The sequence below is a fragment of the Eschrichtius robustus genome, chromosome 20 (genome assembly GCF_028021215.1).
Source record: "Eschrichtius robustus isolate mEscRob2 chromosome 20, mEscRob2.pri, whole genome shotgun sequence".
NCBI lineage: Eukaryota > Metazoa > Chordata > Mammalia > Artiodactyla > Eschrichtiidae > Eschrichtius > Eschrichtius robustus.
The window spans coordinates 64,930,899-65,038,660 of NC_090843.1; the positions used below are offsets into that span (position 1 = coordinate 64,930,899).

General features: G+C 45.7%; 1 protein-coding gene, 1 non-coding gene and 2 pseudogenes across 6 annotated transcripts; 3 read left to right on the forward strand and 1 right to left on the reverse strand.

Annotated features, from left to right (window-relative positions):
* Positions 1 to 10,136: 10,136 nt before the first annotated feature.
* On the reverse strand, positions 10,137 to 10,583 carry LOC137755593 (heat shock factor-binding protein 1 pseudogene; annotated as a pseudogene).
* Positions 10,584 to 16,742: 6,159 nt separating this feature from the next.
* On the forward strand, positions 16,743 to 17,290 carry LOC137755594 (pre-rRNA-processing protein TSR2 homolog; annotated as a pseudogene).
* Positions 17,291 to 24,162: 6,872 nt separating this feature from the next.
* Positions 24,163 to 88,963, forward strand: ULK2 (unc-51 like autophagy activating kinase 2). 5 transcript variants are annotated; one of them, XR_011071809.1, is made up of 28 exons: positions 24,163 to 24,305; positions 25,184 to 25,276; positions 26,431 to 26,472; positions 34,838 to 34,870; positions 35,160 to 35,196; positions 39,905 to 40,078; positions 40,939 to 41,012; positions 42,792 to 42,893; positions 44,195 to 44,253; positions 45,449 to 45,531; positions 47,070 to 47,117; positions 47,460 to 47,548; positions 53,354 to 53,525; positions 61,959 to 62,019; positions 67,206 to 67,343; positions 70,244 to 70,389; positions 72,093 to 72,173; positions 74,032 to 74,318; positions 75,204 to 75,391; positions 75,805 to 75,908; positions 79,075 to 79,224; positions 80,631 to 80,839; positions 82,387 to 82,565; positions 82,975 to 83,093; positions 83,432 to 83,589; positions 85,768 to 85,903; positions 86,743 to 86,895; positions 88,683 to 88,963. XR_011071809.1 is itself a non-coding variant. In XM_068529873.1 (28 exons), exons 1-27 carry the CDS (start codon positions 24,216 to 24,218, stop codon positions 86,799 to 86,801), a joined length of 3,111 nt encoding a protein of 1,036 aa, XP_068385974.1. In that variant the 5' UTR covers positions 24,163 to 24,215; the 3' UTR covers positions 86,802 to 86,831; positions 88,683 to 88,963. The 5 variants fall into 5 exon arrangements, 4 of the variants coding, with proteins under 4 accessions (XP_068385974.1, XP_068385973.1, XP_068385976.1 ...); XM_068529873.1 differs by having other exon boundaries at positions 86,743 to 86,831; XM_068529872.1 differs by lacking the exon at positions 88,683 to 88,963 and having other exon boundaries at positions 86,743 to 87,078.
* Positions 63,231 to 63,303, forward strand: TRNAE-UUC (transfer RNA glutamic acid (anticodon UUC)). The gene has a single exon. It is a non-coding gene; the product is annotated as a tRNA-Glu (tRNA).
* Positions 88,964 to 107,762: the final 18,799 nt, after the last annotated feature.

Below are 107,762 nucleotides of genomic sequence, written 5' to 3' on the forward strand. Positions count from 1 at the left end.
AGTGAATCAACTGAACATCCTGCTTTATCATGATGTTGACATCAATGCAAATTGTTAAAAAAAAAAAAAAAAAAAAAAAGATGTTAGTGAAAAGGGGTACCTTTTGTAACTGGGCGTGTCTTCATCACTCATGTAAGATGTGATGAAAATTTAAAAAACAAGCATCAACCAAGCCCAGTGAAGAGCAATAAAACAGGGAGCAACTTTCTGTGACCTTCTCTACTTGGGTTTCGGGGTTCAGTAGAACTTCGTAAAATGTACGTAATTTACGTTTCTGAAGCTTTGGCTAGTGCAGTAAGAATTTGGAGGGGAAGGTCGCTCTGAATAGAAAAGTACAGACGTCTTTGTTGTTTTAAGTACTGATAGCTGAGCACTGCTGAAGCGGCGGGTGGGCGCCTCTCTCCTTACCGTGCCGTGGGGCCTGTTTGTACACAAGGACCTCGTCCCTCCCCTCCCCCGCACACCCGTTGATCGGACCGGGGTTGATCTTCTCCCGATCCAAACAGGCCCAAGAACGTTCTTTATCCAAAGAATTTTGCAAAGGGCAGGAGACATCCCAGTCCCTGTCTGGGGTGATAGCGCGTATGGGGCACTTGCAAGTCAGGACCCCTGAGCCGGTGCCACGTGGACGAGCCGAGATCTGTACAAGCAGAAATAACAGACACGAGAGCCAGTGGGTGAGAGCAGCTGCCTTGTAGCCTGGAGGTGGTGAAGGTTTCTGGCTCTAGTCCTGCATCCCGGCCGTGGACTCCGTCAATTCCTCGGGTATCCTTAGGAGGCACTTTGGCTTTTTAAAAATCAGTCTGAGGGGAGTTTTTCCGTCGCGCAACCAAAAGGACCTTGACTACAACACTACCAGATTGCTGTAATCACTAATGATCGCATGTGCTCAGCATGTTTGCAAAATACTGGTGAATTCTGGAGAATTTTTCTTCAGTAAACCTTCCTTGGTCATTTTGTGTATTCTCTCAAAATGGAATCCTAAACTCACGGAACTAAAAGACACTCCCTCATTTTTCCAGGGGGGAGTTACTCAGGCCTAGGAAAAGGGCAGGTCTTTGGCCTTTTGTTGGATGGTCACCTTCTGGACCAGGGCCTTTGCACACTTCCCAACTTCCTTCTGAAGGATAAACACCATTCCCACTTGCAGCACCTACAATAAAACCCAGAAATAAAAGGGCATTTCTGTTAATGAGTGATAAAAACTTCAAATGAGGGAGGGCAATGATTATCACAAACTTTGTAAGTGCTGACCGTTTCTACGTACTAGGCAAAGTGGCCTTTGGCTGGGGCCGGAAGCGGGAGTAAGTTCCAGCAGGACGTTCAAGGTTACAGCTTCAAAGACCCACCAGGACAGCTGCCGTGCGGGGCCCTCTGCAGATGAGCCCTGGGACGCCGCGGAGGCCTCTGCTTGGGCTCAGAGTAGGAAGTGGGGGCCTACGCGGACGCGGGGGGTGGGTGGAAAGGGCCAGCAAAAGCCTGGAGGGCGTTCGTGACCACGGAGGAAAGCCTGTCTGCCGCCTGTCACTCGGGGTTGGAGCTCTTCCCGCTTCGTGGTTCACGCCAACGGGTGTTTCCTCGTCTGCTCCCTCCACGCTGCCTGCTCTGGCTGGTGCACTGCCCGGGCACGATGGGGCGCCCACGGGGCTGCTCCTCAGCTGCCCCCCAGGGAGCACTCGTGAGCCCAGGCAGGGGTGGCAGGACCCCGTCGGCGGTGGGCGGGCAGGTGCCCGGAAACAGTGGCTTCCATTCAGCCGAAGGCGGCTGGCATTTGCCAAGGAGCAAGTGAGGGTTGTGACGGTGGCGTTTCCTCGGACGCCCGACTCCCCGATCTTGAATAGCCGCCAGGCTCAGCCCGAAATGATCCCAAGCCGGCCTCCACCTCCATCCCGGTAAGAACCCCCCACCTGCAGGCACCTCATGGAACTGCTCGAGCTGGGCCTCCAGACCAAGCAGAGCTCCCCATCTTGGCAAAGGGCCCTTTGTTCTTTCTAATGACAGAGCTGCCGGGTTAGCACGTGTTCACCTGCAAAGTGTTGATGGTGCAGGGATGCAGGAAGGGGTAAAAAAAAAAAAAAAAAAAATACCTCTGGGCCCCCTGGAGCTTCCATTCTACCGAGGAGGTAGAGGTTGGAGGTTCGTCTGAAGTGGGTGCTGGTATTTTTCACTCAAGACAGCCCTTTGAGCCAGTGATTTAACACCCTTTCCTTCCAAAGCCCTTCCTGGCGGAAGTCACCAGGCTTCGTGACCTCTCGCCCGCGCCCTTCCACGGGCCGCCGGAGGGCTGGTTGCCGTGCGGCTCCATTTCCTCGCCGTCGCCTGGCTGACAGCGAGGGGTGGGCACCTTGACCCCGGGCCCTTCAGGCTGCTCTCTGATGAGGGTGGGCCTACGAGCAGCCACAGCCCCGTGGGGCTCTCTGCAGAGCTCTGGGAAATGTGGAGCCTTAGAAGCGAGAAGCAAGGAGACCCATGTAGAGTTTTTACACGCAGGTGATATAAAAACCCCAAGCTTGGAAAACCCAGCTCACTGTTGAGCTGATGCCACGAGGTGGTCAGCCAGCCCCTTCCGAGTTCTCCTTTAACGAGAATAACCAGCCCTTGATTATTTGCCGGGTGCCGGGCACTCTCTCACGTAAGCTGTGTGATAATCTTGTAAGTGCATACTTTTCCCTGTTATAAATGAGGAGACTGAGGCTCTGGAGGCAAAGGAATTCTCCAGGGGATCAAGTCCAGGCAGCCATTAAAAACATTCCATTAGCTTAAAGCAGTGGTTCTTAACACTTCCATGTGCGTCAGGATCCCCTGGAGAACATGTTAAAATGGATTGCTGGGCCTCCACCCCTCCCCGCTGCCCACAGTTTCTGAGTTGGTAGGTCTGGGGTGGAGCCTGAGAATTTGCACTGTAGCAAATTCGCAGCTACTGCAGCTCACGAGACCACACTTTTGAGAATCTCGGCCTTAGAACCTTTCCTGTAAATTGGGAAACGCATGTTTTCATTCCCTTTTTATTGGATGTGCCCACGCAACACAGAAGTGTAATTTGAGACCTGTTACTCATTCACTCAAGCACATAAATCCTTTATCAGTATTCAGATATTTGTCAAAGCCAAGGGGACCCAGACGCCAACCTGCTGTCTCATTGCCTGGGCAGGTCTGAGGCCGTCCAGGCAGGTGTCGCCCCCGGGGGTGAGGCTTGGAAGAGGCCCAGACCAGCCTCGGCCCCCAGTGCATTTGCTGGGGACGGTGCACGTGTCACCCCTTCAGGGCTGAGTCCGACCAGGCTGGTGGGTCACACCGGGGTCCCTGTGGAAGCTTTTGCACAAATCCTGCCTGGCCCACTTCCTTCCAGCTTGTCCCCCAGGTCCTCGATGCCACCTGTCCCCGAGGCCCTGACCAGGCCTCTCCTGCCGCCTCTCCCTTGCTGCCTCTTTTCAGGTCCCTCCCGCAGGGCTCGGGTGCCTTGTTCCCCTTCCTCTATCTTCTCCCTTCAGCACACGCTTCCTGGGGACTAGCTGTGGGCCTGTCCCCGGAGCAGACACTGCCCACCCTCCTTGCTGCCTAGGAAATAAACCCTGATGCATTGCTGGGGTGAGTGACCTGCTGGGGGCAGCCTAGGTGGACCCGAGGTTCATGGACTCCTGATCTGATCATCGCAGCCTTGCCCCGGAACATGCCCACTGTTTGTTCCCTCAAGATACCATTTCTTCACGGTCCCAACACGCCCAGGCTGCGCCCTCCCCTCCCCTCCCCTCCCCTCCCCCCTCCCCTCCCCCTCTCCTCCCCCCTCCCCTCCCCCCCCTCCTCCCCTCCCCTCCCTTCCTCCCTCCCCCAGATGGACCAGGACCCCACATCAGCATCGCCCATGGCTGCCCACTGCTGGCCCAGCCCTTCTATGTCCTCACTCCACATCCTCCGTTGCTGCCTGGGGAAGCTGTCCTCTTATCTTCTTACCCAGCTCTGGTCCACTCGCCCGTGCGCAGCACGGCCAAGCCACTGACACAGGGTGAAGGAAAGTGCAGCATTTATTGTAGAACCCCAAGCAAAGAGAACTGGCAGCTCTTGCTCTAAAGACCCAGGGCTTTCAGGGAAGGGTTTTAAAGACGGTTGAGGGAAAGGGTCGAGGGGTGTGTGATCAGCTTGTGCACAATTCTCTGATTGGCTGGAGGTGAGGTAACAAGGTGGTGGTTCAAGAATCTCAGTCATCAGCCTTCTGGTTCCAACCTGTCTGGGGTCTACGTGCTGGTGGTCAGCATGCAGTTAACTTCTTCCACCTGGTGGGGATTTCAGTATCTGCAAAACAGCTCAAGGATATGGCTCAGGATGTTATCTATAGCCCCTGAGGAACTAAAGGTCTTCTGGCTTTGTTCTATGGCTAAACTATTATTATTTTGTTTTGTTTGACTGTTTCCCTTTGTTTCTGCATTTTCTCACTTCTCTGATTAAATCTGCTCTTTGGACCTCCGGGAAGGCCTAGGAGGCTAAAGCTTTTCATCAGACAGGAGGTGGGGGACACGGGGGTGGGGGTAGATCTGTCCCCGGGAAGCCCCTGCGGGGTCCTGCCCGGCCCACTCTGGTCCTGCCCGGCCCACTCTGGCTCTTTCTTCGGAGCTTGCGTCCCTTTCTCACTCCCACCCCAGCAAACTGCACTGTCCATGATGGCGACCCCGCCTGGGGCTCTCCAGTCACACCCACGGCCAGACTGTCATCTCCTGCAACTGCTCTACCTCTGGTTTCCCCTCACATTTCAGCCCCCAGCAACCTCAAGCCATGCAAGCTTTGCAGGGTTACAGATGCCTCCTATTGGAATGGATTGAAAGAGGGGTGAGAAGCAGCTTGGGCATGATCCCAGGGGTTTTCCCCTCACCGTTACTAGAGTTGGGCTTTGTAAACCAGCGTCGAAGAGCAAGTTCAAAAGCAGTAAGTGAGTAGTTTTGTTATAAGGATGACAAGTGGGGGCTGGGGAGGACCATGCTGACGTGGGACTTGGGTCAGTCTTCCCAGTACCAGTGTGGGACACGCGTCTCGTGCTGCATCGCAAACAACTTAGACACAAGGAGAAACGCTTCGAGAAACCGTAGCTCTATCATGATGAAGACTTTGGTGTCCCAGATGCACGTAGAGTGAGAATAACATTGTTACTTGAAATGTGAGATGGGGAAAAAAAGCAATATTTTGTACTGATGTATTCTTGTATATAATGTTATTTTAAATATGCATGTGTAACTAAATAAATTAGATATTATAACTAGACATCTGACTATTTTGTCAACATTCCAAAAAATTTGAACTCAGATTGATACCTTACTTTTTTTTTAATTTTTTCTTTAGGAAAATCGGGGTTTGCCTTAAATATAGGATCACTTATATCATTCATTACCTCCCTGTGGTCTGCTGAATAAAATCCAAATTCCTTATTTAGCACTGAACACCCTGGCTGACCCAGCCTCCGAGACCTTGGAACCCTAGACCCTTAACTCCACCTCCCCACACTCTTCCCCTGTGGGGTTCTGCGGACTTCCCCCCCTACGCTCTGCCTCAGGAAGCCCTTCCCCTTCGAAGACTCACTCCTCCCCCTCCTCCAAGACCCTCCCTGATGTCCGGTCCCCCTGAGTCCCCCAAGCAGCACATCCTCACACAGCATCCAACTCGGCCTTATCGCGGATGGGTCCTGGCCCCGTCTGCCCCACCTGATGTGAGCGAGCTTTTCCCAGGGAGCGTGGCCCAGGAGATGCTGGGGAAGAAAAGAGAAAGTTCGCTTTAAATGAACCGGGCCCAGCTCATGGTCTTCCTGGGCTCATCTGCCCAGAATCGCAACCAAGGCCTCCCATGCCTTAGGGGCTGAAGGGGTCACTACCTGCTGGCGGCAAGAGGCTGACGTTGAGGTAGATATCTCAACCCGGGTCCAGCAGCTCACAGGTTGCCCAAGTGTCCTGAGACCCTTTCAGAAGGTCTGCAAGGTCAAAACTATTTTCGTAATAACACTAAGACGTGAATTGTCTTTTTCACTATGTGAATATTTGCATTGATGATACAAAAGCGATGGTGACCCCTTAGCAGGAATCTGGACACACTGTGCCAGTGGTCATTGTACTCTTCCCGGCCAGGCACTTGCCATTAAAAAAAAAGAGAGCCAGTTTCCCATAAGAGTGTCTTGATGAAGCAGTAACAATTATTAATTTTATTAAATCTCGACCCTCAAGTGCCTGTTTTTAATGTTACATGGGACAACATGGGAAGGACCCGGGGAGCCCTTCTGCACAGCGAGGGGTGATGGTTGTCTCCCGGAGAAGCTCTGGCCACCCGCCGTGGACCCCCCGAGGGCACACCCAACAAGCCGGTTATTCAGGCTTGGGTCTTGCGAAGACATTTTCGTGAAAATGAAGGAAGCGAACCTATCACTTTGAGAAGAAAACACTGCCGGTATTTATTATTGCCCGGGATGAAATTTGAGTTTTCAAGCAAAAACTAGAATTGTGGAAAACTGATACTCTCACCACGGCGGCCTTGATAGCTTCCCTTCCTGAAAGACGTTTCTGATGAGATCTAATATATGTGTGATTTTTTAAAATATTGTATGATGAAATGTGTCATATTTGGAAAAGCAGTGTAACCCAGTGAACCAATATTTTCCAAATGACTGATGCATGATGCACAAAACAACAAGTAGGTGAAAGATTGGTTCAATGTGTGAGACCCACCCATAGGGTATGAAGGGTTCCGCCGAGATGAGAAAACTTGAGAACTGCCCCGCTGGTCCAACCTCAGGCCGGTGGAGGAAGCCAGGCCTTATTTGCACTGTGTTTGTTTGCATGAAAGTAGGTTTGATTCCACATGGTGCTATATCCTTGCTGTGGGGTCTTCAGCCTTTCCCTCACCTCTCTGGGCCTCTGGGCCTTCTGTAGAAACGGAGATAATGACTCTTCAGAAACAGACGGTGGCAGACAGGGTTCGCTGGCATGGGAAACATTTGGTAGTGCAATCGGAAGGTCTGGATGATGTACGATGAACAAGAGGCTGGAGAGCTGGTTTTCTTTGGTTTAATTACAAAGACAGACCCACCCTAACCATCTCCCAACTAAGGCTGCCCTCAGGGTGCAAATCAGCGGCCTTGTGTGCAGGCCCTGGGCTTGTGTGCAGGGGCTCCTCCTTAGAGGCGAGAGGCTTTGTTTATAGTCGTGCTGTAATCGCCAGGTGTGGGGAGAACTGCTGATCCGAGGTCTCCAGCCAGCACAGGAGGAAATGAGTGTTCTGTCCTGACCGCAGGGCGCCAGGCCACCTCCTCTGCCTCTGGGGGCCCCGTCTGAGGTCAGCGGCACAGCTGGCGGGCCAGCCTCTCGGGAAGGAAGCTCGAGGAGGCTGGGGACCTCCCTCAAAGGAAGCAAGAAGCAGAACCACAGGCAACAAGGACCAAGACTGTGCACGGGGTCTCGGAGCAGAAAAGCAGAGGTCAGCGGAACCAGATGGAAAGCCCGAGACACAGGCGAGGTCAGCCCAGCATGGGGGGGTGTTGGCAGGAAGTGGATGGGGGAGCAAGCAGCCCTGCTGTCATCCCCCAGGGGACTCACCACACCTGATCTCATGAGCCCCGGGGGCCAGGGTGTCAGATTCAGGGACAGTTCACGTTAATCAAGCTCCCACAGGCTGTCACACACAAATACAGGTCAGAAGCCTTCTTACTGATTTCTGAGGGAAAGTTCAACTGTCAAAAAGTAAACCAAGGACTTCCCTGGTGGCGCAGTGGTTAAGAATCCGCCTGCCAATGCAGGGGACACGGGTTCGAGCCCTGGTCCGGGAAGATCCCACATGCCACGGAGCAACTAAGCCCGTGTGCCACAACTCCTGAGCCCGTGTGCCACAACTCCTGAGCCCGCGAGCCACAACTACTGAGCCCGCGTGCCACAACTACTGAAGCCCGCACTCCTAGAGCCTGTGCTCCGCAACAAGAGAGACCATCGCAATGAGAAGCCCGCGCACCACCATGAAGAGTAGCCCCTGCTCCCTGCAACTAGAGAAAGACCGTGCACAGCAACGAAGACCCAACGCAGCCAAAATTAAATTAATTAATTAATTAATTTTAAAAAAAAGTAAACCGAAAAGAGCATTTGACCCAATCCAACATGCCTTCACGATAAAAACTCTCAGCAAAATAAGCTACGAGGACATACTGTACAGCACACGGAATATAGCCAATATTTTATAATAACTATAAATGGAGGATAACCTTTAAAAATTGTGAATCACCGTATCGTACACCTGTAACTTATATAATATTGTACATCAACTAGACTTCAATTTAAAAAAAAATGCTCAGCAAAGTGGGAAGAGAGGGAAACTTCTCTCAACTCTGATGTTTTTCCGACCCCACAGAATGCACAAGAGCAGGGGTGAGCCTCATGTAAACTCGGGGCTCTGGGTGATGATGACGTGTCCACGCAGCTTCCTCGGTGGTAACGGATGTACCGTCTGGTGGGGTGTTGATGGTAGGGGAAGCTGTGCGTGTGTAGGGGCAGGGGTATGTGGGGAATCTCTGCTTTCTGCCCAATTCTTTAACTGAGATAGAGTTGACGTTTAGCATTGTGTAAGTTCAAGGGGCATGACACGTTGATTTGATGCATTTATATTGCAACATGATTGCCACCGTAGCGTTGGCTAGTTGGCTAACTCCGCGGTTGCATCATACAATCATCGTTTCTTCTAGGGGTGGGAACAACTTTCTGCTCAGTTTTGCTGCTATGATGTTGTTCTTCCCTTAAAAACCTTACAAAGGCTTCTCATCTGACCCAGGGACCTGTGGGACCCTACAGCCTCCGGCCTCCTGTGACGTCACCTGCAATCACTGTCCCCGGTCCACTCAGCCGCAGCCATGCTGGGCTACAGGCACACCCCTCCCTCGGGGCTTTTGCACCTGGAATTCCTCCGCTCTGCGTGGATCACAACCTCGCTTCCTTCAGGTCTTGGCTCCGATGTCACCTCAGTGAAGTCATTCCGGGTCACCTTTTCTTAAATTGGGCCCCTCCCCCCATACTTCCTCCCTCCCTCCCAGATTTACTTCTCTCCTTGGTCCCTGTCACTAGCTAACCTCCTAGCTATTTTATTTATCCTATTTATGGTCTGTTTCCCCCACTAGAGAGTAAGCTCCTCAAGGGTAGGCACTTTGTCCATGTCGTCTTCTCATAAACACTTGTTGGATGAACGAATAAGTGACGTGTCCAGCGGATGAGAATGCTTGTATCAGGAGACCCTGCAAAGCCACCAGAGAGCCAAAGCCCCAGCGGTACTGAGTGAGCTGGACCAAAGCCAGGGTTACTCTCCGACCTCGGGTAACAGCGTTGGAGGCCCTCACCCATCGAGGCAACTGAAATCCTAACCCTCTGTCTCCTTGACTCTGCTTTTTTACTCTTCCTAGGTTCCCAGCCCCTCTTTGGTTGGCATAGGCTTTCTTTTCTTCCTTCCTTCCTTCCTTTCTCTTTTTTTCTTTCTTTCTCTCTCTCTCTTTCCCTCTCTCTCTCTTTCCATCCCTCCCTCCCTCCCTCCCTCCCTTCCTTCCTTCCCTTCTCTCTCCTTCTTTCCTTCTTTCTTTTCTTCCTTCCTTCCTCCCTTTCTCTTTTTTTCTTTCTTTTTTTCTTTCTTTCTTTCTCTCTCTTTCCCTCTCTCTCTCTTTCCATCCCTCCCTCCCTCCCTTCCTTCCCTTCTCTCTCCTTCTTTCCTTCCTTCTTTCCTTCTTTCTTTCCTTCTTTCTTTCTTTCTTTCTTCCTTTCTTCCTTCCTTCCTTTCTTTCTCTCTCTCTCTCTCTCTCCCTCCCCCCCCACCTCTCTCTCTCTCCCTTCCTCCCTCCCTCCCTTCCTTCCTTCCTCTCTCTCTCTTTCTCTTTCTTTCTTTTTCAGGAACTGCCAAAGTTTTCGTGTTTAACAGCACAACTGACCAAAGTCCAAGATGTGAAGTTACCGTGTTCAGGAAACATGGGGGGGCAGGGGAGGGAAATCACTCTATAAACTAACTATATAACATGTGCTAAGAAGAATGCACACTTTAGAATATAAAACATGTCCACGCGTAGTAGTTAGCTGCAAAAAGCCATCCGGCTTCTCTTGGCTTGTAGAAAGGGTGCTCCAGATTTCAGTGTAAATGAGCGACACTCAACTCTTCTCTGTGGCAGAGACCTTGTCTTCACCATCCAGCTCTTCCACCCCAGCTTGTATCATGAGGTCTGCGATGTTTTTCTCCGGGTCATCAATGCGACTGCTCACATCCTCAATTCTTCCAATGATCTGGCTGGACATGGTCTGCCATTTACCTTGCATCTGTTGCAGGAGTGTCTGCACCACTGAGGTGAGATCTTGCATAGTCTTGGGGTCAGTCTCGGCCACCTCCCTGGTTCCTGGCTTGGTGGTGCTGTCTCAGACCATCACCTACACTTCCATTTGTCCCCACAGACTGGCACAGGCCTTCTTAAGAGATGCTCGACTTTACCACCTCACTGACCTGGAGTCACATTTTTTCTCTACATCTTGCATGAACTCTGCCGTGAGCCGCTGTGCTGACTTTGAACTCCAACTCTCAGGGCCAGTCCTCCAGTAAAACATCTACTATGCCTGCTTCCATCACAGAATACCCTGGGCCCAACGCAGCAGACGGGAATAAAAGGAATGCCAGAGACATCGCCAAACAGAGGTGCTTCATTTAATCCATTATCCTGGGAAAATGAAAGAGCAATTTTTAAAAGTAGAGTTTTATTTTTATACCTTAGGAAAAGCTAAATTTCAGATGGATTTTAAAAATTAAACGCAAAAAAAAAAAAAAAACCAACTTCCCAACTAACACAGGAAACCCAGAAGATGGGGGAGGGGGGGGAAAAGAAATACATGTTTGCAAATTAAAAATGTGAAATGAGGGATACCGTAAACAAAGCAAAGGGTAAATTATGGATTTGGAAAAACAATAGTCTCAAGGCAAATGACAAAAGTGTGTGTATTATATAATTCCATAAAGAACTCTGACACATTCCATTAAAAGAGACAAATCACAAAAGAGCAAATCCAGCCTACAGATATATGAAAAAAATGTGCACACTCCTTAGTTTCCAGGGGAAAACATATTAAAGAAAAATAAAACATCATTTTATTGCCCATAGACTGGGAAAATTAAAGCGGTAGAAATGGAACTGTGGCAGCACTTTAGGAAAGCAATCTGGAAAAATTCATTACATTTAAAAATCCATATACTTAGACCAAGCAATCCCACTCCTGGGAATCGATTCCAAGAAATAAAAGCACCAATACATAAAGGATTAATGTAATATAGCAGTGTTCATAGTGGCCAAGACACACACACACACACACACACACACAAGGGAGCAGTGAATGTCCAACAACAGAGAATGAGTGAATATATTCTGGTGCATCCACACCATGGAATGTTATGTAACCATTAAAAAAGGTTAACCAGCTTTGCTCCAGTTAACTTAAAGGAATTCCATCAGTCAATACCTGAGAATAGCAAAATTCAGGAAAGTGTATCATAGGATCCCACGTTTGTCAAACTGACATACGAGGGATGTTTTCCACATACATGTTTGTAAGCAGCGGTCTATATATATTTGTATATGACTGTCATTGCACGGGGAAAATCTGTAATAGGTTGCTGACATGGGTCTCATGGCAGGAGAGGAAGGGAGAGGTGAACACAAATAAAAGGGAAACGAACAAGAAAGGGAAGGAAAGCGGGGGGTCCCAATAGCATAGCACCATTTATACTTCTCTGAAATCTACATATGTGAACACACAGCTAAACTTTAACATAGTTTAAAATAGACACACTACCAATATCCCTCTCACTCTCTAAAATTGTAAACAGATCGAGCAAGAGACTATGAGTATCTCTGCCAAGACTGGATGTCCCTTGTATTTTCAAATTTGTCTACACTAATATGCTGTAGCTTTTGTTACAAGTAAAGATAATATTAGAGGGGGCTTCCCTGGTGGCACAGTGGTTAAGAATCCGCCTGCCAATGCAGGGGACACAGGTTCGAGCCCTGGTCTGGGAAGATCCCACATGCCATAGAGCAACGAAGCCCGTGCACCACAACTACTGAGCCCTCATGCCACAACTATTGAAGCCCACGTGCCTAGAGCCCGTGCTCCACAACAAAGAGAAGCCCCCGCTCACCGGAACTAGAGAAAGCCCATGCGCAGCAACAAAGACCCAACGCAGCCAAAAATAAATAAATAAATGTATTTTTTAAAAAAAGGAAGTTTAAAGATAATATTAGAAACAAGAAAATCAGGGGAGGTTCCCTAATACCTACCAACTCCCTATCACGGCCTGTGTAGCTGTACCAGGTCCACCCTCCTCTCCCGTCTTGTCTCAGCCCCTCTCCCTGCTTTACCTCCTGCGTGTCCCCGACAGCTCCCAAACCTCTCTCCCATCCAGGTGCTAAACAAACGCTTGTTGAATGAAGACCTGCTGTGTGCCCCCTTCACTCTCCCAGCTCCGCCTCCTTCATCCCCTGCCCACTGCCTGTACCAGCCCCCCCAGCTTAGTCACCGTAGCTGGACCTGCACGCTGGGAACCCTTCCTTCCTCACGTGCACCCGACTCACTTTCCTGATTCACCTGAAACACCGCAGCCTCACCTGACCCCAGATTCAAGGAGCTGCTTCTCGTGCTATCTAGTTCTGCTCTCAACAGATCGCCCGGCTTGTGGGAAGCCCCGGCCGGCGCAGGACAGCTAAATCGAGAGACAAGATGTATTCATTCAACAAATTGAGGCTTTACTGTGTGTCAGGCCCTTTTCTAGGCCTGGAGGCTAGAGTAATAGATCTTTACGTCCCAGTGGGGAACACAAATGGGGAACACAGGCGAGAAGGAGGTGAGGGGCCACACAGACGGAAGAGGGCTCCCGGCCGAGGGAACAGCAGAGGCAAAGGCCTTGATGGGAGACATGGGAGACATCCAGGAGGGACTGGAGAACCCCGGAGAGCCTTCCTGGAGGGGGCGTCTGAGCTGGGCCTTTGAGAGAGAACAGAGTCATGCCAGGCAGGATTAGGACAGCAGTGTGAAGGGGCGGGTGGGCTTGGGAAATGACTGGTCCATGGCACATCTGGAGCTGGTTTGTGGTGGGTAATGATGAGAAGTAGAGACCTCCCTGGGGGTCCAGTGGTTAAGACTCCGCAATCCCAGTGCAGAGGGCATGGGTTTGATCCCTGGCCAGGGAACTAAGATCCCGCATGCCCCACGGCGCAGCCAATAAAATAAAACAGAATAGAATAAAATAAAATATAAAATAAACAAAGCAGGGATGGGTCAGGATCCAGGTCACCTGACTCAGGGTCTGCGGCTGCCACAGCCTCTGAGGGAACCCAGAGAACAAAACCACTACCCACGTCCCCAAATTAACTTCCACCGATTTTCAAATCACCATCTGTCCAACCAACTGCCAGGAAGCTGTGGTCCCTGAGGGCTGCTCCTCATGGCTTCAGAGGTGAGGCAACTGGTCCTCCACCAGTGACACCAGCCCCAGAGGCTGTCCCTCGGCTGTAGAATGCAGCTTATGACCTGCCAGGAGGAGGTTAAGACCATCCTATTACACTCACCAAATGGATAAAAAGACTGACACCACCAAGTACTGGTGAGAATGCAAAGCAGCAAACTCATACTCAGCTGGTGAGTGCGAGTCGTCCAACCACCCTGGAGTCCACTTTATTACTGTCAGTGCTGAGATGTGCCCTGCGGCCCAGCGACTCCACTGCTGGGTGTGAACCGAACAGAAACGTACGCACATGGTCACCAGAGTCCACATACACCGGACACGGCCTGGGTGCTTATCAAGAGCAGAACGGAGAGGTAACTCGAGGTTTCTTCACATTGTGGGACCTTGAGTAGCAGCCAGAAGGAGCGGATGACTGCAGACAACAAACGGAATGATTCTCACGTCCGTAATGCCAAGGAAGGAAGCCAGACACAAACAGAACTCAATCCACAACTGAGATAGTATTACTCTCTTGGGGTCAGTGATTAGATGGGGCACGAGAGGGTCTCTAAGTGAATCCAGCCCACCCCAGCTGGTCAAGCCATCACCCGGGAGAGGCACCAGACATTCATTCCAGTCGGGCTGTGCCAGATCCACCAGCCCCACCTGAGCCTTTCCTGATGCGCCCCACCGGAACTCCAGACCCACAGAAGCCTCAACAATTGAAAAAAACAAGCAAACAAAAAAAGGGTCTTGTTTGAAATCACTACGTTTTTCAAGACAGCAATTGATTATCGAAACAATTTTCATCCTTGAGGGGCCGCTGAGGACAGGGACCAAATCTTTGTTGTATTCAAAGTGATGTTAAGAACATTTAACAATATTTAATACAAATAATACTGTATGTTAATATACAAATAAATAATTTTAATCATTCTTTTTTATTCTCTGAGTAAACTAAACAACGTATACCATTAAAGCCTCTTACCAACGCATGTAAGATGCAGCATGCATTACTTATTTAATTACTTTGATCATTCCTGAATAATTTAATATTTTGAAATTGTTGGGTGATGATTTCTCTAATGTGTCTGTCACTAGTTAGATGAGGGCTCGGTCAGAAATATGATTTGACAGTAGGGAACTACGGCAAGCTCTTCTTGAGACTTCTCCATGAAATTTGAAGTCATCAGGTGTTTCAGCATTCTTAATTTCAGAATAATTTCAGTATTCTTAATAAGTAGTGAATGTCTCTTGATATTAACTATGCTGTTCTTGGCTCTGAGTCTTTCTTAATCCTTGTAAGAATCTCAGAGATTTTAAAATATAGTCAACATCTTTATCATCAAGTATATATAAAATAAGTCATTAGTGTGTCTAATTAGTTGGCATAATTTTGTTAATTTTTGTTCATCTTCAATCCACGAGGCTAAAACATCATGTGGATGAGTTTCCATTTAATAAATGGAAAGATTTAAAAGTTTACTCTAATTTTCACTTGTGTCATTAGATAATAAGTTCATTATCATAGAATTAAACAATCTAAAATTCTCTCTTGGAATTGATACTTTGTTTTATTTCTGATAGTATGCCATATCTCTTTATTCCTCTTTCTTCCACTCACTTTTCAGAGTTTCCCTTACTTAGTTTTTTTAAAAAATAAATTTATTTATTTAATTTATTTATTTTTGGCTGTGTTGGGTCTTTGGTGCTGCACGTGGGTTTTCTCTAGCTGCGGCGAGCAGGGGCTACTCTTTGTTGCGGTGCGCGGGCTTCTCGTTGCGGTGGCTTCTCTTGTTGTGAAGCACGGGCTCTAGGCGTGCGGGCTGCAGTAGTTGTGTCTTGCGGGCTCTAGAGCGCAGGCTCAGTAGCTGTGGTGCATGGGCTTAGTTGCTCCACGGCATGTGGGATCTTCCTGGACCAGGGCTCGAACCCGTGTCCCCTGCATTGGCAGGTGGATTCTTAACCACTGCACCACCAGGGAAGACCCCCTTACTTAGTTTTATGTGTTCAGTTACTTTTTATCATTGGCTCAATTAATCCAGCAGTTCTCAAACTTTTGTCTCAAGAGACGAGACCCCTGACATGTTTACTGTATTAAAAATTAAAACTAAGAAGTTAAAAATATGTTTATTCTTAGTTTATTTAAAAACACAATAATAAGCCCATTATAAATGAACACAAATAACATATTATTATGAAAAATAACTATATTTTCAAAAACAAATTTAGTGAGAAAATGATTCTGCATCATCAGTGCCAATATTGACACAATAAAAAAGACAATTCATATCTCTGTGTTTTTATGAAAAGAGTTGTGAACTCACCGGAACCTCTGAAAGTGTCTCAGAAGATTTCAGGATACCACACTTTGAGGACCAGTGAAATGATCTACAAGCTTCAACAATATCTTGTAAAGATATTGCCTTTTCTATTATAACACGTAATAGATAATGTATAATATCATTTATTAAATCCAAACTCTTAAAATTTTTCATTTATTTATTATTTATCTAGCCACTCCCATTTTACAATTTTTATTAAACTCTATAGAGCAGGATTGATAGAATTTTTAAACTGCTTTGTCATCCTAGGATAACAGGCTGCCTATCAAGTTTTAAGTCTTCATCCAAGTTCCATTATTTCAATCCCAGCTTTCAGATATTTTACTTCATTCTCCCTACTGTTTATTTGACATGTGCTAGTAAATATAAAATGTATGAAGGAAAGACTTAAAGCAAGTTAATTGATTTACAAATTTGTTGCATCTTCCAGAGATGCAACAAATTTGCAAATTTGTTTCTATATTTGGCTGAAATGCTAGACTTTCTCCGTAGCATAACACTGGGCACCGTCTGTACAAAATCCATTAAAATTTTCACATAAATATTTATGAGTGAAACCATTTTTCTTGAGCACTGACCATCAAATTTAATGTATGATTTTAGATGTTGTTCTACTAGCTCCGCATAACCCGCAAGGCCCACTAAACGATCTTCCAAGTCTTCAGTTTTGCAGTTTAAGTACAGTACAGTCAGCCCTCTATATCCGCGAAAGCGCAGTTGGTTGAATCCGAGAATGCGGGATCCGCGGATGTGGAATCCGCGGATACGGAGTGCCCGCTGAACTACGCATTTTATGTAATGACTTGAGCATCTGCGGATGGGTCCTGGAACCAATCCGCCATGGATACGGAGGGACGACTGTATTACTTGTTTGTGGGGCCTACAGCCAGATGGGGAAAATTCGCGAGCACTCTGGGAGCTAGTGACTGAACGGCGCTGGAAGCCTGGTGGGCCTTGCAGATCAGGGTGGAGAATGCCTTGGGGGCCCGCAGAGCCAGGAGAAGGCCACGTGGTGGGGGTGTGCAGTGGAGGAGTGCTTCTTCCGCAGTGAGCACGTCGGCGAATAAAAGGCTCACTGTTTGGACCTTTACCCACCAACGTCGTGGACCCGGCAACTGACTTGGAGCTAGATGAGACAGAAAACTCCCTCGGGAGCTCACGACCAAGGAGTGTGGTGTGGCTGTGGAGGATGGTGAGCCAGCCTCTGCAGACCAGTCCCACCACCTGCAGAGGGTGATGGGGCTGCTTGGAGGGAAGCGGGCTCCCCGTCTCCCAGAGGAAGTGCAGGGTCAGAGCCTCGGCGCGTAGGCCCGCCAGAGAGACTGACCAGGACGAGGGTGATGTGGACCCCCAGCGGAGATGGAGTCACAGCTACAGGTGGGGTCTGCCCCCAGCCTGAACCCTCGGGTCCACACTCCCAGACTATTAAGGAAGAGATGATGGAGGATGGCCGGCTCCTTGTCCGGAGAGAAAAATGATGGGGCTGGAAATGGTTGGGGCCCTTGTTTGCTGGTTGTCTGAGACTCCTTCGTAGGAGTTTTCTGGAGGATTGTGGGCCTCTGGACTTGTTACCCCCCCCCGCACCCTCTCCCCATCCCCTGTCCAGCCTCCTCCAGGGCAGGAAGGGCCTGGTCTTGGGGTGGTGGGACCCCACTCACATCACCCCCTTGGGCCTTAAGTTACTGAGGGATGAGGCCTGGTTTCCCAGCGCAGCCCTCTTGGGCGCAGTCAGTGTGATGGGGGTGGCGTGGGGTGTGGGCGGGCCGGAGGGGGAGCTAACCCTGGCTGACGACAGTGGGCAGGTGGATTGTGAGGGGAGGGGACAGGCAGAGGACCAGATCTCAGCGCCAGGGAACCAGACTCGGGCTGGGTTGGGCATGGTGAGATGAGCATGCAAACAGAAGAGAGACGCAGTAGGTCCCCTACATTCGAAGAGGTTCTGTTCCGAGAGCACGTCTGTAAGTCCAATTTGTTCGTAAGTCCAACAAAGTTAGCCTAGGTACCTGACTAACGCAATCGGCTATATGGTACTGTACCGTAATAGGTTTATAATACTTTTCACACAAGTATATTATGTCTGCTGAAATAAGTATAAGTACTAGGGATCCAAGGAAATCATAAAGACCACACATAATATTGATCTCAGTTTTAACAAATGTGGTCACAGTGAAGTAATTGGATTAAAAAGATGATATCTGATTTTTATCTATCAATCCAATATCTATAATATCTAAAGTACATTCCTATTCAAAATTCTTCAGAGTGAAAATGGTTCTGATGAACCCAGAGGCAGGACAGGAATAAAGACGCAGACGTAGAGAATGGACTTGAGGACACGGGGAGGGGGAAGGGTAAGCTGGGACGAAGTGAGAGAGTAACATGGACATATATACACTACCAAATGTAAAATAGATAGCTAGTGGGAAGCAGCTGCATATAGCACAGGGAGATCAGCTTGGTGCTTTGTGACCACCTAGAGGGGTGGGATAGGGAGGGTGGGAGAGAGACGCAAGAGGGAGGGGATATGGGGATATATGTATGCATATAGCTGATTCCCTTTGTCATACAGCAGAAACTAACACAACATTGTAAAGCAATTATACTCCAGTAAAGATGTTAAAAAAAAATTCTTCAGAGTGAAATTATTTTATGGGCTTTAAATATAATTTTTAAAGAAATATTTTATTCTAAGGTTGCATATTTTATTCTAAGTTCTGCACTAGTACCAAAGAAATGAACACTTCTATTTTTTACTAGTACTGTACTCTATACAGTACTGCACAGTAAAGTACACGAAAGCACAACCACCTGTAGAGGATGCATGCACGTGAAAATGTACAGCAGACGTGAACTAACTTAATGTGATTGGACACACGAACACACGTTCGCATCTTTGAAAGTTGCAACTTTGAAAGTTCGTATGTAGGGGACTTACTGTAGTTGAAGATGCGAACCAAAGTAGCAGTGGAGCCCACCCACCTTCCAGCCCTGCTCCCATAAACACACACACACAGGGCAGCTCTCACCCTGCCCAGAACTCGGAACCTCCCAGGAACACGCCCTTCTTGCAGCTTGGCCTCCAGCCCTGGGTTCCCTCAGGAAGTCTAAAACCTTGGCTACGTGGTGAGCTCGCGGGACCTGGGTTTGTTTTCTGTCTCCTCCAACCTCTCTCCAAATCTTCATCCCATCCAAGTTCAGGGATGAGGCTTAAAACCTTAATAAATAGTATCTTATTGTTTAATCTGTGGCTGGACCTGTGAGCAGCCCTGGAATCAGCCTTCTAGGAGTTCAGCCGGAGGCCCGTTCCTGGGCCCATGCCAGCAGCCTGGGACGTGTGGGCAGACAGACAGACAGACGAACAGAGCACAGCGGTGCTCTGAACATTTCCAGGATAAACTGTATTTCTCTTTAAAAACTAAAAAACAAAACAAAGCAAAAATACTTGTCTGTGAAACAATAGACTTGTCGTTGATAATGATAGAGACGTTACAGCCTGACTCATAAGTTTTCCAAAGTTGTAGTCTGTGGTAGCCTGGGAGATGTGCCACCCAGACTCCCCTGGGAGGGAGGACGTGCTGCCCAGCTGCGGAAGGACTGTCAGTCAGTCCCCAGCTGTCAGCTTCTCCAGGGCCTAAGCCCGAGAGCAGCCTGGCCACCCGGGGTCACGCCCTCCAGGGCAGCCCCAGCTGGGCTTTTTTGGCTCAGCTCCAGAGCTTTCTGCTGGGGTGGCCCCGGCGTGGTCAAGCCTGCGTCAGGGTTCTCCCATGCCAGTCACTGATGTCCTTCCTGTCCCTCCCGTCACTGGTGTCAACCCCTAATGAGCATCTCCATGCCAACTCCAGCTCAACATCTGTTTCTGCAGAGCCCAGCTGGGACAGCTGTTTTCTCATTTCAGTAGGTATGTGATTTACAAGAGGGAGCAAAGACCTAGGCTGCAATTACACATCGATGTTGATCTTATTCCTGTCTAAAGTTGTAGTAAATCCATCATGGTTGAAGATGTGTTATTCTTTTTAAACCACGAAGTAGATTCTGTTTAAGAAGTTTTTGAGGGAATTCCCTGGTGGTCCAGTGGTTAGGGCTCTGTACTTCCACTGCCGAGGGCCTGGGTTCGATTCTTGGTTGGGGAACTGAGATCCTGCAAGCCACATGGCATGGCCAAAGATAAAAGTTTGTAAATAAAATTGTTTCCAAGTTAAAATTTTTTCATTTCCTTTGTTGTCACATCAATCAAGTATTTCCTTTAGGAGTTTTAATATTTCAGATGCTTTATTTGGACAACGGACTCATGATGTTTTCTGAAATTTATCCTTGTGATGTTTGAAAATATTCTTTATTCCAACCATTAGCGTTAACAGAACATTATAGCCATTCCTGTGAAATATATGCTTAGCGTTTTAACTTTTAATAATTCAAGTTTTGAGCACTGTTTGGGTCTATAGCAATAGCAAATATAAGCTGCTCAAATTTTTGGTTGAGATAATCAAATTGTTTTTCATTTTAGAAATGAAAATTTTATATTGATTCTTGCACAATATAGAAAGATGCTCCTGGGAATTCCCTGGCAGTCCAGTGGTTAGGACTCCATACTTTCACTGCCTGGGGCCCGGGTTTGATCCCTGGTCGGGGAACCAAGATCCCACAAGCTGTGTGGTGAGGCCAAAAAAAAAAAAAAGAAAAGAAAAGAAAAGAAAGATGCTCCTTGCTGTTGCCATCTTATCATAGTATCAGAAAATTCCTGGCTGGGACTTCCCTGCTGGTGCAGTGGTTACGAATCCGCTTGCCAGTGCAGAGGACACAGGTTCGAACCCTGGTCTGGGAATATCCCACGTGCCACGGAGCAACTGAGTCCGCGCGCCATAACTACTGAGCTTGCGCTCTAGATCCCGCGAGCCACAACTACTGAAGCCCACGCACCTAGAGCCCATGCTCTGCAACAAGAGAAGCCACCGCAATGAGAAGCCTGCGCACCGCAACGAAGAGTAGTCCCCGCTCGCCGCAACTAGAGAAAGCCCACATGCAGCAATGAAGACCCAATGCAGCCAAAAATAAATAAATTTATTTAAAAAAAAAAGAAAATTCCTGGCTGAAGTCTATTTTTTATATCATTCCAGAAGATTTGTGTTTATGATTCAGAAGATTTGTGGTTATATTTTCTAAAAGCTTTAAGAAATATATCCAAACTTTGTTGTCTCTTCACTTTATGTGCTTATTGCCATATTCTACTATAAAATCGTACACGTATAAGCATCAAAGCTCTGCACACTAACAGTCCCAAGAATTTCAGAGCATCAGCAGTATGATCAAAGTAGAGACAATAGAACCAAAATAGAAGCAAACAGCAATGATGCGATTTGAAGAGAATAATTAACTGGTGATTCTCCTAATCTCAGAATGCCTGCCTGGGAGATGGGGCCGTGAACACTTGTCACATTTACTTGTCACAGGAGGTCCTTTTACCATCACAGCATCCCATGGCATTTGGCTGATGAACTAAGTTTATGTTAGAGCCCTGAGGGGAAGGAACAAGGAAGCAGACGTCTCCTCCAGTCCCAGGCTCTGCTGGGAACCCGAGAGCCACACCTGTATCCTTATCTACATTCCTCTTTTATTTCTTTGCTTTATCACATTTGACGTTGGTTATGTGCTTATCGACATAGTCCTAACTAAACACTAACTAAACGTCTCCTTAGCAAAGCTTTCCCACCCCACATGCCCCCCCGCCACTTCTCCTCGGTAGTGAGCCCTGAGGTCAGAAATCCTTCTGTGCATGCTGCATACTTTATTTTTTAAAGCAATGGTGTGTTCCTGGGGCCCCTGTTTAGCCTGTGCGTACGGGATGGGATGCAGGTCTGAATTAAGGGCTTCTAGTGGCTTCTTTAAAACATCTCCATAAGGTCCTACTGTGGGGATGTAATTTTAATGATATTAAATATAAACAGCTCAAAATTGTATATTGATTATTAGCTTCAATTAACTTCAATTCCTAGTGGATGCAACCTTGTGAACATGGCTGAGTTATGAATGATGTCTCATGCACCGGCTCAGCTGATAGAGGATACACCTGTCCTCACCTGGACAGTGAGGTGACCAGCAGGAAGGTCGAAGCACTGCTCCCGGAGGGTGCTGAGGCCTCACGAGGCACCTCAGCGACGGATCCTGAAACCAGCAGCTTTGGCACCTCAGGACGGCCTGGTCGGCTCGTGCTCTGCTCCCTGGGATGTTGGCTGTTGTCAGGTACTGCATGGGAAAGGCTGCCAGCCTTAGTCCAGGTGTGTTAGCCCTCCCCACTGCTTCCCTGCTGTCCAAAAATTTTATACCCATTGATTCTTCACAGAAACTTTATAGGAAGTGAATTCTCCAGGCGACAGTTAGATAAACAGCTCTTACACAGGTGTAATGGTCCATCCCTAGAACTGCAAAGCTTGCGTTCTGTTCACCTAAGCACCACCTGGGGACTGGACAGAGGAGGGAAGGGGGAGACCCCAGCACTGCGCCGAGGTCGGGGAAGGGTTGCCTATGACCAGCTTTGATCTCACTTTACTTACCCAACACACACTGAAATAGTGCTTTGTAGAGCCAGGCAATCTTCCAAGCTCTTTCCACATTTCAGTCCTTCAGTCCTCTTAACAACCCAATGAAGGTATATGTTGATGTTACATCTTCATTTTACAGATGAGGAAACCTAGGCAGGGGAGGTGAAGTGGCTGGTCCAGGGTCCTACAGCCCGTAAGATATTTATCCCAGAGAACTACTTTTCAGTGAATTTTGGCACATTGAATCCTATATCCTATTTAAATACTCATGTTTAAAGAGAAAGGAAGATAGAGAATCTTTCAAAGAGGTAAGGAATCATCTCCACATGAATTTTTGTGTGTATGTGCAAACTTGCTTCATTTGCTCTTAATTTTTGAAGGCTGCACACTTTCACAGGCTCTAACACGCACCTGGGCCAGATTTTGAAGTAGGGAGGGAATTAGGTAGGTGTGCAGAGTTGGGAGCATAAACCCAAGACCCCATATTTTAAGGGTTTCAGGAAGGGGCCAGTTCCTCTCCGGAGATTTCCTCCGCTGACTGCCTCAAGGTTGGAGGTTCTCAGGGTCCCTGTCTGGCCTTCAGAGGTCATTGTGCAGGGATGGGCCTGGAGTGGGAAATGTAGGTCTGGAGGTGAGGGATAACCTGAGAGCAAATACGTTAAACAAGTGAACATACAGTGCGTGATAGGACCTGAGATTTCTGACATTCTCAAGCACGTGGTTTATAAAATGATTTCGTGAGACACCTCTTTGAGGGAAAGGTGACAAATAAGTTCCTTGTCGCTTGAACGTTAATAATCGGGTGGAAAAGAAAACTCCCTTATGTGATTTAATGTAAGTCTGAGGTCACACCGGCAGGACACCGGAGGCGGGAAGCAAGCGTTCTCTCTAGAGCCTTGACAGTATGCAAACCTGAGTCTGCGACCATTGGCAATTCTCGGGGAGGACGGTCCTGAGCTGTCATCAGCTTCTCACAGAAGCCAAGCGACCCCAAGAAGTGCAGGATCCCTGCCCTACACGACGTCGTGAGGGACCCTGAGCAGTAAACGCAGAAGGGTTGGGACTTGGCAGCGTGACCCCTGGCTTTGGAGAGCGCGGGAAAGGCCGGGCTCTGGGAAATGCTCCTTTGCCTTCACCGCAGGCCCGGGGTCCACTCTGCACAGGGATGCCCCTGTCCCTCCCGCAGCCGGTGTTGGCGACCCGCTTCCCCGAAGCCCGCCTCCTAGCGGGTCCAGCCCACGGCGCGCAGGCTCGCGCGCTCCCTCCCGCCTCCATCAGCAGCTGGGCACTCATTTTCCCGGCGGAAGGAGCGCGCCTGCCGCGCCGAGCGCTGCGGCCAAGAAGATGCGCTGACGTCGCGGAGGGCCGGCAGTCGGCGCGGAGCGGCCGACGCGCGCGTGCGGGGTCGCTGCGGGGCAGGGCGATAGGGTACTGGGCCGGGCCGGCGAAGGGCGGCGGCCGGCGCTGAGCAGTGCCCGCGGGGAGACCGAGGCGCCGACGGGCGGGGATGAGGGGCGCCGGGGCCCGCACCTTTACCGGGTGCGCGCGCGGCCCCGGGGGCGCCCAGTGACGGAGGCGGCGGCGCCCCTGCCCGGCAGCGCCGAGCCCGCTTCGCCAGGGAGCCCGCTTCGCCAGGGAGCCCGCGGCCGGCATGAGGAACGGCCGGGGCCGGGCCAGGCCTCGCTGACCCCGGCCCCACGCGGCGCCTCCCCGTTTCCGCCCGGCCTCTCGGCATGAGCGCCCGCTCGGGCCCGGGGCCTCGGCTGCCCCAGCTCGGCGGCCGGCGGGCGCGCTCGGGGCCGGCGGGCCCGCGGTGCTGATCGCCGCCCGCCCGCCCGCCCGCCCGCGCCGACCCCGGGGCGCGGCCATGGAGGTGGTGGGCGACTTCGAGTACAGCAAGCGGGACCTCGTGGGACACGGGGCCTTCGCCGTGGTCTTCCGGGGGCGGCACCGCCAGGTGAGCCCCGCCGGCCGGGCCGGGCGGGCGGCGGCGCCTGAGGCGCGGCCGCGGCGGGTGCGAGGGGGCTGCGGCGGGGCCGGGCCGGCAGCGCACGGACCTCCCCGGTGGCCGGTAATTGCAGACCCAGCGGAAAACCGGCCGGCGGCCCGCGAGCCCGGGGCTTCCCCGACTCGGTGTCGCCTTTCCCCGCGCGGGGCCCCGACGGCCCCACCGGCCTCAGTCCCCGGGGCTGGGCGGGGCGCGGGGAGACCCGAATCGACCCGAAAGCGGGCTTAGCTTTTTTTTTTTTTTTTTTTAAAGCTTTTGCTGTTTCGCAAACAGGCTCCCAGCAGGTTTTAGGATCTAAAGAATTTGGAAAGGCACTTCGGGCGTGGAAATAATCCTAGAAGGCTTGGGCCAAGGGGCAGGTCCAAAGGGATGGCCTGGTTGCTTAGCCGATAGAGTAATAAATACTACTGACTTTATCATGAGAGTAACTTAAAACTCAAGGGAAAAAAAATAGCGAAAACACGTTTAATCCTACCTAGCTGTCAAATCCTGTTTTCAGTTAACTACACCACCTCCCAGGTTATCCTCCATAACTTTTAAATAGTTGTAAATAAACTGTGTCCTTTTTTCACTTAATGCTTGTTACTACGTGGTCTTCATATTTATTTATTTTTACTGGCTATCTTGTAGGACATTAGCTTGCTACACCTTTAATTTATAAAATCATTTTCCTGTTAGAGATTCGGGTTCTTTTCTATTTTTCTTCTCAGTGCTGTTACATGAATTTGCTAAAAGCATCTTTATGCTTATAGATTTTTTTTTTTTTTTTGCTGTTGAATTGTTTCTGTGGAATAATTTCCAGGAGTAACAGTGTTTTTCCTTTCCAGAAAACTGATTGGGAGGTAGCTATTAAAAGTATTAATAAAAAGAACTTGTCAAAATCACAAATACTGCTTGGGAAGGAAATTAAAATCCTAAAGGTATGTTTCTTTATGTGGTATTTCATACTAGATTAAAACGTAAATGGATACACGATGACATCCTTTGCAATTTTGGTAGTTGGCCCCAAGTTTGAGAATGTTCACCGTTGCTCTCGTTTTTTGCACGCTCAGTTTTTTGAAGCATTGAGTACTGGGAAGCTATTTTTAAGAATAGATGTTTGTGGCTCTTGGCCAGTGCTTAGAGGGATTACATGAAAACTGCTTTTAGCTTCTCATCATTTCTTTCCCTTAGTTATTGCCTTATTGTTTGAGAAGAGGCAGGTCCCTCTTACACATTATTTATCTCTTCTGCCGATTCCTTTCATGTTACAGTTAATTTTTTTTTTTTTTTTGGAGAAATGGGGGCAGTTGGAATCTTTCTTCCTTATAAATTGAACAAAGTTACTTTCCTTGGAAGTGGTCTTTTTATTTATTTATTTATTTATTTAAAGTGGTCTTTTTAGATCACTCACAAGTAGTTATCCAAGTGGGATGCTTTGAGGGAAAAAAAGAGTCCGTGGTCAAATAAGTGTGGAAAATGCTGTTTACTAAATACTTCTTGGAGAGTGACAAAGCACTTGACTCATTAAAGAAAGTCGAAAAAAATGATACAATGAAGAGACCAATTTAGGTGTGTTTAACCCAGTGTTTCCCAAAGTAATATAAACATGGAACCTTCATCTAACATTCATCAGAACTACTATTCTCTGGACAGCTCTTTGGTAAGAATTATAGCTTGTTGAATTATACTTCGTTTTCTTTTAGGCAAATCGTGCTTTTTAAAAGCACTTTGGAATTTTATGCCTTTCTTGTTAGAAATTGTATATTAAATCTGAAAGGCTAGCAGAAAGTATGTGGTCATACTAACTCTGACCTTTATTTTGTAAATGAGAGTACTCACCTTGTTAAGAGTCTAAAAAATTAAGACAGTAAAAAAAATATTTAGGCCCCAAGTAAAGTTCGATCAGGCACATTTGTTTTTATTCTTCAGTAGACTGAATTGTTCTAATCTAGTAACAGAAGTATGGTATACTAGAAGTAGTATAAATGGATGTATATGTGTGTGTATACTTAAATTAATTTTATTCGTGTATTGAAATATTATAATTATTAGAATAAATACAAATATTTTGAATTCTCGATTTTCTTAACAGGAACTTCAGCATGAAAACATTGTAGCGCTCTATGATGTTCAGGTACCTTATTTTGGATTTTTAAAGAAATATTTGTATGTTAATAAAGAACTTAAATTTTTTTTCTGTTTCATACAAATGTAAGTGAATCTTAACAGAAATAGAAAATTGCCTTATTCTTGTTGAAAAGATGTATAGCTTGAGCTGTGTGTTTATTAAGAATTTGTTTACAGTAGCATAGGGCAGAAGGATAAAATAAATAATGGGCTGCATGAGCAAACTTTCTGACAAATGATAATATACTATAGGAGTCGTGTTGTCTTAGGTCAAGTCCAGATCTAGCATCTCTGTGATAAATGTAGAAAGGACTATATTGAGCTATTGAAAAAATCAGGTAGAGCTTTTTACTTACTGCAAAAGCAACATTTGCTAATAGTGGAGATATTAGATAATATGTGGAATAAAAACAAGGAAACTCTGCATATTCATCTAGGTTTGTCTGGGATTATCGCCATGGCATACAGTAGAGTTGCATTATATGTGGAGGTGGGAAGGCTGGGTTCTGAAGTTACTTTCTTTTTTTTCCTTTTAATAAATGTATTTATTTTATTTATTTTTATTTGTGGCTGTGTCGTGTCTCCGTTGCTGTGCTCGTGTTTTCTCTAGTTGTGGCGAGCAGGGGCTACTCTTCATCGTGGTGCGCTGACTTCTCATTGCGGTGGCTTCTCTTGTTGTGGAGCACGGGCTCTAGGTGTGTGGGCTTCAGTAGTTGTGGCATGTGGGCTCAGTAGTTGTGGCTCGCGGGCTCAGTTGCTCCGCGGCATGTGGGATCTTCCCGGACCAGGGCTCAAACCCTTGTCCCCTGCACTGGCAGGCGGATTCCTAACCACTGCGCCACCAGGGAAGTCCTCAGAAGTTACCTTCTAAGGCAACATTTCTATAAAATCAAAATTACCCTTGGCAATCCTTGTAAAAAGGCCAACTTCGGAGAAAATTCCTGTTTTTTGGGTGGAGCACCAGAGCAAATAGTTGGCTTGTATTTAGGGGCCATATTGTGCTTTATAAATCCCTGCATACTGGAATCACACGTGGCCAGTGGTGTTCACCCGGTGGGAGCCCCAGGGGTCTGATACTGAGGAGCAGCAGATTGAGCTTTTCCCTCCCCTGTGATTCCGGAAGCACACCAGGGTACGCGTGATGGGTGTTATCTTGTTCTTTTGTTTTGCTTAGTCTGGGCAGTGGAATTCCAGAAAGTAAATGAACGTGTTATGTGATGCTGCCGTGTATGTTTCTAGCTGAAACCTAGTCTGTATACACTCGCGTTACTCAAATTCATTCGTCGCGTGAGGTTTGAGGGGCTACGGTGGCCAGGCGTTTGTAAGTGCAGGGAACAAAGGAGCAAAGCTGTGAGTAGAACGACGTCCTTGCTCTTAGTGTGCTTAGTTTAGTGGACTGCTCTCTCTCTATGTCCTTTAAAAAATATATATAGTCGTTTTTCATGTAGTCATATCATACCACAGAGTATTTATTTAACTAAACCCACGTTACAAGATGTTAAGGTTTTTCCCATTGTAAAAACAAATGCTACTAGGAGAACACATAGCTTCTGAAGATACCCAGTTATTTCTTGTAAGTTGAATTTCTAGAACTGGAATTACTAGGACAAATAGCATGAACAGTTTTAAAGTGTTTGATGGCAGTGTGTGATTGTTCTCCAAAAATATTGCAGTTTAAACTCCACGCACAGAATATGTGCGTGCTGTGGGTATATCTTATTACCTATTTAAATGGGTGTAATTTATTCCTTCATTTGAGAAATTTCAAAGCAGCCTAGAAAGAAAGGGGAAAAAAGTTTAAAGTAAGAGTGATCTGATGTCACAATCCCTATTGAAATGCCCGTTCTCCTCAGAGCTGTTTGTGCAGTTGTCTTCGTCTCCGTAGATAGAGGGCACCAAGTGGTGCAAGTCAGCGCCTCGTACAAAAATTGTTGAATAATATTAACTCTTAATTTCCCATCTTTTGAGAAGTGCAGAAAACCCTGTCAATTTCAGAGTAGGTCTTGCTTTCAGGGTAGAGAGTGTAGTTGGATTTTTTTCTATCAGAATGAGAAATATTTAAAGTACTGGTTTTGGCTGCAGAATGAGATAGCATTAGGGAGAACATGTACTCAGAAACCAGAATTATGGAACAATTGGGAATGTCCAGGTGACTGCATGAAAATGTTTACTGTTTTGTGCATTGTGTACTCCTGGAACTAATTTGTAAAAATAAACTTAAGAACTATTAGTCAAATGAATCTAGTCTTGAGTATTTGGCTGTCCAGTAAACAGAGTTTGGATTTGCTTCCTGGATTCCGACTGTTCATCAAGGGGTACAGGGTGTTTGCACCATTCTCACTGGCCATTGCTTGTGGAGGTCCACCTCAAGTTTGTGTGCACTTTGATGAATTGAGAACTTTTGACATTGTTTGTAGTGATCAGGTTTCAGCTTGGATGACACTTAAAAAGAAACACATTTTCCCTAATTACAAAAGTAATATATGCCCACAGTTAAAATATTCCAACATTGTCAACACAAATAAATTGGAAAAGACATGGCACTTCCCAGAGATAACCACTGTTTGTTATATTTATTTTAGAGTTTTCTAAATAGATATATGAATCTATAATCAAGTGGGAGGAGGCCGGGCTCCAGTGGGGGCGGGGAGAACAGGTCAGCTTCCCATGCAGATGCGGCCTCTGTGAGGAGCCGACAGGAGGGACGAGGGACGGGTGTGAGGACCTGGAAGAAGGGATGTGGTGGGAGTGCAGGCGGGAGGGAGGAGTAGCGCTGAGTGATGCAGGAGAGGGTGGAGGGGCCACATGGGGTGGATCTCTAGTCTGAGGACAGTGCAGAGCCATTTGGAGGGTGCTATCATGTCTGTTTTTCAGAAGATACATATCTTTGAGCATTCTGGGCATGAGATAAATATTGTCAGTTGGGAGTACTTCCCTGCATGAATGTCAGTGACCTGGATAAACATCCACCTCTTGGTAATTTTTAGTATAGTGAGAAAAGATGCATTTCATAGACGGTGCTGGCAAACTGAGACATCTGAGACAAAATAAAGTTGGATGTCTATTTTCATCATTTTCCAAAATAACTTTTAGATGAATTAAAGGCTTAAATATGTAATCTAAGAGCTAGAAAGGTATTTTAAATCAGGATAAACTCAGAAGCCATAAAAGTGATAGGGACATACAAAATTTTTTAAAAATTATTTCATAGCAAATAATATTGTGAACAAATTGACAGCCATAAAAAGGAACAAACTTGATACATGCCATAACATATGAATCTCAAACATTATGTTGAGAAAAAGAAGCCAGCTGTATACAGCTACTGTGTGATTCTGTTTTTGTGAGTTTCAAGAGGAGATGGGACTCAGCTAGGGTGATAGAAATCGGGGAGAGCAGATCAGAGGTTGCTACTTGGTATCAGGGATGGACAGAAAAGGGGCATGTGGGAACTTTCTGGTCTGATGGAAATGTTCTGTATTTTGACTGGAAGGGTAGTTACATGGGTGTATACATGTGTCACAAGTCTTTGTACACTTAAATCTATACCACAATAAAATGCAAAAACATGTAGTTGACGAATGGTAGTTTGAGAAAATATGTACAACCCAAAAGGTGACGGGCTGACACCTAAAATGCATAAAGCTTCTCACAAATTAAGGAAAAGACAACCCAAAGAGGAAGTGAGCAAAGGATACAAATTGTTGGTTCTCATAAGAGAAATAAAAATGGCTAAGAAATGGATGATATTCATGAACAAGTAGGGAAATGTAAATTAAGGTAACAGATGTCACTTCTCAGCCTTCCGGTGGGCAAAGTTAAAAAGTGCAGTAATTCTTACTGGTGGGAGTGGGGGGAGGTGTAAGCTATTCTCCTGTGTCACTGGCACAGATGTGAACCGCTAGAATGTTTTGGGGATGCTCTCTGGCGACACCTTGCCCCCGTGCCCTGAAGAAGAGTCCCGACACTGCAGTCAGAGCCCTGCCCCCCGTAGTGCAGGTAGGGCGTGTCCCTCCTCTGTGCGGACCCCATTCCTGTGAGTGAAAGCCCAACCCCTGTGCCCCTGGCTCTGGCTCCCCTGCTCTGTGCTTCGCTGCTGGTGTTCCGTCCGCTCCGGCTTCCTTGTGGTTCCTGGAGCGCCGTGTCCCCTACAGGGAGACTGTATGCACAGGACGGTCTCCGTGTCTGCAGCCTGCACAGGCACACCCCAGCCTCCTTTAGGTCCTGCGTCAAGCGCTGTGCTTTCAGGGACGCTTTCTTTAGCCACCTAAATAAAACTGCAGTCCCTGCCCGGCAGGGTCTCCCCTCCTCCCAAGCACCTGTCACCTCTAACGCGCTCTGCATACGTATTTCTTCCATTGTCTTGCTCCTGACCCTCCCTGCTTAGAATTGAAGACTGGGGAGAACAGGGCGTTTAACTCTGTGGGCTTTCTGCTGTATCCTCAGGACCTGGAATAGTGTCTTGTATATAATAGGTAGTTAAAAAATCTTTCAGTGAGGAGAAATATCTGTCATCGTTAGAAATACACACCCTTTTACTAAGCAACCCAGATTCCTGGGCATCTCTCCCAGAGCCATAAAAGCTTGAGAATTAGGATATATGTCCAAGAACCAATATAGCTTTGCTTATAATGGCCCAAACTGGAAACAAGTGATGTTCCTTAGCAAGGGAATAGCTTAATAAATGGTGATATAGTCACACTATGACATATGACACACTTACGAAAAAGAGTTGTCTATATGTAGTTGACCTGGAGGGATTTCTTTGGTGTATTATTGAGTGAGGAAAGCAAGGTTCAGACATCTGTATGTGATATCCTATTTTTTCAAAGTAAAGTATGTGTATGTTTAACTTATGATTGTATGAGTAGGAGAAAGATATGGAAGGATACATACCAAATGTAAACATTGGCTACTTGGAGAGGTGAAGATAATTAAACAAAAAGGTGGAAATGAATTATATTAAAATTTTAAAAACCTAGCATGTACGTGCTTCCTTTGGGTGTGAGTATGTGTACAAGTATTATAGATGCATGAAAACAAGACCACTAAGATATTAATAGCGCTTCTTTCAGATGGTGAGATTAAGGTGATTTTTTAACTTTCTTCCTTCAGATTTTATGTATCTTAAGTTTTTGCAATAAGCACATACTTTTTTTTATAATCAAGAAAAAAAGCAATTTTCTTCTTTTGGGGAAAGGGGAAAACCTACTTTTGCTTTCTTTCTTTCTGTAATCCTTGGGCAATCTTCTGATTATGAATTAGCATTCCAGGTATTCTTATGTCAGTTAGGGAGTATATATAGAGAGAGTATCAGACCTAATCATTATGGTTAGAGAAAGACATATTCTCCATTATAAATTAATACGCATACGAGTTTCTTAAAGTATGTAAAACACTGGCTACTCTGTGGAGAGTGGGCACGGGTGGATATGGGGCCACCATGCTGCATGTGTTTGGGTGGGTGAAGGCACCAGTGGAAACGAGGAGGCCTGGACAGATTGATGGAATGTCTAGGAGGCCGGGTTGATAGGACTTGGGTACTGTAGGAGGTGAAGAAGAGGGAATCAGAGTTGGCAGCTCTTTGTCGTTTGTGTTGAATTGGTTTTCCCAGCTCTCTGGTCTGCTCCCTGCCCCTTCCTTGGGTTCCATTAATTTGCTAGAGTGGCTCACAAAACTCAGAGAAAACTTACCAGATTACTGGTTTATTATAAAAGGATGTAACACAGGAACAGCCAGATGGAAGAGATGCTTAGGGCAAGGTATCCACCCTGAGTGGGCCACTCTCACCAGATTTCATCATGTTCGCCATCCTGGAAGCTCTTGGAAGCCTGTCCTTTTGGGTTTTTACGGAGGCTTCATTATAGAAGGGGAATTTCTGGATCATAGGCTATGCATAGGCCTAGCTTATACTGCCAGCGTATTGGCTTACACTCCCACCACATTTTGACAGTTCGTCACGCCACATCCTTGCCGGCACTGGGCAGTGTTAGCCATTCAGGTGATGAGATGTCTTATTATGATTGTGATTAGCGTTTTCCTGATGATTCCTGATTTGAGTACCTTTTGTAAATCTATTAGTCATTTAAATATCTTTTTGAAATTCCTATAGAAGCTTGTTTTTCTATTGGGTTGTCTTTTTGTTATTAATTTGCTAGAGTTCTTTATATATTGTGGATATGAGTCGTTTGACAGATATGGGTGTTGTGAATGACTTACCCACTCTGACTTGCCTTTTTGCTATCCTAATCATTTGTTTTGGTGAGTAGAAGTTCTTAATTTTAATGTAGTCCAGTGTATTGTTTCTTCCTTTTGTATTTAGTGCTTTTGTGTCATATTTAAGAAAACTTTGCCTACCCTAGGGTCATGAGGATGTTCTTTGTTTTTCCCCAGAGTCTTCATTGTTTTATCTGGCACATTTAGCTCTATAATCTACCTGGAAATGATTTTGTATGTAGCGTGAGGTAGGGGTCACAATTAATTTACTTTTACAAAGGGGAGCCAGTTGATCTGTTGCTGAACCGACATCCTTCCCTTCTGTACTGTCATCTCTGCATTGCGAGCTCACATGTGGGGGCCTGTTTCTAGACTCTTTTCTGTCCCCTTAGCCTTTACCTCACTGTCTTTTTCAGTATAGTTTTATGATATCTAGTATCATACTTGATATCTAGTAGTACAAATCCTCCAACTTTTATTTTTCTTTTTCTACATGATATTTAGTTACTCTTGGCCTTTTGCATTTCCACATACATTTTGGAATCAACTTGTCAATTTCCACACATGCACAAAATCTCCTTCGATTTTGATTGGGACCATACTGAAACTTAAGGAGAATTTCTTTGTGGAAAGGTTTTAAATTATAATTCAGTTTCTTTAACAGATACATACCTTTTCAAATTTTCTACTTCTTGTCAGTTTTAGTAAGTTGTGTTTTTCCTCAAATTGTTTTTCAGTGTATTCATTTCATGCAAATTTTGGCATACTGGCATTGAGTTGTTCATAATGATATCCTTTTTTTCCCCTTCTTTTTAGAGAATAGGTTTTTTTTTTTTAATCAAGTTAATAAGAACTTTGAGTAGGGAAATGATGCAATGAAATTCATTATGTTTAGTTTTGTTGGTGGAAGTTCTGGGGAGTAGTTGAGGAAGTGGATGTCTTAATATTAGAAGGGAGGATAAATATATATTCAGCTTTGGAAAACCCTTGGTGTGGTCTGGCTCACAGGTATGTTGGCCTCACTTCTCAGCCCTTCTGACCCTACAAGCATTTCTTAGTTCTTCCCTGGGCTCCAGTACCGTTTCAGTTTTGATTTGTCTATAGATGGCTTGATTGGTTTTGCTACAAAATGAACGTTTTTTCTGCTTCCGTCGCTGACTCTTCCTGGCGCTTGCAGCTCCTCCTGCTTCAGGTTACTCGGGTGCTTCACGTAAAGGACGGGCCTTTAGCAAGGGGTGTGTGGGAGAGAATGATTGAATCTATGGAGATTTTCATTGCTTCAAAGGGGGGCAAAAGAAGGTCTGCCCGAGAAGTCAAAGATATTAAAGTATTTCTGTCTTATTTATTATTTATTGAATGAGTGAGTGAATGCTTGGGGAGACTAAGTGGTTATGTGTACCCCCAAAATTGTGAAAACCAAGACGGGAATGTGTCTTTGTCATATTGAGGGAACAGAAGTTCTTTGTGTCTCCTTAGCCTCCCCTTAGGAGTTCCTCGCTCTCTTTCCCCTGCAGTAGCTAGGTGCTCTTACGTGATTAAACAACACTGGTTTGAGGTAAGATTTTTGTATTTTATACTTGAGAAGAAGAAAATTTTGTTGAAAGTTATGTTTAATGATTTCTCATGTGATAAAATGTCTTCCCTTTGCCAGCAATTCCCAAGTAATGTGATTGCCTTCAAATATACAGAAAAACCAGAAAAACAAAGAACTAAGCATCCTGGATCATGTATTCCAGAACTCAGATTGTGCATTTAGTGTTGCTAGGGAGGATTTATCAAGTCATTGCTCCAAATCGTAAACTTTTCAAAGTGGAAGTGCTTCCTTGAGGACCAGAGAATCCTTCCTTTTTTCCACAAGCGGTAAATTTACCATAACCATAACCAAAAGATGAATCTTTCTTCCAGAAGATGAATGTTTCTTTAGTTCTTTCCGTGAATAGAATTGAACTTTTTCATGACTACATTAGCGTCATTGAAGCTGAGGTGCTATGTCATTGTTTTGGGGATTTTAAATTTCACTTACAAATGGATTTTGTGATTTCATTTTACTTGTTTAAAATGGACACATGTACTATTTTTATTAACTGTCATTATTTTTAAAATTTGTGCTTAATTTTTTCTCTAATCTAAACCATATTTAATATGTTTTCTTTCAGGAATTACCCAACTCTGTCTTTCTGGTGATGGAGGTAGGTAGTATACAGGTTTCTGTTTAATTTATTTCACATTTCTTTTGATTAATATGTACTTTAAAATTGATGGTAGGTTATTCGAAAATTTGGATTAATAAAGATTCAGTGATTTAGATTCTATTTTATAAGGAATATAAAATTTTAAAATGTTGATTCTATAATTCTTATAATTTGTGTGAGACTAGATTTATATTATATACCAATGTATTTTTAATTAAAGTTAACTGATAATGAATTAAGCTTGAATCAGTGTCTTATTTTAATTACTTTTTCTTTTATATATCAGTATTGCAATGGTGGAGACCTGGCAGATTATTTGCAAGGTAACTTTTTTACTTTGTCAGTGTTCAGTGTAGTAATGTAGTCTGTTTAGTCTTCATTTACTTCTGAAATATGCTACCCCTGTTTTCTGTACTTGTATAGAAACATTCAGTAAATATTTGTGTATGTGTAATTGTGGTCACTTTGCTGACTGACTGTCGTTTGTTGTGGTTTTGCTCCTAAATTTGCTTGTGTGTATAAGTACTTGTTTATGTGTGCCTCTCTCGGACAGTTTGAGAGGTAGGGCGTCTCCCAAGAGAGAAAAACCAACAGAATTTCTCTTCAAAAGACGCTAGTGGGCTGCTGTCAGTGAACCTTTAGTCCATTTCATTTACTTCACAGAAACAAAACAAAACAAACCATAATGGAAGAATGTATCCAAGAATGTATTTATTAATGTGAACGTTGCTCGTAAATTTTTAAAAATGTTATAAGGGATTAAGTGTAACCTTGAAATTATTATGTGGCCCAGAGGTAAGATAGTTTGTGGCCCAGAGGTAAGATTTTAGTACTAGATGTTGCTAGTATCTAAAGTGTATTCATGTAGGACAGTAAGTGCTCAAATCAAATTGTGTGCCTCAAAAGTGCTTTTTAAAACGACGTTAGATGAGGCCAGCACCTACTTGCTTGCCCCTTAAAGATACACGGGGGTAGGCAAAAAGACAGGGAGAGGTTCGTCACTCAGCCTAGAAACAGGCCATGGCAGTTGATGGTAAAAACGCTAAGACATCAGTAAATACACCCACAAAGGGTATGGACAGTTTACAGAAGAGAAACAACATATTTTAAATGTTCAAGTAAACGACGAGTGCAATTAAAAATGAGATTTTAAAAATCTTTAAAATATAAAATATTGCTGAGATTTGGAAAGCCATGTAGAAATAATGTAAGGAACACAAGGGTTACTCCTTCTAAATACAGCTGAAGCTCCTGTAGGCCCTTCTGTGATCCTATTCCGGTCCCTCCCGCTTGGAGACAGCCATTATCCTGAACTCAGGAGTTTAGTCCATGTGTGTTTTTGTTTTTGTATTTCCCTGAGGTTCTTTTTAAAGAAATTCTCAGTTTGATAAAAAGATTTTTCAAAATATCATTTCCTAGTGGATACAGTGCAGAGACAGGCCCTTTCTTCACTGCGGGGGGAGAGGAGTTGGAGCTAGAAGACACCTTGCCTTACCTTCTGGTCCGCCTCTGAATCTTGAACTCCTTGACTGCTTAGTGATCCTGATGAAAGCACCTTTCCCTGGGGTCAGGTTGAGGGGCACCTTAGCTGTTTAGAGCCCTCACTGGAGTATCAGTTTCCTTCTTTCACAGAGGTCCTGTTGGCTGACACAGGCGCTCATGCTGCTGTAGCAGATTTGTTAGCTTCCACAGCACTTTTGTCTGTGATGTTGAACTCTGCATTGGATATTCCAGAGCAATAGTGTTAGAACAGGAGACCCAAGAGTAAAGAGCTTACCTGAATGCTGCAGTCAGGCAGGCAGGCTGGTTTGCAGTAGTTCTGTTGTTCATATAACTTAATCACTATGCGATTTTGGTCATTATTTAACCTCTCCCTGGTCTCCAGCTGCCAATTGAAGAGACATGTAAACTAAATTTAGTCCTTAAGGAATTGTCTAGAGCTGTACTCTTCAATATGGTACCATGGACCACATGGGACTGTTGAGCTCTTGAAATGTGGCTAGTCTGAATTGAGAGATGTGCTGTGATGTAAAACACACGTTGGATTTTGAACACTTCATAGGAAAAAAGAATGATTATATCTTGTTTTTTATATTGATTATAGGTTGAAATGATAATATTTTGGAAGTATTAGATTAAATATATGTTATTCCACCAGTTTCTTTTCATGTTTGAAAATGTGGCTACTAGAAAATTTGAAGGTACGTATGTGACTCACATTATATTTCTGTTGGAGAGCACTGGTCTGGAAGATCTGGCAGTCAAAGGTCGGGCTGGTCTAATGCCACCAAATCACAAGACAGCTATTTAGTCCTTTTATTTGCTTTGATAAATAAAGACCTTTTTCTATCAAAAGATAGAAAACAAATTCTATCAATTGCAAGTTTTAAATAAGACAAATTGTAGCGTAGTTGGTAAGTTGTGCTTTAATTCTAGCAGGTATCTTCAGTGTGGCGGCCACAGCTGAGCCCGCCCTGCTAGGGCGAACTGCTCGAGAGCTCATTCATCTGAGAGCTTTCATGTTAGCTGTGCCTCTAAAATGTTAAGCTTTTAACGTGAGAATTTCGATTTATGGGATTGTGTTGAGAGTAGGCATCCTGTGTTCATAGAAATATGTGAATTTTTACTGTAGTTTGTGCCCAGAAGCAGCCTAAACTAGATCATTAATTTTTCCCCACAGGAACAGTGTTAGAATTTGGACTCTGAATCAAATAAACCCTAAGTCTATTCAGTAGTATGTCATGGGGCAATGATACAAGTTCTAAGCAGCCGTAGTCATTTAAAGTAGCAAAATTTTTCTAAGCCCTAGAATGAAAATGTAAATGAATGAAATGGAAGAAACTGTACCATCCATTTTATTTCTTATTTTATTTATTTATTTACTTATAATACATTTTATTTATTTATTTATTTATTTATTTATTTATTTATTTTTGGCTGTGTTGGGTCTTCGTTGCCGCGCATGGGCTTTCTCTAGTTGCGGCGAGCGGGGGCTACTCTTTGTTGTGGTGCGCGGGCTTCTCATTGCGGTGGCTTCTCTTTTTGGGAGCACGGGCTCTAGGCGCGTGGGCTTTGGTAGTTATGGCTCACGGGCTCTACCGGGCAGGCTCAGTAGTTGCGGCGCACAGGCTTAGTTGCTCCGCGGCATGTGAGATCTTCCCAGATCAGGGCTTGAACCTGTGTCCCCTGCATTGGCAGACGGATTCTTAACCACTGCGCCACCAGGGAAGCCCTACCGTCCATTTTAATTGTTTCAGTGTAATTTAAGTAAGACATTACAAAAATAAAGCTCTAGTTGATTTGATACTCCCACTAATGTACAGTCATTTATGTGTTGCCACCTGCAAGAAAGTAGATCTGGAAGAATATACTCCAGAGGTAAACAGTGTTCATTCATCTCCAGGATGGGACTAGGGAAGATTTCACTTTTTATATGTTTTAGTGTATTTGGATTTTTATTTTTTAATAGCATCAGGAAAAGAACTCCAAAGAATTTTAAAAAAGGGATAGGTTAAGAACTGCCCTCACAGAAAAAAAGTATTTGATAATTTTTTTAAAAAATAAATTTATTTATTTATTTTTGGCCGTGTTGAGTCTTTGTTGCTGCACGCAGGCTTTCTCTAGTTGCAGCGAGCAGGGGCTACTCTTTGTTGCGGTGCACGGGCTTCTCATTGCTGTGGCTTCTCTTGTTGGGAGCACGGGCTCTAGGTGTGCTGGCTCAGTAGTTGTGGCTCACGGGCTCTAGAGCACAGGCTCAGTAGTTGTGGCGCACGGGCTTAGTTGCTCCATGGCATGTGGGATCTTTCCGGACCAGGGCTCGAACCCGTGTCCCCTGCATTGGCAGGCGGATTCTTAACCACTGCGCCACCAGGGAAGCCCAATTTGATAATTTTTAAACCGTGGGGATTTAGTTTATTTGAAGATGTTAAGGACATAAGCTGTCACGTAATGTGTCATTAAAATGATTTTTAAAGTAATATTTCACTTGTTCTGAGTGTTAATGTTATTTCTTTCTTAATCTTAAGTGCATATGGAAAGGTTATAAAGAACATATTCTAGAGTTGTATGGGCAGAAGTATGTTCACAAAGGCTTTAAAATGGGGCCATGGATATTAAATCCCTAATGTAGATTCAAGGAATGACTTTCAGACCCACTGTCATGAAGTATATATTTGTGTACTGCCCACATTTGAGTACTTATGTGCCAGGCCTTTTTCTAAAGTCTCTATTATTAAATATGCTGTCTTGCTTGATTGTTACAACAGCCCCGTGTGGTTAGTCTATTTTCAGCTTTTTATAGATGAGGATGGACACAGAGGGGTCGTCTTCCAGGGTCACGCAGTAAGTGGAGGAGCTGGGATTTGAGCAAAGGCAGCCTGACTCCAAACCAAGCTCTGTTCCGTTACATGCTCCAGTGGGCGCGTAGAAACACTGCCGCTTGCTGAACAACGACTGCCCTCAGATCATTCCCACCCCCTCTTCATAGTACTGAAGACGTGGCTCCTTACGGGGGTCTTTAGTTAGGAGAGATGCTGCGGTGAGGCGGTGTGTTGGCAGCAGGGAGATGAGAGGAGGCAGGTGTAGGGCCGCAGACCCCGGCAGGCCCACGTGGAGGTGATGCCCAAGTCTCGCCAGCCAGGCAGTTCACCTGTTTTTAGTTCGTGCTCACGTAATGGTTGGAATTAAATATGGACATTTATCCCAGGTATTTGATATGAAGGGGACTTATTTTTGGCTTGTGGAGGAGACTCCCATTTGTTGAGCACCTCTTGGTGTGCTCGTTCTTCCCAGTAAAAATGGGAAAGGAAAGCCAAAAAGGGACACCAGTGAAAATGGAAGATGCAAGTGTAAATCAGCTCTCTTTACAACAGATTGATTAAAAATTTTGAGATATCCGCTCTCTCTTCACAGACTTAAATTGTTAAAGTAAAAACAATGAGAAAATGCGAATCCCAGTTCCGTACTCCCTCAGTGTTCTCCTCAGAATACGCAGATGATACTTGAATGTTGATGGAGCGCCTTTTCTCCCAGCTAAAGGCACTCTCAGTGAAGACACCATCAGAGTCTTTCTGCATCAGATTGCAGCCGCCATGCGGGTCCTGCACAGCAAGGGGATCATCCACAGGGATCTCAAGCCCCAGAACATCCTGCTGTCCTATGCCAATCGTAGGAAGTCCACTGTCAGTGGTATTCGCATCAAAATAGGTACCTGGCTATGTATTGTCTCATGCAAAGAACATTTTTGGGACTTGGTATTTTTAGATAATTTTAGTTCAGCTTTGTTAGAATGATAGATTTTGTTGAGACACTTTAAAAATTTTTATTGAGTTCAGTGAGGTACATTTGGATATGGGAACCCTTTACGTTATTGGCAGCAGGTGCTAGACGGGGCCAAAGACCCCATGCTAGGAACTCTGAGTGTGACTCCCAGCGGGAAATCCTGCTTCTCCTTATCACAGGGAAGCTAATGTATCATGGTTGCTGGCAGCAGATTAATAGCCCTGATTCTTTACAGCTTGTTGGATTTTAGCGTAAGGGATCTGAGAGATCATTTAGTTCAGGCTTCTTACTTGGAAGGTTTTTTAGCACTCTCAAGATTATTTGAAGCAGTTTATAATGCTAGATTTTTTTTTAAAGCTTTTCTCTTCATTGGTGGAAAAATAATTATTTAGCAGTATTTTAAGAAATCTCTGATATTTTATGGGTTACATCTGGTATCTGGAGGAGGACAAAAACAGCTCCAATTCTATACCTGGTATTGATATTGGATGAGAGCTGTATTAATGAATCATGTATTATAATTAGCATTTTCTCTTGCAAAGTGTGGCACTCCCTTATTGGTTACAAAACCGGCAGAGCAGTGACTTGTGCAGTTGGTGATGACTACTGTTTCTTAACTTGTTGAAAGTGAGGTAGCTCTTTTTTCTTTGGTGGACAATCTTATTCAATAGGCTTTAATTTCTCACAGTTCTTTTGTACCCTCTTGTATCTTTAAAGAATCATATGATCTGTGTTAACTGAGCAAAGGTATCATTTGATTTTCTCCTTTTTATTTTGTGAAATAGCGGATTTTGGTTTTGCTCGTTACCTACATAGTAACATGATGGCTGCAACGCTGTGTGGGTCTCCAATGTACATGGTGAGTGTTTGCACCCTTGTGTGTTTACAGCACAGCAGCATAAGCATTGGAATTTGAGTATAATGCTTGTTTCCAAGTAAGATGTGATTTTATATGTAGTCTGAGTTTTTATTATATTACAAATGTTAATTCTATTACTGATAATGATATAATGCAGACGTCTTTTGCTCTAGTATAGCAGACTATGAAAGTCTGTTATCTTTGCCCATTGGCATTTAGTTTTTAACATGATTAGTTAGTTATTATGGTAGAAATCTCCTGTTAGATTAAATTGAAAACAAAAGTTGATGAAATATGGTCATGCTACACATAATGTATAATTTTAGGAATACTTAAAAAAAAAAACCTTTTGGGGTACCTCTTCAGCTGTAGGATGTAGTCATCTTTTGCGTGTTGTCTCTTTAGACAGGATCCCTATATTGTAGAAGTGTTTTCCATCAGTGTCACACTTAACAGCTGAAAAAAAATCTTAGTTTTCCGCTTTATCCTCTCCTGTGGTTACTGTCAGGTCTAATAGGGTGAAGCTGTGAAACTTCTGAACTAATGTGAGGTGTTAAGCCTGGAAATACCTTAATTCTGGAACTTCAGAATCCTGTGAAGTAAATAAATGTACCTATTTCAGTTTTAATTTAAAATGGGTTTATGTTCAATTAGGGTTTCTTCTAATGTAAAATCACTTTGAGCTAAGGGAACTAGTAATCAAAGTTCAAAAAAATTTTTTTGTATTAGACTTACTTTTTCTTGATCATAATCTTACTGCTTATATAGTAAATGTTATAATTTAATATAATTAAATACTATTTTGCACTTCTTGAGTGTGAAACTAGTTCAGCCTTGAACTAATAGCCTTGAGGATAGACAGAGTGCTTGGGCTGATTATTAAAGGGAGGTGGCTCAAGAAGAAATTTACTAGGGACAATAGGTAAAAATGTTATGCCTGGAAAATAAAATTTCACTACCTTTTAAGTGTATTTGACATTCCTATGTAATGCTATGCTTGCCTTGATTGATGGTATTTTTAAAAAGCAACATCTAATGAGAGGATGGGAAAATAGCTGTGACAAAGCAGCAGAGAAAAAAAATTTTTATTTTTTTGGCTGCTCTGAGCGGCATGTGAGATCTTAGTTCCCCGACCAGGGGTCGAACTCACACCCCCTGCACTGGAAGTGCGGAGTGTTAACCACTGGACTGCCAGGGAAGTCCCAAGATAGTTTTCATTATTGTATTTTGCATAACAGATTTTACATTATTTTAAAAGTTTTCAAATGACAGGAATAATATAGCAAACACTTGTGTACCTACCATCCGTATTTAACAAAGTTAACATTTTGTCATGTTTGCCTTGATCTTTTTTTAGAAAGAAATAAAGTATTTCAGAAACAGTTCATGTGCCCTCCGTAGCCCTCCTTTTCCCATTTCCCACTCTCCTACTCTCCTACCCCAGAAGTAACCTCTATCCTGTAATTGGGGTATATTTTTCTTTATTATTATTTTAATACTCTTTCTGTATTTTATGTGTCCATAATATTGTATAGAAATGTTTGTTTCTGCAACTTGCTTCTTTTAATGCACGGTTGTTTCTGAGATTTACCAGTAAGCCTCAGTGTAAGAATGTGGTTCTATATTCGTTGCAGTATCATTTGATTAGGGCAATATCACAATGTGTTGTTTTTATTTTTGTAGTTTTGTTAGGAGTGTGACCTTTTCCAGCTAATTAATCCATACATATTAATTATGTAAATGACCTAATGCATGTCTCTTGAATTGTTTTATCCCCAGGCTCCTGAGGTTATTATGTCTCAACATTATGATGCCAAGGCCGACCTGTGGAGCATAGGGACAGTGATATATCAGTGCCTCGTTGGAAAACCACCTTTCCAGGTACCTTGACTTTTTTTGGATGTGCTCAGTTTGAGGATCCTCTCATTTTGCAGTTGCCTTTGACTTATAAAATGGGGAATACAGTTGACCCTTGAACGATGTAGGGGTTAGGGGTGCTGACCCCTCGCAGTGGAAAATGTGCTGTAACTTTACAGTCGGCCCCTTGTACTTGCTGTTCTGCATCCGTGGGTTCAACCAACTGCAGATCGTGTAGTACTGTAGTATGTATCGAAAAAAAGTCCCGGCACAGTTCAAACCCATGGTGTTCAAGGGTCACCTGTACTTTGAGAGTAGTATTTCTGGTTCCTCTGTGACTTATTTTGATTTTGTTAACAGGCGAAACTGCTGTAGCGAGCCAGAACATCTTTCGCTTTTTCCGTTTTTATCTGCCTTCCCTTGTAGTTGGACTGGGCCTGGGGCCGGTTAGGTTCTCCAGGCTCATGAAAGCTGGTGCGGCTTAGCGTAACGACCTGGTGGGAAATAGGTGTGAACAGTGAGGTCAGCGCCTCCTGCTTAGCCTGGCTTTGGAGTCCTGGAATCCACGTGAGGGCTGGGGCAGGTCTGGGAAGATCACTGGAGACTGTCCCCAGCTCTCTATTCCTGTCACTGCTGGGTGAGAGGTAGTTATTTAGGCTTTATGGAAGTTACTTTGAGTAGGTCTTCCTCTCCCTTAACATCCTGTCAAAAAGAGGCCTCCTAGGATATAATCACAGTGATTCCTCTTGAGTTCATACTGCCCAGTTACAAAGAGGAGTTTTGAATCTGAAAACTGGAACAGAGTGAAGTTGTTTGCCCAACATGGTTTTTAAAAGTCGGTGACACAGCCAGGTTGAACACTGCATTCCCCAACCTAGTTTGGCCGTAGAGACGGCGTCACTGATTCAGCAGCACTTACTATGAGGGTGCTGCTCGTTACTGTGGCAGAAGAGCAGCAGTCATCTGAGCTCTCTGCCTTGAATCCCTCGAGGGTAAACTACACCCTGATCTTACACAGTAAAAACACACCTGTTGGGTAGGCCATGTAACCTCCAGAGTAGTAATTCTTTTCTAAGTTTCAGGCCTTTCTGAGAATCTGACCTCAGAAAAGGTACATTATTATGCCCAGATGTGCAGAATTCACGTACAATTTCAGAAGTGTTTTAAGTTCCTCGTGCCCATCTGTGGCTCTTTCAGCATTTCATGGCTTTCCAGTTCAGAGTCTCTGTTCTATAGCAGAATGTGAGCTTCGATTATATGATTTGGAATTTTTGCCCTTAGTTGTTGAGGAAATTAAACGGTTTTCTTCCTTTTTTTTTAAACAGGCTAATAGTCCTCAAGACCTAAGGATGCTTTATGAGAAAAACAGAAACTTAATGCCTAGGTATGTGTTTTGATTACACTGGGTTTTACCATTTGTCAGTACAGTGTTACTTATTTGAATTCTGTGTGTTTTATGTTTTTCCATTATTGAATCTTTTTTCAATTAACAGTAAGGAGAGCTTTCATTTTAACAGGAAATTAGAAAATTACTAGTGTATCTTAGGTGCCTGTATGCTGTACCATTTTCTTTCTTTTTAAAAATGTTAAGTTTATTTAAAAGAAAAAGCTACAGAAGTTGTATGGGTTCTTTGAGGGGAGGGAGATGCAAACAGAATAGATGGGCATAAAGTAGAAAATAGCTAGCTCTAAAATAGCTAGAGAGTCCCCTAGTTAGATGTAACGTATTTTGTTTAATCAGATCCCCGTTTTCATTTTTTTGGATACTACAAACAGGCTTTAGTGACGAGAGATTGTGTGTGTGTGTGCGTGCGTGCATGTGTACACACATTTGTGCATTTCTTTAGGATGGACTCCTAGAAGTGGAATTGTTGGGCTTAGAGACACTCTGTCCAGCTCGGCTGGCCCTGTTTGCACTGCTGAACAAGCAGTGTGCTCCTTTCCTGCGTTCTACCAGCAGGGGTTGTTACCAGTCTCCATGCCTCCCAAGCAGGGCCAATTAGCTCTTCATTTAACTTGGATTATTCTCTTTACTAGTGAGGTTGGCTCGCTATTTGTTTAACATCCTTTTGTAGTTTTTATTCTGTGAATTACCTATTCCTATTACTCACTTTTTTTTTATTGCCTTGTCCTTTTTTATTGGATTTCAGGAAGCTGTGTTATTTCTCACTTGTATTTATTTAAGCTCTGCCCTTTTGCAGACAGAATTGGAGGTGGCTGTTTGTCTAACAGAGAACTCTGTAGCAACTGTTAGTGCTAGGTCGACATTGTGTTAAAACTCAGGATGGTCTGTGCTTGTGAAGTGCTTTGTTCTCGCAGATATTCCAACAACAGCAATAAGAAGCACAATGCAAGAATCTTCCCAAATTGATGCTGCTTTTCAAAGGCAGTTGCTTAGTATTTGTTTGTTTGTTTGTTTTTTCCTTTAAGGAGTGAGGGTCTACCATGGTCCTCTTGGTATAAAATGTAGTATTTGTGGAACTGCATATACATTTTCATTTACTGTAATGAAGGCGAAAGTCGTGTAGTTAATATATAAACTCACCACTTAGGTGGTTTTTTTTTTCCTTTCTCCCCAGCATTCCCAGAGAAACATCACCTTATTTGGCTAATCTCCTTTTGGGTTTGCTTCAGAGAAACCAAAAAGATAGAATGGACTTTGGTAAGTAATATTTTCAAATTTTGTATGTATGCTAGTTTCTAATTTTATTTTTGTGTATTCCAAAATGTTTTTTTTTTAATTTATTTTTTATTGAAGTATGGTTGATTTACAATGTTGTGTTAGTTTCTGGTGTACAGCAAAGTGATTCAGTTACACGTATGTATACATTCTTTTCATATTCTTTTCCATTATGGTTTATCACAGGATGTTGAATATAGCTCCCAGTTGAATATGTGCTATACAGTAGGACCTTGTTGTTCATCCATCCTCTATATACTAGCTTGCATCTGCTAATCCAAAACTCCCACTCCATCCCTATGCCCCTACCCTCCTTGGCAACCACATGTAAAGATTTTTTTTAAAGATACTATAGATGTTTCAGAAGAAAGTGATAATCAGTTTTACTTTTCTTTCTATCTCTTTGTCTTTTTTCTTTCACATATTTTGTAAATGTATGGAAGGTATGTAAATAGTTAAGGTAATCGATAATTTAGAAACTATTATCCTATTTGTCGTTCCACTATTGGCCGACATTTCTCATGGTTACAGAGCAATCTCAGTTTAATTTCTCCGTCTGAAAGATAAAAATATTTACCAAACTACATGACTAAAGTTTAATTCCAATTTTTACCAAACTTTAAGAAAAGATATAGTTAGACTATTTCATCTTTCCCCCGTACAGAAACTGTTAGAGCTACTGTCTACTGAGAACATTTACTGGGACAGTGAACTGAGTGCTTCTGAGTGTGAGGTAGTTTAGACTAAACCTGACTTAAGCTCATTCCTGATTTTGTATTACCTGGTGAACCTCTGTGCTGGGCTGTGCCATTCTCCTTGTCTGCTCTGTGCTATTTAGTAACATACAATTTGGAGACTTAATGATAAATGAGATGGTCTTCTTGAAGTTTTAAAGAAATAACGAAATAAATTATACAAACAGGAAAAGAGTAAATTAATGAACTGCCCTGTACTTACCTACCTATTTATCTTTATCTAATTAGCAGGCTTACTGTGTAGGTTTTATCCTTGGTGAATAGCTGAAGAAACTAAAAATCAAATTAATAGCTTTTTTAAAAATGTGAAACCAGCTGTAGGAATATTTCTTCTGGGATAGAGGAGTAGAGTTTATTATACAAATCAGCTGTCTAAGATTTCCCGCTAGGACAGTTAAGAGCCATAGTTCACAGAGTGATTCGCGAGGGCCTGGTCACAGTTCTCCGTGCCCTTGTCTGTTTGAAGACGGCACACACTAGAGGACGCGTCTACTTCAGTCGCCTCAGGGATGCTGTGCTGCTAATGAGAATTCACACCATTATTTTAAATTTTTCATTCATTAAGAATTACTTATAATTTGATGGGTTTTATGGATGGTTTATAAAATAATGTGCTTTTACATTTAAAAGAAATGGAGTCTATGTAAAGAAGTTAATAATAATTATGTATGATCTCAAGGATATTATGTTGACTACATTGACGAGGTTAACCTATCTGCAAAAATCAACATCAGTTTAATGGTTGCATTCTCATTTTCATTATAGACGCATTTTTTAGCCATCCTTTTCTTGAGCAAGTTCCAGTAAAAAAATGTGAGTACCCACTTTTTACATTTCTACTTAAAGAGTGAATGCAAGCTTAAGGAAAAATCAGTATTTGGTATTACAAAATTAATTTTTTATGTGCTTCTCAAGATTTCATTGAGCTTTTCTTAAATATCTGTAGTTGTGTTTATTTAATTACAATTCTGTTTTTCCTTCCAAGTCCAAATTGAAAGAGTTTAGTAATTACTGCATTTTTGGTTTCACCCATGGGAGCTGTAATAAGTAGGTGAATGTAAATTTTTGGCCAACACAAAGCTGTAGTAGTTGTGACAGGTTTGCTAGTGGACAGCTCGTGTAATCGCACTCTCTTTGTTGGTGTTTCTCCCCCAGCCTGCCCGGTTCCGGTGCCCGTGTACACCGGCTCCGCCTCTGAAGGTCCCTGTAGCAGCTCTCCATCCTGTCGCTTCGCCTCTCCACCTGTAAGTCCTGGTTGTATTAAAGGTAACGTTAGAGCCTGTGGTATTGCATCTGCTCACAGAGCCTGCAGATACGTGTGGGTATTCTCTTCATGTGTGGAGTTTCCTAGCGCAGCTGAGGCCTGGGCAAAGAGTGCTGTTGTTGAGGCCCTCGGTCTGGACTCTGCCTTATCTGGCTGTGCACACTTCAGCAAGACGTGTCCCCTCTGACTGGTGGGCACAGTACTCTCAGCCTTTCGTGACCAGTGAGGTGGGGAAGGATGTCACTGTGACACGTAGATAGGTAATTCGCATTTGTTTCATGAATGTCATAAACATCGGTCTGGACAGTTATCGTACATAGAACTTCCAGTGGTGGACGAGCGCCCTCTGAGCGGACTTCACTGCCTTAGACCCCGTAGTCATGGTGACGGGCCCTGTGAGCCGGCTCCACTGCAGCCTCTTCCCTCCCCAGGGCTGCCCGAGCCGTGTACCCCGTGGCCATCTTCCCTGCAGTCTCAGTGCTTCTTCCTGATCCTGAGAACTTACGGCCACTTCTGGTCATTCCTTCCTTCTGCTCTGCTCTCCCAGGTCTTGCCTTTCCGACTTCTGTGCTTTTCTAGACTTTCCCCCGCGTCTCTCTTGCTGCCTGAGAGGGCTGTGACCTTGAGACTTTTCACAAGCCAAGGCCTAGGGGCCGTTGTGTCAGCCACTGCAGGTATTTTCTAGACTGGCCTGGCAGACGTGCATTTCTTGAATTCTGCTGGCAGAAGGGTCGGGGAATCGCAGAGGGAGCTGGTTGGGCGATGAGCAGCTTGAGGCTTAAGAGTCGGGGGCGTGGGAGCTTCCACATCCCTGACTTGCCACATTGCCTATGACAGGTGACTCAACCTCTCTGAGCCCATTTCTCATAATTAAAGTGAGTATAATTTACCCACCTCATGGATAAATGAGCAAAAGCACCTACTCCAGTGCCCGGCACACAGTGATACTCAGGAATTGGCAAGTGCTGTTAGTCTTATTTTCCAGGGAAACCCAGTACCCCACAGAGAAAGCAGATGCTGCAGCAGCCTGTTGCAAACGGATGAGTCCTAGAGCTGGCAAAAAACCTTTCTGCACAGCCCTGCAGACTCAAACCAAAAAGAAAAAGCAGATGGACTAATAAGACTTACATTACATTCCCATGAATTTAAAAAAACTAAGAGGGGAAAAAAGTGTTGTCTATTTCCAGCTTCAGTCTGGAATATAGGAAAACACTGGATTTGGAGCGACTGGGGAGAAATGCAGAGGAACTGCAGGGAAAGACCGAAGGCTCTGTTTGGAGCCGGGCAGGACCAGCCTCAGCGCTGGCCCTGCTGCTTGCTCACTGTATCCTACGGGGCAGGTCAGTTCCCAGGCTGAGCTGAGCTTCCTTGTCTGTAACGTAGGTTACAGAGGCCTGGTTAACCTCTGGTTGAAGGGGAGTGGGTGGTAGTATATAGTGAGTACTTGATAACTGTAGCTACCATGATGGAGCACGTATGTGATACAAGGTGACACGTGGTGTGAAAAGCAGAGATGGTGCTGGAGAAGGACAGCAGGGGAGAACCTGAGTGTGGGGAAGCCTGGGGGATGGTAGGACCCCAAGGGAGGAGAAAGAGAGGGGCCGCCAGGAGGGACGCAGCTGGGAAGTGCTTTGACTGGACAGAGTGTGCTGGGCTTTTGTTGGATGGGGATGCTTTGAAAGGGAGTGCAAGACAGCAGCGCGTCTTGGGCCGCTGGGAAGGGCGGAACACGTGCTCGCAGGAGGAGGGGCGAGGGGCGGGGGAGGGGAGACATACTTAGATGCGCAGAACTTCGGTGGAAAAACCTTTTTTAGAAGCCTTTTTGAGAAGCTAATGCTTGAAGTGAAAATAAGGAATTCTGGAAATAAGAGGAGAGCAGGAATAATATAATATAATGTAATGTAATTTCCAGTTAGTGAGATTAGAAAATGGGATGGTTTGATAGGCCTTGCTTTCAACATAGTCTGCAAAAGTGAGAGGACTTCTTCTATAGGCACTGCCTTCCTTCCTAGGGCTGCAGCGGACTCTCGTACTGAGGGTGGACGCATGCAGGCAGGCCCACGTAACATTCTCTTTTTTACATTCTCACACAAATGTCCAGCTGCTACTTCCTTCCAGAGAAATCTTTGAAAGGTGAAAAAGAAAAACTCTGTAACAAAAAACTCAAATCACTCTTTTAGTTATGATACTGGCTATAGGCTAAATGCTATTTAGATAATATCTCTTGAATATCTGTTGCTTTAATCACATTTATTAAATGCCTACTTTATGTGAAGTTTTGGTTGATACCAGTGGAAGATATGACCAGATCCCTTCATTGAGGAGCTTTTAGTTTAATTGTGTGGAGAAGAGTCAGGTAAAGCATCGCTATAGAAGCATATGTATACACGCCTTTACTGCCTGTGGGAGTGTGGATGAGGGGCATGAAATCAGACTAAGAAGCCAGCAAAGATGCTCAGGAGAGGCACTGAGCTGAGTTTTTTGTTTTTGTTTTTGTTTTTTTATTTATTTATTTTTGGCTGCGTTGGGTCTTCGTTGCTGCGTGCGGGCTTTCTCTAGTTGCGGCGAGCGGGGGCTACTCTTCGTTGCGGTGCACAGGCTTCTCATTGCGGTGGCTTCTCTTGTTGTGGAGCACGGGCTCTAGGCGGGCGGGCTTCAGTAGTTGTGGCACACGGGCTCAGTAGTTGTGGCTCACGGCCTCTAGAGTGCGGGCTCAGTAGTTGTGGCACACGGGCTTAGTTGCTCCGCGGCATGTGGGATCTTCCCGGACCAGGGCTTGAACCCGTGTCCCTTGCACTGGCAGGCGGATTCTCAACCACTGCGCCACCAGGGAAGCCCTTGAGCTGAGTTTTGAAGGAAGAGTAAGCACGGTGAATTTGTAGAAGAGTGGTGTTGTAAGCAGAGGAACCCCTGTGGAATGGTGACCCGCTGAAGGAATCTGTAGCCGTCCTTGGCCACAGCGTTTATTAGAATTAAGTGAAATGTAAGTTCAGCTCCGTAGTCTCCCTGGCCACATTTCAAGTGCTCATAGCCACATGTAGCTGGTGGCCGCCACGCTGGATAGAACAGAACTCTCCCATCGTTGCAGGAAGCTCTGTTGGACAGGCTTCTCTGATGATTCAGTCTGTAGGGTGCAGAGAGCATTGGTGATGTGCTGAGGGGAAGGCAGAGCCAGAAGGGTAGGGAGAGGCTGTGTCTTGGCAGAATTTGGGCACCGAGCAGCGGAGGCCAGACTTTTTGTGGTGAGCCATTTGAGAGATTTCAAGTGGAGGCGTCATCTGATCCGCTGTGTTTTAGCGAATAAATCCTTCTGTACGCGGGTGGAGGATTGGATCGGGGACACGGAGAGAAGCCTCTCCACCAGATCAGAGAACAGCCTGTGACCATTGCAGACTTTTCGGTTTGGGTTTGGTTTTGCTTTGTTTTTAGTGAGAATGAGGGCCTGAAGTAAGTCAGCAGTAGGAAAGGGGAAGACGAGGGGCCAGGAGGAGCTAGGTGAAGCGTTCGTGGCGCTTGGAGATCGCTTGAACTGGGGACCTAAGGAAGAGGGTGATCTTGACGGGACCCAAGTGGGTGGACTTTGATGGAGCCACTCAGCGAGGGAGCACAGAGGCGATGCGCTGGTGGTGTGCAGACGCGGGGGCAGGCGCCGGGGCAGCCTGGGAGAGGCAGAGCTGCAGTCGTCCCTCTGGCAGTGGTAGCCGAGGCAGGAAGGTGAGAGTGACCCCAGGTGAGGCTACGAAGTGTGCGGAGTGGAGGCCCAGGGTGGCCCTGGGGAATCCCGCAAGCCACTCCTCTCCGTCAAGGGGCAAAGGAGACTAAGAAGTAGCGGGGAAAGCAAGAGAGTAGGGTCACTGAACGGAGGGGGTGGGTCAGGAGGAGAGCGGCCCACAGTGTCGGAGTCGCAGAGGCAGGTAACTGAAGGCATAGAGGAGCCTCCGGAGAACGCGGCCACAGGGGTCCCCGGTGGGCTTCATAAGGGCGGCTTTGGTGGAGGGTTGAAAGCAGGAGGTGGGTTATGGTGGGTTAGGCGACACACAGGGGGTGAGGAATTGGGGTCAGTGAAGACTGAAGTTTCAGGAAACATTGTTAAGTGAAGAAGGGAGAGAAGATGGTAATTGAGAGGGTTGCATTGATTTGAGATGTGGAAAAATTAAACATGTTTGTGTGCAGAGGGGAAAAAAGCCAGAATAAAGGGAGAGGGTGAAAGTGTCAGGAGCAGAGGGGAGTGATCTGGGTCCTTGAGGAGGTGGGGAGAATTAGTGGAGAGATTAGCTTTGAACGCAAGAAGCATCTCTTCCACCCAAGTGGTTGTGGATGAAGGTGATTTTATAAATAGCAAAGGAAGAAACTGAGAGAGTTCCTGCCTGGAAAGAAATGGCACTGGAAAGAAATCGTGGAGTTAGATACTTGGGATCCAGCCCAGCTCAGCTGCTCTTCAGTTGGCAGATTTCCTCATCTTCTGAGTTCTGTTTATTTATATATGAAATGGATTTCAGAACAGGGCCGAAGTTAGATCATACACGGAAAGCTCTTAGCAGTGCCCAGCCCGTGGTAGGTGCTCTATAATGTTAGTCCCTCCATCTTCCTCTCTCTTATAACTTGAAGCATAAGTGCTCTTCAAAAAGTGATAAGGAGAATTTATATCATGTGTATGTCAAACACACACATACACACAAAGAAGTGATCAGGAGATTTGAGACTGATTTCATTGCTCCGTGACCTTCAAAGGAGCGCCAGCAGTTTAAGACTGGGGTTTAAAGAGCATTTTGTAGTATTTTTCTTTTTCTTAAATAGAAACAAAGGTTAAACATGGTAATGGTTTGTTTTAGTGAAACACAACTAACAGTGAATGATTACTTTCTTTCTTTGGGGCTATGTGGGTGGAAATTAAATATAACTTAAACATTCAAAATGTAAAACTATTACATGATTAAACTACACCTAAATTTAAAAAACAAAACAAAACATGGTAATGGGGACCTAACACAATAAATTATGAAGTTCATTGTTTTAGGAAACTGTTGTATGATGAAGACATTCAATTAGAGTTGTCACTAGTGTCCTTGAAGTGGGCAAGTGTCAAGAGGTCTATAGCTACTTACGCCCACGTATCTGTAAATATCTTTATATGCTTTTCTTCCCTTCCTGTCCTATCTCCCACAAATCAACTCCTTCCTCTGACAAAAAAGAACACAAAAGGAACACACCCACGCCTGTAAGGTTTTCTAAATCTCTCCTTCTGGAAGTGTAAATAATCTCTGTGCTTACATGCCCTTATCCTTACTGTTAACATGGTCTCTTGCTTTCCCTTTTATAATGTTTTCTTCATTGGAGATTTAAAACTTTGTGTGTGCAGGATGTCATTAATTTAAAGTCCCTGGACGTTTTGTTTTAGTCATTAAGTAAACAGGTATTGAGTATCTGCTTTGCTAGGCCATGCGCTGAAACGGGGATGTGGAGATGATAAAAACTCACCTGAACCATTTCAGGAGAGGCAGCGTGTACATGTGATAACTGGTATGATGGTTTTTTTGTTGTTGTTTTTTTTTTGGTATGATGTATTTTTAAGTATCATTTTTGGAAAACACTGTAGAAGTCATTATGCAAAGACACTTTAAACTGTGCTTTTCTAAGGGAAAGATTTTCCAAAGAGATTTTTTAAAATCTTAAATGGAATTGAACTCTATGCCACTTCCATGAAAAAAATATTCCTTAGTCTGATGGCTATTCTGACTTGCATTTTATTATGAGGCCACTTTTAATTTTATGTTGTTAATTTTAGTCCCTTCCAGATATGCAGCATATTCAGGAAGAAAACTTATCCTCCCCACCATTGGGTCCTCCCAACTATCTCCAGGTGTCCAAAGATTCTGCCAGTACTAGTAGCAAGAACTCTTCTTGTGACACGGATGACTTTGTTTTGGTTCCACACAGCACCTCGTCAGACCACTCATGTGAGAATCTTTTCTGCTTGTACACATTATATTTCTGAATTGACTAGACTAGCATTTTTTAACCTTCATATCACGCTCTCTCGTGTAGGACACCTTTTCAAATGGACATTTTATTTAGTTGATGGAATTCCCAGAACTATCTACCTACCTTCCTGTAATCTGCTCAGTCATCTTCTATAAGACAGTAACCTTGGATTCTGAAGGTAGATGAAAACTTTGTAGGAAATGATCTCAAATTCTGTTTGTATCCAAACAGAAAGGAATAGAGAAGCCAACATAATGAGAGAAATTAAATTTAAGGAAAGGAATTAAAAGAAGACCTCTTTTGGAAAAAAACTGAGAGTCAAAGGGTCTTAAAAACAGTCTGGATGGTGCTTCAGGAGCTACTGGCCTGAGTTCAGGAATGAGTCTCATAAATCTACAGGAAGAATTTTTTATAAAGGAAGCAGAATCCAAGCTGACTAAATACAGTCAGGGTTCTGTGGAACAGTGAAGGGCACCAGAAAACCTACAAAAAGAGAAGTTAGACAAAACCATGAAAAAGGACGGAAACATGGTTTGGAAATTGATTACTTTCAACAAGTGAATAGTACCCAGTTGACTGTGTGCAGATGTAGAAAGTTGGAGACGTTTGTATCAAGAGGTCTCTAGTTGTTTGTCAAATACGTATTTAGTAGCTGCTTACGTTCACCCCTGCTCTGGCTGTTGTGAAGGCTGTGGCCCTAGACCAAACACGCTTCAGGGCTGATTGGCTGGGGCAGGGGAAACACACGGCACATAAGGCAAGCGGCGGGCCCTGATCCGTGTGCTGAGAGCTGGGAGCTGCCTTTAAAACTCATCCTGTGTGGTGGTTTTATTTCACTAAAAAGTTAATTAAGACTTTTAAAATTGTGAAATATTTCAAACAAAATAATACGGCAGATACTCAAATCATCCACCGTGCTAATTTTATTTATGTCAACATTTTGCCATATATGTTTTAGATGTCTTTTTAAAGGTATAAAATGCTGTAGGTACAGCCAGAGCACCTTGCATCATTCTTCTCTTGCCAGAGATATATTCTTCCTCTTGATCTGTAATTCTCATATGCCCCTGTATCCATAAAGAACATAAAGTATTTTTATGATTTTAGTTTCAAGTAAATGTTATATAGAATATTGTTTTCTGTAGTTTGCTTTTTTATTCACATTTTTGCTGTGTATCTAGATCTATATCTAGGTGTGTATCTAGTTCATTTTAATATATGATATTTATAGTGCAACTAAACCACCATCCATTTCCCTACTGATTATGACTTGGAACATTTCTTTTTACTGTTCAAAATGTGTTATAAGAGATGTCCTTGTGCCAGAATTTCTTCCAGGTGGATGCTCTAGATATGTATAACTTTAACTCTATAAAATATTGGTATAAGCAAGTTGTAGCCACTAACACTTCTGCCATGCTGCCCCAATGTTATCATGGTGCCTTCTAAAGATTTTCATGGTTTTTTTTCATATTTAACTTTACCTGGAATTAATTTGTGTAGATGGCATAAGGGCTCGATCAATTACCCTAGCATTATTTATTGAATATTCTGTCCTTTCTACACTGATATGCAATTCCAGACTTGTCGTATCAGGCTTATATAAAGGATTTGTTTCATTGTGTGTGCGTAAGATGGGGTGGAAGGTGATGGTGGGGAGCATCCTAGAATTCTGTGGAGTCACCCGGGCTATTCTTGGCCCCCTTCCCCCCCCCCCCCCCATATAGTTTAATTTCAACTTGAAAATCCTACAAAAAACCATTTGGGGATTTTGATCAGCATTGTACTGATTCTCTAAGACCTATTCAGGGACCTAGAGAATTGTCTGCTCAAGAATGTTTGTGTGTTTGTTCCTCCACTTACTTAGATTTCTTTAGTGTGTTTTGATGCATGTTTATACTTTTCTACGTAAAGGACATTCACACCTTTTGTTTTATTGAAGTTACCTTTGGTTTTTTTTGTATTGTATAAATGTTGTCTTAAAAAAATTTCTTTTTTTGCCAAACTGCTCCTGTCGAGGTCTTTTTATGCTGCCAAATCCCAGGGGTCATTTCTCAGTCCTCATCTTTTTGATGTGTCCACAGCATTTGTTACGGTTGACCACACCCTGCCATGTAATTAGTAAAAATTTGTTATTGTGAAGTATATCATATGTATAAGATAGTTTTTTAAAAGATTTAATTTTTCCTTTTTGGCCACGGCATGCGGCTTGCGGGATCTCATTTCCCCAACCAGGGACTGAACCTGGGCCACGGTAGTGAAAGCTTGGAATTCTAACCACTAGTCCCTCAGGGAGCTCGCCAAGATTTAATTTTTTAGGTCAGTTTTAGGTTATACAACAAAATTGAGAGAAAGGTACAGAGATTCCCCATATACCCTTATGTACCCCTTATTGCATAGCTTCCCCCGTTGTAATCATCAGTCACCAGAGTGGTACATTTGTCACCAACGATGAACTGACATTGACACATCATAATCACCTAACGTCCACAGTTTACTTCAGAGTTCACTCTTGGTGGTGTACATTCTGTGGTTTGGACAAATGTATAATGACATGTTTCCACCATTGTTATTATACAGAGCATTTTCACTGCCTTAAAAATCCTCTGTGGTCTACCTACTTATTCCTCCCCACCTAACCCCTGGAAACCACTGATTTTTTTTTTTTTTTTTTTTGAAGGGGACTGCAGCTCCTGCATTGTGGGTGGGACTTGTGGCTCCTCTGTACAGCTCTCCCTCCCCCTTTCCTACTTTTTTTTAAATTGAAGTATAGTTAATTTACAATGTTGTGTTATTTTCAAGTGTACAGCAAAGTGATTCAGTTATACATATATGTATATATGTATTCTCTTTCAGATTATTTTCCATTATAGGTTATTACAAGATATTGAATAGAGTTCTCTGTGTTATACAGTATAGGTCCTTGTTGGTTATCTGCTTTATATACAGTAGTGTGTATATGTTAATCCCAAACTCCTAATTTATCCCTCCTTATCCCCTTTGCTAACCATAAGTTTGTTTTCTATGTCTGTGAGTCTATTTCTGTTTTGTACATAAGTTCATTTGTATCATTTTTTTAGATTCCACATATAAGTGATATATGGTATTTATCTTTCTCTGTCTGACTTACTTCACTTAGTATGATAATCTCTGGATCCAGCCATGAAGCTGTAAATGTCATTTTTCATTCTTTTTTATGAGTAATTTCCATTGTGTATATGTACAACGTCTTCTTTATCCATTCATCTGTTGATGGACCTTTAGGTTGTTTCCATGTCTTAGCCATTGTGAATAGTGCTGCTATGAACATACGGGTGCATGTATCTTTTTGAATTAGAGTTTTCTCCAGATATATCCCCAGGAGTAGGATTGCTGGATCATATGACATCTCTATTTTTAGTTTTTTGAGGAACCTCCATACTATTCTCCATAGTGGCTGCACTAATTTACATTCCCACCAACAGTGGTGGAATAGGAGGGTTCCCTTTTCTCCACCCCCTCTCCAGCATTTATTATTTGTAGACTTTTTGATGGTAGCCATTCAGACTGGTGTGAGGTGGTGTACCTCACTGTGGTTTTGATTTGCGTTTCTTTAATAATAAGTGATGTTGAATATCTTTTCATGTGCCTGTTGGCCATCTGTGTATCTTCTTTGAAATTTCTGTCTTTTAATTGTGCATTTAGACCACTGATGTTAAAAGTGATTATTGCTGTACCTGGATTAGTATCTACCATATTCATTACTGTTTTCTGTTGTTGTCCTTGATCTTTGTTCTTGTCTTTGTCTTCCACTCGTTTTCTACCTTTTGTGGTTTTAATTGAGCATTTATTATGGTTCTATTTTCTTTCCTTTCTTAGCATATCAATTATACCCCTTTTTTATTTTTTTTAGTGGTTGCCCTAGATTTGCAATATACATGTGTAACTAATCCAAGTCCACTTTCAAATATGCTATACCATTCATAAGTAGTGTGGGTATCTTATAATATCAATAACAAAATAATCCTAATTCCTTCCTCCCATCCCTTGTATCACTGTCATTAATTTCACTTATATATAAGCTACATAAGTCTGTATGTATATATACACATAAGATATGTAGGGAAGCATACATAACTGAGTACATTGTTGCTGTTGTTATTTTGAACAAATTGTTACCTGTAAACAGCTCATGGAGCTCAATATCAAAAAAACAAACAACCCAATTAAAATACGGGCGGAAGACCTAAACAGACATTTCACCAAAGAAGACATACAGGTGGCCAAGAGGCACGTGAAAAGATGCTCAACATCACTAATTATTAGAGAAACGCAAATCAAAACTACAATGAAGTATCACCTCACACCAGTCAGAATGGCCATCATCAAAAAATCTATAAACAATAAATGCTGGAGAGGGTGTGGAGAAAAGGGAACCCTTTGGCACTGCTGGTGGGAATGTAAATTGATACAGCCACTATGGAGAACAGTATGGAGGTTCCTTAAAAAACTAAAAATAGAACTACCATATGACCCAGCAACCCCACTACTGGGCATGTACCCTGATAAAACCATAATTCAAAAGGACACGTGTACCCCAATGTTCATTGTAGCACTATTTACAGTAGCCAGGACATGGAAACAACCTAAATGTCTAATGATAGGTGAATGGATAAAGAAGATGTGGTATGGTATATACAGTGGAATATTACTGAGCCATAAAAAGGAATGAAATTGGATTATTTGTAGAGATGTGGATGGACCTAGAGTCTGTCATACAGAGTGAAGTAAGCCAGAAAGAGAAAAACAAATATCGTATATTAACGCATATACGTGGAATCTAGAAAAATGGTACAGATGAACCTAGTTCCAGGGCAGGAATAGAGACGTAGACATAGAGGATGGACATGTGGACACAGTGGGGAAGGGGAAGCTAGGACGAATTGGGAGCTTAGGTTTGACATAAATACACTATCATGTGTAAAATAGATAGCTAGTGAGAACCTGCTGTAAAGCACAGGGAGATCAGCTCGGTGCTCTGTGACGACCTAGACGGGTGGGATGTGGGGGGGGGGTGGGAGGGAGGTCCACGAGGGAGGGGATATATGTCTACATATAGCTGATTCATTTCATTGTACAGCAGAAACTTAACAACATTGTAAAGCAATTTTACTCCAATTAAAAAATAATAATAAAAATAAAAGTTTTTATTTTACCTTCACTTATTCTTTCTTCAGTGTTCTTCCTTTCTTTATGTAGATTCGGTTTTCTGATCCATATTATTTTCCTTTTCTCTAAAGAACTTCTTGCAAGGCAGATCTACTGGCAACAAATCCCCTCAATTTTTATTTGTCTGAGAGTCTTTATTTCTCCTTCATTTTGGAGGATAATTTTGCAGGGTACAGAATTCTAAGTTGGTGGTTTATTTCTCTCAACACCTTAAATATTTCCCTCCACTCTCTGCTTGCGTGGTTTCTGAGGAGAAGTCTATGTAACTCTTATCTTTGTTCCTCTGTAGGTATGGTGTTCCTTTCCTCTGGCTTCTTTCAGGATATTTTCTTTATGTTTGATTTTCTGTAATTTGAAAATGACATGCTGAAGTGTAGTTGTTTGGGGCATTTACCCTGCTGGGTGTCTGCTGGGTGTTTTCTGAGCTTCCTGGATCTGTGGCTTGGTGTCTGATATTAATTTGGGGAAATTCTCAGTCATTGTTTCAAATATTTCCTTCTGTTGCTCCTCTTTCTTCTCCTTCTGGAATCACCATTATGCATATGTTATACCTTTTATAGTTGTCCCACAGACTGTGGATATTCTGTTCTGTTTTTTGGGTGTTTTTTTTTTTTAAGTCTTTGTTCTCTTTGTTTTTGGGTTTTCAAGGATTCTCTTGAAATAATACTCTTGCTCAGAGATTCTGTCCTCAGACATGTCCAGTCTACTAATAAGCACACCAAAGACATTCTTCATTAATGTTACAGTGTTTATCTCCAGCATTTCTTTTTGGATCTTTCTTAGGATTTCCATCTCTGCTTACCTTGCCCATCTGTTCTTGCATGGTGTCTGCTTTCCCCATTAGAGCCCTGAGCATATTAATCATACTTGTTTTAAATTCCCTGTCTGATAATTCCAACATCCCCACCATGTCTGGTTCTGATGCTTGCTCTGTCTCTTCAAAGTGTGTTTTTTTTTTTGCCTTTTGATATGCCTTGTAATTCTCTCTTTCTTTTTTTTTAAAGAAATAAGATTCTTTTTTTTTTAAATAAATTTATTTATTTTATTTATTTTTATTTTTGGCGGCATTGGGTCTCCGTTGCTGCGCACGGGCTTTCTCTAGTTACAGTGAGCGGGAGCTACTCTTCGTTGCGGTGTGTGGGCTTCTCATTGCGGTGGCTTCTCTTGCTGCGGAGCACAGGCTCTAGGCATGGGGGCTTCCGTAGTTGCAGCACTTGGGCTTAGTAGTTGTGGCTCGCGAGCTCTAGAGCACAGACTCAGTAGTTGTGGCGCACAGGCTTAGTTGCTCCGTGGCATGTGGGATCTTCCCGGACCAGGGCTCGAACCCGTGTCCCCTGCATCGGCAGGCGGATTCTTAACCACTGCGCCACCAGGGACACCCTGTAGTTCTTTCTTGATAGGCGCACATGATGTACCGGGTGAAAGGACCTGCTGTCAGTAGGCCTTTAGTGATGTGGTGGTGAGGAGTGGGCGAGTCCTGTGATTGGGGCTCTGCCTTGCGTTGAGCCTGTGCCTCTGGGCCGTGAACTTCACAGGTGTTTCAGATTCTTCCTCTCGCCTCAGGTGGAACAGGAGGACTACAGGGGCCTGGAGTTGGGTGTTTCCCACCCCCCCCCCCAATTAAATTACTGAGTTTAAAGTCACTTGAAAGCATCCCCAGACTTCCCTGGTGGCGCAGTGGTTAAGAGCCCACCTGCCAGTGCAGGGGACATGGGTTCGATCCCTGGTCAAGGAAGATCCCACATGCCGTGGAGCAGCTAAGCCTGTGTGCCACAACTACCGAAGCCCACGCACCTAGAGCCCATGCTCCACAACAGGAGAAGCCACCGCAATGAGAAGCCTGTGCACCGGAACGAAGAGTAGCCCCCGCTCACCGCAACTAGAGAAAGCCCACGCACAGCAACGGAGACCCAACCCAAACAAAATCAAAAACAAAAAATCCTCAATAAAGAACTTAAAAAAAAAAAAAAAAAAAAAGAAAGCATTCATTCCCCTCTGGTGGTTATGCTACCAAGTTGATATATGATTAGGTTCCATCGCTTCATTTTATTTTTGATTTCTAGAGCTTGTTCTTTTCTTTTGACTTAATTTTGTTTCATAATGATGTATGATTCCAAACTCAAAGCTACAAAATGAAGAGGTGAACTCTTAGTGAACTCCAGCTTCCAACCCTGTCCCCTCTGCCCCGTTTCCTCCGTAGGAAACTATTGTCTTTAAAATCGACTCCTTCCTTGCCCCTCTCTTTATCCCCTTACCCTGATTCATTTTCCTTTTATCCATCTTACCACTGCCTGGTATTATTACCTTCTTTCACTACTAGAATGTAAGCTTCATGAGAGTAGCGACCAAAGTAAATGTATTTCTCAGTTCCATGTATGGCCATTCAAAAGGATATTTATGATTATTTTTTTCCTTTTTGAGTATTTTGAGGTTACCACAGTTTATTTTATTTTTAAAAATTTATATTATTTGGTCAACACTGCTATTTCACAGCAACACATATGAATTATACCTTTGCAGCCATGTAAAGGTCACACAGGGCAGTGTGATCTAGTGGGTATAGAGGTGACAGGCCCCTGTGTTCTGAGCTGCGCTCTATTCCCTTAGACGGATGATGTCTGAGCATGAAGATGGCCTGTGGCATCTGTGTCCAAGAGGCCCCAGTTTCATGACATCTTGTTCAGCTACCCGTGCAAGACACAGGAGAGTGTCACGCAGGAGTGTGGGTGCTCCAGCGTTAGAGTGAATTAGACTTCGGATACAGGCAGCTGTACTAGAATGTGACACACATGTTCCTAAAAGTCACCACACCCTGCAAAGTAGTTCAGTAAAAACCACAGAGTTTATGGGCAAATTGGGATTAGGAGCACAACACTCAAAACCTTTGTCTGTGGCACATGAAAAGGAACATGATAAAAACAGCACAGATTTTGCACATGTTAAAAGGTGAAGAAATATGTATACACTGCAATAAGTATGACACTTTACCCTGAAAAGACCTGATGTTGGCAGCCTGTGAATTCAGCTGGGTGCAGTGTTCCGTGCTCACCTGTTGTTACTCATGGGCAGAATCACAACATAAGCAAATGGTAAATTTGTACTGTGATCAGATTGTTTCCTAATAGTCATGTTGGAACAATATACATTTTTTAAACAGGTGGTATAGCAGAACTGACTGTATTTTTCTCTTTTTCCTTTAGATGATATGCCGATGGGCACTGCTGGCAGACGTGCTTCTAATGAGTTCTTGGTGTGTGGAGGGTATGTTTGCATATATTTCACTAAACATTTTTTCATATTTTTTGTGTATGTGAGTAAAGTTATAGAGCTCTGTGTTCTTGATGTAAAATTTATTTTGTTTCACAATCTATTCTTTAAAAACTTTTTTGATTGTGTTAAAAAACATAAAATCTGCCGTCTTAACCATTTTTCAGTTTGAGTTCAATAATAGCATTAAGTATATCCACAATGTTGTGGAACAGGTCTCCATATACTTATTATTTTTTTTAATATACATTTATTTATGTATTTATTTTTGGCTGTGTTGGGTCTTCATTGCTGCGCGCTGGCTTTCTTTAGTTGTGTCGAGCAGGGGCTTCTCATTGCGGTGGCTTCTCTTGTTCCAGAGCACAGTCTCTAGGTGCACGGGCTTCAGTAGTTGTGGCACGTGGGCTCAGTAGTTGCGGCTCACAGGCTCTAGAGCACAGGCTCAGTAGTTGTGGCGCACGGGCTTAGTTGCTCCACGACATGTGGGGTCTTCCCAAACCAGGGCTTGAACCCGTGTCCCCTGCATTTGCGGGCAGATTCTTAACCACTGCGCCACCAGGGAAGTCCCTCCATATACTCTTATATGGTTATATATTATATTGTTATATTTAGATCTTTAATCTATTTTTAGTTGATTTTTGTATACGGCATAAGATTAGGGTCCAGTTTCATTTTTTGCATGTGGATGTCTAGTTTTCCCAGCACCATTTGCTGAAGAGACTGTCCTTTCTCCATTGAGTGGTGCTGGCACCCTTGTCATAGATCATTTGTCCATGTATGCAAGTGTTTGTTTCTGGGCTCTCTATTCTGCTCTACTGGTCTATAGATCTGTCTTTATGCCAGTGCCACACTGTTTTGATTACTGTAGCTTTGTGATATGTTTTTTTAAAATTTATTTATTTTTGGCTGTGTTGGGTCTTCCTTGCTGCGCATGGGCTTCCTCTAGTTGTGGCGAGCAGGGGCTACTCTTCGTTGCGGTGCACGGGCTTCTCATTGTGGTAGCCTCTCTTGTGGAGCACGGGCTGTAGAGCGCAGGCTCAGTAGTTGTGGTGCGTGGGCTTAGTTGCTCTGCAGTATGTGGGATCTTCCCGGACCTGGGCTTGAACCTGTGTCCCCTGCATTGGCAGGTGGATTCTTAACAACTGCGCCACCAGAGAAGTCCTGAAATATGTTTTTAAATAAAAACGTATGAGACCTCCGGGAATTCCCTGGTGGTCCAATGGTTAGGACTCAGTACTTTCACTGCTGTGGGCCTGGGTTCAATCCCCGGTTGGGGAACTAAGATCCCACAAGCCGTGTGGTGCAGCAAAATAAATAAATAAATAAAAAGAAGAAGTATGAGACTTCTAATTTTATTCTTCTTTTCCAAGATTATTTTGACTATTCAGGGTCCTTGCAGATTCCATATGAATTCTAGGATAGATTTTTTAATTTTTCTATTTATGCAAAAATTGCCATTGGGATTTTGATAGGGATTGCACTGATCCATATAAAACACTTTGGGTAGTACTATTGACATCTTAAATACTAAGTCATCCAATCTATGAATATGAGATGTCTTCTTTAATTTCTTTTAGCAGTGTTTTGTAGTTTTCAGCATACAAGTCTTTCATCTCCTTGGTTAGACTTACTCCTCAGGATTTTATTCTTTTTGATACTATTGTCAGGGAGATTGTTTTCTTAATTTCCTTTTGGGATTGTTCATTTTTAGTAAATGGAAATACAGCTGATTTGTGGGTGTTGATTTTGTATCCTGCACCTTTGCTGAGTTTGCTAGCTCTAATGTGTTTTGGGGTTTTTTTGCATGTGAAATCTTTAGAGTTTTCTACATTTAAGGTCATGTTATCTGTGAACAGAGATCATTTTACTTCTTCCTTTCCAGTTTGAAAGTCTTTAATTTCTTTTTCTTGCCTAATTGCTCTGGCTGGGAATTCTATGTTGAATAGAAGTGTTGAGAGTGGCCATTCTTGTCTCATTACTGATCATAGAAGAAAGGCTTTCTGTCTTTCACCATTGAGTATGCTGATAGCTGTGGGCTTTTCATACATGACCTTTATTATATTGAGGTAATTTCCTTCTATTCCTATTTTATTTAGTGGTTTTATCATGAAAGGGTGTTGGATTTTGACAAATGCTCTTTCTGCATCAATTGCAATGATCATGTGGTTTTTGTCCGTGTTCTGTTAATGGTGGTATACTGTAAATCCCATTTGGTCATGGTGTTTGATCCTTTTAAGGTGCTGTTGAATTTGGTTTGCTAGTATTTTGTTGAGGATTTTCACATCAAATTTCACCAGGGATATTCTGTAGTTTTCTTGTAGTGTCTGTGTCTGGCTTTGGTACTAGGGTAATGCTGAACTCATGGAATGAGTTTGGGAGTGTTCCCTCCTCTTCAAATTTTTTGGAAGAGTTTGGGTGTTTGTGTTAAGTCTTTAACTGTTCGATAGAATTCACCAGTGAAGCCATCTGGTCCTAGACTTTTCTTTGTTAGGAGATTTTCAATTACTGATTCAGTCTCATTACTAGTAATGGGTCTGTTCACGTTTTCTTTCTTCATGATCCAGTCTTGGTAGTTTGTGTATTTGTAGGATTTTTTCTGTATCTTCTAGGTTATCAGTTTGTTGGTAAGCAATTGTTCATAGTATTCTTTTAAAATCCTTTTTATTTCTGTGGCATTAGTTATGTCCCTTCTTTCCTTTCTGATTTTGAGTCTTTTCTCTTTTATCCTTAGTTAATCTTGCTAAGGGTTTGTCAATTTCGTTGATTTTATTTAAAAAAAATAAACCAACTCTTAGTTTCCTTGATTTTTTTCTATTGTTTTTCCATTTTCTCAATTTTCTTTACCTCTCCTCTAATCTTTATTATTTCCTTCCCTCAAGTGGAAGACAACCAGAATCTTAGAAAAAGAGTTCTGAATAAATCAAGATGCACAATCTGTATATGTTCTGACATCTACCTGTTATTTCCTTCCTTCTGCTAGCTTTGAGTTTAGTTGTCTTCTTTTTCTAGTTCCTTGAGGGATAGAGTTAGATTGTTGATTTGAGACCTTTTCGAATGTGAGATACAAACTTCATCTTAGCACTACTTTCACTGTATCCCATAAGATTGGGTACATTGTGTTTTCATTTTTCTTTTTCTCAGGTTATTTGCTGATTTTTTCCAAGAATTCTTCTTTGACCCATAGGTTGTTTAAGAGTTGTGTTGCTTAGTTTCTATGTATTTGTGGATTTTCTAGTTTTCCTTCTGCTGTTGATTTCTGGTTTCTATCCTTTGTGATTGATTGGAAAAGATACTTTGTATGATTTAAATTTGTTAAGATTCATTTTGTGGCCTACCATGTGGTATGTCCTGGAGAATGTTTCCAGTGCATCTGAGAGAAATGTGTTCTGTCAGTGGGGGGAGTGTTCTGCAGCGTCTGTTAGGTCCTGTTGTCTGTGGTGTTGTTCAGGCGGTTGTTTCTTTATTGGTCTTCCATCTGGTTGTTCTATCCATGATTGAGGGTGTGGGTTCAGCCTGTGATTATTTTTGTAGAATTGTCTTTTCTCCCTTCAAGTCTGTTATGTATGTGCCTCATATATGTGGTAGTGCTGATGTTTGGTGCATGAATATTTATAATTGTTATGTCTTCATGGTTAATTGACCCTTTTATCATTAAATGATGTCTTTTTTTTGTTTCTTATAACAGCATCTGACTGAAAGTCTATTCTGTCTGATGTTAATGTAGCCACCCCTGCTCCCCTTTGGGAACCATTTGCATGGAATATCTCTTTCCATCCTTGCACTTCCAGCCTAATAGGGAAAGATTTATTACTGCCATTTTGTTACTTTTCTGTACGTCTTGTGGCTCTTTTGTCCCTCATTTCCTTTCTTACTACCTTTGTATTTTGTTGTTTTTTTCAGTACTGATATGCTTTGATTCTCTTCTCATTTCCTATTGTGTATATTCTGTAGGTATATTCTTTGAGGTTACCATTGAGAGTATATAAAATAATTTAAAGTTATAGCAATCTATTTGAAACTGATAACAACTTCAATCACATATAAAAACTCTACTCCTATAGAGTATAAGAGTATACTGCCCCCCACCTTTATGTTACTGATGTTCCAGATTACATCTTTATTTAGTGTTTACCCATTAATATCTAGATTTATAATTTGGGGGTACTTTTGTCTCTTAGATTCTTTTTTTTTTAAATATTTATTTATTTATTCATTCATTCATGCATGCATGCTGCGCTGGGTCTTAGTTGAGACATGGGGGATCTAGTTCCCTGACCAGGGATCCAGCCCAGGACCCCTGCATTGGGAGCGCAGAGTCTTAACCGCTGGACCACCCAGGAAGTCCTTAGATTTTCTTTTTATTTAAATATGAAATAATGGTTCCAAAAGTTCTAAAGTGACACTTCAGAAGATAATCATATTGTTTGTTTAGGTAACTAAATATATAATCTCTTTATCTCTGTAAGGTTGTAACTGGGCAAAAATGGGAGAGTTTGTGGCTTTTTTAGAATTACAGAAGGGCAAAAGAAGGAAATAACTCATCTTTCTTAAGGCCCAGTACTGTCCCTGATGTTTGAAGGTATGTTGTAAATTGAACCGAAAGTCATCGAAGGACGTGCTGTTTCTGAATTTACGAAAAGCAAGGAAAGAAACCAGCTACACTACAAAATGTGGACCTCAGATGGGTTATGTGCAGGGAGAGTCACACAGTGTATTTTCAGTCTTCATCAAAGTCCAAGTTCCTTGGGAACGCTTACTGCACTCACAACTTTTGTAAACATTCCAGTCATCTCTACTCTTGAACTTCCTGTTCTTTTACCCAGCATATTTTCCTAGAAGTATTTTTCCTCTTGCATGAGGAGTGCATAGCAGAGTGTGAGCAGATGAAGCTGCGTTTTGCGGCCTGTGGCTCTTTCCTGTTGTTGCAGAGGGGCGTCTGTCCCCTTCTTCTTACAAGTCTTCCTCCTCAGTATGCATGTGTAGGCCAGTAGACTTCTGTAAAGGACAAGTGTGGTTTTTTTGGCTTTATGTATATTTTCAAGATGATCATTTCTTATTCACATTCAGAAGTGATCATTTGGCTTCTTATAGAATTTCCTCTAAATACCACCAATGCGTCAGATGAAAGGAAAGCGGTCTCACTTGTATTTCTTTCCTTTTTCAATGAATGATGTCTGCAGGCAGTGTCAGCCCACTGTGTCCCCTCACAGCACAGCCACCCCCATTCCCGTCCCTACTCAGATAAGGAACTACCAGCGCATAGAGCAGAACCTCTCCTCCACTGCCAGCTCTGGCACAAATCTGCATGGCTCTCCAAGGTAAGCTAGCAGTTGCTTCCTTTCCCAAGTCTTCCTTTCTTTTAAAATTGTTGCTGTGATTGAAAGATCTGTTAATTTCCATGGTCGACTTAGACTCTTACCTATGTGTATAATGGAGATGTACAAAATTGAATAATAATAAATTTCTTTGTAATGGGTCTATTTAAATGATATTTAAGCTTGGCTGGGTAATTAATATAGTATGAGATATATATATATATATATATATATATATATATATATTTGTCCACAAGTATAATTATTTTTAAGAATTGAGGAAGAACTTGTTAAAAAATGAAATCTCACCAGTTTTAGCAGACTATGTACACATTATTTATTTCTCCCACATCCTAAAACCCCACTCAAGTAGAAAAGGAATGACAAAGGTATAAGTCCACAAAGACAAGTAAAACGCGAGAATAAGTATTGAGTGGGTGAGCGCTTCCGACACATTTCTGGAAGTGAGAAAGAGAACAGCGGAGGGGTGCCTGCTGTCGCCACCGGGCAGGGTAAGTGTGTGAGCAGGTGGGGCTCAGGCAAAAACAGGGCAGCCGGAGTCTTAGCTCAGGCGGGGTGGCCAGATGGAGGCGGACGGCTGAGAGCAGGAAAGCTGCATCTGGAGGAAAGCGCATGAGTGCAAAGAGAGGAAAACTTATACGTGAAGAACTAGTACCTTAGAGCTAGGTTAGAGACTGCATCTGTAAGTAAGAACGAAATGCTACTGAAAACAAGCGAAGTAAAAGAGACCTCTTGGACATTACAAAATAGAATAACTGAACTAAACAAAAATAAATGTTGGAAGACAGAGCTGAGGAAATATTTGAAATAGATAATCAAATCAAGAAGATGGAAAGTGTGAATTAATAATACTCTTCAAGGATTAATTAGTTTAGGCATTCTAGAAAGAAAACTATAATAGCGAGGAAGAAAATTTCCAGGAAATAATTAAGAAAGTTTTTTCCAAAATTGGAGGAGACAAGATTTTAGATTAAAAGGACCCACCAAAGGAATAGCTCAGTGAATGGAAAAGGATCCTCACCGTCTTGTACGATGTAAATTAAGAAAACTTCTAGGAAGGGTATTTGGCAATATCTGTGAAAATCAGTAATGCATATATCCTTTGACCCATCAGTCAGCTTCTGGTAACTTATTCTAAGATACATATTCCTTGCCTGTGTATAAAATCGTATGTATACAAAGTGGTTAATTGTTATAATAGCAAAGGATGAGCAACAAGCCCAGTGCCCACCAGTAAGGGACAGATTTATTCTGATCCATCTGTGACAGTGGAACACCTTCCAGAGAGAGTCAGGAAGCTCTCTGTGTGGTGAGGTAGGGCGGTTTCCAAGGTACATTATAAAATGAAAACAGCAAAGTGAATAACAGCGCACTAGCAGTGGTTCTCAAAGTGTGGTCTGCGGCTCCATTTCAGAGGGTCCATGAGGTGGAGGCTGTTTCCATGGTAATTCCAGGATACTGTTTGCTTTCTTCACTGCACTGACATGTGCACTGTTGGTGTGAACACAGTGATGGGAAAGCTGCTGGTGCCTCAGGACACGTCACGGGAGTGGTTCCCGTTCTGCCGTTAGCCCTGGTCTCTTTACCTCCACACACTTGTAGTTCCGAAGAGTGTCTTTAGTGAAACAGTGAAAGGTATTATCCCTCTTTGAAAATCTCGACCTTGAGTGGAAAGTAGGCATAAAGCACCTTTGCTGCACATCGGAGTAGCGGTCCTAAGGAAAAGCCCTTGTATGGTTGTTTTCTTTGTGAGCTGAATTTTAGCCACTTTTTCACGGAACACCTGGTGCTTGAGAGGACAGCTGTGGCTGTGGTGTTGACAGCCATTTTGTCAAAAGTGAACTAAGTTGGTGGTGATATTTTGATATGAGTGTGACTTTTTGATATTATATAATGCGTCAGCGTTTGGAATACCTGCATAACTCTGTCAACCAGTATTTTCCAAATGACCAAATTTTTTAAAAAGCATACACAGATATAAGATCCATTCCAAGTCGAAGATACTTTTGCCAGAGAATGGAGTTTAATGGAACAGAGGACAAATTTTACCGATGTGGTTTCAGATTCCACATTGCAGCTGATCTTAGAAATGACCACTTGCTGAGTTTGGGGTAGCATCAAAGAGGAGTGTCACAGTATCTGAAAGGCTACCAAAGTGCTTCTCCTATTTCCAGTTACAAATTTATAAGGCAGTATTTTCTTCATGTACTTCTCCCAAAATAACACGTATAACAGACTGAATGTAGAAACAGTTATGAATACCCAACTGCCATCTCTTGAGCCAGACATTAGAGATTTGCAAAATGTAAAATAATGTCATGCTTCTCAATAATTTGTTTTGGAAAATATTTTTCATAATCTTGTGTCCTAAGTTTATTATTTTTAATGAATAATTACAAAAATTTCTCAGTTTTAACTTCTAGTACCATAAAAATCAATAGATACAATAAGTTGCATAAATAAAAACTCTCTGGTATCTTCAGTAACTTTAAGACTATAAAGGGGATCTAAGACCAGGAAAGTTGAAAATGATTGGTATGGAATCTATTACCTTTGTTAAAACAAGATGAAAATAAGATTATGTATTCAGTTTGCTTGTATTTGAATTAAGGAACTCTGGAAGGATACATTAGAAACTAAAAATAATGGTAACCTTTTGAGCAGGATTGAGGAAGTGTTGGGAATTAGGTAGACGGATACAAGGATGGGAGGGAGACCTCACTCTGTATAATTTTGTAGGTTTTATGTTTGTTGCATATGACTATGTTCCATATGTTTAAAGAATCGACTCCGCGGCATAGTGTTAGGAAGTTTTAGGAAAAAAGAGAGAAATAAAGTCCTAGAAGCTGCCGGTGAGGGAGTCATATTATTTTTCCCTTTAGATCTGCGGTGGTACGAAGGTCGAACACCAGCCCCATGGGCTTCCCCCGCCTGGGATCCTGCTCCCCGGCGCCGGCAGACGCAGTACAGGCGGTCGGACGAAGACCCTCCACGGGGTCTGCCAGGCCTTACTCACCGTCCCCTTCGGGTAAGGAGAATTCATAGCAGTTGTTTCCAGCCGTTTTGCATTATGACCAGTGCGACATGACACTCTCGTTAGGAACACTGGCTCACGATGGCAGCGAGTCCCAGCTGACTGGGAGCCATATCCCGCCCCTCCAACCCTACCCTGCCCCGATTCCCTCTTGAGAATCTCTGTGTAAAGCCATTCAGACCGCTGTCGGAGACTGGGTAATATAAATGGATCTTGCGGATAAAAAGCACCTCCACTGGGTTTGGGCTCTAAACACCAGCTCAGAAACCCTAGGTGAAAGTACATAAAATGCCTACCCTACTTGGCGCTAGGAGTTACGAGGATTAACAGGCAGCGGAGTACGTGGCAGCGCTGGGTTACGTCCACCAGAGGCCTTCCCGCTGCGGAGGGACCGGGGGGCGGGCAGCTCCAACTGCGGGTCGTCCCACCTCTCCTGGACACCGCGGGCAGCAACACGGGGAGCTCGAAAATAGCCGCCCGAGGCACGCAGGGAGGCCACAGAACAGCCAATCCCAACCCCACAGGAAGACCTCGAACCACACTTTCAGGGGCTTAACTAAGAGAAAACGCTCCAGCTTCAGAACACACGCGAGAGAGGCCAGGGCAACGGAGATCCGGAGTCCGTGAGCAGCGGCCCCCTAGCGGCGACGTGGGGGAGAACGGGAGCAGGGAGGGCCAGCGCGCACGCGCGCGCACACGCACGCGCGCACCCGAAGGGGGAGGCCCCGCCCTCCGTCTCCGCCCCGGAGTAGGACTGGGAGGGAGGGGCGCGTCTCGGAAGCAGGCGGAGCGAGCGAGCGGGACCGAAGCCTCGCCCGGGAGCCGCGGTTCACAAAGCGAAAACCACAGTGATCATGTGTTTTAAAAGTTTATGTCACCACTTCCCCTGTGGCAGTGGTGGGGACACTGCTTTTAGCTGGAAAATCTTTAAAGTCTTGGCCCCTCCTCGCCCCCTCAGAGGCCCCCGGGCCCCCGGAGTTTGCGGACGAGGCCCCAACCCTTGCTCTCAGGGAGGCGGCCCTCCCTCGGGGTCGAGTCTCTAACCCGCTGCTCCGCCGCTGCTGGAGACACACGTCTCTCGTCTGCTTGAGATCCCGCGGAAGCTTTCCCCGCCTCCCCCTCTTGTTAATTCGGGTTCGCAGCGGTAGATGCAAAGAAGGGGGCTGCAGAAATGTGCACGGAGCGCCTGGGCAGCCGCCGTGAGGAAGCAGGGGCCGCAGGGCGCCCCTTCTGACCACCTTGTAGGCCTGACGCCCGGGGGGAGAGGGCAGGAAGGAGGGGTGGGCAGGCGTCTCGACGGCCGGTGAGTTCTGAAGAGCGTCCCCAGGCTCAAGCCACCCAGAATCCCCGTGACCCACACAGTCGGGCTGGGCCAGCCGGGGGGCAACCCCGGCGGGAGGGGAGTGCGGCGGGTGGAGGGGCAGCAGCTGGGCCCCGGCAGCCCCACGCCCGAGACCCACGGCAAAGGTTTGCCTGGCTCTTGCCCAGTCTCTGCCCTCCGGGCGGGTCCTACGGTGCTTTGATCTAGCTCAGGGTGCCCAGCACGCTGTCGCTTAGTACGTGTGAGCTGAGCTGAACTGCATCTTCGCTAGTTGAATGGTGTCAGCTGTAACGTGCGATCTGTGCATGTGTCGCCTTTTCCATGCTGTATTAGTTGTGAGCCATTTCTCCGTGCTTTGCCCTTCCCTTCTTCACAGTTGGCACCATTCCTGAGCAGTTTAGTCAGTGCTGCTGTGGGCATCCTCAGGGCCAGGAATCCAGGAGCAGGAACTGGTCAGGTAGGAGATGGACTCGCAATGTTAATAGTTTAAATCCCGTCGTAAGTGAGTTTGAGATATGTTTTTCCAGTCATAACAAACCAACAGAATTTATGGGAAGTATTTTCTCTGCTCTCCTGTCGTTTATGCTAATGTGCTCTAGCGTATCACTGCCAGTTGGTTCTCGCCTACGTATAGGATTCTTTTATGAGACTACGTCCTGGGAATTACACAACTTGGCTAAACTCCGGTTGTTGTCCCACAGATAGTGAAAATCAGTCTAGGAGATGATGAAATTTCATTACCTTGATTAATACTGGTTTTGATGAGAGCTACCAGTTAGCATCAGATAAAAAAGAACTATGGATGTTTATTTGCTTTATTATCTAAAATATATATGCCCGAAAAGATCTGCGCAAATCACACTTTGATAAGTCAGATTTTATTGTATGTGCATTTGAGGAGTCGGGCAGTGAAAGGAATGCTGTGTTACTTAGAAAAGCACTCTTGGGACGTCTCTGGTGGTGCAGTGGTTAAGAATCTGCCTGCCAATGCAGGGGACACGGGTTTGATCCCTGGGCCGGGGAAGATCCCACATGCCGCAGAGCAACTAAGCCCGTGCGCCACAACTACTGAAGCCTGCACGACTAGAGCCCGTGCTCCGCAACAAGAGAAGCCTGCACACCGCAACGAAGAGTAGCCCCCCATCTCCGCAGCTAGAGAAAGCTTGCGCGCAGCAACAAAGACCCAACGCAGCTGCAAAAAAAAAAAAAAAGTTAATTAGAGGTTTTTTAAAGAAAAGAAAAGCACTCTTTTCTAGGTTTAGTGTTTCATATTTTGTGTTTCTTTAAAAATAAAGCTTGATCAACTTTGTCCGGATCATAACATTTTGTCACTGTTTATTTGTGTATGTGTACGTATATACACACGTGTGTGGCAGAACCCAGTTCTGAAAAATGAAATAGTAGATTTAGGAGGAGAGTAAGCCATGAGTGGTCAGCAGCAAGAGCTCCTGTTTGTTGGGAAAGATGATGGTTATCAGCCACTAAGAAGGTTTGTGTGTCTTTAACGTTATTGGTGGTAGTTTGGCTTGCAAGAAGCTCCAAGGAATTTGTAACCGGAGCCCCAGGCTTAGTGAATGTTAAGTCAGCAACAGCAGGGTTTGGGGGGGGCGGAATTCCCTTGTTATAGCCAGCTGTTCATCATATCAAGACCCCATCACCCAGTGTCTCCTTAAGAGGCAAGAATATCTGTGGACAAGTGTTTTCTTTGTAGAGAAGATGGATACTTTAGGTTTTAAATGAATTTCATGAAACTGACAAAAATAAATATGCATATGCTTGTTATTTTTAGACAAAATAAAATCCAGGAAAAGTATATTATCTTTCTAATTTTCTTTCCAACATTCTTTTTTGAATAAAGAGCTATTCTAGGTTAGCTTGAAAAGTTTCTTTTAGTTGCTATGTGAGAAAAGAGAATAATTACATTGATAATACACACATAACGTATCAATATGAAGAGTGGAAATCATCTCGTTCCATGTAGATTTTTGTTGTTTTCGTTGGCTTTACTCACTCTTTAGCTCTCTGTGGTGCTGACTAGACGCTACGTTAATTGAGTTGTGTGCCCGCTGTTGGTAAAACAGCCGACAGACCCGTGGTCACTAACCCCTGTCTCCTGGGAAGGCCAACGGCAGCGTGCTTGTCACTGTTTGTAAAGGATGCCAAAAAATGTCTCTTGCCAGGTGAACAACTTTTAGAATATCTCACGGGAAACAAGACATTCATTGGAACTCTCCTTGAAGAGGTGTCTTCTTAACTCGCCAGTTTCTGCCCTGCACTTCTTCCCTGTGGGTTAACGCTGTCTCTGTCCTCGGCAGGCTCTCCCGCGCCGCAGCCTCCGTCGCCGCAGCCGCTCTTGTTGGGTGCTAGACTGCAGAGCGCCTCCACCCTCACCGACATCTACCAGAACAAGCAGAAGCTCAGAAAGCAGCACTCGGACCCCGTGTGCCCGTCCCACGCGGGGGCTGGGTGCAGCTGCTCCCCCCAGCCCAGTCGGCCCGGCAGCCTCGGGACCTCTCCCACCAAGCACGCGGGGTCCTCCCCGCGGAGTTCTGACTGGTTCTTCAAAACTCCATTACCAACAATCATTGGCTCTCCTACTAAGGTGTGTTTATTAAGCCCTTTTGTAGATGTTGTGACTTTGCTAAATTAACATTTGTTAACTGGGGCGTTTTGTTCCGGGTGGTCAGCTGAGGTCCAGCCACGGACCACAGGAGAAATTGAAATAGAGAAGTTGGTTACTCAGTGGTCCTGGAAGAAGCACCCAGATGCCACACGGGGAAGTCAAGTCAAAGTGCAGAGAGAGACAGGACCTGGGCACATGCCTTTATTAGGGTCTGTGGGTGGAGTGCTCTGGGGTTCCCGGGCTAGGGCTGGATGGGTCAATCCAAACCAAAAGAGCAGGGTTCTGATAAGTTCCACGGGGGTCTTGCCTAAGGGGCACACAGCGGGAAGGCCCTGGGAGACGGGGGCAGATCACCAGGCCTGTCAGGGAAGTCGTATCCGGAACGTACATTTATTTGCGATTCTGTGGGCTCCTGTCTAGGGCGTGTGCTTGTACAAGGGGCTGGTGTCAATTTAAGGTCCCTGCAGGCCGCATAGCCAAGCACAGTGGATGTGGAAGCAGCAATACCATGGAGTAGCTTATTAACTCTCAGTAGTAGGTCATGAACTAGTATCATAAGTACTTTATAGACAGCATTCAGGAAGAGGATAGCTGCAATTTAATCAGCACCTGCCGTGTACCAGGCAAAGTGTAAGTCCTTTACTTGCTGAATGCTTTATATACGCGTTCCCATTTAATCCTGAAAAAAGGAAACAGGCCTAGCGTGAATGAACTGTCAAGGTCACAGAGACTGGAAGCAGGAGAGCCGGCACTTGAATCCAAGACTGACAGAGTCTGGAGTCTCTGCTCCGGCCACCGTGCCACGAGCCTGACGGTTCTGAACATTACTACGTCATAACAACCAGTTTACATGTGTTCTCTTAGACCACGGCTCCTTTCAAAATCCCGAAAACGCAAGCGTCTTCCAACCTGCTAGCCTTGGCCACTCGCCGCGGGCCTTCTGAGGGGCAGTCGAAAGATGGGAGTGACGCACGGGGATGCTCTCACCTTCTCTCAGTACAAGGAGGGGAGAGGCAGACGTCCGAGCAGCAGGTCAGGGCGGCGTTCGGCAGGTAAGAGACGCCGTTTCCTTCCAGCCCTGAACGTGGGAACTGTAACAGTGCCTCCATTCCTGTCATGAAGCAGCCAGACCCGATGAGGAGCTGGTTTATGCCGGTGGTTCGTGACACTGTACACGTGTGAGGCACTGCACACACTTAGAACCCCTGAAGGCCATGGCTGTTGCCTATACCTGTGGGAGTCCGGAGCGCCTCCTGAGCTTCCTGAGTAGTCTGTTTCTGCCTTTTTGTTGATTTTGGGTGTTGAAGTTTATCTCTACCTTGAATTGTTCGGTCTCTATTTTTTGTCTCCTTGTTCTCTGACTTTCCTTTAACCATTTTATGGCTTGGTCTAAATCACCCTTATTACTGATATGTCTGGATTTTTTAAAAGTATACATTTACATTATTATCATTCTTCTTTTTAGATCTGTCAGTACTGGGAAATTATCAGATCAACCGGTAAAAACACCTTTAGGTGGACATCAGGGCAGCACAGACAGTTTAAGTACAGAACGACCAATGGATATAGGTAAGAGAAGTCTGGTTTCTTTTCAGGCAGGTAATCTGTTTGTTAACTTTCCTACTGCTGCTGTAACAAATTACCACAAGCTTGGTAGCTTAAAAACAACACAGATGTATTATTTTACAGTTCTGGAGGGCAGAAGTCCACAGTGGTGGGTCTCACTAGGCTGAAATCGAGGTGTAGGCAGGGCTGGTTCCTTCTGCAGGCTCTCGGGGAGAGTGCACTTCCTGGCCTTTTGCAGCTTCTGGGGGCTGCCCTCATCCCTTGGCTTGTGGCCCCTTTGACCGTGAAAGCCAGCAATGGCCAGTCTAGACTCGGACCTTCTGCCCCATTAGTCTACACTTAAAGGACCCTTGTGATTACATTGGACCCACTGGATAATCTGGATAATCTCTTTAAGTTCAGCTGATTAGCAGCCCTGGTTCCATCTGCAGCTTTAGTTCCTCTTTGCCATGTAACATAGCCTATTTACAAGTTTCAGGGGTCAGGACGTGGGCATCTTTGGCTTGGGCGTGGGGGTAATTACTCGGCCCATCTACTCCTGTTGACTGTTCACGAACCTGTTGACCAGATTTCTTCATCCAGTCCCTGTCATCTCATCTAATTTCTTAGGAGCCTGTCAAGACAGGGACTTGTGCAGTGTCTTGATGATCAGCAGCCCATGAGTTAGAAGTTAGATGCCGACCAAGATTGCTTTTTATCAGTAGGATAACACTGGCCAAAGTTGCCTTACACATCTGTACTCTTGAGCATTTCTTACATAGCAAACCCAACCTATGAAGAACCATAGGTCACTGAGATCCCTGGCTCTTTCATAGCCGTTCCAGGGAACTTTATGTCCATGGACCCACATCTAGATTACTTCAGACTGCTTATCAAAAAATGAAAACAAAGGGCTGGCTCCAGACCCTAACCCAGACTTGTTTAATCAAGTTTTCTGGGAAAGGATTTTAGGAATCTGTGTCTTTAACAAGTTCCCCACGTGATTATTGTGTCCACTTAAATTTGAGAGTCAGTATTGGAGCCTCTTTGTTCTTGTTTTCTCTGTAATTCTTTTACCGTCTCTCCCATGAGCCTCCAAAGGAGGAAATACCTAGACCAGCAAACACCCGAGTATGGTTTCTGTGCTGTAGGGCTTGATATTTCACTCCACCATCATCTTGCTGGCATGGTTTCTGAAGAGAAGTCTGGTGTAATTCTTAACCCTCGTTCCTCTTATAAATGAGGTGCTTTTTCTCTTTGGCTTCTTTCAGGATTTTTTCTTTGATTCTCTGCTGTTTGAAGATGAAATGCACAGGTATAGATTTTTTGGCATTCTAACTGCTTGGTGTTCTTTAAGCTTCCTGGACTCGGAAGGTTTGGTTCTGCATTTATTTTGGAAATTTCTTGGTCATTACTACTTCACATATTTCTTCTGTTTCTTTCTCTTTCTCCTTTTGATATTCCTGTTGCACATATATTATATCTTTGTAGATGTCCCACAGTTCTTGGATATTCTGGGATTTTTGTTGTTGTTGTTGTTGTTTTAATTCTTCTTTCTCTTTGCTTTTCAGTTTTGGAAGTTCCTATTGACATATCTTCAAGCTAACTGATTTTCTTCTCAACCGTGTCCTGTCTGTTGATGAGCTCATCAAATACATTCTTCATTTCTGTGTCAGTGATTCTGACTTACAGCATTTCCTTTGAGTCTTTCTTAGAGTTGCCATCTCTCTGCTTTGTTACTCATTTGCTCTTACATGTTGTTTATTTTTTCCATTAGAGTTCTTAACGTTAATCAAAGTTATTATAATTTCTGGTGTGATAAGTCCAACATGTGTGCTATGTCTGAGTCTGGTTCAGTGCTTGCTCTGTCTCTTCAGGCTGTTTTTACCTTTTAGCTTGCCTTTTAATTTTTTGTTGAAAGCCAGAAATGATATTACTGGACATAGAATTGAGTTAAATAGTGTGGGGGTTTTTTTTTGTTTATCTGGCTAAGAGTTAGGCTGTGTTTAGTGTTTGCTGTAGCCATAGGTATCAGGGTAAACTTTTCTCTGGTGTCTTTGTTTTTGTCTCCCCTGTTGTCTTTGAGTTTCCCTAGATACCCCTTCTTAAATGCCTAACACTATATTTTCTTCTAAGAAAATATAAGCTATAAAACAGCTTAGGGACTTCCCTGGTGGCACAGTGGTTAAGAATCCGCCTGCCAATGCAGGGGACATGGGTTCGAGCCCTGGTTCGGGAAGATCCAACCTGCTGCGGAGCAACTAAGCCCGTGCGCCACAACTATTGAGCCTGCGCTCTAGAGCCCACGAGCCACAACTACTGAAGCCCGTGCACCTAGAGCCCGTGCTCCGCAACAAAGAGAAGCCACCGCAGTGAGAAGCCTGTACACCAGCCCCCGCTCGCCACAACTAGAGAAAGCCCATGTGCAGCAGCAAAGACCCAGCACAGCCAAAAATAAATAAATAAATGTATAAGAAAAACAAAAACAAAAAACAGCTTAGCTCTTAGTTTCTCCACATTCTCACCAACGTTTGTTATTTGTGGTCTTTTCGATGATAACCGTTCTGACAGGTGTGAGGTGATGTCTCATTGGGGTTTTTATTTGCATCTGCCTGATGATTAGCGATGTTGAGCATCTTTTCATGTGCCTGTTGGCCATCTGTATTTTTTGGAAGAATAACTATTCAGGTCTTCTGCCCATTTTTTTAATCAGGTTGTTTCCCCACATTTTTATTCCCAGTTCTTGGTTTCCACCTTTTCACATTATCCACAGGTGTGATGGCAATTCACATAGAAGTAACTGAATTGTAGGCTTTGGCGAAAAGAAGATTCACAGCTGTGAAGAGATTACCATAAAATATTTTTAATGGCGATCTATATTGAATTTTCTGTTTTTTAAGAGTAATAAATGCGGGGACTCCCCTGGTGGTCCAGTGGTTAAGAATCCGCTTTCCAATGCAGGGGGCGTGGGTTCGAACCCTGGTCGGGGAACTAAGATCCCACATGCTGCGTGGTGCGGCCAAAAATTAAAAATAAATAAATAAATAAAATATAGTAAACAGCAATTTAAAAAAAAAAGAGTAATAAATGCTTATTGTAAAAAAAGAAAACAAAACTAATATAAAAGTAAAGGTGTCCCTATAAACCCACCCTCCGGTATGTGACACATTTGGTGAACTTTTTATTGCAGCCCCTGCAGGAGCCTGTGGTGTTGCACGGGCTCCTTCTGTGGGAACAGCAGCGAGTCCCAGGGCTGTGCTGTTCACGGTAGGGTCTCCTCCACACAGGGCCGCGACCCCCGCTTGTACCCATGTAGTCCTTCGGACAAGAACCACCTCAGGTGAGGATTGTCTTAGTTCCGCCTTGGGCTCGTGTTTGGTGTGCAGATTCTGCTATTGGCTTAATGGTGTGACGTAGTTTCTTTACCAATGACGTGGAGATAACGATTTACTTTACCTTAAAGGGTTATGAAGAGTAGATGAGGGGACTTCCCTGGCAGTCCCGTGGTTAAGGCTCCGCGTTTGCACGGCAGGGGGCATGGGTTCGATACCTGGTCGGGGAACTAAGATCCCGCATGCCACTCTGTGCGGCCAAAAAAAAAGAGTAAATGAGACAATACTTGTGGGGAAAAAAAAACTTTGCAAAATAAAAGGTACTATGTTATATATTTGTAATAATATTTATATAATTTTATAACATTATTACATAAATGTGACTTCTCCACAGTGAAGCAGCTATGCATATTGGTGCTTCTTAGCTTATACTGAAGGCTTATTTTAGTACATCCAGTAAATTTTTTGAAAAGGATAGATTGTTGTTTATTTTTGTTTTTGTGGGTATTTTTAGAAACCTAGGTTTCACCTTTTTTTTGGTACTTTGAGTCCCAATCTTTGCACTTAATCCTATATCCTACTTTTAGATAGGCTGATAGATTGGGTTTATCAGCCATGGTCTATAAATAGGTAATTGGTACCAAAAATTAAGAAAGTATTTAGATTGGACTTGAGTTATCATTTGACATCATATATTATACCTTGTGTCCCTTAAGTTCTCTTATGCTAAATCAGTTACTAATCAAGATACCAGTAGATTAATAAGCAAAGGATATAAATAGATAATGAGAGTGGAAAAAGAGCTAATAATCTTGATTTTAGGATTATTAAGAGTATTAAATAATAAGAAAATACCACTTTGAGAAAATAGCTTTTTATACCTGTTAACTAAGCCAACATTTAAAAAATGTAATGTCCAACGTTGTCGAGGCTTAATGGGATCTCTGCGCTTACTCACGGCTGCTTTAGAAAATAGCGTGGCAAGTCTTACAAAGAGCTATAAAGATATTTATAGTAATATTTGATCTGTGGTAATCCCATTCTGTTTATAAGGCCACTTACAACAAAGTGGTCTTATAAAGTCTTTATCACAAATAACTCAAAAAGAAGGAAGGATTTCATTACAGTGTTATTGGTGGCATTAAAAAAAATCAGAAATAGTATAAGTGCCTCCACATAAGCATTGGGGTATCATTTTAGTGAAGCGCACGCATCCGCTGAGTTTTATCACCGTGAGGACTGTGGAGCAGCAGGGAGAAATGTGTATGCCAGAAATTTGTTTAAAACAGAATTTAAAAGTAGCTGTGCTGATTCTGTAAGGAATGAAGGTGAGCCTGGGAAGATAAAGCCTGTTCGTGTGCTCAGGGAGGGGTCGGGGGCCTTCCTTTTAACGCTTCCTCGCCCGTCTCCGCAGGGGGCTCCAGCGGCTCCGGAGGTTCCCTGGGCTCCGCCGGGGGCCGCGTGTCTGGGGGCTCCCCGCCTGGGCCGTGCTCGGGGTCTCCCCCTCCGGGAGCAGAGGCAGCTCCCAGCCTGAGACACGCGCCCTGTGGTGCTTCACCCCCCAGCCTGGAGGGGCTCGTCGCCTTTGAAGCCCCTGAACTGCCCGAGGAGACGCTGATGGAGGTGGGAAGAGACCCTGTGACGTGTTCCTTAAGGGTGCTCCGAGGAGAGTGTCGGTGATGGGAGGACAAAATCCCCCTTACCTTTCCTGTTTGGAACGTTGCTCATATATTTTCAGAATAACGTTGACAGTGACACTCATTCATAACAAGCTTTGGTTGACAGGAAGTGACGCATACAGATTTTTGTTTTCTTGATTTCTTTATCTGAAGTTTATTTACTACTTATAGGACTTTTAAAACATAATCTTTTTCCTAAAGCCATAACTTTTTATTCTCAAAGCTTGCTTTTCTTCATAAGATAAAATGATACACTTAAAATTAGGTTTAAAAAAATAAATTAAGATGCCAAATCAGTCAATAACGCTGAGGAATAAAGCTGCCCGGCAGACCGGACAGTCGCGTGTGTGCACCAGTACCTTCCCTCCGCGGAGCCAGGTCTCCAGGGAAGAACACATCAGAACGTGGAGTGTGCTGAGCACAAATGCAGAATAGAGGTGAATTTTATGATTCCAGAGCCTCTGCCGGCTAATTGCTCAGTGTCAACTCTAGGACAGCGTTCCATAGACTGCATCTCCTCCAGGTCAACTAAAGAACAAATTCTCTTTCCATATTTCTGTTGTGTGTGAAGGAGAATTAAGTATTTCACATAAAAGTTATAAAGTACTGCATGCAGAATTTTAGTAGTGATTCTGTAGTAAGTTGTAATTTTGAAAATATGTATAATCTGAGATTGGAAAAGCAATCTTCAGAGTTTTTTCAATCTCCATCAAATTAGGCATAAATTATGTTCCAATATGTATTGGAACATATAGTCTGATATGCTGTCATAGAGCAGAGAGACTTTCAAAAGTTGATTGGTTTATTCTTCTGTCTCTAGTACACTGATCCTCATCCCTTTTTAACCATAAAAGGAGAGTGAGAAATTTAGTCTTATTTGAGATTTCAAAATACATTTATAGCTAAAAACAAATCTCAAAACATTAATTTTAGAGTACCCATTTTTAATGCGCTGCTATTATGTCTATCTATACTCCACTCTTTAACTAACTGAAAAGATCACAAAATTTAGAGCCTTGGTATTAGGAATCACTGTTAACTGAAGAGCCACCAGAAATTAAAGTGTCTCTGAAATTGTAAGTCAGTAGAATTCATTAAACTATCAAGAAGTGTGGTTTACTGCACAGAATATCCTTACATTCTTATACCTTGGTATCTATTTTGCCATGTTTCTGTCTCATATATATTGATTTAATTGTTCTGTGTTTCATTTTTTTCTTGGTGCAAGTACAATGACCTCATATCTTTGAGGCTGGATTTTGTGGGTGCTCTCATACATCCATACACACAAACACATGCCACACTCTTGTTTGGTTTCATTTGTGTTTATTTTTCGCACAGTTTTCTGGAATTTAAAACTTTCATTCTCCTCTGATCATTCTGACATTCATAAGTATAGAAAACATTAGCAGTGGCCACAGTTTATGTGCAGATATGAGTGTGCGCCTCTCCTTAACCTGCAAGTTTCTAAGACGATTGGCTTTGCCGCAGCGAGAGCACACAGACACCTTCCGCCACCTGAACGCAATGCTGTTGTTCACGGAGTGTGTGCTGGACCTGACGGCCGTGCGCGGGGGAGACCCGGGGCTCTGCGCGTCCGCGGTCTCCTTGTACCAGATCCAGGAGAGCGCGGTGGTGGACCAGATCAGCCAGCTGAGCAAAGACTGGGGGTAGGTGCCCCCTTGCCGTCCATCTCCAGAGGCTTCCTGCCCTCTGTAAACTGCTGTCCAAGCTGGGGGCCGTGTCATCCACTGAAGGTCATGGGCGTCTCTGAGTTATCTCCTTGTGCTCGATTTCACTGTGTGAGCCAAGACTTGGAGGTTCTGCAGCCTTGGTGTTTCCTTTCCTGTAAATCATGCTGTTAAGATATTTGGTGATAAAGAGATTGTATTTTTATCTGAGTGTGCCCATCGTATTCAAAGTACACACGTCTTTCTCCATGCCGGCCCTTCTCCCTTCAGGAGGTGTTCGTGCCCTAAAAGTGTCAAGGGGAATGATGTTCCCTTAGAGAGACTGTTGTGATGGGGCCCTGGCCTGTCGGTTCGCAGGCTGATGCTCTGCTTGCTGTCTCTGGTGCAGGCGGGTGGAGCAGCTGGTGTTATACATGAAGGCCGCACAGCTGCTGGCAGCCTCTCTGCATCTCGCCAAAGAGCAGATCAAGTCCGGGAAGCTGAGCCCGTCCACGGGTGTGAAACAAGGTACAAGCGGAGCGTGACGGGGCTGCTTTTCCCCTTACGCTGGGAAGGGAAGTTTTTGGTGAGGGGTCACCGTGGTATTAAGCATTCTTAAATGGGAAAAGATGCTGGCTTTTCTGTTTTTTGGTTTTGCCATTTAACGGATACAGAGAGCAGTCAGAATTACTTTGTTCTCAGTCTTCTCTTCACTGAGCGAGAGAACATGTGGAAGAATGATTTCCAGTCACTTTTTTCAGTGATCATTTAGTGTCGCTTTCCATAAATCAGCAGGAAAGTTGCATGTCACCATGACTCTGTTTCTGGAGGAAAATTAAAATTCTCATTTCAATTTTTTTTTCCAGTTGTCAAAAATCTGAATGAACGATATAAATTCTGCATCAGCATGTGCAAGAAACTTACAGAAAAGCTGAATCGCTTCTTCTCCGACAAACAGAGATTTATTGATGAAATCAACAGCGTAACAGCAGAGAAACTCATCTATAATTGTGCTGTAGAAATGGTAACCCTTTTTAAGGTGTAATATTGCATAGTAATACTACTTGTCTTTAAGAGCATCTTTTGTTTTTTGTTTTTTGTTTTTCTTGGCTGCGTTGGGTCTCCGTTGCTGCGCGCGGGCTTTCTCTAGTTGCAGCGAGCAGGGGACTGCTCTTCCATCCATGCGGTGCGCGGTTTTCTCATTGCGGTGGCTTCTCTTTGTTGCGGAGCACAGGCTCTAGAGCGCAGGCTCAGTAGTTGTGGCGCAGGGACTTAGGTGCTCCGCGGCACGCGGGATCTTCCCGGACCAGGGCTCGGATCCGTGTCCCCTGCATTGGCAGGCGGGTTCTTAACCACTGCGCCGCCAGGGAAGCCCCCTAAGAGCATCTTTTGAAGTGCACACCTACTTGACATCATCCTTTTAAAAAGAGTTTATGCCCCACCACTCCCAAGTCTCAGGTATTGTGGTCCCTCTTCCTGAAGGAGTGATTACACTTAATTAACATGCAACAAACATAAGTTATGTTGGTTACCTACCACATTTGGTAAAAGTTTACCATACCTCTTAAAAATTGCTAACATTAGGCATGATCTAATCTTCTTATAGTTTGCATCTAAAAGCTTTCACTGGATCTGTTTCTTCTGTTTTCTACTATTTAAGAAGTTTGGCTGATAAAACATTAGAAAAAATACTGCTCTTATTACCCAATCTGCAGAAATTCACGTGCTCAGATTCCACAACTGACCGACCTTAAGTGTAGGCACACAAAGTATAATCTACTTTTCCAACTGTCTGGTTATATTAGTGGAAATAATTTGTTTTTTGTATCTGGGGGGAAAAATTGCTCTGAAGGAAACATGAAATTAGGGACTGTCAAAGAAGTAATTAAGTGGGGAAAAATTTAATTACTGACCAACCTCATAGTTTTTACCATATTAACATAGTTGAGCTTCCTTCTCCCTCTCAAATTTGTGTACTTTGAATTGTGCTGTTATATTACCCCCTTGGTCTTATTTTGAAAGCCATCATAATAAATTTGGAATATAAACTGTTGATGAGAATAATATACATTATATTGCCCTAAACTGTTGACATGAATAATATGCATTGTATCGTCTTGTACCGAATTAAGACTTCATAGGACAGATTTTCTTGTAGAAATGTGTGCCAGGCAAGACGTCCTCTCGTCGGAGTTACGGTGCTTCTGTCTCTTCTGATGATAGAGCCACGTGCCTCCAACAAGTCTCTCCTTGTGCCCTGGCTGCTGAGCAAGCTTGGAGACACTCAACTTACATTTAGTTATTTCTCTCTCCTTCCTTTTCAGGGCTTGGATTTTCTGTATCCATTTTATTTATCGTATTGTATGTGGCTTTACTCTTTGAAAGAGGCAGAGCACACTGACAAGTAAATTAGGAGACTGGATTACTGACAGTCTGGGCAGTGAATGATTAAAGAGAAAAGCAGGATGCTGTTGGGGAAACAAATGCTCCTAACCCCGTGAATGACACTGTGCCCGTCGTTCTGGGGAGCCCTACCCACCTCTCCCCCCGCCCAGCTCGCTGCTGCTTCCTTATGGCTCTCCCTCAGCGTCACTTCCTGGAGGCTCTTCCTCCCTAGTCGGGTTAGATGCCTCTCGCGTGTGTTCTGTACCGTCCGGGGCTTCCTCCTGCGATGCCATGTACCCCTTGGAGTTCACAGCCCACGCCTCCCTCTGGACTGGGAGCTCACCTTCATCGTATGCTCTGGGCCGACCCTCAGCGGGTGCCCAGTAAATACCTCTGAGTGAATGAATCCCACACACCAGGAAATTCTGTAACTGAAAGGAAAAGCTGATAAGTGGCTTTTAACATCATTTAATTATTTCACTGTGACAAGATCTACTTTAGTGAAATGCCAGGTTACTAGTGTGGAAGTGTACTAGTGGAAAAGTGTAAACAAACTTTTTAGTGAAGTCATAGAAGAGCCAGTTTAGAAGTATAAATATTGTGAGTTATGAATCTCTGAGTTCAAGAAAGTTATGTTTGAATGCAGAGTAACTCTTTTGTCAAGAAGCTCTTTTATGTTGCTTACCCGATAGATGATACCATTTTGTCAAAACGTATTAATTTTAGACAGATTCCATTTAAAGCTGCATTGCCTGAATGGATTCGTATTTTCATGGGAAAGCTGAGAACCTTCTTGTTTTTTGCTGACTGGTTCCAGGTTCAGGCTGCAGCCCTGGATGAGATGTTCCAGCAGACTGAAGATATTGTTTATCGCTATCATAAGGCGGCCCTTCTTTTGGAAGGCTTAACTAAGATTCTCCAGGACCCAGCAGATATTGAAAATGTACACAAATGTGAGTTGACTTAGAAAGTAGTGTGCGTGTTGGTTGCACTTGCATTGTCTCCTCCTGGTGCAGTAGACAGAGCATGGAGTTCGGAACCGTGCAGCCTGGGGGTTGCATCTTGGCTTCCCAACCTTGGGCAAGTCACTCACCGTTTCTGTGGTCTCTGTCTCTTCTACAAGATGAGGAACAATGCCTGCCTTGCCGAGCTGTTGTGAGGATTAGAGAGGTTGCTTGTACAGAGCTGTTGGCTTTTGTCATTAGTCTTTAGATTTCTACACTGCATGACTGTATAGGTGGGTGTGTTTGTGTATGCAGGGAACTTTGCTTTTATCATTAAACAATAAGAAAGGCAACTGTTTCAATCCTCGTTGGCTTAGTGACCGAAGAGCCCTGTGAAAACCCTGTGTACTGCAGATTTGGTGTACAGAACGGAGTGGAGACCGGTAGGGTACCAGGATGGTGTTTCCACTTGTCAGATAAAAGACCAGTGATGTTTTTTGAGGAGGAGGAGGCGGACCTCTTGGAGGAGGAGGTGTGGTCATGCCACATTTTGAAGAGCCACAAGGGGCTGGCAGTTCTAAAATTGTTGGCAGTTGTGAGCGAACTAGCTGTTAAAACCTAAATGTTCTTCATTTGACGTCTAATCTAGCTTTTACCACTGTGCAGCACTAAGCTAAACAATTACCAGGCAGAAAGAAGAAAAAGTACTCAGAACTGTTAACTCTGGGGCAAAGATAGAACAGAGGTGAGGGTGTAGGTGGAGAGTGAGAGATTTTTTTTCATTGGTTCTTCTTTCCTTGCTTTTGAAAATATAAATGATTTTTATTATGAATTTATTTTATTTCTAGATAAATCTAGTATTGAAAGGAGATTGTCGGCCCTCTGCTACAGCACCTCGACCTCGTGAGCCGCAGCAGGCCTGCCCCCAGGACCAGTGGTGGGTGTGAGGGGATGCGTTCGGGAGCACAGCTTGGATCCTGTCGCCCCGCCCCCAGGAAACTGTAGGTTCCTACACGGTGACTACCAAAGAGCAAGCAGTGATTTCAAAAAGGAAAAACAACCCCAGAACTACCTGCCTTATCAGAGAAGTCACCCCTTCCCTTTTTCTTTGTAGAAGCGGAAGCGAGAGTATTCCACTTGGCTTTCAGTTTGAACTTGGTAAATAAATGCACCTTAGAGCTAGAGTTGTCAGTACAGTTATTCTTAAGGATAATTAGGAATGAAACGATGAGTGGCTCTTCACGCCACTCACCAGAGCAAAGTGTGGGGTTCCACACGTTCACTGAGGCGAAAAAGTAAAAAGCCACGTCTCATCCAGGCAGTTTGGTACTCGGGGTAAGTTTATCTGAGTCTGAGCACGCGTCCATAAACAGCTCAGGAAGAAATAGCTTAAGAGGGAATGAAAGACGTCTCTTGGAAGAAATTGTGAAATCTTCAATTTGATCTAATCTGGACACATACTAATAATCTTCTAAAATCTTTCATATTGCACTAATTTATTAAAACAACTATGTATTGGATTTTGCAATTTAAAACTAACTGAGGCACAATGGACTTGTTTAAAATATTTTACTTGATTATATACACGTACCCTTTCCAGAATTCACAGGTAATCTCTCGTGGACTTTTAAGTGGTAAAAACTTGTGTTGTGTGAACCTTTGCATTTTCTTAACCTATTCGTCTACACCTACAGGTTTTCTCAGTGATATTTTTAAGTTGCTGGTTGTCTGCTTCTGTTTGCATCTTTTGCTGTGCATGCAGAATGTGCATTCATGCCTATGACCTCTAGGTTTACTAAAGGCTAGGTTTATTGGGGCAGTATTAGAACAAGTGTCAAGCCAGAGATACTCTCGAGAATTGTAATAGGGCCAAAACAAAGTTGGTGACTTAAATGAGGTTTGTTTTCTCTTAGGAAAAGGGGCAGCTCTTTCCAGCCTGTGTGCGTTTCCGTGTTAACCCTGACAGTTCACCAGATAGCTAGTCATGGAGAATGTGGGCCCTTAACATCCCTCTAGAAGTGGTGCCTACGTTGTAGATTATTTCGTTTCTCTTACTTACCTGCTTGAATACTTGAATGAACCATTCTCCAGTTTTAATCCTTTTAGATAATATAATCTGAACTCTGACAAATTGCACAGAGGCTCTTTGGCATTAATCTAATTTAGTGTATTGATAAAAACAAAAACATGGTTTCTCTTTACTTTGACGAAGTAATGTAATTTTTACTTTATTTATCTATATGAAATTCCAGCAGTTAATTTGATTTATTTATATGATGTTTATATTTTTAGGTCTTTAATACAGTGTTTCTACCTCTTATTTGTAACTGCATGCATTATTCATGAAACTAGGTAAAACTCACTGAATTGTTGTGTAGTAGCCTTTTTATTATTGCCTGTACAGATGTTTATTAAGGTAAATAAAACTGACCAGGTGTTTCTAGGGTAAGGCTGGGTCCCTGTGATGTGGCTTGTCAGGCCAGGTCCTTCCTCAGTGAGTTTGGAGGCTTGGTGGTTAACACCCGTTGCCCTGCCCCAGGATTTCAGATGCTCGGTGACTGTCCTGCAGGCTGCCAGGAGCATGGGCTGTGTGGTGGGTTCCTGCCCTCCCTGCAGGGGTGGTAAGCACTGTCACTGGCGATACCCCATTCCGTATGATTTTTTCGAGAGTAAAGGGCAGTTTCTTGTATGTTCTCTCAGTTACCGCCCGTGTCATCTCACTGATCCTCCGAGGGGGTGGGTACATTCCGGCCCCTCCTCCCCTCTCCCGTTTGTTTTTTAAACACAGGATGAAACAGGTTCACAGCGAGGAAGTGCTTGGTCTGCAGTCAGTACCTAGGGAAGTGGCCGGGCTGTGCTTTGTGACCTCCAAGTGCATTCTTCTTCTTCTTGTACGACCAAGGTCAGGTGGTAGGTGGCATGTGTGAGACCGTGAAGTCTGAACAGCAGAGAAGAACAAACGTAAACTCGTGATTAATGGTTCTGATTATATTTCCATCATCAAGGCCAATTGTTTTAAGAGATTTTGCCTTGATTATAGCAATAATAAACAAATGCTTTATGTTTCCACGTGTATCTTTTGATTTTGTATCATCTCTTTTATAAAAAAGAAAGAAACCAGTCCACACATGCACGCGTTGACAGCGGTGCTCAGGCGAGCCGGAAGGTCGCGGGCGCACAGATGCGCGCGGGGCTGATCCGTGAGCGCCGAGTGGCCGTTCCTGCTGTGAGGACTCGCCCTCATGGCGCGTGCGCTGGGCCCGGGGGATGCTTCCCACACGCCCGTCTCCCCAAGGCGGGCGTCCTCCTGCCCCTCCTGGGGTCCAGCAGAGGAGCCTGGAGAGGGGGTCCCTGTTGGGGCCCGGTCGCCTCGGTCCCCACAGGGAATGGCAGGGGACTCGAGCTGGGCACCGAGGGTGTGAAGTCACTGACGTGGCTTCCTCCTGAGGTGACGGAGGAAGACTTGCCGCTCGCAGCGAGCGCCTCCGGTCGCTTCTGTGGGCAGCGCCCACTCCTGCGGGGACAGAGCGCGGCTCTGTGGTTCCAGGGAGGCCGCTGCCGCCCGGAGGGCTTGGTGTCTTCCCGCGTTGACGGGCGCAGCCTAGGAGCGTCCGTGTCCACTGCTGCACCCGGGAGACGACGGACGCTGGGCCCTGGGCCCTGGGCCCTGCCCGAGGCTCCGCCTCGCCTGCCACAGCCCTGGCCAGAATGCTGTCCTTGGGAGAGGGGTAGGGGTCAAGGTGACATCGTCCTCACCGGAATCACAGGAAGTCACATCAGAAGCGACCCGCCTGGGAAAGCACCGCACGCAGGAAACGACAGTCGGTCCCTAAAGTCCCAGCTTCGGTGGACGAGGCGGAGCCAAACAGGTGAAGGGTCACAGGGGTCAGTGCCCAGACTTGTGGAGGAGGGAGCCGAGGCTGGGAGCCTGCCGACAGCTCGGGCCCACGCAGAGCAGGGCGCCTGGCAGAGCCCCCGGGTCCCCTTGCACAGAGGGCCTCGCTCGGCCGGTTGTGAACGTGCCGTCCTTTCTGAACAGCCTCCTGGCGTGGATCTGAGCGGAGGCTGCTGCGGCGGTGGCCGAGCCCTGGGGCTTCCCCTCGCCCTCCTGCTCCCGGGCTGCCCCGTCTCAGGGTTTGCTCGCTGCAGGCTGTTCTCCGCTTCCTTGGGTGCAGCTGTCTTGGTCTCGGACTCCTGTGCAGAGCGGCGCGTCCTCGGGCGCTTTCCCTCCCTAACCTCTCCACACCTGTCCGCGTCCGGCACGGAGCTGGTCAGTGGTGGTGAGAACGAAACGAGTTACTGGGCGTGAGGTGGTTTGAAGAGCCCCAGCCGAGGGCGGTGGGCAGCCTGCGGCTCCTCACTGTTAGGCTTGGTTTGGGGCGAGGCCCGGTTTCAGGCTCTGTCTGGACGCCTTCTGAAAGGACCAGCCCCGCCGCCGCGGCCGAGCCCTGGGCACCTGCTTGCAGACGTCCTTTTCCTGTGGATTGATCTGACCCTTGTAGTTCAAGGTTTGTGGCAATCTAATATTTATTACTTCATTTGGTCTTCGTACCAACCCTCATTGGCCTCGTTTCACAGATGGAAAAGGCAGACCTGGCAAGTAGTTTCCAAAGAGAAAAGAGCCAGGGCTGGGGTTTGGCCAGCCAGGCTACTGGGCAGGGCCTGGGCCCACGAGCTCCTCGTCCCGCACACACGCCTGGAGGCCTGGCCCCCGCTCACCCCTCGGCCTTCCAGCCCCTCCTTTCTGCTGGTGCACTTTTATGCTTCCTGGTGCGCAGGTGTCTCCGGCTGGACTCCCCCTGCCAAGCGGCGGGCAGCAAATTTTGAGAAGCAGGTGAGGTTAGCAGATCTGCCATCCCCTTGGGGGCTGGAGCAGGAGCCCAAGAGCAGAACCACTCTCAGAAACCCCAGGGGAAGGGCTTCAGGGGCACAAGGACAGATGGGCACTTTGCAGGTTCCCTGCTTGTTTATTTGTACATGAGCCGCTGAGATAGACCAGCAGGGATTTGGCCAGTCCTGGGTGGGAGGGGCCTCAACCCCAGGTTTGCCAAGGGGACCCCTGCAGGCCCTGGCGTCCTAAGACCAGCTCTTTCGCTGACGGAGGCATGTAGGGACCGTCTCCCAGGGACGTAAGCCAGCGCCCTCCCCTCGGTCCCTCAACAGGAGGTGGCACGTGGAGCCCTGTCTTCGTCTAGAAGCACAGAGGCCCACCCAGCTGCCCCTTCTCCCACCTTCTGCCCTTGGGCCCCAGCCTTGCTGCAGGGTGAGGTCGGTGGCGGGGGGGGGGGGGTGGGGGGGGTGGGGCGATGGTGGGCCAGGCAGGGGCAGGTCACAGGGGCCTTTGCCCAGAGTCCTGTCTGGGCGACAACAGGACTTCTGCCTGGCACACTGAGCTGTGGCCAGAGACTCTGGTGGGGCCCGACGGGCCTGCCTCTGTTCCAGCTGGAGGGTTCCTGTGAAGATGGGGGGTGAGCGGGCTGTGCGCTGAGAATGAACCACAGGGCGGGCGGCCGATCTGGGGATCCTCGCGAGGGCAGGCTGCCTTCCGCGGAGGGGAGGGTCTGTGAGGTGATGAAGACGCACGTCGCCGCTGGTCCAGCGGGACAACAGGTTTTCCTTGCCTGTCGGGAGTGTCTGTCGTGGGGGGTGGTGATGCTGATATCGTTTCACTGTGAGCTTGTTAATTTTCTAATTCTTTAACAAGGTGTTCCCGGTACAGGAAGAACTCTAAAGCTCAGGTCATCAACTAGGAAAGGTATTGGCAGTCAACACAACAGATGAGGGGAGTTAAGGTGGGGGAAATGCTGGGAGAAAGTAAGGAAATTCCCTCCCCCCCCCCCCCGAGAGCCCTCCCCCCGCTCCCCTCCCCCCCTTCAGACTGAAGGCTTCTTGGAGCAGCAGAATAAAAAGCCCCTGGCACAGACGGGCCGAGGGTCCTCGTCTCTGGGCTCAGAATAGGGGGGCGGATCTAAGCCCCGGGAGGTGGGTGTGGGGTGGTGAGCGAGGCTGAGGCGGGGGGTCCTTCTCCAGTCACAGGCCGGCTCCTTGTCACATCAGGATTTTGGAGACGCAAATCCTCCCTTCCACTGAGAATGTGCTAAAATAACAATTCTCAGACAAGTTGGTGCAGAGCACACATCGACATTTATTCAGTCGCCGTCAGAGGAGCCAGCATGTGACAAAAGCGTGTCAGTTCGGGAAGGATGTGAAACCTGGGGGGATTCTCGGGAAACAGATGCCTGTTACATAAGCAGCTTGTTTACTCGTGAGGATCCCAGCTTCCTTCCACACGGTCACGAACACATCATCTGTTCGTCTGTAGCGTCGTGTCAGAGGAAATCGGACAGGACGTCCAGGGCACCACACGGTGCCCACTTTCTCCGTTCAGGACCCTACGGCAGCGCCTTTGACAGCTGCTCGGCTCTGCTGTCATGCCACGGAAAGTAGCCGGGGCCGGTACGATGCACCTGAAATTTGAGTTTCTTGTAACTTTCACATGTCACAAAATAGCCTTTTCTTTTCCAATCCACTTAAAACGTAAGAACCATTCTTAATCTCTAGGCTGTGGACCGGACCTGGCCTGCAGGCCGTCGCGTGTGGCCCCAGCGCACAGATGAACCGCGGAAGAGCCAGGCATCGAGGCGCACGCGGCGGCGGACCCAGGCCACCAGGGACGCGTGCTCCTCGCCCTCCTGGGATCAGCTAGCCCGGATGTGGACGGTGTCCCCGGGTCAGCAGCGCCTCCCCAGCGACGGTTCTGCTCTTAGACATTTCATCAAACGGCTAGTAAACACACAGAGTGTAAGGTCTGTACAATTCTTAGTTTTGGAATATTTTGGGGAGCACATGTTTTTTCTGCTTCTTTGACAAACGAGGTACTTCTCACTCTTGCTGTGTGGCCCTGGGCAGGTCCCCTCGCCCTCCTGGGCCTCCAGTTTCCATCCATTGAAGATCAGAGTAGTACCTTCTCACACAATTCTTGTGGGGAAAATGCCCTTTGCGCAGTGACGGGCACTTGAGGGCCTGAGGAAAACCTAAGCGCAGGAGCTCACAGGGTCCCCAGGTGCCCACTTGACCCTGACCCCCAGAAGCCCAGCTCCCTTCTGATGGGAGCAGGGAGATGAGTCCTACACCCACTTCCTCCAGGCAAACTGCCCCGAGGAACACCCCCCCCCCGGCTCCTCCTGGGGCTGGTGAGACCAGCCTTTCCCTTGAGAGTGGGTGGGGCATCGGGCCCCAAAGGAGAGACAGAGGGACCCTGGGGGAAAGGCTGCCCTTGGTCTCCCTCTGACTTCTGCCCCCAGGGGCCTTCACGCTCTTGTGTTGAGGGCGGCCCTGGAGGGTCTTTCGTGGGCGAGAAGAGCCAGGCCTCCAGCCAACCAGGGTAGAGAAGGAAAAATCCCAAGTTTCTCTATGATTGGATTCAGGGTGAACACCTGGAACGCACGCAGGGAAGAGGGGTTTGGTGTGAGGCAGGGTCTAGGGAAGGCGTCTCCTCCTCTGTGAGATGTTTCCTAGGCCAGAAGCTGACGGATAAATTTCAAGAAACTGTAATGTTTGACTTCAAATTTGGTCTTTTCTCCAGCTTTGTTTGTTATTCAAAACTGTTAAGCACCTGCTGTGCTGGGGGTACAGCAGCGAGAGAGAGGCTTGGCTGCCCTCACCGGGTGTACACTTCAGACAAGACTGATAAACACACAGGTATGATGAATGCCGCAAAAGAGAGGTGGACGATGTTATTGCTTGTGGGGGGGGGCTTGTGGCGGGGGTGATGGGACCAAAGACAGGAAAAAATGAGTGGCCGCTGACCAGGTTAATGAAGGAGGGGAGGATGTTCTAAGAGCGGGACTAGCATGTGCAAAGGCCCCGTGGCAGGGGGAGCCTGCAACGACAGAGGCACCGCAGACACGGCACTCATTCTCTGTCCCAGCACCGTTTGCTTTTTGCAGCGCAGTAACCAGTTTCTGAAATTACCCTGTTTATATTTTTACTTGTCACTCTACTCACCTCACTAAAATGTCAGCTCTCTCAAGCCAGGAATCTGTCTTGTTAATAGTGTCCCTAGCTCCTAGGACAGTGCCTGGCAAAGAGCAGGTGCTCAACAAATATTTGTGGAAAATGACAGTGACACTGATGATGGTGGTGGTGGTGGTGATGATAGTGATGGTCATGGTGATGGTGACAATGATGGTGGTGATGGTGGTGGTGGTCGTGGTGGTGATGGTGATGGTGATGGTGGTGGTGACATTGATGATGGTGGTTACGTCCGCATTCCAGGCAGACACTGTGTGCAGTCCTGTGCCATTGCGCTTCCAAGAATCTCATGTGTGTGAACTTGTGTGAACCTCGCAGCCACCTGTGAGAGACGGAAGTAACTTGCTGAATCTCACAGTGGTCACTGCCTGCGTCAGGCTTCATCTCAGGCAGGCTCTCCCGAGCCCATGCCCTGACACACCGCCGCAAGATGCAGGTATAGCAAGGACTCTCTGCTTGTGCGCAGAGACTGTTTTACGCGTGTCTGTGCACGTGTGAGCGCGTCCATCCCGTGATGGACACAGGCTCTCGGCACCAGCCCTGACTGACCAGAGGTCGGCGTGTGGGGACAAAGTGAGCGGCGAGGGAGGCCGGGGGAGGCCCTCTAGCAGCCGTAAGAAGGTTCGAAGCAGAGGGGGTGGCCTGATCGAACTGGCGGGTTGGAGAAAAGATGGGAGGCGGCATAAATGGCTGCAGGGACACCCATTGAAACATAGAGGAGAAAATAACTGCTTCCAAGAGGTAGGGAGGAGCGAAAACCCACATGACTTGGAGAGGAATAGGATGTAGGTGGATCAGTAGGGTTCTCCGTTGCTAGACATCGTGTATGAGCTCACGTTTGCTGTGTAACAAAACCACTCCAAAGACAGTGGCTTAACACAATGAACACGTATTATTGCTCATAATTCTGTGGTCCATTTGGGTGGCTCTGCTCTGGCTCAGCATGGCTGGTGCTCAGTGGCCTGAGGTGGCCTCACCTGTGCTTGTGGGTTTGCTTGACGTTCTGCCGTCAACTGCCGGCCCAGCCCTGTTCAGAGGACAAGCCCCAGGCGCTCACCCCTCAGCCCTGTGGCGTCAGATCTGCCAGCGTCCCGTGGACCGAGTCCAGGTTCAAGGTGGGGAAGCACGGCAACGACCTACCACGAAACCCTGTGCTCACAACGGGGGGCGGGGGGGCGGGGGGAGGAATCCCTGTGGCCATTTTTGCAGTCTGCCACGAATGGAAAGGACTCTGGCTGATTTAAGCAGAACGGAATTGGTGAAAAATGGCTATTTGTAAAAAGAATTTTGCGGTGGCCTGGGAACAAAATCAGAAATCAGGGCACAGGACGTGCAGGACGGGTGTCGCTGCACTGCTGTGACCCTGTGTCCGTGCTGCTCTGGGGGTTTGATCCTGCAGCAACCCTGCCTGGTGTCAGAGAGGAGAACACACACACGCGCACACACACACACACACACACACCACACCCCAGATCACCCACGCACACATACACCCCAGATCACCCACGCACACACACACCCCGGACCACCTCACTCCTCCTGGGTCACACGCAAGACCCCGTTTGCAAGGCAGGCAGAGCTTGTGCACAGTCATTGCCTTTGCGTGGAGGGGAGAGGTCCAGGGTAAGGGTCTACGCAGACATGTGGGTGGTGGTGAAGGCTGTGCTGGGGGGCCGGGGCCTAGAAGGGAGACCGGGAAATCAGACGTGCGGAGGTCTGGGGGTGGCCCGAGAGGATGACCTCGGGAGTGGGTGCACAGCGTTGCGTTTCATGCCAGTGGCCACCAGGGGGAGCGCCGAGCAAACCAGGTCGTGGAAGACTTGTCCAGTGGTCGACCAGCCTCTGTCCAGAGACCCCAGTGCTTGTGTGTGCCACGAGCCACAACCAGCGGCCCTGGTGCCTGTCCTGCAGCAGCCCAGCCTCCAGGCTGGCCCCCACGTGGTCCGCAGCAGCCCGCATCCGGGGTGGCGTGGTCACCAGCACAGCACCCGTCCTCCTGTGGGCTCCCCTTCCCCATCTCATGTCCCCTGGGCTCGCACTCCCGGCGAGGTCCTGCCCAGGAGCCTTTATCTCGGCCCTGCCTTTTCGGGGCCCGAGGCCAAGACTGTGCTTCAGGCCCCTCCCCACCCCTACGCCGCAGATGGAGGGCCGAGGGCTGCTGGCACCGAGGAGCCTAGGGGGACTTTTATGTGTGTCTTCTGACCGGGGGCCATTGTGGATGGTGTCTGAGACCTGAGAACGCAGGTGGCCAAGAAGTCGCACCTAACCAGCGGCTCTCAAACACTTTGCAGTGTTTGCAGAGGATGTGAGGGGGGCTGTCGAGGGGAGAGATGCGGGCTGGGGTCTTGGCCAGGCTGGTGTAAGGGGACCTTGGCAGAAAGCTGGAGACACCGTCAGAGGCTAAGGGCAGGGGGAGTGCACAGCCGTCTGCCTGAGGCGTGGCGTCTCCGATGTCCCGGGGGTGGAGGGGTCGGGGGCTCCCCCAAATCCACCCCTCGAGGGAAGGAGAGAACTCTGGACCCCGCTGTGTCGGAGGAACCCTCGCTCAGACCCGCAGGCAGGGAGGCTTCCCTACGCCTCGCCTGCCTCGCACTGAGAAGGGCCGACAACGTGCCAGTCTGTCTCCCAGGCCTGGCCCGGTGGAGTTCAGATGCTGGCTGCCCCGGACGGAGCACGGCTTCCCTGCCATGGGACCCACTCCTCTCTCAGCGTCCCGGGAAACGACAGGACCCGCTCCCTGTGTAAGGCCCTTCTCCTTTTCATATTCGTAAGTACTTTGTGTTCATTGCAGAAACCTTTACGAAGGCAGATAAATAAAAAAAACAAACCTCGCGTCATCCCAGAGATTATATTAACATTTTAATTCATCTGCCCACATGATTTCCCTGTGCAAACAAAATCTTTTATAAAAATCGAATTGTAGGGACTTTCCTGGCAGTCCAGTGGTTAAGACACTGTGCTTCCACTGCTGGGGGCCTGGGTTTGATCCCTGGTGAGGGAACTAAGATCCCACATGCATGCTGCAACTAAGAGTTTGCGTGCCGCGACTAAGAGTTCGCATGCCACAACGAAGGAACCCGCATGCCACAACTAAGGAGCTGGTGAGCTGCAACTAAGGAGCCCACATGCCACAACTAAGACCCGGCGCAACCAAATAAATAAATTTTTTTTAAAAAAGTGCTTCCTATACCTACCCAGGGTAATACTTTAAAAAAAAAATAGAATTATACAAAATATACTATTTTAAAACTTGTGTTCCTTATGTATGAATATATTATGAACATCTGCCCTTTTTACAGATCTGAAGCTATTTCTCGAATGGCTGCGCCTTCATTTGTTTAACCGGTCCTGACCTGTCGGGCCTGCGGGCTGCTCCAATCCTGTGCTGTTCACCAGTGACGCCCCAGTGAGGCTGCTAGTACCTAATGGTTCCCTCGCTTCTTCGGTTTCACAGATAAATTGCTCTGCTGAAGCTGCGCCTGAATCCATTGCCTCTCTCCCCCTCTGTTCGAGCCCGTGGCTTCCAGGATTCAATCCTGTTTTCCCTTCTTTGGCTCTCAGTTTCACCCCGCAGGGGAGCCCGTGTCTACAGTGGGGCTCTGACCCAGCAACACTCCCATGACCACCGGACACTTAGCTTGGATGTCACACAGACACCTCGAAAGCTACATTTTTCTTCTTTTGGGCAGAGAAAATACTCTGTGCAATATGATAATGATAGATACAGCTCATGATACATCTGTCCAAACCCACAGAATATACAAGAGCAGGGGTGAGCCTCATGTAAACTCTGGGCTCTGGGTGGTGATGACGTGTCCACGCAGCTTCCTCGGTGGTAACGGATGTACCGTCTGGTGGGGTGTTGATGGTGGGGAAGCTGTGCATGCGGCGGGGCAGGGCGTGCGCAGGAACTCCCTGTGTCTTCCCCCCCCCCCAGTTTTGCTGTGCCTAAAACTGCTCTAAAAAATAGTCTTAACTTTAAACAATGAAATATATTAGGCATACAAAAATATACGAAAATACTTAACACCTGTGTTCCCTCCACCCAGCTTTAGAAATGACATACCTAGAAAGCCCTTGGTGCATTCTCCCACCCCCCCATCTATTCCTCTCCCCGCCCCCAGAGGTTACCGCTGTCCTGATGCGGCTTTATCTTCCTCCACCCGTGTCTCTCAGCAAGTCCGGCCTTGCTCACTTAAAGCGGGAGCTGGTTCACACCTGGACAAGTGCTGGGGCCACTTCCCCTGACCCACCGCACAGGGCCTCCACCCAGCTCCCCGAGAGCCTCTGCTGTCTCTGTCCCTGCGGGGTGGGGTCTCTGAGGGCAAGGGTCGCCTCTCCCCTTTGTCCACCGCGGCTCCCGCCCCAGTACCCGGGACAGGGGGCTCAGTAGAGGGTGTCCATGCATTTGCTACATTACTGGGTCCATGTGGATGGGATTTTTTTTTTTTTTTCAGTATTTATATTTTCTGATTAAAATAGAAAAAAAAGGGAGCGGAGGGTAAGGGCAACAGAAATTACACTGTGCTGATACAGAGACTTTAAATTCTAGTCAGAGTTAAGGTCCATATGAAAGGTCAGCTGATGGTTCCAAGGAAATAACTACACGGAGTCTGGTTGAGACGTGAGTTGAGTCTCATTATTAGCCGCAATGATGTAGGAAAACGACTCTCAGCAAAACTGGAGTCCGCACTTGTCAGGCACGGGTAGGGAAGAGCCTGGAGAAATGGGTTCTCTCCATGCCCCCGCCCCGTGACAAAGAAGGCCCCTGGTTTGATGGGAAGAGTAGCTCTGGTTCCCAGATGGTGTCCACAGCTCAGAGCCGAGTTTAGCAGTGGAATTGAGTGGAGAACTTAGGCGCACACACAACGTAAAATTTACCATCTTCATCATTTTTAAGTGTGCAATTCAGTGTCATTAAGTACGTTCACGTTGTTATGCATCCATCCCCACCATCATCTCCAGAACTTTCTCATCTTCCCAAACTGAAACTCTGTCCCCATTGAACCCTCACTCTCCACCCCTCCCCCAGCCCCTGGCACACACACACCCCCCTCCCCCCCCCAATCCCACCTTCTGTCTCTGTGGATTTGCTGACTCCAGGGACCTCATACAAGTGGAGTCATACAGTACTCGTCCTGCTGTGACTGGCTATTTCAGCACAATGCCCTCCACGTTCATCCTGTTGGAGCAGGTGTCAGGATTTCCTCCCCCACCTTATTTTTTAAATTTTATTTATTTTTGGCCACATTGGGTCTTTGTTGCTGCACACGGGCTTTCTCTAGTTGCTGCGAGCGGGGGCTGCTCGTTGCGGAGCACGGGCTCTAGGCGCGTGGGCTTCAGTAGTTGCAGCACTTGGGCTCAGTGGTTGTGGCACGTGGGCTTAGTGGCTCCGCAGCATGTGGGATCTTCCCGGACCAGGGCTCGAACACGTGTCCCCTGCGTTGGCAGGCAGATTCTTAACCACTGCGCCACCAGGGAAGTATGCCCCTTTTTTTTTTTTTTTAACATTTTTTTAAAATTTATTTATTTGGTTGCACCAGCTTGCAGAAGGCGGGCTCCTTAGTTGCAGCTCTCAGGTTGCTTAGTTGCAGCTCACGGGCTCCTTAGTTGTGGCATGAGGACTCTTAGTTGGGGCATGCATGCAGGATCTAGTTCCCTGACCAGGGATCGGACCTCAGGCCCCCTGCATTGGGAGCCCTGAGTCTTATCCAACAGACCAGCAGGGCAGTCCCCAGGATTTCTTCCAATAGACCACCAGGGCAGGCCCAGGATTTCCCCCCTTTTTCAAGGCTGGATGACGCTCCGCTGTAGTCAGTTGCGCAGGTGGTTCTGACCGGGCCGTGTTCCCCGTAGTGGCTCCACGGTCCCACGAGCGGCTGCCGAGCCCTCCCCGGCATCACCAGGATGGACTCGGGGGAGACCGGCATGTGTGCCAGTGTGGGAATGGCCAGCTCTCCAGCCACCCGCCAGGGGCCCCAGGGCCTGAAACGCCCCCTCCCCTTGGGCTCCGTATGTCCTTCCTTTGTGCGCTCTGGCCCTTCACCCCGTGGAGACCTCGCTTCAGGTGAGGGAGAGAACTGCTTCCAGCATCTCTCTGCCATGGAGACAGGGAACTCGGAAGTGCAGCAACTGTAAGAGTCAAGGTCGTGCACCTGAGGGGGGGGGGGCCTGTGGCCTTTTCCCTTCCCCCCCCGACACTCCCCCAAAGGTGGAGTCCCCACCTCTCCAAGCCAACCGAGGGGGGCTCCGAGAGTCACCGAGGGAGATCGGGGTACCTGGGGAAGGGACATCTCCTCACCCAGGGGGCTTGCTGAGCTACCCTCTGTGTCATCCGAGATGATGGAGCTGGAAAAGAGAGAGACAGCCGGGCAGAGGGGGCCCCATTTGCACACGAGGATGTGTGAGTTTCCTCCAGCTGACCGCACTCCGAGGGAGCAGGCCCGTGGACCATCTCGCTGATACCAGGGGAGCTGCCAGCCAGGTGAGGGGACCCGAGGAGGGTGCCCTGGAGGGTGGGGCTGGAACTGAGGGTGCGGGGAAGTCTCTCCTTTCCCGGGACCTGTGTGGTGGCAGGAGCTGCGGGACCCCTGGGAGTCCCCAGAGGCCGTGGGGAGCGCCAGGTAAGCAGAAGGACGCTGCCCTGGTCCCTTCTCCTCCTGTCAGCCCCTGCGCCAGGGGGACTGGGCCTCGGGGGACGGAGCCTCGGGGGAGGTGGCGGGGTGAGACCTGTCCCCTTCCTGGGGCCACGGACTGGAGCTGAGCTGGCGGAGGCTCTGCACTGGGATCAAAGTGCTAAGTTAGTCTGGACGGAGCTTTGGGCACCGGAAATTGACCAGGAAGTGATGGAGCCGCTCGGAATGTTTGAAGGGACAGAAAGATTTGAGGAGGCGCAGCTGGAAGCAGGAATTGAAAACACATTAAAAAGCCATTTCGGGGACTTCCCTGGCGGCAGAGCTTTCAGATGAGCAGGGAAAGGGAGGAACCGTGACCATCAGAGAGGAGAGAGCGACGTGAAGAGTGGACACAAAGGTAATGGGAAGAATACGATGGAAGGTCTCAGTCTTTCTAGTAAAATAGACTGTCAGAAGGGCGGCTAAGACAAACCCTCCCTCTGTCATTTACGAGAAGTGCACGTAAAGCCGCAGGCTAAAGAAGGGCTGGAGGGAATTAGGTGTTCAGACGGGTGCAAACAACAATAAGGCAGGACCACCCAAATTAACATCAGATAAGGTGGCCTTGAAGATCAAAACAGAGGAAGAAGAAAAGCAAAAATTATAAAGAGGATCAGTCATAAACTTGTATGAACAAAGCAAAATGTGATTAAACACACAAAGCAGAAGCATCAGAATTGTAAGGACAGCTGGATAACATACCCAGGAAAAGTCAGTACATTTGATTCAATAGGCGGAGATTCTTACATCTATGAACAGAAATAATACATCTCATTCATATGTCCCTGGAACGGCTACAGAAATTATCTATTCGACCACAAAGAAGGCCTGAACCAATAGAGAGAAGCAGAGAAGGCGGCCATATTTTTATCATAATCTGAGAAAACTGGCAGTAAATAATAAAGGTGTGACGAATATAATGTTAACTACTTTGATATTAGGAAACACACTTATAAAAAACACTTAAAGAGGCCATCAAGAGGGAAATTAAAAATTATTGGAAAGCGGTGAAAATAAGAGTGTTACATTCTCAAAACTCCAGGACACGGCAAAACCGTATTCAGTGGAAAATAAAGACAAAGGCCATCAGTATGAAAATAGGAAAACAAAAGTCAGAGGACCTACTTACCCAGTTTAAGTACAAAAAGAAAGTAGGAAGATGGAATTGATGAAGAACAGAAATGAATCAGAAACCTACATTCACGCTTCTCTTAGAAGGTAAGTGCGGCCTGTTCTTTGCAAACACCAACGAGCAGAACCCGAGCTCACCCTGACTTGCACTTTCTTTGTGAAAGAAAAACGAGACACAGAAACACACAAGGTTAAGGTTCAGAAAGGATACATAATGACAGGAGATTAAAGCGTTTTAAGGAAACTATTCAACACTACAGCAAAAATTCGAAAACCAGGAGGAAATGGGGAAGCCCGAGGGTGTGAGCCTTCGAAGGGGGATCAAGGAATCGACGCCAGGTGAGGCCTGGCTCTGTCACTTACCAGCTGTGTGACCTTAGGCCAATTACTTAGCCTCTCTGTGCTTCCGTTTCCTATCTATAAAATGGACATAACAATAGTTCCTACCTCTTCGCAGTTGTGAGGATTAAATGAGCTCATATAGGGGACGTCCGCATTATTGATAAAATAGTCTCTTGATGGGATCAGAGTAAATAATTAAATAATACAAATCTTACAAGAATGTCCCGAGAATCAGATGAACCATGTAGGACGGGAGAGAGAACTCTCCTCGTTCAGACTAAAACAGAAGAGTTCTCGCTGGCTATACTAAAACTCGTGTGTAGCAAAAGGTGCCATAAATCCAGTCCACGGACAAGTGACAGATCAACGACAGCACCAGTGACTCAGCAGCTGTAACAGCAAGAGCTCTTAAACGTTGACAAGGAAAACACAGAACAGAAGAGAAGTGGGGCGAAGGCCTGTGGCCGGCACGGGTGTGACAACGCACCAGCCCGCCCGCCGGGGTCAGGGAACAGCCGAGAAGCGGCAAGAACGCAGGGCACTGGCTGCCTGACTGAACCCGGGCCCGGACAGCCTGCTGGCCTCCAGGGACCGCCTCGTGGAAAGCCATCGGGCAACACGCACGAAATCAAAAATGCCAGCATTCTTGGGATTCTGTTACAAAGAAATAAAAACAGCCGTAAGTTCAAGGAGGCTTATGGAGCATTGGTCAAAAGCTGGAAGCCAGGTGGCTTCCCCTCAACAGGGAGCATTCTGGTCCTGCGCACATCAAACGTTGTTGATATTAATACTAAACAGCTGCGAGAGGGGACAGAGTGCATCCCGCGGTCCCCCTGCCTGGGGGACTTGTGCCCACCGCTGAGGCAGCGGGGGCATCAGAACCCGTGTCTGAGGAGACCCCGTTTTAAAAGCAGCGACAGCCCCCAGTGTGTCATGTACATCTAACTTTATCGGATGTTATATAAGCATCGGGAAAAACACAGGGGGTGCACACTGGAATTTTACGGGGTGCTGACAGAGGGAGAGGCAAGCCAGTTAAGTGTGAAAGGAAAGGGCGGCTCTCGAACTAGTCATCACATTGTGCAGGTTCACGGAATTATACGTGTGATCACCGTGCAGAAATAAAACGGAGAGATGCTCGCCCTCTTTAGAGTAAATATCAGACTCGGTGTGCGATGGGGTGCACTCGTGTGTGTCAGGAATCGGGGTGCGGCTTCCCACGCTCGGAGGAGCAGGAGTGCCCGGCGGCCCGGGCCTGGCCCCCAGCGGGCGGGGGCTCCGGGCGGGGTCGGGCCAGGCGCCCAGCTCACCGTGACTTGCACTTTGCCGGGCCCCACAGCCCTGCGCCCTCCAGCCCCGGGCTGCCCTTTGTTCCAGCTCAGCCCTGGCTTCCTGGGTGCTTCCTGGGAACCTGCACAGGGGAAGGTCAGGGTCGGGTGACAGTAGGGGACCTTTGCGGCATCCCTGGGGGAGCTTCCCTCTTGCTCCCACTGACTTCCTGGGATGCACACCTGCAGCTTCTCCGGCCCAAGTCTCTGCCCTCAGGGCGGGTAGAGGGCAAGGGACCCCGGGGATCCTTCCTGCGTTTTCCCAGACATGCAGCCGGTCCGCTCTCCTTGCCGCTCTCCGCTCTCCGGGGAGAAGCTCTCTAAACAGTAGTTGAAATCCCAGTGTCCTCCAGTGGCTCAGCGCTGCAGCCAGGAACCCAGGACGGCGGCGGCGGGGGGGGGAGGGGGGGACCCCGGGGGGACCCCGAGGGGACCCCGAGGTCAGAACTGCTGGGCGAAGCTGAGTCCAGCCTGCCCCACCCATGCGGTCCCCCTCGCTCCAGCCAGGCCCCAGCAGCCAGCCCTCTAGGTCAGTGAGCCCCAGCCCTGTGCCTCATCTGGAAGTTTACACGGGTAGTTTACATGGCGGGATCTCAGTGGGGAGGTGACACCCATGGTGCCAGGAGGGGGGCATCCACCAGGCGACAGCAGGGGAGCCGGTGCCGGATTGGGAAAGAAGTGGGGACGACGGGAGGAGGAAGGGCAGCCCGCCTGGAGGCTGAAGGGTTCCCGAGGCAAAGACCTAGTGACAGTATTACATGAGGAAAAGGAGGTTAGCTTGGGTTAGTGGTGCAGCTCACTGAAGCTTACCTCTTTCCGTGGATGATTTTGGAAGGAATTTCACTTTCCAAAGTCCTTTCACGCGTGCCGCCTCCTCAGGGTCCCACACAACTGCTCGCGATTCTGGCGCCAGTATTTTAACTGATGGGGAAATGGGGCCCCGGGAGGGTAAGCGTCTTTCCCGGGCCTCACAGCTGGGGACCCCTGAGCTAGCACTCGTTCACCCTGCGTGCTGCCTCCAGATGAGATTTTAAAATAAAAATCTTACTTTTGAATTGTTTTGGATTTACAGAAAAGTTGCCAAGACAGTGGGGAGAGTTCCTGGGTCACCTGCACGTGGATCCCCTATTGCTGATATCTTGTTTGTTGTAGCTAGTGAACCAATGCTGGTGTGTTACTAACCGAAGCCCATGCTCTCTCCGGGTTTCTTTGGTTTGTGCCGAATGCCCCTTTTCTGTCCCTGGATCCCATCCAGAGACCACCTTCCATTTACTGTCCCATCTCCTCAGGCTCCTCTGGGCTCAGACTTCCCTTGTTTTGGTGACCTTGATGGTTTTGAGGAGGGCTGGTCAGGTATTTTGTTGAATTTCCCTCCGTTTGGGCATGTCTGATGTTTATCTCATGGTTAGACTGGGGGTTTGGGTTTGGGGAAGCAGACCACAGAGTGGAAGCGCCGGGTTTTATCACCGGGTGGTATCCAGGGGACATGGGGTCGCCATGACCTTGACCTTGAACACCCGCTGAGGTCGTGTTCATCCGCTTCTTCCGTGTAGAGTTACTCCCCTGACCAGTCCACTCTGGCCTCTTTGGAAAGAAGTCACTACGCGCATCCCCGCACGTAAGAAGAGAGGGTTAGGCCCCACCTCCTCCTGGGGGCGTTATCTACGTAAATGATTTTCAGTTCTCTGTAGGGGAGATTCCACATTTTCCTAATGCATTTTCCTATTTTCTCAGAGTGAGGATACTGAATATAATATACATATCTTAATAGCTTCATTGAGATATCATTCAACACCACGTTATTCATTTTGGTGTGCAACTCAATGATTTTCATTTTTTTGTGCAAACATCCCCACAACCTAATCATGAACATGTTTGTCCCCCTAAAAAAACCCTGTACCCGTTAGCAGTCAATCCTCGCCCTCTGCCCCCACCCCCTTTCTCAGCCCAGGCAGCCCCTAACCTACTTTCTGTCTATAAATTTGCCTTTACTGGACGTTTCATATGAATGAAATCAATCGTACACTACGTAGTCCTATGTGTCCGGAGCGTAATGTCCACGAGACTCATCCGTGGTGAGGCGTGTATCCAAACTTCATTTCTTTTTACGGCGTAATAATGTTCCATTGTACAGATACACCACGTTTTGCTTATCCATTCATCAGTTAATGGACATTTAGGTTGTTTCCACTTTTTGGCTCCTATGAATCATGCTGCTGTGAACATTCATGTACAAGTGTTTGTGTGGACACAGGTCTTCCTTTCTCTTGGGTGTAGACCTAGGAGTGGAATTGCTGGGTCATATGGTAGCTCTGTGTTTAACTCTTTGAGGAACTGCCTGTTTTCCAAAGTGGCTGCACTATTTTACATCCCCACCAGCAGTGTAGGAAGGTTCCAATTTCTCCAACTCCTCGCCAACACTTCTTACTGTCTGCCTTTTTTTTTTTTTTTTTTTTTTTAATAGCCACGCTAGTGGCTGGGAAGTGGTTATCTCATTGTGGTTTCCTCTTTCATTTCCCTAATAACAAATGATGCCAAGCATCTTTTCATGTGTTTGTTGGCTGTTTGTATATCTTCTTTGGAAAAATGTCTGTTTGAATCCTTCACCCATTTTTAAGTTGGGTTATTTGTCTAATATTGACAAACAATAAAAGTTGAGTTGTAACCGTTCTTTATATACTGCAAGTCCCTTATCAGATACATGATTTGCCAGTCTTTTCTCCCAGTCTGTGGGTTTTCTTTTCACTTTCTTTTTTTTTTTTTTTTTTTTTTAACAATGGTTTCATGAGCAGTGATGGGGGGGCCTCTGTGTTTTTTTTTTTTTAATTTATTTATTTTTTTTTATTTATGGCTGTGTTGGGTCTTCGTTTCTGTGCGAGGGCTTTCTCGAGTTGTGGCAAGCGGGGGCCACTCTTCATCGCGGTGTGCGGGCCTCTCACTATCGCGGCCTCTCTTATTGTGGAGTACAGGCTCCAGACGCGCAGGCTCAGTAATTGTGGCTCACGGGCCCAGTTGCTCCGCGGCATGTGGGATCTTCCCAGACCAGGGCTCGAACCCGTGTCCCCTGCATCAGCAGGCAGATTCTCAACCACTGCGCCACCAGGGAAGCCCTCTTTTCACTTTCTTGCTGGTATAATTTGCAGCACAAATGCTTTGACATTTTTTTTTAATTAATTAATTTATTTATTTTTGGCTCTGTTGGGTCTTTGTTGCTACACGTGGGCTTTCTCTAGTTGTGGCGAGCAGGGGCTACTCTTTGTTGCAGCTCGAGGGCTTCTCACTGCAGTGGCTTCTCTTATTGAGGAGCATGGGCTCTAGGTGGGCGGGCTTCGGTAGTTGTGGCTCGCAGGCTCTAGAGCGCAGGCTCAGTAGTTGTGGCGCACGGGCTTAGTTGCTCCGCGGCAGGTGGGATCCTCCCGGACCAGGGCTCGAACCCGTGTCCCCTGCATTGGCAGGCGGATTCTTAACCACTGCGCCACCAGGGAAGCCCACGCTTTGACTTTGATGTAGTGCAATTAGCTATTTTTTTCTTCTGTCACTTGTGCTTTTGGTCTTGTTATCGGTAACGGTCCACGTTCATCTTCTTGCATGTGGATATCCCATCATCCCAGTGCCTTTCGTTGGAAAGACTGTTCTTTTTCCTCACTGAATTGTCTTGGCAGCCTCGTCAAAAGTCAATTGGCCGCCTGTGTAAGGGTTTGTTTCTGGACTCTGAGCTCTATTCCATTGACCTGCTTGTCTGTTTCATGCCAGTATCTTGATCTCTGCAGCGTGGTTACAGTTTTGAAATTGAATCCTCCAGCTTTGTTCTTCTTTTTCAAGATTGTTTTGGCTTTTCTTGGTCCCTTGCAGTTACATACGAATTTTAAGATCAGCTTTTCTACTCCTGAGGAAAAAAAAAAAAAAAAGCCAGCTGGGATTTTAACAGGAATTGCATTGAATCTGTAAATCAATTTGGGGAGTGCTGTCACCTTAACAACATTATGTCTTTCAATCCACAAACTTGTGATTTCTTTCCGTTTATTTAGATCTTTAAGTTTTTTCGACGACCTGTTGCAGTTTTCAGTGCATAAGTCTTACACTTGTTTTGTTAGATTTACTTCTTCTTTCTGATGCTGCTGTAAATGGAGTTGATCCTTTCAGTCGGCATCTTCCTCGCTGTCCTTCACAGCTGTTCCTCCCCATCATCCTTCCTCTTTCCATCTATTCCCTTAGCCTGAGGAGCCAGATCCCCAGGTTGGTTGGAACCGTCTGCATAATGATAATCGGAACGTTCAGATGGAGGGCAGGAGGGCACCCCCGTGAGGAACGGGCATGGACTACGTCACTTCTTGTTGGGTTTGCTTTGGCTGCATCTCA

Excerpts from the sequence above, each read along its gene's own strand:
- ULK2 (XM_068529873.1), top strand. The coding sequence starts at position 24,216 with ATGGAGGTGGTGGGCGACTTCGAGTACAGCAAGCGGGACCTCGTGGGA. Across the intron at positions 26,473-34,837 it reads TAGCGCTCTATGATGTTCAG|GAATTACCCAACTCTGTCTT; the intron begins GTACCTTATTTT and ends GTTTTCTTTCAG. Across the intron at positions 82,566-82,974 it reads CAGCTGAGCAAAGACTGGGG|GCGGGTGGAGCAGCTGGTGT; the intron begins GTAGGTGCCCCC and ends TCTCTGGTGCAG.